Raw genomic sequence first — 144179 nt, 5'->3', positions numbered from 1 at the left:
TATCATCGTGATACGATTATGATTGTTCCACAAAATACCTTAAGTGATAGTCTCAACGCAGTGTATAATGATAAGGTGCTGCTAACACCAAACACACGACGACGCACAGCCAGTTTACATCATTGCTGTAAGTTGCCAAAGTCGGTTTTAAAGTTACACACAGTAAATTTGATTTCAATGTAACTGAATTAACATGTATATATATATATATATATATATATATATATATATATATATATTGAGTAAGTTGTCCACGTGTTGGCGTGATAATATCATCAAAAACAAAACTGAAACAAAAATTCATACTGTATTCACCAACAGTTTATTTCGGCACACAAATTTTCGAGCGAAAGAAAGAGCGAATCGCTCGAAAATGTGTGTGCCGAAATAAACTGTTGGTGAATACTGAATGAACTTTCATTTTGTTGTTGATGATATTATATATATATATATATATATATATATATATATATATATCATCAACATATATAGTGTGGGTGTGTGTGTGTGTGTGAGTGTGAGTGAGTGTGTGTAAAAATGTCTTACAGCTGTCAAAAGCAGTCGTTGTTCCTTTCAGCACTTCCAGGGTGAGGGCGGCGACAACGTCTGCCTGGCGAGCGATATTGTATGCTCTCGTCACAGCTTGAGAAACAAAAAGCATAATTTAAAATGATTATTATACCACGTGAACGAATGATTACCACAAAATATCTGAAGTACATGTAATAGTATAAAGAATACGAGATTCAGCTAATGCTCTGACTGTTACTTTTCTTATTTTTTTAACATGAAGCCTATTATTGCCATTTGGCGGAATACGTTATAGTGACCTTCCTCTCTGTGTGTGTGTGTGTGTGTGTGTGTGCGTGTGTGTGTTTGTGAGAGCTCTCAACATTCTATCTAAAAAGAGTTGAGGGGGTGGTTAAGCGCCTTGTGTCATGTTTTTTTTTTCTTGACGCTTACCGGATTCAAACAAATTCTATACTAAAGCTGAAAAGAAGTAATTTGCTCTTTTTGTGCATTTTGTTATTGTTGCTATCATTTTATCTTTTTTATGGGATCATACCTTCTGCCCCAAGGGATGTGATCATCTGAGTACCGTTGATTAAAGCAACGCCCTGAGCAAAACAAAAACAAACAAAAAATGGTTGGCAATATTTCAGTTATAATCATCGACAAAACCCTAGAAAAAAAACCCCAGACAGCCTAATAATGTCAACAAGGCCAATCTATTTGTACGTATATGTTTAAAATAAAGAACCACGTGAATCCCCACATGAACCCCAGACTGCTCACCCAAGACAACACCACTTTAACACAAATCAGTAGGCCTAGGCTACTCGTTGATAACAACACCAAATAATGTTTTATGATTACCGATTAGTATACTGGCCCGAATATCTTGTCTATATGATTATGGTGGTACACATTTCCACCTCATATATTGACAATTTCATTGCAATAGCCCTGATTATTGATTGCGTGAGGTCAGTAAGGAAAGATTGCAAGCTAATCATTCGGATTGCTAAGTCCCTAACTTTCTTGATCCATCATAACACTCGATTATACATCAACTTTCAATGCGTAATTTGTTTCATATTTTCTTTAAATATAAAGACCTGAGCTGTCCTTGTGATGTAATCTAAAATTTCTCTGTTAAAATGGGAATTTCGCTTACTTCTTTAGGCCCAAGTTCAATCGCCGTCAGTCCATGAGCTTCAAGGACCTACGTAATTTATAATAGCAACGTACAAAGAGGAAATGGTTACATAGTTTAGATTATCATAATTTACAGAGTGAGTCCATAACTTGAATAAGTTTCTGTGTTATTTAAGTGGTTGGGTTTTTTTTTTCGAAAGGAAGAGAACAGAGCGCCCTGAGAAGAGAATTAAATATTTTCATCGCTAAATTAGCTAAACATAATTTTCAAACATTAAAGAACTACACACCCAGTCCTTCGTCAGATAGAACAAAGTAAAACATTTCTTTAACAATACCTTATTATTATACCTTTAACATAATAAGGAATGTTCTTGAAATTATGATGAAACAAAACCCACATATTCATTTTTGTTTGGTATTATTTTTCTCTGTTTTTTGGCAGCTTTAATCGCAAATAATAACCTCAACTTTAAAGGGACTGTACAGTACTGGTTATGGTGAGGATTCATGTTTTGAACATTCCTAAGTGAGATAATGAGAAAGCTCTTATGAAATATGAAAGAGCATGTAATTTTAAGAAGGATTCAACGTTTATTTGATGAAAATTGGTTTTCAAATGACTGAGATATCCAAAAAAAGTGCTAATAATAAAAGGCGACATGCCACAACTTTATTAGGATCTCTTTGTTTTACCTTGTTTTTGGATATCTCAGCCATTTCAAAACCGATTTTCATCAAATAAACTTTTGATACCCCTTAGAACTACATGCTCTTTGACATCTCATAGAATGGTTTCTGAATATCTCGCAAAACTTTAAAAGCTAAATCCTCACCTCGACCAGAACTGTACACACCCTTTAAACAAGGTTAGAGTTACGTCGTTTTGAGGTAAAACTCTTAAGTAGTTCTGAGAGATCCAGTTCGTTTCGGTATGCTCAACGCAACACACATCAACTCACCGCTTTAGCCTCAGCGTATCCGCTCTTAGGACTCCACATTTTGCCTTCTCCCATGAGGCCGAGGGCGAGGTGCGACAAAGGAGCCAAGTCTCCGCTGGCCCCAACAGTTCCCTTACAAGGGATGACAGACAGACAGGAAGCTGGGGGGGGGGGGGGGAGGGAGGGGGCAGATAAACAAACAAATAAATTGTAGAATTTCATTAGCCATCCACATCTCTCTTTTTCTCTTTCTCTGATTTCAGGCGAATAAACCATGGAGCTATACAGCACTGTAAGTCTATGTGTTAAGGGTCTTTTGGCATAAGGCCGACGTGTTATTGTGTTGCAGCTCCATTAAAAGACCACTTCAGCGGCTTTAGAAGAGCTCTTACGGAGCAATTAATTCTGGAAATTCAACTGCACGTAGACTATAGACATTCATAACCGACAAATCACGTGATAGAGGAAAAAGTTCAGAAAAAAGCCAGTTATTTCACATGGGTGTGAGTGCGTCGACATAAATGGTGAAGAGCGATATCATGACAATATGGCAATGTTAATACCTCTGATAACAGCAACATAGATGATATACCAGTATACTTATAGGGCAATTACTTAAAATAATATTGGTAAATATACAGGCCTATAACTTTCAGCACAGGACTATAGTATTAAACAGGTTACTCAGCTGACGAGAACCTCGCAACCACATTCCTATCAGCGAGATCAGGAAGTTATACTCGAGAACTGAATCGCATCGCCATTCGTTCTTTCCAAGAACTGTAAGGAACTGGAATTCTCTGTCGTAAGAAATTGTTTCAGCGCCATCTGTGGGATCATTCCGAAACCGACTAACGGTTGATCACAGTGGCTAGTTATTTTCTTCAAATTTTCTATGCGCTTGTAAATATCTGTAAATAAACTGTATTATGATGTAAATAGCACAGTCTGCAAGAATCTTCAGCCTATTGAAGGAGGCAGACTTGATCAGAAGAAGAAGAAGAAGAAGAACTTACCAGGATCCTGATACAAAGAAAATAATTATGCATTACTGGGTATAAGATGGAATGGAATGAAAGTTACATAGCTAACCTTTCAAGTTAGAGTGTGTGAATTGACAGGTAATCTACCATTACTATAAGTCTGTTCCAGATTGTTGGGATATATGACAGTAACTGGAGCCCATATTCACTAACATGTATTGAAATGACAATTCACTCTATGCAAGCTACCGTGTCTTTGATAAACAGAGTAAAATAAAATCAGGCAATCGCCAATGAAAATGCTGTGAAATTCTTAATGTTTTTCACATTTGTCCGTTTGTTTTTTGTTTTTTGTTTTTTTTTCCCTGGAACAGCGGTACCATCAGTCACAGGCACAGACGTGTATTACATGACGTATAGGCCACTATAGATGTCGTGACAATGCACACAAATCTTCTGCAACGTTTCTAGTTTGCTTTTAACATGAAATCGAGAAGAAAAATGACTATAGTCGTCACATGACATTTTTCTATAGTTTTTAACAACTAACCAATGATGACTCTATAAAGGGGGATGTTTATTGGTCCATAGTTTTTAACAGATGATATAAACTGGGCCTATATCATCTATCTCCAAACCTTTGACAAAATGTAATGTTTGAGAGGCTCGGGACGCTATATGACGTCATCGCCTTTATCGTTTTTATTCATCATCAACTGACTGTGACCAATAGATCTTTTGCACAAAACACGGTAATTACTTTAACACTGCATGGCATTTTGAATTAACATGTGATGAAAGACCTTGTTTGTTTGAGTTTATTCAATTAATGGAAGTGAACATGACTGTGAACATGTTGATTGTGAACATGAAGTGAAGTTCCCCCTTTACAGGAGACAGGGAGTGATGCGTTCTCAGATGTACGATGGTTTGATATAATTGGTAGATTATATTATTCAATCATTTAGTACTCTACGACTCATCGTGTGCACAGCAATATTTGCAATAAACTTCTATAGAGTACTTATGCCATGTAATAACAATCCGTGTGGTAACAGAGAAGCATGTTTCCCCCACTGGTTCAATGAACAAACGAGTTGTACGGTTGTGAACACGCAGAATTCTAGCTATGGCAACCCATAATAACCCTCATCAAAACAGGTTTGATGGACCAAAACGTAATACTCGAGTTGAAAAGGGAATTTTTGAACCTTTCACATAGCCTGAAGGACAGACATTTTCATTCACTGAAGAAGATGATAACTGAATGAGTGCATCATTTGAATAGAAATGAAATGAATTGAATTGAATCAAAATAGGATGGTGCCTAAACTCTGCACACAAACGAACATGCTCCCACATTGGCAGCTTACCGTTAAAATCAGTGTTGGACCTGAATAGTCACTTGCAAATAAAATGTCGCATTATTTTTAGTGTTCATCATTAGACTGGTAACCAGCCTGTTACAAACAAAATACTTTAAAAGTGGAAAATCTTCGCAGTGCTGAAGTTTTTGCCCATTTCGCGTAACCAGAAACCAGTGCGAAAAAAGCACACGATTTTTTTTATTTCTTGCTATATGTTCCTGTTGTTCATGTCTTGATTCAGCGGAGTTAAAAACAAATGCCACACTCATCTTACCTTGCCAAGCGCGAAAAATTACTCACGTGAAAATATCCACTTTTACAGTAGTCAAAACAGCTCTCAAGCCTCAGAACACAGCTGTGTTACGTCATAGAATCAATACTTATTGGCAGTATAGATGTTTAAGGGTAGTAATGGCAAATTTAGTAGATGAAAGTCAGTATGAAGCAAATTAAGTCCAATTCAATGTAAATTCAATTTCAATGTATTTCATACTTCTCATATATCAATATTACAATATCAAAAGGTATAGTACAAGTTCTTTTACCTTTAAAAAAATGTATACATACATGATAATAACACAATAATTATTTTGGAAACAGAAATATGCCACAAACTAAATATTCCCTGCTTTAGAAATCAGTCTTGTAAGCGGATTCCCATATTCTGACTGAAAAGAAGGCATACAGGGATATTACTGATTCACAAGGCCGTTTTGTTAGATTTTTTCCCCCAAGCATTTGAAGAAGTTTTGCTTCCCCCTCCTTACCGTTAAAGGCATCGATCATTCGACGCAGGACTCGTAGAGAGATGCCGCTGTGACCCTTGGCCAAGACGTTGATCCGAAGAGCCAGGAGCGTTCGGGTGTGCTCGGGGGAGAGGGGCTGACCGACACCAGTACAGTGGGACCTTACAATATTCTCTTGTAGCTCTCTATGGAGAACAACCCAAGCAGTCACTAAACATGAGACAGGGTACGTTTGGATGATATCTATTATTCCAAAGATTCATTGTTCCGACGGTTCGTGATTCGGATAATGAAATAATGTTCGTTATTTCGAAGCTTCGTTAATCCAAAAATGAAATAAGGTTCGTTTTCAGATATAATGTTTCTTAAGGTGCTTAAAATAACTAAAATTCGGAAATACGAACTTCATTTCGTTTTTGGATAGACAAAACTTCGGAGTAACGGACCTTTTTTTTTCTTTCTTTTTCGGATTAACAAATCTTCAGAATAACAAACCTTATTTCGTCTTCGGCTGAACAAACTTTCGGACTTCCAAACCACATTTCATTTTCGGAATTACGACCCTTGAATTCGGAATAACGAATGGTACTACGGCATAATATACCCTCACCCTCCAATGCTTAAATGCTCTCTAGTTATAATGTTAAATTGATTTGGATACAACTCATTGATACATTTGAAAACGATTCTGGCCATCAAATAAGTTTTGATGCACCGCCTTGGGCTTGGGGAGTGTTCCTGTAAGTATAGGCTGAAGCAATTTCTGTTTAAATTCTTGACTAGTCCCAACGCATTTCGTTCACAACTTAAAACAAATTTTCATGATATAAATTACACAAACTATATAGTTAACATGATGTATGGAAGATCTGAACATAATGTACATATTGTAGTTGTTATTTGATTTATTACCGTATTTAGTAAAAACTGAAGTTGAAATTCACTTTTGCGTCAGCCTGTTTGTGTGCATTTCTTTCTTTCTTTCTTTCTTTTGAGATAAGCATTTTCCCCACAGACTTACTTCAGTTGCTCTGGGGCGATCTTTACCCTTGCAAACTTGCCTATTCCTGTGTTGATGCCATAGCAAACTGCAGATAGTAACAGCAGAGAGAGAGAGAAAAAAAAAAAGAAAGAGGGGAGAAGGAGAGAGGGAAAGAGAGGGAGAGTTTGTGTGGAAAATTAAATCAAGCATTACACATTTCTATGTGTGTCACTGCACCACCTACATCATTATGCATTTGGCAACACGAGGCATTAGACACCAGTAAAGCGTGTATATTATAATGTATAACGTGTTTCTCATCAACTCTTTGCCCATGCAGTTCGCGCATTCAACTGATCAGTCAATATCATTACATATCAAAATAACTGGTCAGGTACTAGTAATAACAGTTAAAAAGATATGTGAGAATACATGGCAAGAGATACATCTCTCTTGTTGAAGTTTGATCAGCTATAATGTACACACACAGCGCTGTTGTTATACGGGAAAGATGATGAAAAGAACAGGCATCAGAACTACCGGCATTATTTTCGCTGGTGCACGATACAACGTATCTCACTTTACCGGGTTGTGATAAGTCGGAAATATTCTCCGGTGCAAAGTGCGTCGCAGACAAAACAACGCATTCTGATTTCCCCTGTCTTAAAGCCATTTTTTTGCCATTTTCAGATAAAAAAACAAACACCAATGTAATAATAATAATAATGATAATAATAACAATGATAATGATGATGATAATAATAATAATAACAATAATAATAATAATAATAATAATAATAATAATAATAAAATATTAATGATAATGATAATAATGATAATGATAATGATAATGAGCAATAATCGATATCAAGTATTCTGAAATACCGGTATAAAACATGTGACCAATAGTTTTACCAAAATTGTTTTTACAATAAACCGCCTACTTTTATGGTTTATTGAGAAATTTAGTGATATCTCCTCATATTTGTTGCTTTTGGGGGGATTTTTTATACGGTAGGATACTTTGTGATACAACTGAGATATAAACATGTATCAAATGTGATAACTCGAAAATTTTTTATCACTGCTACCCATGGTAAAGCCCAAGGGGGGGGGGGGGAGCACCATGCACCCCTTCCATATTTTTATTTGCCACTCCTACTGTCTTAATCAAATTTCAACCAAATTTGGTGACTTTACATCAAGTTTTATTGCGAACATTTTAATTATTTCTTTAAGCCATGTCCAACACTGCTGGTTGCCATGGCAACCAGCAACTGACAAACACATTAGTGAGATTTTCGGGCATGTTTAAAAAATATATTTGAGTCAGGTCCCGGCCATAGCATCCCGGTTGCGCCGGCCCAGAACAGATTAATGTTGCATGTAGAGTACACCTCAAAGACCGTTGCGGCGTGTAGAGTTATCATTGCATGGGCGGAGACCATAACATTGCAGGTGTAGATTCAAGTATATGGAGTACGATAATGTTATTTACGAGTAAAACTTGCAGCTCATTCTGGATCAGTGAATCGGCATTGTGATCTGCACCAAAATGTATTCTGACAAAGAATTCCAAACATAATACCGAGAGAAAGATAGTCAGCAGAGGAACAAGTAACAAAAGAACAATATCTTTACAGGAGTGAAATATGCACTGAATACTATAATGCCTAATAAGTTGAATATGATCAGTTATGAACAGAAAGAGCACAGATAGATATCCACACCAACAGAAACACACACATACATGCACACACACACACACACACGCACACACACGACACATTCTGCATTAGGCATTGCTCTGTTCATATCAGAAGACCTCTGTATGAGTGTGAATCTTCTTTGACGTCAATCCATTTGCCATCGTTGAATACAGTTGAGGAAAAAAAGTGGTGGTTTCTACAACCAGAACATCCCCAAAATAAGAATAAAATTAAAAACGAAATAAAGCCAGTAGTAAATTCATCGTCTCTATTCATCTTAGTGACATTCGGTGTGACGAGAAAAAAAAATAACGTTGGTGGTAGATTACATCATCCTGAATCCAGTCGTCAGTAGTCTTAGATTTGCATGTTACAATTCCTGGCAGTGATGAATTAGTGATATATAATATGATTCCTGAGAACCTCAGGTTATTTGCCGTAATTCTGTTGTTTGTTTGTTTGTTTTTAACTGGAAGCCTATCTAACTTTAAATATCATACATTTCTGCATAATATGTTAAACAACTATACATCAGTATCAACCCAGCAGTAATCATCAGATGTAAAGTGCTACACATTATGTACACGCATGGTTTGCATCTTTTGAGAAAGAAATTCACTGCCAAATTAGGCGAATCTAGTAACTTCTTGCTATAAAATGTGTATGTTTGCCTTGTTTGCAATATAATTGCAAAATAACATGATATTTACGTATTTTGTACATTTTTTCATGGGGTATTATGCTAATTCCTGCATGAGTGCATATTTTGACGCTTTGTGTAAATCGCAACAATTTAAATCTATCTATCTTTATCTATTTAGGCGCCTATCTATTTATCTGTTTACCTATCTATCTATCTATCTATCCACGAATTCTAATATAACCGACAAACGATTGTTGATATTTTTTTTTTCGGACAAAGCGAGCCCAACTGTGATGATTATGCTAATCTTCCAACAATATCTACAACATGTCGTTACCTTTGTTTTCATTCAGGATTCGATTAACCATGTCTCGAGCTTTGGCAACATTCTTCCATGCTGCTGGAGTCAGCTATGGTGTAAGAAAACGAAGACGTTACATTTCTTTTAGATGCGGAAGGCCAACATGCTTACAGTTTATAATAACAATACATGTCTAAATCTACTTGAATGTGCGCGGAGGAAGTAACATCGACTTGAACTAATTTCAAACGACAAATATAAATCGTTACAGACAGATAAAGATTTGAGAGGCACTTCTGTTATTGCCTTGTCTAAATTATTATGTGCGTCTTTTTTATTTCTTTGTCATTCAAAGGTCATGATATTCATCATGCATAGATACACCAACCGCACTATCACGCATCCCAGGAAAATTGAGTGCGATTTCCCGCGTACATGAAAGCACGCCTTTACCTGAAATCATTTAGATTTTAGCAGTTATATCACAAACCAAGAGGATGCCTAACAACATGAACAAAGTACACAAAGGTTGATGTCACAATGGGCCGAGCTGGTTGAAAGGACGTTTAATACACTTAGTATATCAACGGTAGTCGGTATATGAGCAATCCAATATCAGTATTGAATACCAGGCAAGAATTAAAGAGATTGACTTCAACTATGCCATGTATCTCGCTCATCATGTAATACAATTTAATTTTTTCTACAGATTTTTAAGAAACAAAGCGAATGTTTGGCCCATACCTTACTCCACTGATGAGATGTATATAGGATTATGACTTACCTCAATGGTATGACCTCCACGACCCAGACGAACAAGCTCCTCTGGTTTGAGGCTGCAGCCATCCAGGTAAATAGTCTTGAATTATAATAGCACATACAAATAATCACACACATTTATATATGAAGAGTTTGTTTGCAAAAACCAATAAGTCCATTTTTTGAAGATTTTGAAGTACGGTCTCTGTCATAAAGTATAAAATAACACATTCTAAATTATATATTGGTCACTACATGTAAAGGTACATTTTTGAAGTTATGGTCAAAAGAAGCAAATATTTTCAAATTATTCTCTTTATTTTTCTTGGCCTTAATCGCAAATATCTCCATTTGGCAAATATGGACTTATCGGTTTTTGCGAACAAACTCTTCATTAGACTGCGAGAAGGGGTCTCGACCATTAAATAGCACCAATAAACACGCACGTTGACCCTAGCTACGTCCACGATTGCTCTTCTTCTCGCACTATATATCATAATATACATATAAAGGACTGTTGAATCGTTATATATGGATCTTTGTGTATAGGCCACTATGTTCTTAATTCTTATAAAAAATGTGGACCATTCTTTTGAAAATAGTGTACGTTGCGAAACATTAATTTTGTTAAAAAATATAACTACCTCCATTAACAATGGCGTTTATGTCCAAATCATTTACAGATTCTATATGTTACTGTCACATGAATCGATATAGATTTAGTTCATGAGAGAACTCATATAGTATTGACTATAGGATTACAGTACATTATCCTCAAACATTAATATCATCAATAAGTCATGCTCATGCCTTTCCGTTTTGAATTGAAAATTACACAAACAGTCAAACATTTTTAATATCACCAGTATTAACCGTTTACCTAGATGACGGCGAGGGAACAATGATGATTGAGTCTTATACGGGATTTTTTACCGGTACACGTGTTTGAATATGATATCATGATGTGTTATTATAACATAATAATGATATAATGAGTATACTTTACTATACTATAATATAATATCATTCAATGTAATATGATAGAATATCATTTTCATACCATATACGAAATATTTCCGTTGCCAGTATAAGTTTTGGCAGACGTAATAGAACATGAATGTGTGAGTAAAATTTGGCGAGGTTCGAGGCATGTATTGTGTAAGAAGCATGCATGCAATAATAATGACGTGTGACACTGTGGAATGACTGTGGAACAAAGACAAAGCAGAAATCACAAACTTACCGGCTTACTGCATACTCCATTTTCAAGCAATCTGGTAAAAATTGGTAAACATTATTAAGGTTTGAATTCTAATTCCACTGGTGTGCTGCAGACAGTTGTAGGAACGATACTTGTATTTATTTTAAGTGGCATCACGGGAATAAATAGTGTCCGATATTTTCAACGACGACAACAAAGAAATTAAATCCTATAACAATGAAGACTTATTCAATTATTCATTTTTTCCTGTGGACATTCAGAACTATTCAATTTACCTGCTCTTATAAATAGAAGAAAGTGAATGCTTCAGTTTCTGCAAGGCGCTCTACAGTTAACAAACAAACAAACAAACAAAAAACAGGAGACATGAAATCTAGGACTTGTTTATGTATCAAGATCAAGGATACATGGCTTCTGTAATAGCAGAAGTGTAGTCAGCACCGAGACAATCTGACAATCCGACATCCAAACTCGACTTATCAGTCTTCAGTACTGCAAGACAGAGTTATATACACACAACACAGGTATAAAAGCAGTACGGAGACAATAATAGATGCAGTGTAACCCATACAATGCTCTGTGTTGCACTTTTGAACACCGTGGTGGGTGCAGTTAAAAAGGAATACATCATTGTGAATGAAATGTAGCTTTAATTGAAAGTTTTTTTTCCCGTAGAAACATTATTCTAATCTTGCCGTTCCTGATATCTTTATCATGAATTATGTCATGACATAATTCATGATAAATGACTTGTATGACAGTATGATATAAATCTACTTATTGTATGTGTATGCAGATCATATTTAAATCTATAATCTCTATCTATCTATCTATCTAGCTATCTATGGATCTATGTATCTATGAATGAAATTATTCACTCTTGAGCTAAGAGCTGCTTGGTTTGAATTCTGGTTGCATGAGATATCCTACCAGCACTACCACTCTTGATATAAGTCTGCTATACTGACATGGTTCCGTCAGTGCTGGGAGATAGCACCGTCATCTGCTTTGGCGAACACTGACACTGTAGCTACCCCTGATCGTTGTCTATGGTCATTATCATTCCTATTAACACGCAATGTCATTTTCATTATCATTTAAATTAGTGGTGTTCATTTTGCTCTTTTGCTTTGCTTATCATATACGATCGCTTATCATTATCGTCACACGTATTGTGGGAGCAGTCCATAATTATCGTGATTTAATTCTATCTGAGAGAATTTCAAACTAGAGTGAAACTTATTCTTACCAATGTGAACAAAGTCGATCTCTTCCAGGACGTCGGTCAGAAAGTCGTTGGCATACAGCAGGGATCTGCATTGGGCCTTCCTGACTTCGACTACCTCATCCTCCACGACATAGTTCTTCATCGTACGGTACCGCGAAAGACTTTCATTCCCCAACCAGTCCACCGTATTTTTGTTGCTCTTGCACGGGATAAGGATCCATTCTCCACGCAGTCTCGCTCTGACTTTCATAGCTGGTTGCCGAACGTTTATGGTATGTATAGCAGCTTAAGATCAAAGGTGTGGTTATGGGCCTTAATAATCTCGATGAACTGAACTTTTATACTGCGCTCGCTCCAAGAGATCACGCATCACTGCTGTCTGAGCTATAATAGGCGTATTGCTTTACATTGTGACGGGACTGAACATGCGTCCTCGCATTTACGGCTCAAATCACGGGTTTAGAAACGAATAAATGAATACGGTTAAAAAGCATTATGAAAAGGTCAGAAAATGGATGACTGACCGTCACTCTCTACGCTAAACCAGAGAGACCTTTTCGAACTATAGATTGTTTCGTACGAATCACAAATATATTCGATGCACCGACTCACTGAAGGACTGAGGCAAAAAAGGGAAGGGGTATCATGCAAAAAGCATGATCACATTGCAGCTCTTCCACGCTTGAACTTCCTCAAAATTGAGTAATATTCTGCATTTTAGATGCCTTAACTTTTATATTCGATTGCCTATCTCATCGAAACTTTTTATATCTCGGGACTACACCCATAGCATTTTCTTACCCCACCCATAGCATATTTTTACCCCATGATTGCACCGTTTGGTTTAATAGGCCTATCCATCAAGCACACTTGGAATGAATGTTCATGCACGGTTGACAAACTTTATAGCCAAGAGTGCGTTCATCCACAGGAATTCATTATTCGTACCAGGGAGGTGAAAAGAGATCTTTCCACCTCGCTACTGAGTACGCAGGGCCTACGCACAAGGTTATTTGTATAGACTGGGATTTTTTTTAGTATGAAATCTGACATTATGCGCTTAGAAACATCAGTATTAAGTGCTATATAAATGTTATTCATTATCATTATTATCATTATTTAAAAAAAAAGTATCTTGTTGCATTTGGAGATTAGGGACGAAGTTACACCTTAATACTCTTTTTTAGGGGCGGGATGGGGAGGAGGTTGTTCGCGAACCCCCTGAACATCCCCCCTCCTTTACCGGTTTGCATACCACACTTTTCCTTTCCTACTTGATAAAAAAGAAAGGAAAGTCAATGAAGTTTTGTGTGAAGGCAATTAGGCCCTAACTTTGTTTGCTCATTGTGTACCTGCAGACTTACAGGTTGTTGTGTCTCTGTTCTTGCATTATTTCCACATCTTGCTTGGGCTACATGCTTTTTTTTCGGGGGGGGGGGGAGAGGGATTTTGAAAATGTCGTTGTAAAAAGTGACGTCATATTTCCAAATTGTATAGGACCTATCATGGATCAGAGTGTCAATTCATTCCAACAAAGTGAAATAGTCGAAGTTATATTTTGGATGAAAAAATTATTTTATTAGTGGATCTAGGGCAATTACCCCCTGGACAATTACCTCGGACCCATCCCCTGACAATAATCCTAATCCTATTCCTAATCCTAATCCTAATCCTGAACCTATTATTTATTATATCGTTATCACAAAACAGTATGTAGCCGGGGGTAATTGTTCGGGGGTGGGGGTGATTACCCTGATACTCCTTTAGTGATTGGTTGAAAGAGCTTCATCTGATTATTTATATTATATCAACTATTTCAGAATGTTGTCCTGTTTTACACCCCATAGTTTAGGCCTATTATTTGTGAAATCACAACGCAATAAGTACCTTTTACTTACGAATTGATTGTGACACCATGTGAATGTGATGCAATTTAACATCGATCTGACATCGCACGCTGCTTTTAATACGGCCACTTTATGAAATGGCACATAAAGGCAAATAATCGCGTCCTGCTTTGTAAGGTCACTCTGATTTTTTGCATCCACCACACGACTTCTTGCCTCATCTATTCCTTGTTTAGATTTTTGATCCCAAGCTTCAAACAAATATAGGGGCCTACTCTGCCTAATTTCGAGTGTCTGGCAAAAACTATGGGCTTCGATTCCTCTTAAAGTACTTAGTATCACTTTAGTTATAATCACGTGAAGCTCTTTCAACCAATCACGATTGATTTTTTTCTAAACAGATTAATTATAAAAAAAAAATAACGACAATAACAGGAAGCCCAAGACACCACGAAGAAAATCGCAAGGTGTACCGGTAGTGCGTTGTTTGTAGCGAGCGCCAACTTGCGATTGCTAGCATAGAAGAGCACGGTACGGAGTCGGTGGAGCAGACGCCGCGCGCAACCCCGGCCGGCCACACCGGCGCGGCGGCGCCGCCGTGGAAGCTTGCGGGCATTCTGCAGCTTGTGGGTACCTGAGCGATGATTACTGACTTGGCTAGCTGCTTGGCACGATAATTTTAGATGCATGTAGATCAAAGTGAGCGACGAATGTGTGTTGAATGCACAGGCTTATGATGGATGAATGTGAAGACGACGTGTTATTGGAGGTGGGTAGAAACCAATCTTTAAATCATGGAGGAACTAGATCTATTGCTCCTTAGATGATAGTCCCATATGTGGTATACCGTGTATGGTGCATGCGTAATCGTGCTTGGTATTATTTAAAAAGTATAAATATGAGTATGATCATCAACTGCATGGGCGCGCAAGATTAGACCAGCCAGGCCTACAGGCAAAGGTTACTAGTTTAGATAGAAACTGTTAGATCGGAATATAGTAGCAACGTTACACTGAATGAGACAACAGTATTTCAGTCACAGGTAATGCACAGGTGTCAAAGTTGTATGGGCTTATGACTTGTAATGGCAGTAGAGTAATTACAGAATATCTTGAGGGTCGAACATCATTCAACATTATTCTTCTTCTTCTTCTTCCTGGTGAGTGACCGCAATCAACATGCTGATTATTCTGTCACTTTGTCAGGTAGGCCGGTATTGCACGGTGCAGTAGATTTTGAGTTTAACAACAACATAATTTGTTTCATTGAATAATAGATAATCCCAAGAAGTAATAAAAGTTCATAATAAAGAATAATAAGTGATAGTAAACATAAGTAATAGTAAACATTCAAGCTTTTTTCCTTTTAGTTTATTATTAAAATCAAAAGCCATTTCAATTCATCACTTGCACTGTTACAGTTTGGAAAATTTATAATGCATAGGTACTGTAACTCTTCAGGTAACAATCCTAACATGTGGTTGTGCACCGATATGTCATTTACATGAGAGCAATAATAAAGAAGTGATTCGGTTTGATTTAATTTCCGTTTCCTCATACAGGGATCCCCTCTCTATCATTATTTACAAGAAGCATGCCCAGACGAGGACTTTGATAGCTTTCAACCTGCAACCACTGCCTCTGATGCAGCGTCGGATAAAGCAAGTCAAGAAAAGCTCAGTGTTAAATCTGTAAAAGCCGTCAACAGGGTTTTGCACTCAATACAGGTATGAAAACACAGGTCTCAATATATCTGATTGCATATTTATATTCTCAAGTTTTCTTTTCATGTAAAAAGTGTATTGTCAGCTTAGTTATGACCATCAACTTCTATGCTTTTGTGTGTGTGTGTGTCTTTCAATCTTTCGAGGGATGTCTGTATGGAACGATGGTTTATTTGTGTCAATTTGTAATCATTTTCATCACAATTGGACAGAATTTCACTTTTAGTGGCATTGCACTTTTTGTCACCATGTAGTAAAAATGAATTTGAGGAAAAAATCATGAGTCATATTAGTGTAGGTAGTTCAGTAGAATAAAATATTGGTAGAATTAAAGGCTGCTGTGAATACCAAGTCATTTCTACATTTCATCTGTAGGTTGCTGATTGAAATGTGAGGTGGCCAAATACTGTAAGCAACTTGTTTGTTTGGGTTTTTTTTAACTTGACTGAGAAAAAAAAGGAGAAAATGTGCTTTAGAGCAAATTTTTCTTTTGTACCTTGAAGCATTTCTACTTTTAAAAAAGCACACACACACAAAACTTAAAATAACTTTTGTGGTTGTGTCAAAATATCCTCTTTCATGTTAAGTGCTTTTGAAATCATACCGTGTATACATGTCTGTAGCATCTCTCCATCTAATCAATCATGGTGTTCTTTTCAGTGTGCCGGTAAACATGCGCTACTTGAGGTGCTCCAGAATTTCTCACTACCAGTGGATCCTACCGATTTTGTTTCCTTCTTGGTGAGTCATCATCCATAATACCAAATTAGATGACACTACATCCAGTGGTCAAGAAAATCAATATTTTAGCCACTGTTATCTTATTTCTTTCCTTGGGTGACATAGGTTAATCACATAGAATGGTCCACACTCCCATGTGAGCAAATTATCTGTCCTTTTTATGCATTCGGTGAAATCTTGCACATTGTTCTCAGAAGTTAAAACAAATAGTGAGCATTTGTTTGAAGTTACTCTTTTGCAAGATTGTAATTTACACCATCAAATAACATGATTTTATAAACTGAAGTGTAACTTAGCAACATTCTTTACCCAATTTCTGTAGCTTTTCAAAGACTTTGCCACTCTTTAAAATCTCAAGGTTAAAAAATGGTTGCAGCTGTAAACCCTCTGCTCCAGTGAATGTAAAATGTGTAGAAAATGTCATATTTTCAGAATAACAGAGTGCTTCCAAGGTGTCATTATCTGGCCGTTGAGAGCAAGTGTTTGAATCCTGAGGATGCAGAAGTCTTGTCCTCGTACAACACAACATCTCCAGTCCATCCTCGGCTTTCTCGATTGAGGATCGTCACTGGGATCATGATGTGAGTTTTCCTAGAATTGCCCAAATTATGCTCGAGTATTGCTTAGTCAGTGTGGCCAAGTACAGGTAAGAATGTTTTGTCGACCATGGTGTTTGTAATGGACTATTGAGACATTTCAATGCAAATTCCAAGGATCCCTCAGTATTCACTGTTCATGAAATACAGCAAGTCTAAAATTAGCCTTTATTTCACGATTTCTCTGGTTCTATCTTTACCTGGTGTCTGATTTAAAGGGACTGTACAGTACTGGTTGAGGTAAGAATTCAGGTTTAAAACATTCCTGATGAGAAACTTCTTATGAAATGTTAAAAAGCATGTAATTTTAAAAAGGATTCAACGTTTATTTGATGAAAATTGGTTTTCAAATGGCTGAGATATCAAAAAAAAAAAATAATAATAATAAAAGGCGACAGGCCACGCCTTTTATTAGGATCTCGTTGTTTCACCTTGTTTTTGGATATCTGCCATTTCAAAACCGATTTTCATCAAATAAACTTATGATTCCCCTTAGAATTGCATGCTCTTTGACATCTCATTGAGTGGCTTCTGAATATCTCGCAAAACGTTAAAAGCTAAATCCTCACCTCAGCCAGAACTATACAGTCTCTTTAAGGGAGGAGAAAGAATTTACCATATATTACCATTCATTTATCAAGTCACTAATACAGTGCTAACCACATAACTAATCAATTCCTTGATACAATCTTGTTGTGAGAAGTGTAAACACAACAACAAATCAACTTGCCTAAGGTGAGACTTTTGCTGTCATTATACTGTAGATCCTGTCCTCTGAAAATATGAGATTTGACTTTTATGACTTCAAGCATTAAAGAAAGCAGTATTACAGAACTACCTGTAATTGGAGATGGGACCTGTAAATGTCAATACAATCACAAAATTGATTTTTCGTGCTAAGTGGCTAAAAAAAAACATTTCGGGTTCTTTTATATACACTGCACAATTGTCACCCCATTTAAAATATGCAGAGAAAATTATGAAGTTTTTTTGGTGGGTTTTAAAATTCACACTAAACGAAAGTAACCTCAAATATGCAGAAATTAATGTAATGCAAAATTGTCTGCATTTACAGTATCGGTATGTTGGATCATTATGAAGGAGCTAATTGAACTAATTCTAGTTGGCTATTAAAAATAAGTGATTTTTTAAAAATTCATAATACCTGTTTATGACACCTATACAGACATACACACACACACAAATAGAAAGCTATGGGAGACTTCTCTAAATGGTCTTTTTCTCTATTAAAACTGCATTCTCAGGTTTGAGTGTTTTTATTTTACTTCAAGTCATACAGTATATTGTGTACATCTGTAGTATGTTCATTATCTAATTAAATGTTAGATACCACTCTGTGGAGAAATAGTAAAACACACTGATGAATAGTTTTACTTTGAGACATCCCATATGTATAATACGTAGCTATTTTCCTTTCCTCTCTCTTTTCTTCGTAGCTTTCTCTTCCTGATGTGCTTTCATTGCACCATCATTTACACAATTTGTCAGTCTGCAGTGCTTGCTAGTGTACTAAAAGGGGGTTGGAATTTCCACTGCTCGCTTTACTGCAGTGTGCTAACTCTGTGTCTCTTGGCTCTTATATGGCAATGCAGTGTGACCTTTAAGGTAAGTTTGATGAATTATTATTTCTGTTAAATCCATATGATTCTTTTTAGAGCTGTGATTTAGACACTTGTAAAGAATGGGTGGGTCTTTGGTGTCAAATAAGTGCTTGTAATGCAGAGAGGAATTTTGAAGCAACTGTCAATGCTGTTGAAATATGTGGCAGAATGGTCATTCTTTGCTCTCTTTTTATATCTTCTGGTGTTTATTTTTGGCGTGAGATTTTCTTTGTCATTTTTTGTTTAATGTAACATGGCAAGGAACATGAATAAAACTTTCAGTTGCCTGAGGGTTTTATTTATACTTTTATACCAAGTATAAAACATGTCTTTTTGTATAAATATATTTCTCAGATAGACAGTGCTAGAGGTTGACTCTGTTGTATTCATGCAGGATTAGTCCCATTATATTTTCACAGTGTAAAGATGCTTTCATAGTCAGTGAAGCACACATGAATGTGAAGCAGACGTACTTTCAAAGCATATTTGCATGGAACCATCACTTTAGTTGAATTATATCAGATTAGTGCGATTAGATTGTATATGTGACAGAGATAGTATCTTGTGAGATGTTAGATTTTGAAGTAGGCAAGAGTCTGAGCATGTTCTCATATGTATTCTTTTTTTAATTTTTTTTTGTAGATTGGTTATTTAACTTTGATTTTGTTTTGTGTTACAGCCTCCTATATCTGTGTTTTATTATATTTAGTATGCAAAGCTGTGGAGACAGTACAGGCTAATGGGGGAGAGTTTCTCTCAGTTCATCGCTGTTCACACAGTGTTTGGGGATGTCCTCAAGAAGGCCATTCTCTACATCCAGGAAGTAGAGGTCATTTCTAGGGGTTACACTATGTAAGTGCTTGAAAAGTTTAGCTCTATGGTAGCTCCAAGAAGACAACTGTTTGCATTTTGATTTTAAGATTGCCTACTTCATGTAATCTGTTTTGAAAAACACTCATTGTGATGTCATGAAATATAAACATTAATGTTGGGTCATGCTCATTGCTATTTTTAGGGCTTTGTGATATTGCTGTACATGTCAATGCCTGGCTAACTCCTCGTGTGCCACGTTTGCACTAGGGACTCAATCGACGGCTTCCCATCTTTGCATATTTTGCTCAAATGCACAACCATGTACAGACCGATTGCTATTAAATTGCAATACACCACAGTGCATCGGAAGTGTCTTAGCAATAGCTTTATCATAAAATTCACATTACAGCAAAGCTTGCAATTTTCTCTTCAACATTGCTGTACAACATTTCAAGCATAAACTCTTGTATAGAACATGATATGGCTTTGACAAAATTCTGTTTTTCAAAAGTGCTCATGTGTTGCAGGCTCAGAAAAATGCGGCACACAGGGGATTTACATTGTGGCATACAAAGCATTTTCAGATAAAATAACCTTGCTGCTGCAGAGGATTTGTCAGTGTGGATTTCAACAAAAGATTAGTAATATGTAATTTTTTTTGATTGATGTCAAATTATTTAAATGTAATATCCATCACAAAGGTGGGCTTTCGTTGTTGAAATGGGAATTTCTCGTTCAATTCCTCTTTTGTTCTCCCTTTGTCCCTCCAGGATGACACCTTACACCCCCATAACCCACTTGGAAAGGTCTGGCCACACCCAGTTACAGTGCCCCGCCCTGAGGCAAGCAGTCTTCCAGTCAGCCAGGAACCTGTTTCTCTCTCTCCGACGGGCAATGCTGGCTACTCTTGCCCACTGCCCACTCAGGGATGAGGGAGGTCCTCAGGACGTGGATGAACTCTATCTAGCCACTACTGACTTGGCCATTCTAGATGGACAGTCGTCCATTCTCACAGCTGTGAGTCTGAACATTGTGTGATCGAATCATAAGTTTATCAATACAGCACCTTTGAATATTGATTTTCTGCACTGTTTGTATGAAGGCTACGTACCTGTTTAACCATAAAAATGCATTCAGTATACTTGTGATAGCCTTTGATGGATGCCTCTTCTGTAAAATGTGGTCTCTGCCACATAGTGAATGTGGTCTCTGCCCCAAAGTGGCTTATTAGTGAGAAAAAATATATATATCTTTGTTAATATCACAAGTTTGCAACAGTGATTATAGTTTTATGTAGTAAATTCATGGTGAAATCAAATGTTTCTGTGATTAGTGGGGATACATGTCCAGTAAAACTAAGTCATGTTTTCAAGCTCTGAACATGAACTGTAACTGATATTATCAGCTTTATACGAATTTGTTACAGGATTCCTGGCTTTCATAGTGAGGTGATTTGTAGGAGAGGTAAAAAAAAAGACAGAAGGGGATGTGGAAATTATGCTTGAGGGAAAACAATCTTTGATACCTTTTCTGCTCATCTTTCTTTTCTTTTTTTTTGGTCAATTCTATGCTTTCAAAGAAGAGTGCAAGTTTGTAATAAAGAGAAGATGAGGCAATTAGATTCATGTACGAGTGGAACAGCAGTAGCTACTCTGATTCCAGTGGATGAATAACAATATCCCATCCTATGTGCAAAGCAGTAAGACCTACAACAATTACTTATACTTACTTGATACACAGGAATCGTGTGGACCATGCCAGACCTCTCAACTCAAGGTAAATGATTTGTTTTGTTTAGTTCCACATTGCTCTAGATATATTTGTTTCCACTATAGATACAGCATCAAGTTTTCATGGACTGCCGAGATATGTTTTCTCATAATTTTAAATACATCAGTAGTGCTATCAAGATCATTGGTAAAGACATAGGACCTGCCTAACATATCTTCCTTTCTCACCATTACAGGGAAGATAATTATACTTTCCAGATAGCTAAATGACATGACCTTAGACTCTTAACCAGAAAATTTTGTCCACTGTTATCATGAACTGAATATTCAAGCCTTTTTCACCATTTTTGTCCACACTACATGACCTTAAAGAAGGCCTGTGAAAAAAATGTTCCTGCATTGCAACAGAAACAGAAAAAACAAGTAAAGAAAATACTAATTGATAATTATAGACATGAAACATTAAAGCCAATAGTTGTCAAAACATTATTAGCCAATAGTCTGCCACAATTTTTACATAACCAGTCTGGCAATGTGTTATCCTATGGAACAAGCAGACATTTATGTCACACTTGCAGTTTGGGGATTGTGTTCATTGCAGTGGATCCTGGAGTCATTGCTGGTAGTGGCAAATCACCATAAAAGTAACTTGAAATAGAAGCACAACTATGAGAACAGCGTGTAGAAGGCTTGCAAGCTGATTGACTGTTGCTATGGCAACGCTGCACACTGGCACTGGTCCGATGGTCCTTGACCAGTAAAAATCACTGTCGGGCCAGTAACTTTTTTAGTAGACCGATAAAGAACGGAAAAACAGGGTACATACTGGTCTGAGAGAGGTTGTTAGGTTTAATAGTGTTCAGCCCCTGGCTATGCAAACTTGCCATCATGTTGAAACTACTGTATACGCAGTTATTTTTGCAAATGAGGGGATCACAGACATTTTCGTGAGATGTTGTTTTCGTGAATTGATGCAGAGATCTTCATAAGCGCAATATTACCTTAGTGCACGGTGACATTTTCGCTTGTTGTTAAATTGGCGACCCAAGTGTGATTCACGAATTCGCGAAAATTAAACCCTTGTGAAAATAACAGCTTATACAGTAATGTGCTTTGTTGGTGTTGTATCATACTTGCAGGCCCTTACCAACCTGTACAGTGACCAGCTGTCCGAGTTCATCAGGAGACACCTCATGGGCCGATGGCCTGACCTTGTAGCAGATCCTTCCATACATACAGGTATGTATTCTTTCTCTTTACAGTGGACTCCCATTATAACGAAGTCCTCGGGACCGGCAGTTTTCTTTGGTTATATTGAAATTTCGTTATAATCGAATGAATAAACAATAAAAATACATAGAGTCGATAATGCTGCGGCCCTAAATTTTACTTCGTTGTAACTGGAATTTCGTTATAACCGTGTTCGTTATGACGGGAGTGCACTGTATTATCTTCATTTTATTAATTTGATTTGTTTTGCTTTTGAAGAATATCATGTAAGATAACAAATATGACATAGTCACACACACACACACACACACACACACACACACACACACACACACACACGGTAGCAAGGAATAAGAACAGAGCAAGGCAAGACTCCATATAAAACACTGTTGGAGGAATTATTGGTTACAGATATCAAATTTGAATTTTTTTCAGTCCACTAAAGTTCTACCTCAACTGCTTATCTCAATGCAAGCTCCAGTTGTCCTCATCATACATGCATTTCACATTCTGTTTGTTCACTTTAATCAGAACAGTTGTTTACAATGTAGTGTGAAAAGCATAGATATCTATTTCATGTAATCTACCAACACAGGAGTCATAGATCCTTGGTCAATGATTCACATTCATGAGATTAATCAAAGAGAGTCGTCTTCAGATGTCTGAAAGATGTACCAGTTACTTATAACCTTGGAGCTCTAGTTAGTATTTCCTTTTGCAATTATGAAACCAAAAAAGAGATGCAACCTATGAGTAAATGCAAATATGGTTGAGGGTTACTTCTTGTGAATGTTTGATACGAGACCAGAAATCTAAATAGAATGAATGCACTCCTATTCTACACACCTTCTGTCACTATGTCACTCTTGTCAAACCACAGAAGAACCATCAGAATGGTACATCATCCTGGATGAAGCCAGCCAATCTGTTAAGAGGGAGCTCAGCTACCTCAACAGTTCATTGAAACTCCACCAACCTACGCTGACCCCGTGCAGCAGTGATGAGCAAGCTGAAGAGGTCAGGGAAATCTGGGGTCCAAACGATGTCCTTCCTTCGGCAAGCAGAGCTCTGATTCTCCATCTCAATATTGCTGTCAATAGGTTTGTATTTGTTTGTTTAGAAAGAAGTGACATGCACCCTTTTGCATCTGAGCCATCTGTGGTTGCTCCTTCTTGAACGAATCATTGCCTTCAATGAATGCTGAAAAAATGATAAAACGTGTTGTCTAGAGAGAGTTTGAAAAAAAAAAAAGAGTTTGACTTTGGTTAATTCCATGTGCTGCCCCCACTACATTAACCCATTGAGGAAGGACTGATTTTGCTACAACACGCATTTCCCATATAGACACCTACCCGAGTATACTGGGGACTCGTCCTCAATGGGTTAAGCTCTACAACTGTTTGTGATGTCAAACCAGGACAACAGTATTGAGAGTAAACCTGGCTGTGGCAGAATGCATGAAGAAAAATTACCACAGTAGCCTCAACAATTCTTGGTCACCAGTCAAGAAAAATGTGTACTTTTTATGAAAAGTTTATTTGTAGAATTCACATTTAGAGTGGGCAGCATGTGGGATTTTTCAAAATGTTTAAAAAGAATCAAAACTCTTGAATGGGTTGTCCACTGTACTTAAAGGGATGGTGCAGTATTGGTGGAGATAAGAATTGGGCTTTAAACTTTTTGTGAGATACCAAGAAAACACTTATGAAATAGTACAGAGCATACCATTTTAAGAGGAATTCAAAGTTTATTTGATGAAAATTGGATTTGGAATGACTGAAACATCCAAAATCAAAGTAAAACAAAGCGATCGTAATAAAAGATGGGTCCCACACTTTATTAGAATCGCTCTGTTTTGGATATCTCAGCCATTTCAAAACCAATTTTCATCAAATAAACGTTGAATTCCTCATGGAATTACATGCTCTTTCATATTTCATAAGAGGTTTCTCATTATCTCACCAAAAAATGTTAGACACCTGAAATTAGATCTCAACCAAAACTATTCGATCCCTTTAAATTTTCACAGATGTGTTTCTCTGTTCATTTTGAATTCTCTGAACTTGCACTGATATCAGTGGAAAACTTGTCTGTCAATTATGTAAGATTCAAACCCCTATCCTAACCTCAAAGTAGTAGATTTGTATGTCATCTGACATTGAGGATCACTCATCACCATTTTGATATTTCTTGCCGTTTTGCCAAGGTAGAATAGAATGTACTGTGGAGTAACCTTAACCTATTGAAGACGAGTCCCAAGAATACTCAGGCAGGTGTCTATGGGAAATTTGTGTTGTAGCAAAATCAGCAAGTCCTGACTGGGTTAATAACACGAATGTGATATTGACTGTTGTCTTTGAAATCACAGTGCCCAGAAACTCGTCAAATCTTCCAAGATAGAATGCAACAATGGCAAGCTCGCTGAAAGCGAGGTTGCTGAACTTGAGGAGCTTCTCGCAGAGGTCAAAGGTCACCTGGATGCATGCCAAACTTGCCTGAGGGAAGCTGGAGTTTCTGTGGCTAAACTGTCTGGCTACAAAGAACATCCAAAAAGCCATCACCCTGGTAAGATCATTATATTCCTTGCTGTAGATTTTTACCATAATACTTCAAACTAGAGGCATTCTCCACTTTCTTCATCGCGATACTTTATATCATACCGGTAATTCAGTTCTTCGATGTTGATACTGTTACTGTATATTCACTGCATGTTGCATGTAATCTTGGGAGCAGATAGTATTTGAAGTCCTCAAGTTGACAAGTTATTCAGCATATAACGTGGGTCTCAAAATCTCTGTAATCTGATTGACTATTAAAATTACCATGTAAGTGTGTATTTCCTAACTAAGTGCCCAGATTCCATCAACTTTGCAACATGGCTGCACTTCGTAGGTTTAAACTATTACAAGGTTAACTTGTGCATCATATGGGTATAACTCCCCTACTCTTGCCCTTGGGTAATGTCTTTGGTCATGTGTTCTTTAACATTTGCAGTGTCTCCGAATGAAAACAGTGCCTCCAAACCAACTGAACCGTCCCCAGAACCAATCAATCTTATGGACCTCGATGAACCTGAGATTGATTTCATTGAGGAGGAGGTATAAAAACTTGACTCTACCCATCTCTTCTCTTCTTGCTTTTTTTAAAAACTCTCAACTGGTTGTTTATAGTGTATAATAATGAAGGACTGTACTGATGACTCTCATTAAAATGAAGTCCTCAGAACAGAACGTTTCCTTTCGGTATATCAAAATTTCGTTGTAGCGGAACAGTGAAGTATAATAAAAATATATAAATGATAATCTTGGAACTGGAATATTTGCTTTGCTCTAACAAGAGTTTCATTCTAACCATGTTTGTTATTAGAAGAATGCACTGTACAGATATTTTTTACAAGTGCTAGAAATATGAGCAAACAAAAAGAGTATGTGTCAGTAGACACATTGGACTGAAGGACACCACCACGAGAGAATCATTCAAACATAGAGCCTGATATTTCAGATAGATAGTCATTTGATGAAGCTGAGCCCAAAAGTATAAGATATAAGGTTCAAATGCATGACAAATGTTCTGTATTAAAGTCATGATGACATCATAGACTCTGATAGTGAAATGTATTTTTTAAGCATTCTATGTCTTATTCTAAAAAGAAAAAAAGAAAAACATAATTATAAGCATTTGCAGAATAGGAACCAAAGAATACTGAATTGCTAATGTGTTTGTTCTATCCAGAGTAGACTCACCTTTCACAGCTTTGATTTCCCTGAAATTTAGTTTGGTTTCTGTTTTAATTAAAAATCTTCTCCTTTTTTTCCCCTTTTTTTGTCTATATGTTTGTTACATTGTTTTCATCACAGGTGTTTGAAGCCTATATTGATGCTGAAAAAGATGACACCATACCTGACTATGACATGGAAGATTTCATTGCTGAAAAGGTACTGATTGTGTGCATGTTTGTGAAAGTGCCATTCAGACCCTATCTCCATTATGCTAAAAAATGTCCATACCATTAGGATGAGACATTGTCCCTGTAGGTGATTTAGGCAAATTTACCTAAATAGGTATGTGTATCCCATTAAGAAATAATGAACTTTCTCAAATTTTTGTTAAATCCTAGTGCCCTCGTACTGGATAAGTTGGCAATAATAGTATTATGATATCACAGTAGTGGAACAATTCTAAGAGAAAATTTTTAAGTTTTGAAGGGACTTTCTGATTTTTGTCATACTTAAAATGATGTGTAATGATATTTCTGCTTTCACTGAATATACTATGTTTTGGATAAGTCTAGCCATGAATGCCTAAATATTGTAGGACCAGAAACTTTCACATGCATAAAACTTTCATGAAGTTTGCGAGGAGCTAAGATTTGTAAAACTAAAATGCATGATGCCAAAGATTTGTCTACACAATGCATTGAATGCCAGTGGCAATTCGCAAAAGTTTCAGGGCGTGATAAAGGCCGTTGGCTCCAATTCACAAAAGTTACACACTGCGAATGTGTCTGGTTTTGCAGTATGGCAGTAAGTGTTTGACACCCATGGCTATGTGTAAACTACCCGATATGAGTGCATGTGCGTACATTTGTGTGTGTGTGTGTGTTTGCATGTGTGCCTGATTTATATCCTGTTATGTATATTTGAAACCAAAGAAAGCCCATATACTTTTGTCTAATTGTTCAATGTAAGTTGGATGAAATATAACAAAAATAATTGGAAAATTTAAAAAGTGTGTGTGTGTGTGTGTTTTTGTGTGTGAGATATCTGAGTGTATGTGCAGGTCTCTTCTCATCCAGCTTCTGTGTGTTTGAGCCATGGTGACAAATAATGTGAATTAATGGCAATCCACAATGCCTGGGGCAAGCCAAAGTTGATACTTACGGGGAGTTGTGACTTGGAATTAGATGGATTGATGCGAGGATATACTGTAGTTGACACAGTCCCTTTAATGAATTAGGAGAATGATGCCTTAGATGATTCCATGATATTTGCTCTTGTGACAGTTGCTCCCACAAAAATTCTGCACACTAAGCCAAACATAAATTCTACTCACAAACATAACCCTAACTCTAATTCCTAATCCTCACATCAAACTGGATCTAAAACCCTAACACAACCCTAACCCTAAGTCCTTGGAGAAAATAAGACCGGAGCAGTTGTCGCAGGAGTAAATTTTATGTCACCTAATAGACATAATTGTGCACACACTCTGTCAATCTAACATTTCCCCCCCCCCCCTGTTTTCTACCTCCAGAAGAGGCGTAAGCAAGAGTCCGAGGATGCCAAGCACCTTCTCTTAGAACTTCACACCGTGCTCTCGAAGAGAGAGGAGGAAAAGCAGAGAATGCGAGAGGAAAGGAGGCGACTGAAGGAGGGCGGAGAATGTGGACTCCTGGAAGAGGGTGATACCGCCACAGGTACGGACTCAATGAGGACAGTGTCTGGACAGAGGACTGGTGATGCTGTTCCAAACAGCCAGGAGGATGGAGGATTGGATGAATGCAGTCGTAAATGTGTTACAGGTGGTGGTGGTGATGGTGATGTCGCTGGGATGAGAACTAGTGTGTGCAATAAGAATCGTGAATTGGCAAAAGCATCAGGAGACACTCTAGGACCTACAAGATGTGATGTGCAATACCCTAATCCTGTTGATGCAAGTAACTCTTCACTTGGCATTCAGGAGGGAGAGGATGGGGAAGGGAGCCCTGCCGACGACCCAACCATTTGCAGCAAATTGGGAGTCGGGGAAAACGTTGCCACTCGCATTCAAAAGCCTATCCCAAAACCCAGGAGAAACATACCACTTAGATATGCTGACAGCAATTCTTCCAGTTCAATCGATCGAGGTACACTGCCACCAGAAGTGGAGACAAGATGTAGCAAATCTTCAGATCAAGCAGCAAAAGAGATGATGGTTGATAAAGACTTGCAACATGAAAGATTTCTGATGGACACTAATTTGGAGACTCACAGACAAGGAAACTCCTGCGTCATGGACAGTGTCGTCATGGCAACCCTTGGCCAGCAACACATGGCCATCCCATTCATGCAGGGCCTGGCAGCGGAGGCGGTCAAGATGTCCCGAGAGAGACATTTGGCCGAGGAGACCTTTGGAGTGGAAGAGGATTCAAACAGCAATGAGGAAATATGAATATCGCCTTCGAGTCGAAGTGCATGGGCGTCGTGTTTGTTGTCACCATGGATGTGAACAGCATGCCAGTGTAATTCAGTGAAAGTAGACAAATGTCCCTTTTAGATTTCAGTACTGTACATTTTTGCGGAAGATATTGATGTGGTCATGGCATATTGTGGTTAACATGCTTCCCTGCATGTGGCAGATTGTCGCTATTTTGTGGAAATGTGCATAGGGGTGAACATTCTGCCATGCTCAGGGAAGTGGGTTAACAACATTCTGCCATAGGCATGATGATATAGGGTCTGACTTTTTGCCCCCCCCCCCCCCCCCCCCCACTTTTTTTGCAGAAAAAGTCTGGTCTTACTTTTTTGGGAATTGCCGGGAAAGACTATGAAGACTTTTATTTTTTTCTTTGTCAGCCGATTTTTTTAGACAAAATGAGAATGAATCAACATCCCCCTCAGCCCCCTCACTTTGAAATTGTAGCGCCACCCATGATTATTGACACTTTCTCCAAATCCGAGTAACAGTCCACATCAAAGTCTGATTTTCATCCCAAATAAGGGTAGAACAATATTGTGCAAAAAATAAGAAATATATCCAAAGCTAGGCTTAGAATTTTTGTAAACATCACTCATGCTTACTGTCAATGGTAACTGCAATATATCAATTCATCTTGATAAATGAGGAAGTGAGGGAAAAAAATAAGAATGCTGGAAATCTGATATTTATCATATCTACGTTTGGAGATGGATCATAATAGTGACCGCTCAGCTCAAAACCCACAAAAAGTCACAGATTATGATTCTCTGCAAATGGACCAAAATAGTTATGTAGGTTGACTAACTCAAATTTTTAAAGTTTGTCTTCCCTGGGAGAGTAATCTTTTTTCTACCTACTGACAAAATTTAAACAGCTTAAAGCAAAACTAAAATTGAGATATTAGCAGTTTTGTTTTTGTGGGTTTTTTTTTCAACCATACATTTGTAGACTGGTGCTGCTTTTACAAGGAAATGAAACTTGTTTTCATTGATATTTTACCACAGCATGATTGAATGACCCCAATCTTGAAATCCTAATTTCTCCCTTTTCTATGGAACTGAACCTCTTAACTGTCTCTTATTTCATTCACTTTTTGAATGGGTTAGGATGGTCCAATTGTAACCATATATATATTTCACTGGAGTAAGCTTTAAGCTTTAAAATTATATCGATTTAAAGCTTAGAGCTTACTCTTTTGAACTACTGTATGCAGAAAAGTGGAAATTCATTTTGGCCTTAACCCTAAAAAGACTGGGCTATTTTGGTAGCTCGAAAGACTGGGGGGGGGGGCCTAAAGGGCCCCCCCTTAAGATCTCGGCCGTGGATCGCGCGATCGCCGCAGAAATTTGCACAATGGTAGTATGCGATGTAATCTACAAGATCGTATATTCAAATTTTCCAAAATAGCCTTCTTTTATTTTATTTTGATTAATTATGCTAATTTATGCGAGAAATCAGACTCTTTGATCTAAATCAGTAAATAAAGCTCCAAAAGTGCTCATTTTGGTCTAATTATTCTTTGTGGCATTCTTAGCAAATGTACTTGAAAAAAAATTTGGTATCAAAATTAATTTCTTATTTATTTTATTGTTTTATGAATTTCTTATGTATTTCTTTGTTTTTTCGACCTTTTGTTTTCATTTTTTTTTTTTTTAATTGGTGGCAGACACTTTTTGAAGCATAATACTCCTAAAACAAATTAATTTCAGCCATTTAGAGTAAAAATAAGCATATTTATATGAACCATGTGAAAAAACTCAATTTGCATTGACTTTGTACACAAAATCACATTTTTGAGCCATTTTCGGCCTCACGTGCATGTACAAAAAGTTATGTAACTTCAGAACCGTACCCCCGGGCGTCACAAATTTGGTGTCAAAATGTGCGTCAAACTCAAAAAAAAAAAGTCATACAGCATCACGGCGAGAGCATTGCGTGTTGCAGAGTAATCGCGCGAAATGTCGAGGGGGGGGCCTTTTAGGCCCCCCCCAGTCTTTTTAGGGTTAAGGAATTAGGGAGAATGGAAAAAAAAACCCTGAAAAAAAAACAAAAAACAAAGGCATGATCTCCAGATAAAGGACAGAACTGACTCTGAATTACAACATATGGTAGGTGTTTTGAAATGCATTGCATGTACAGTGTAGTGCATGAAATATGTCTGTTCAATAGTATGTTTATTGATGTATGTAATGAATCGAGGTTAGACAAAGGCCAAAAGCTGCAAAAGGAGAGAGAGAGAGAGAGAGAGCGCACAAAGCAAAGGCCGTGACTCTCTTATCCTTGCCTGTGTAACAATCTGTAATGTGAGATTGTAGCCACAGAGTTGCAGGCACCAGGATTAGCAGTGTCTTCTTGTAATGTACAGTGCAGTCACCTTATGGACATTTCTCAAAAGTGCTGTTACTGTTAAAGGGACTGTACAGTACTGGTTGAGGTGAGGATTTAGCTTTTAATGTTTTGCGAGATATTGAGAAACCACTCTGTGAGATGCCAAAGAGCATGCAATTCTAAGGGGTATCAAAAGTTTATTTGATGAAAATCGGTTTTGAAATGACTGAGATATATCTAAAAACAAGGTGAAACAAAGAGATCCTAACAAAAGTCATGGCCTGTCACATTTTATTATTATCGCCTTTTGGATATCTATTTGAAAACCAATTTCATCAAATGTTGAATCCTACTTGAAATTACATGCTCTTTCATATTTCATAAGAGGTTTCTCATATTCTCTCTCCAAAAAATTTTATAAACCTGAATCCTCACCTCAACCAGTACTGTAAATAAGCACATCAATGCAATAATGTCTGTTTAATTTTTTCTTGTGATTTGGTGCTACATTATTGATATTATCATTATTATTATTATTATTATTATTAATTATTATTATTATTATTGTATTATTAAGCATTATTATCATAATATATGCTCTTTATTGTAATTGAATCTTTCATAACATTTTGAGCCTCTTGTTTGCGTGTATATCTTTGTTTTGGTTTGATGAATATTCAGTAGCTTCTGAATATGCTGAGTTTATGATTATTTCTGAAATTGGCATATTTATGTGTGTGAATGAATTTAGCCAGTCCCATCAAATCTTTCACCAATAAATGAAATGGAGTGAAATTCAGAGTTGCTAATTAAAAAATTACAAAAATGGTTATATCTGCAGAAAAAAAAATGACTTGACAGGTTAAAAGGATGGTATAGTTTTGGTTGAGATGAGTTTTCAGCTCTCAACTTTTTGCAAGATAATTTCATAATCTCATATGAAATATTAAAGATCATACAATTATAAGAGGAATTCAAAGTTTATTTGATGAAAATCTGTTTTGAAGTGTCTGAGATGTCAAAAGAGAAAAAAAAGCTAAAGAAAAACAAAGCAATCCTAATAAAAGGTGGCTCCTACCTTTTAATAGAATTGCTTTGTTTTGTATATCTCAGCCATTTCAAAACCAATTTTCATCGAATAGACTTTGAATCCCTCTTAGAATTGTATATGCTCTTTCATATGCATTAATAGATGTTTCTCCTCATCTCACAAAAAAAAAGTTGGAAACCTAGCGCTGGCCATCCCAACCAAAACTATACCATCCCTTTAAAGGAGAGAGTTCACTGGAGTGGCTAATGGCATTAAATCCTTTGAATATCATTGATTGTTATCTATACTTTTCACATGACTCATTTTCTCCGGTAGCAGATTGCAGGAAAAGAAAAGAAAAGAAGAAAATCTTTTGCCATAAACAAATGATTCTGTATGTGCCATGGAGGAATGTTTGCAAACCTGCAAGCACGGCATGCAGTCATTTTTACCTCTCTCTTTCATTTACATTTTACCTCTCCTCTTTTTACTTAGCTCTTCCCTTTCAAACTTTGCAAAATCTCAATAAATATAAAGCTGCCATGATTATGTTGATAGATAAATATTGTTTACAAATGAACAAAAGTGATGCAACTTCCAAAGCACACAAATGAAAGTGTGTAGCCTATACATCTGATGTGTTGTAAAGTGCGAGCATGTTTTTGTGTGTCTGTCAAATTCTTGCCCAAAATTACGCTTTAGCTGAATAGTAGCACATTTTGGAAAGGATGTAGTCTCGATTTTCACATTGTCATGGAGTCAGTACCATTCAGTTCTTGGTTACATGTTTTGGTACACATGTACATGTACATACTTTTTGTAGATTGCATATTATGAAAAGTGACCCCAATAAATTATTCAGTCATACCAAAATACGAAATGATGCTGCTTACAACTTTTCTTAAGTTAAATATTTTTATTGAATCACAATTACAAGACAGAATTAAAATTGATCGGATGTAAGTTTGCATATATATATATATATATATCATTATATACATGATCATGATATACATATATATATATATATATATACATACATGTATGTTCGTGTAAGTGCATGTGTGTGTGTGTGGATGTGTGTCACCTAATAAACTTGACCTGGGGTCTGTTTCATGAAAGCCCGATGAAAGACTTTCCGCTCATAAGACACATTTAATCCGAGACTTTATGAAATGGATATTACTTCACAGAAGATCTCTCACTACGTAATCTTTGAGCAACTTTGGCCATTCTGAGATTTATGTAAAGACTTTTATGTGATGACTTCACGAAACGGACCCCTGGCTGGAGAAATTCACTAGCTCCCAGAATTATGGAAAATTCAATCTTACACGTGTAGGTCTATTACTATCATACATGCTATAGATGCAAGTAGACATGTGTAAGCATTTCCATTATAGCTCGTTGTTATACTTTTTAAAGTGTATTTGACAATTTGGGGGTATTTTCACGTCTTTACGCATATACAGACGCACCAAAAAAACAAAAAACAAAAAACAAACAAACAAACTAAGAGCAATCGAAAAAAAAAACCCCCAAGACCAAATATCGACAGTGTCACTATAAGTGATTAAAAAATATGTATATATCATGCTCTCTTCATCATGAAGAAAAGAAATGTTTGATGTTTATCGGTACGTCGAATGGCAATTCGTGTAGGCTTACACACCAGTCCCCCCCCCCCCTTTTTTTTTTCCCCGGAAGTGAAAGCATTATGAACACGAAAGCCTTTATTTGGCTTTAATAAGCCACGGCCGGATTGGCCCCAGATCCTAAGTGTGTATTTTTTCAAGCGACATGTTCTCAATGAGCACATAGTATTATAAAAAAAAAATGGGGGGGGGGGATGGGGGGGGGGGGGGGAGGTGAACAGAAGAAACTTTTGAAATTATTTGAGAAAGAGCAAATTTGTGGTTTACAGTCGTCATTGTTGAAATGATTGGCTAAACATTACATTCGTCTGAGGCGCCTCGTATATTTGACGGATATCTCGTGGGACAGTTTTCAGTCGGAGGAGTCGGCCCTTCATATTTGCACGTCTTAAAAGTCGGCCACAGCGCGAGACCTCTCACACTGTGAGCATTTAAAGAAGTATAGAGTTGTTTTTCCTTGTCCTTCTAATGACCGGTAGAAAAACTTTACCCACGTAAATACCACTCCTGATCAGGATTCGACAATCGACATTAGCGGTGGCCCGATGGCTCGGGGCAAGGAAAAGTTGACGACGGGCCACAAAATTTCAACGAAGTTATCAACTTTAAATGGTGGCCCGATCGGACAATTGAAATTCTAAATGGATTGTTAGGCTATGTCTTCTTTTACTTTTGCCTACCAAAATGCGAAAATTTAGGATTTTAGTCGCCCGAACGTTCCACAGTATCAGAAAGAAAAGTACATGTCGAACCTTTTCTGTACCCTAAGTTTAATAGTCGTATCTATACCACCGGAGTTGCTCGATTCCTCCATATGTAGATAAATAAATAAATGCAAAATGAAAATTTATATTCAAAAAAGCTTTCCTAAATCTATTTTGGATACCCTGTTTACGCAAATTCATTTTTTGTTTGAACATGAATTTCATAAAGTGTCAGGCTTTGTGCAATTGATGCGTATCATTATGTCGCAAAACGAATGAAGTGCTTAACAAACTGACGAAAGAGGAAGGCCGTTGGTGCAAATCTGCACAAAAGAGCTAATTACGACCTGGCTTATTGGTTGTGGTGTTGCCACCAAACGCTTGTAGCAAAAGTTTGTCACTCAGACATACGTAATTAACAAATTCGAACAGAACCCCCATACACCTTGCCTCTCTCCGGTTTTTGCCTCTAGCTGGTACCTGGCTTAACGAGTCGGCGTGTAACAACTCTCTACAAGTGTAAACTTGTGCTCCTTGCAATAACACCAGCGGGACCAGCGAGGCCTCACCAGGAGACCTCAGCCAAAGCTAGCCAAGGCACAGTGCGAGTGTTCAAAGAGGTCCAACTGGCTCTTCCCGTCTCATTTCGAATAAGTCACCTCGTTATGAATGACTCGCCAAATAAACATGCCATTATGATTGACATTTGTTAACCTTTAAAGCCTATATACCTTTAGGCGTTCTTTTCACCAGCAAGAACTTGCAAGGGTCACGATATGCACTCTACTGAACAATTGCTGGATCCTGCACAGGTCAACAAACTCATATATGCTCACGTCGTTACTGTAAACATGGAGCTACTATAGCTCAATGCTATGAAAATGTGTTTCCGTGAAAACACACAATTTCTAAGAAATGTTCAGACTTTCCGTCTCCGCCTCTGATAGTCCTGTTAAAAAACGAGAGTTTCTTGAGTTCATCTGTTGTGGATGGTAATAAACCTGAGAGTGCAATTCCTCACCAATTTTATATTGACTGTAACGTTTATGATAATATCAGAATTAGAATTCATCAAATTAAGAATAAAACATAAGGGAGACAGGAAAGTTTCACACAATAAATTCGTCGCAGAGTGTGTGTGCGCAACAGCATACACTAGAGTGGAGGAGACGATGTCATTACCTGACAACTCTCCCATTGATTTGAACAAAACAAAAAACAAAAAACAAAACAATGTTTTCATTTCATGTTTGAATGACTGCAGAAACTGTCAATATCAAAGCTGTCCCTTTAATTGTGCTGTGAGTTATATCATTGTTTGGAGAAATCTTCCGGAATCTTCAAATTCCTTGACCTTTTTTTATGCCTCCGCCAACGAAGTAGCCGGAGGCATTATGTTTTCGGGTCGCCCGTCCGTCCGTACGTACGTCCGTCCCGTTTTGTTTTTGTCGATATCTCAAGAACCGTGTGGTGGTTTTACATCAAACTTGGTATGAGGGTATATCCTGGGGGGATGATACTTTGTTTGGATTTTAGGGACACGGGGTCAAAGATCAAAGGTCAAAGGTTATTTTGTGAAAAAAAGGTTGAAAATTCATGTTTTTCTCCATATCTCGCAAATGGTTCAAGGTATCTTCATAAAACTTAGTATACACTGTATATGCTTGTTCCAATGGGCAGTGATTATCTAGGGAAGTTGGGGGTCATGGTTCAAAGGTCAGGGGGTCAAAGGTCAAGGTCAACGCCTCAAAATATCACTACTTTCCTCATATTTATGCAATGCCTGAAGGTTTTTTTTTTTTTAACTTGATGTATACATGTATTACCCAATATATATTCTGTGGGAAGTTTCTTGCCAAAAGGTCAAAGGTCCAAAGGTCAAAGGTCAAGTGAAAGTGCTGAATTGCACTTTTTCCTCTATATCTCAAAAGTGACTCAAGGTATCATCATGAAACTTACATATTTATGCATGTTCAACCTAACAGTGATTCTCTTTGGAACTGTGAGGTCAAAGGTCAAAGGCCAGGTCTAGATAATGCTATTTTCCCATTTGATACTGAAATTATACTTTTTCTCAATACCTTGAAAATTACTCATTGCATAAACTCATAAAAGGGTCAAAAGTCAAGTAAAGATCATCAGTTCCCCAAATACCTGCACTCTGACATTTTAATCTTTCATCCAATTGAACCTAGTTCTAGGAAAGTGAACATTCAGCACATTTGTGTCAAACCTGTCATTTTAATATTTTGCCAATTGTGTGAAACTGTCATCACACATTGTCAAGACATTGTACTATAGACCTATTAGGAGAACCATGCATTATGGCGGAGGCATATCAGTCGCCGTAGTGATATATCTAGTTTTTCACAGTTAAAGGGACATTCCAGACGATTTTCATAATTTCACATCATGTATTACAGAAATCAACAACTCCATGTATAGATTTGTTGCATTTATTGTGGTTCTTGAGCAGAGAAACAATACTTTGAAAAACCTCAAACAAATTACACTGAACAAGGATGATGACATAGGAGGTTCACATATTTCAGAAATGTAACAGTGTAATTTCATGACAATACCGCTTGCTGGCGAGTTCACCTGCGTATAATCTATGCATGCCTTCTTCTTTTGTTCAGCTTCCTTGAGCCCCAACCTCTGCATTCTTATGGTGACTCTGCCATGTCATCATCCTTGTTCATTGCAATTTGTTCTAAATTTTGAAAATATTCTTATTCTTCATCCCAATTATCACAAATTCTGAAACTCTGTCCTCAGTATAACTAATTTATAGTTGTTCAAATGTAAGAATCTGAAAATCATCCGGAGGTCTCCTTTAATTCAATTTGAATGAAACTTTTTCCGATTCTGTTTCTCGCACTTCTCCCTGGCATGGTCTAAAAGCCAACTTGAAAATGGTTTGAATATTCAGGGAACTATCATAGCTTTCTGTTTCGTTCACTGTTTTGTATATACGTACATGATTGCAATACAGAATCCACATGTAAAATATATTTATATAAGAATGTTTGTGTGTGGATGTGTGCAGTCTATGTATCGTAATCCTCAACATACAGCAGCCATGATGAGGCGAAAGATGTAACACCTTTGTTTCACCTTAATGAGCCCCTGACCAGAATTTTGTTTTTTATACATATCAGTAAGTTATGGTAGTTATACCTCACACACACACACACACACACACACACACACACATACACGCTTCATGTACAGACAGACACACAAATTTTCATTATCATGTATATTCATAATCAGAATTGCTTATAAACAATTTATGCAAACATGTAATTCCTAAAGCGCAACATTGTAGGTAACCCAGCCCAACAGCGGGGAGAGTTGTTTAAAAAATATGTTTATCAAATCCGTAATAATCGTATTGTTCATGTTTCCTTGATTGACAAAGTTTTTACTGATTCCAGTTGAAATTGAGGATGCAAGTTGTTCTCGTAGAGAAAATGAAATGAATTTCTATGTTTGCTTGGTTTAATAGACCTAAGATATTAAAATTTGTAACAACTATAAACCCGGTTTGGGTTACCAATTTTTGTATTGTATTGTGTGAATAGTCTTTTTTTTTTTTTTTTACAGTTTGTATCTTTTTCTTATTGGTTACCCAACAACAACCTCACAAAAACACATATTTATACAAATCACCACTGTGTAATAGATACAAACCTTTGGAAATGTCGCCTCGTCTTCTTGTGCTTTACAGCAAGTAATAACGTACAGATTCACAACTTACTATAATAAAAGAAAGAAAAAAAATAAAATTGAGCTTCTCTTACAGCGATGAATATAAAAGCGAGTACAGAAAAAGAAAAACAAAAGTTTATACAAAGATACTTATGATGGTCTTTGCTACAACCAAGTAATCTTTGGAAAGATGGGCAATATACTCCTCTCTTAAGTTTTGTGCTCAAATACTATACTACACATTTTTTTTTCACAAAGCGGTAATACCTGCACACTCAACAACAAAACGTTAACAACAAAAATGTTCAATGAAATCCCTTGCTACTACCATCTTTAAACTGGTTAAATTGTCATATCATAGGCTTATATCTATATTGCTTTAGATTTTTTTAACTCACATGCCCCAACGGAGCGATATTCTGTTAATGACTTTAAAACCGTATACTCGAAATCTCAGACACAGAGGTCCTTGGTTATAACGAGGCGCTTTAGTGTGAGCAAAATATTTTTGCTAAGTGGGGCAAATACAGAGTGAGTCAGAAAAATAACGCTCCATTATTTTGAAGTTGTCTTGTTTGATGTGAGAACATTTCAATCGTGGGTTTCATGTTATGATTTGGTGGGGTTATCCTACCAGCATTTTGGGTACCCTTTTCATTTGGATTTTTGCATGCACGACTGAATAACAGACAATCGTTATTAGAAGACGCATTACTCAGCAGGTCGGGCGCCTGCGCTGTCTTTGCATGGCATAGAACACGGACCACGCGGGGTAAAGCCCGCGTTCCACTTTCACGATCTGGACCCCGATCTGTCCCGATCTAGCAGATCGGGAGAGAGCGGCAAAAGCGTTCGGGGATCTGAAGCATTGTAGCAGCAGCGTGTGGAGGTCGGGGTTGGAGCGGGCATTTTTTTCAGATCGGGAAGAAATTTTGAACCTGTTCAAAATTTCTTCCCGATCTCCCCGATGAAAATTGACGTATTTTTAATCGTACGGCAAGCGGGGAGAGCGTAGTGACAGCGTAAACGCAGCGGGATGAGCGTAACAAGGTCTTTCTGAGCGTAGTAACATCGGCACAAGAACGGGAAGAAAACTTACAAAAAAATGTCTGCCAGAAGAAGATCAAGGAGATCGAGAGGCAGAACTGTTGAGGAGGAGGAGGGAATTGTCGCTACACCTGTCAGGGCAGAACATGAAGAAGAAGGAGCTCAAATTTCCGAAGAAGGAGTAGAGAATGGATGAAGAAAAAGAAGAGAAGAAAGCAGCAAAGCAGCTATCCAAAAGGCGAAGAAAGAGAGACTGCACGTGATGCTTAAAGAGGAGGAAGAGGACATAGCAGAATTTTGAAGAATATGAAATCATCTACAACTGGAGGGAGCCGCCACGGACTATAAAAGCAAGGACATCAAGAAAAAGCCTTGGAAAAATCAGCACGTCTTTGTTTAATTACAACAACGCATTGCTGCAAAAGAACCGTAGTAGTTGAGGAGCCTCTTCGAGGTCCACAGTATATTATTTTCTTCGTCAGTTCTGCATGCTAATAAGTTGACTGACTGCAGACAGCGTGATCAGATCGTATAATTTATATCGTGCAGAGCGTAGATACAGCGTGCATCGATCGGATAACATCGGCAACATCGAACTGACAGCGTAGCTACATCGTTCTCAAGCGTAGCTGCAGCGGCGGAGATCGTAATGCCTCATTCCCGATAATCGTAGTAAGAGCGTAGCAAGCACGTGGTAGTCGTAACTGCAGCGAACTTAGAGCGTTCTAACATCGTACTGTGTCCAGATCGGCTCAGGTTTTTCCCGATCCTTCCGATCTGAGAAAATTGTCAACAATCGTAGCGAGAACGGCATAGTGGAACAGGGGCTTAAAACCCATCACGATCACGCATGGGTAATAGGTCATTTTCATTTTCCTTCTCGTATGGGAGCTGCCCCAGTTAAACTTGTGGAGGTAGTCTTTGCTTTATTATAAAAAAAAAAGATAGTTAACACATTAATTACCAATCCACCCAACTCCCACACCCCCCACATCACAGCGCATATTGTCGTAGAAAAAGTCACCACTTAGAAAAAAAAAAACAGATAAAGGACCGTAAGTGTAGTAACGCCCGTGTAATCGAAAAACAGAGATCTCACTATAGTCGTTTGCTATTAGGCTGCGTTCACATAGAAGTATACTATTCGGGTATTCGGGCTCGTTTTTCGATTGCACGCGAATAGCTTGAATCGAACGATAGGATTTCCTCACACCGGTTCACATAGGAGGGCACTATTCGAAAGTACGAATAGCTGCGAAAAGTATAGCAAAGTGGGAATCGAACTTGTTCGATTTTCTGGCAGCGTATACCGTCTCTCGTTTATGAAATAATGACACTTTTGGTCTGGATTTGCCCTTTAGCAAAAATAAGCATGTAGACTGACATTCTGATGCAGTTTAGAAATTGTTAATAAGATTTGCTGGGATGTAGGAGGAAGAAATCCTCACTGCATGGGATGGTGAGTTGACGGTGCGGGTGATGGTGTATTCGGTGCTCGAATAGCGAATACCGAATACTTCTATGTGAACGCAGCCTATAAATGTACAAAATGTCTCACAGTCAACTGAACCAGTCTTCAAATTCGTGAATGAAATCAACCCTGAATCTTTGTCAGGCCATGGATGGAGCATGGAGGTACCTCCATGGATGGAGCCACTAAACAGCACATTGTGGTATAGCACGCTTGGATTGTCACAAGAATGTACATGTACTAGTACCCGGCTTCAGAGGCGCATTAGACACCGACATATACCGTACATTTTGTAATGTAGAGTCACTGGCGCGGTGAAAGAGAGGCTTACATTATATCACACACAGCACTACCGGGCAGCTACACTACCAGCTCTGATCTGTATCACTTGCACTCAGTGGGCCCTAATGCACGTACTTCCTAATTTCTACATCTAGAAAGTGAACATGGCAGATGATACAAGCTTCAAATTTTCGAGACTCGATGGAGGTGGCGATCACGGAGGTGATCACGGAGGTAGTCGTGAGGCTTTTGCTAACGACCCCGAGATCCAGACGACAGACATTGTAGTGACGAGCGGTGATGGTCGCGTCCGCGGGAACGTCGGCGAGAGGGGGGCTGATCGAGTTCGGCAGACGACCCTGCTGCTCATGGCGCTCGTTGGAGTGATATGCCTCTTATCCATCGTGGTTTCTGCCCTAGCATTATCGAGAGTGATGTCTCTAGCACCAGAAGGTAAGCCGCCGTAGCAGTAAACAGAAGAATTGGTAAGGGCCCATGATGATCTCATATTTTCATGTTTGAGGTACACCCCTTTCGTGTTTTGATGAGGGAAACAAAACCAAATCTGTTGTTTACACACACGGGTAACTTCCATATTGACGTCATGGTTCGATTCTCACAATCAATAACCCGCGGAGTCATTGCACCTGCTTCCAGCCAGTGACGGTTGTTTTTTTTTTTTAATCTATCTATCTTTATTTTACCAACGAGCTCTTATAGTGGCGTTGTTTTACTGACTGCTGGAAGTGATGATGAACTGATGATTAGTATGCTTTCTGCATTATATAGGAAGGAACAACCAATACAAGAATATTACAAGTTTTATATTAGATGTCACATATCTTATTTAATTATCCTCGAGCGATTCTGATTGATGACATAGTGGGCAATTTCCTTCAATAGTTCATAGTACTGAACTGCGCCATGCAACAAAACCGTCCTCTTTAGGTTTGTATGGGTTTGTAACATGTATTGAAAGCCCTAGTTAATTTAGTGTCTTCTACAGAGCGAGCCAAGACCCTTTTGCAATGCTATCGCAATGCAAACGTCTATAAAAGATACATTTATATGGCAGACCATACAATTTATTTGTATTAATATAATATGATATAGCTATAATAATTATAATACAATATAATTTGATATGACACATTTATATGAATTGGCACGGAAGATCGCGATCGATTTTTTAAAAGTTACTTTCTATATTCGGTATTAATAGGCTTATATGAAACCGATGTGGACTGCTTATATATTATTTTAGGACATTGTTGCTATTGCTCAGGCCGCGAATCTGATCAACTCCATGCTACGATACATTCGGGACCAGCTCCTCCAGTTGTTGTTGCATTTAGTTGAGGTACTCTTTGGCAATAATTATGATATCAATAATATCAAAGACAGGCCTACCTACAGGCCTAATTCGAAGTGCGACTTTATTACGTCGCGTTAGAGCTCTGATACAGTGAAGTAATCACGGTCAACCTCCCACGTCATAACGACATAGCGACGATACTCATCATCTAAGAATTATCGCTCTTCCATGCTACAACACAGGATACATGTATTATGAAAGTAAACCTGCAAGAGAGGGAGAGACAAAAAAAAAAACCCCGAGAAAAACGACGAAGGATCGGGGGAATACCACCTTATCTAGATCTGTTAGTCTTGGTGTTAGATTGTCGTATTACTGCTTATTTCCGCGTTGTATTCTATTCATAAAAGAATCATGTGCAGCCAAATTCATGATGCAAACTTACAGACCCCTATAGCTTGTTAAGTGTCAATTATCATGTATCTAATTACTGCAGTCACTGTCGTAACCAACACAGTTAATATTATGGTATCAATAGCAACGTTATACATATACAACCGAGAGACGGGCATTGAGGGTCGTATAATGAGAAGAGGCCCAAAAGAGGTATCTCGTATTATGTTAAATAGAAATAGTGACTGGTATACATCCTCTATGTTGATACAGTTATTCTCCTTACCTCTGTATTACAAACATGTATTATCCCGATAGTTCTATATAGGCCCTAAATCTTGCCAATATGTGAGACCAGACTGGTTAACATTATTGGCAAATAATCACTAAAATATTATTATAAAAATCTTTCATTACTATACACGCCAATTTACAAGACAATACTTTCAGCTATGCTTTCAAAATATGGAAAAGAAAATTGTGAAATTTTTAGCATTTGTATTTAATACTTAATCTTTGCCTTTATGGTGCAATCGTTTCCTTCACAATTATTGTCCACACAGTAATGCATAGGGCCTACGCTACGTTAACGTACATATTAATGTATGTAAGTGTGATTAAGTGTATACTTTGAGTCGTTTGCAAGATAATGGTATGATTTAACCAGTCTTAACCTCGTGACCCACAACTTCCCTAGAGAATTATCGCCAGGAAATAGGAGAAAACAAAAGGAAAAAACCCTCGAGCCATTTTCGGGATAAGGAGAAATGAAATCTTAGCATTTTCACTTGACCGTTGACCTTCGACCCCATGACTTCATAACCTCAAAATTTATTCTTATCTTGCAGCACATGGAAACTCTGAGTAAGAAAACAACTGCAGGTATTGCCGAGATATTGGAGAAAGTGTAATGGCTGGATGTGACCTTGACATGACTGTGACCTTTGACCTTGAGTGTGTGCCCTCACAAGTTAAAAGGCGCAGCGTGGTTTCTAATTATCTCACACACACAAAAAAAGTTAAAACCTGAATTCCCTCATCTAAGGCAAATCAGATCTATGCCATCCCTTTAAGCACGTTGGTGAAAGTACAATTCGCTTATACTCGAGAAAATGAGTTTGCCAGTCCATTTCGATCACGTGTCATGGGATTCGCCAGAAAAAGTCCACATAACAGTATATCCCGCGCTACATACTTCTGTTTTGCGTATGTTTTCCTTGCTTATGTGTTTGTTTTCATAGCAAATTATACGAGTGGAAATCACGGTCACTCCTTGTAGTATTGACTGGAGTTGCTTTGCAAACGCCGGGCGTACCATGCGTCCACGCCATTTCTCTCCCTTTTTTTGTGTTATAAGCCTCTTGTTTAGTTTCATTAATTTAGCGTTTATTTCGCTTTCGAGAAATTATTGGTCGTACAATAGTGAACATCAAAGTCAATGTAAGTGAAAGATTATTGGCCACTTTGGCTCAAGACTTAGCATGGTAGTATAGTTATGTGACTAAAGGGTGAAACGACGACCTTTGATAAATTTGTTTGTAGTGTAAAATGTACTTGACATGAAGCGGACCCATAGCTGTCCATACAGTGCTTAACATAAAGAATAAGATCTGCATTTCTCCTTGTCCGGTCGCCTCTCATTACATGTAGAAAGCGAAGAGATGAAATGTGATTTGTCTTGTCGTGTTAGTACTGGTACATTGGGCTTGTAATGACGCGCAAGAAAGCATAGAGTCGTATATCATTTTGTGTCATTCTTGGCTTCAAAAGCGAGGGATGATACCAGATCTGCTCTCTTTAACGGATTTATAGAAGCGGAGTTGATATTGCTGTCAAACATTGGTGTGTGTGTGTGTGGGTGTGTGTGTGTGTGTGTGTGTATGTGATATCTACCACACTGCTCGGGTATAGTAATAATTATGACAGGTCCCCTAGAGAAGGCCATCTTGGGTAAATTCGACCATAATTTTATCATAAAATGTCATATCGTGTACATCATAACCTTACGTATCAAACCTATCAAACCCGTTTGCTTTCGAAACAGAATGCAAACAAGACTAAATTTCTTTGCACAAGATTAAGGTAGAAAGGGATTGCTATTTATGATTTATTGTGAAATGACTCGTGTTTATTACTACTCGTGTCTTATACTTTCACTTCGATTGAGAATGTTTCCGCCTTTCTCTTTTCATATTCCTACAGAGAAAGTGTGGACATTTGCTGTTGGCAGTACGTATCTGAATTTTCACTATATGTAAGTATCATCAAGGACCAATAGACGTTCTCTTTATGCTGAGAAATGCGTAAATGAATTCAATATCCGGCAGTCAGGTACTGATGCTTCATTTACATGCATTAGATGCTATAGAATTATTGTCCGAGATGAAAAATGGGAAATATATTTGTTTTTATTTATAGCGGAATGTATCAAAAACAGTTATAAAAAAGGATTAGCCTTTAATTTGGTCAATGGCTTTTACTAATAACAATGATAATTAAAAAAGGACATTTATTTTTGCTAATCATAATAATACTAATAATAATAAAGGTCATAATCCACACATCTGCTTTTTTGTGTTGTCAGGCGAGATATCATTTAACCTTATTTCCATGTATTTTTTGTGTATATGCTTCACATTGTGTTTTAGATATGTTTTTGACGTCAGTATAATATGTGATCTATAATGCTGTATATTTTTGTTTATGCTGTATTTTTTTTTTACAGATGTGTAATGAATTTAAATTGACTTGAATTGAATCAGTGGTTAATTCTCGTGTAATGCCAACCCGTTTATGTCTTTATTTTCTCGCAGCGATGATGTTTGGGATGATGAAGTGAGTGGCTTTGACGTAGACATGGTCAGAACAAGTGAGTTCTTGCAAAGTGATATTTGTATATTAGTCTCGATTGTTTAAGATAAGATTAGATTCTATATCAAAAGTCAGATCCTTTGAATCTTTTATTTAAATGTAGGTACTTCTTGTCTGTGTCACATGTCAAATATACTACAGTCACTTAAGGAAAGACAAAACTCCATGAGTTCATGTACTCTATACTGTATAGAAGTACATTTATGATTATGATTATGATTATGATTATTATCATTATCATTATTATGTTTTATTTATACAGCATATTTATCTGCAAACAGATCAAACCAAACGAAACCAAAGCATCTACTTATTTCAAGAAAAAAAGATCCCGTATTATACTTAACTTTACTTAAATAAAGTTGAGTAAATCAAGTTTAATCAATCAACGTTTGAGTAAATCAAACAGAATGATCAAATTTCAAATATAATGTACGAAGTAGGATAAGAAAGGTTATAGTTTATATGATGTTTTTATCACCAACGTAGCACTAACCATTTGCTGCAACCACATAGTCCAATCAAATGAGAGGTTGATTTTCATCAACTCCTTACTTTTCAATCATGCAGTGTCTGTGTTGAAAAAATCCAAGGATCTTGTTTTTCGTTGAAGCTACGAGCTCTTTCCCCTGAAATCGAAAGTTATTTTTGTTAGGTATTGCAACGTCACACGTGACAAATAGTTGACGCCAAGAATACTATTGCTTTGATTCTGTGTCAAAAAAGCGATATTTTGTTCCAATCGATTGTATACAGGGATATGAAATGCTACAATAACAATCATGTGAGACCATGACATCATCACTCTATAGTGATGTATCGCTCTACTAGTATCGCTGTTTTCTGAAAACATGCAATTTGAAATTCTATGGACTTCACCATTAAAGGTCCAATTCTAAAAACAAAAAACAAAAAAAAACAAAAAAAAAAACAAAAAAGAAAACCTACCATTCTGTTTGCTTAATTTACTCTTATTTATCAAATGTAACTTAAGTTGAGCTACTGATAAATCGAGCTACTGGAGAAATTTCTCGGCTCAGTAGTGTGGATTCTTGTTAGCGAAACATTGATTTAAAAAAAGAAAGAAGAAGAGATATTTATATTTAGGATTTCGATGATTCCTTATTTATAGTGAAAGTTTGCTTCTACTGTAATCTATGTAGAAATTGCCTGTAAACTGCCGTTTACATCCAAATGCCCAAATTTTCGACTCCACCACCTACTGTATCGTCTGTTCTCTTCGTAGTTTGCAGTGTCGCGAATAAGAAGTGTCGGATCGTGATGGACGTGGACTCTAACTGCTGGCTGTCCCAGAAGGGCGAAGAGGCGCGCGGCGGTAACGGACTGATGGGGGGCTGGTATGACGCATGCGTGGGTTAGTTGAGAGTGTAGGCTGTGGACGGCTGTAATTGAGACTACGTATAAACATGCTTAAAAAAAGACTAAAAGTTAACTAAATTTTCATCAGTCGACCTTTTGTTATGGAAAGACTTGCCATGGAAGCATTAGATTAACTGTATCGATGATTCCATAGATGAGAATATTATTTAATATCTGTATAGTTTCTGTGTGGCAAGTGTACAGTAGTAGCCAGATTGCCTGCGATATCATGAAAATATGCTTGTGAAATATATTCTTAAAATTATACCTTCCGAATATCTTGTATCTGCGGATCTTGTGAAAAGCTGTTTCATTCATGCATCTGCATGTATTTTGTCCATTTCCACTCTAGGAATTAACTCGTATCATCTGTCGTCTTCTCAACAATATTGATGTGAATTGATCTTGTGCTTGTTATTTTGCGTTTTAAGTATTGTTTAAAAAAGAATACATGTCTTTCTAACCGAAATTGTTTTAGGATGGGCACAAACACATGAACGAAGGAGAATATTCGCATTTACAGAGCCCTATACGAAGCCGATTCCCAGTGTTTTCTTCGTCAACACCGCGCAGAAGAATTCTTTTGACCCACAAGATATGGCGGGAAAACGCATCGGCTTTTTAGAAGGTTACGCAGACGACGAGCATTGCCTCAACAGGCAATCTTCAGCCGACATCCAGGTATGAGGTGTTTTGCTGATCTCACACAATGTATTAAAAACTTCGACAGCAGTTGTTTCGTTCAAATAGTTTGGGTGTGCTATTATAATTATGGTGTCTGATAAGAGCTGCATTAGTTGTTGTTGTTTTTTTTCCTGTGAGTTTATGAGATAAAAGAAGGAAAGCGTAAAACGCTTGTAGGACAAAAGCTACTTCTAGACAGCAGGTAAATTTTTAAGGAATGGAACAGACTTCAACCGCGTCGTTCCAGACAGACCATGTCAGAGGAACACTTCATGAAGTGCTTTGTCAGATACACACACACACACACACACACACACACACACACACACACACATATATATATATATATATATATATATATATACTAGTATATATATATATATATATATATATATATATATACATATATGTTTGTATGTATTCTTTTTTTTACAAATCAGATGCCAGCCAGTCCGATGAAAGCATTTTTTTTTGTAGCTTACAACAGTTTGTCAGAAAAAAAAAATCGGACAAAACATTTCATGAAATGCCCCCCTGACTTGCTGGATTTTCCCAGTGCATATATTTGAAATGTTTCATCTTTAAAGATACCCATTTATTTTTGCCAACAGCGCAGAAAATATTGATTGCTCTGCATTAGGATTGTTCATCCAGACAACAAAAAATGATGCATACGCGGATGTGGTCTGGTAAGAAACATCGTTGATAAAGTGGCACTGTATCCCCGGTATAGGATTACAAAGTCAGTGTTCCGTAAATTCTCAAAGCTCCAAAGAAGCTGTTATACACCCATTTCATTTTGATTTCATTTTGATTTCATTTTGATGGCACTTCGAGATACGTACACTGTCCACATCACAATAATGTAGAGCAGTCATAAGTGGTATCGTGTGAAAGTGAAATCAAATCACAACTACTTTATGCATAATTCATTTGTCCACTCCTATGTCAATGAGACTCCGATAATGTCTTCTTAACGTGCTGATTGCCGTACATTCAGTATACATGTTTGTGAGCTCGGTGAGATATGAATATTTCAACATGGCGCATGGGAATGCCAATTGCAGATTGATTCTGGTGATATCTGTAAGAAGAGGAATGCACGTTTACGAGTGTTCTCTGTCGCCTCACTGATAAGCTGTTGCTATAATGTTAATATGATACTATACAAGTGATGTGGATTTTATTTTAATGCAGAATCTGCCTCTAAAGATGGCTCAGATCAGCCATTTCTCCTCGCTCGATGATGCTGCGGCGGCACTGAAAAATAATACGGTATACAGATGCTTCCAATTTTTATATCCAAGTTTTTTTCATGATGTAATATTCTTGCGATATTTTGACTTTCATCAACCCCCTTGAACTGAAACATTTATTTCACGGGGTATGTCACATTTATGTGACGTCACACCTGTAAAATAATATTACCTTCTGAAAAAAAAGAAGAATATAAATATAATGGTAAGATTACAATTTTTGTGAAAAACAGGAATATTAATTAGTATCACTCCCTCTTGATAACTTGTCACTAGTTTCTTTCATTGATGCAAGAGAATTCCCCAACCCCGTTTTTGTTTTTCAATGAGAAGTACACGTTCCTTCCATTTATGTTACTCGCATGCGTTAAAAAATATATATCATTCCCCTTACCTTGAGAAAGAGGCTGTTTTCCTACTATGTATGACATCACGAAGTGTACGTAGTCTTCGTATCCAGTGATGTCAGCATAAGAATTCAACCAAAAACTTGCATATTTCACGTGTTTTGCTAGGACTGGCGTATTTCCCTCAAACCTGATTGTCATAATTGATACTGCAGGTTTGTGCTGGTGTCATTTGTCTCCATTCACGGATTTTACTACTGGTATACTGGCGGTAAATTTGTTCGTTTTTTAGCCATTGACGGAGCTACCCTACTTAAACAAAACCAATATCATGTAATGTGTAGCAGTTGTTTTTGTCGGAATTCATCGGAAGAGTGATGAGATTCACTTTTCAGGAGGGTACAATTAAGCACTTCCAAAACATACAGGTGTGATTCACACTTTTATGCATGTTTCTGGTTGACTTTTGTTTTGTATGTTTTATATCAGTATATAAGTGAAATTTCAATTTATATAACGAACAAAAAAAAAAAGAAAAAGCAAGATATACCCAACATCATAGGGATGCAATCGGGAGGATCCACCTGACTTTGCATCATTAATACGAGGCACTCTAGTTAGCAGTACGAGAAGTTCACCTGAAGCAAGCAGCACTATGTATACAGTTGTACTGTAATTGCATCTTACTGTATGCACCGAGAGGCTATTTGCGCTCATAGTTAATTTGATCGAATCAAACCCGATCATCACAGGCACAAAATATTAATGCACTTGTGGAATTTTCTGTGTATCTCTAACAGTTTGAATTATCATCAGCTGATTATAGCCAGTTGGACCTCCGGCTTTTGAACCTCCTTGGTCGGAACAGAAATGGAAGTGTTTTGATTGATTTCAGTGCTTATTTTTTATTACATGTTACCATGTATTTGTTCTTGAAAGGACGTGTAAGTTGACCACTTCATTCAATATCTTCGTAACCATCGTAAGATGTGAATATGTCTGGCTAGTTGACGTGAAGTATGATGCGTGTTTTATTTTCATTGTCTCCGAAATTCAAGGTTGATGCCATATATACCACTCAGTACACCGTCATTTCGGACGGCGTTGTCGAGGCGGCAAACTCGGGGTCTTACAACTGTTCCACACGTGGTCGGTCAGTAATGACCAGAAAGGACTCAGGGCTGGAGGAATGGTGGAACGAAGCGTGGACACACACATGGGAGACCAAGTACTACAACCTCATGTGCCAGTCGCTACAAATTAGACATGGTCAGTTCTTCGACTGAAATCATGGATTCCTCAGTTTCGTATCCGTGGTTTTATATTCTCGTCATAAATGCAATCGTTGAGGGCGGTATAACCACTTCTGTAAGGGACAGCCGGATCCAAAATGAGCGACAGATTTTAAGAGCAGCGCCTTGGCTTTGAAACTATGGAAAAGTGTAACTGTATTCAGTGTAATGCATATATATATATATATATATATATATATATATATATATATATATGTATATATATATATATCTTAAATAATGTATATACCTTGCGATCCTCATTGTTTTTTTCAGTCTTGTTCATTCTAGAGTTAGTGGGGGTGAATGAATCTTTTGTTGAAATATAAACGTTAGCGTCTTGATCTTTCAACCTCGTAAATCATTCCGTCCTTCTTTTTTTTTGCTAATGTGCTAATCCTCATACATCAATGAACATGAATACCACTGATATTGACGTTCAGTTGTTCAAGTGGAGTTGTTACAAATTACATTGTATACCCAGTTAATTTGATTCTTTTTTAAGCAGTTTTCTTCTCCCAAGCAAATGTTACTGTTCTGTTTGTTTATGGGTTTTTTTAAACTCTCTTCCTGTTTTTATCTCTTCCCAGGAGGTGTGGATGGGCTGTCTCCTGACAAAGTATGTCTTCACATGTGAGCCAAGGTGATCGTAATCCTATGCAGTGCCTCATCAATAGCCTTACTTCAGTAGACTTGCCCTTTCGTATGCATTTTATATGCATACATGCATACAGACATACAAGGTACATACACGCAAGTGCACACACACACATTCACACTTGCACTCATAGGCGACACGTTTGATGGTATGTATGTGCGTCTGTAAGTGGAATGGGGGGGGGGGGTAAGGGGTCAAGGGGTAATGGGAAGAATCATGGGGGGACCTGCGGGAAGTTATAGCGTTTTTCTTTTCTTCATTTTCTTCGATACTAGACTGTAGTGTTTAAATCTGCAAAGTCTTCCAACTCGAAATGATATTTATAGTGTTCACAAGGTTCTCGATTTGGTCCATTTTCACTGTTGCACGCAAATTTAATGATTTTTTGTCTCATAGTATTCATGACGTCATGTCGCTTCTGGATGACCACACTTTGGCTGCCTCATATAGGAAAATAAATTATTTTGACACCTAACCCCAACATACTAATATTGACTGAGATAGAACTACAAATTACTTTGCCGTTAATGAAAGATTCTAAAATAAGTGTTCTTCTTTCTTGATATGCCAAAGTCAAACTTGGTCAACTTAGGTTATATCAGTAAAAAGCACAATTTTAAACTGATAATGATCAGATGTATTTATTCATTTTGAGACACTTTTTTCCCTTTGCTCTCATGCATGCTTCATAATAACCTAGACATGGTGCCATATCAATATTTCGTCTTGATTTCTTGGTAATTCAACAATTCTTACAGATAATGTTCTTTCACAGGAAATAGCGCTTTACATTGATGTAAATACGATATTTTATCGTATTCAAGTATTCGGTAGATATTAGTGATCCCATCTCCGGTATAATTTGACGGCAGGGTGCATTATGCCTTTCGTTTCACGTCTAATGCAATACATGTATTTGCTGAAGTATCCATGTATTTCAGGGGTGACAATTATTACTGGATAAGTGAATACAATCGATGCCTTAATAGGGGACTGTTTAGTTAGTTTCATGTAACCACTGTATTTGCTACATACACATTCGGGTGTGTTTGCATGTTTGTGTTGGTGAGTAATTGAGAAATTCATTTATTTCATCCATTCACTTGGATATTCTTTGACCTGCACATTACAAGCACTGCTTTTCAGTGGCCCCCTCCATTTTTCGCTGAACATGTTTTAAACTTACTTTTTATTACAATGGCAAGCATTTTTTTTTCAAAAGAGTGATAATATATTGTCATCTCATCTGCATACCTTGTGAATTTGTATTCTTCAAAATGTGAAATTGATATTGAATTGAAAGTATGAGGTGATGTCATGTAGGAGCTTTTGATTTTTTAAATATTTTTATGTGGATAAAGAAACTCACCTCCGGGTCAGAAGATTACTATTTTGTAGAGTTCTCTTTTCTCTCATTTTGTACAGTATGTCCCCAAAAAAAAATTACAACGGGGCCCTCCGCAATGATTTTTTGAAAATAGTGAATCAATCTAAATACAAATTCAGGGTATGAAACTACAACTCATTGCCCACATCGTACAGAAAACCCCATTCGATTTGCTTCAGTGGTCAAAGAGAAATAAGGAATTTTGTAGAGGATGTCGGGAATCTCTTCTGTCCAAGTTCTGTCTATTATTCACACACAAGAGCATTGAATTGCTAAATTTGGAAGAATAAGACTCATGACATGCTTTACAACAATCCACATTTCTCTGTGACCGCTTAACCAAATTGAATGGGATTTTCTGCAAAATAGAGCTAAGATGTTATATCTTAAGACCCCGAAGTAGCACTTAGACAGGTTGATCATATGGGGTGCTATCAATTCGAAAATCTGATTGTAATTTTGAGGGCGACTTACTGCAGTATGTCCCCCTAAAAATTACAATCAGATTTTCGCATTGATAACGCCCGATATGATTAAATTTCTTAAATGCTACTTCAGGGTCTTAAAAAATAACATTTTAGCTCTATTTTAGAGAAAACTCCATTCAATTTGGTTAAGCGGTCACAGAGAAATGTGGATTGTTGTAAAGCATGTCATGAATTGGATTCTTCCGAGTTTAGCATTTCGATGATCTTGTGTGTGAATAATAGACAGAACTTGGACAGAAGAGATTCCCGACATCCTCTACAAAATTCCGTATTTCTCTTTAACCACTGAAGCAAACCGAGTAGAGTTTTCTGTAAGATGTGGGCAATGAGTTTTAGTTTCATACCCTGAATTTTAGATTGATTCACTACTTTTAAAGATATCATTGCGGAGGGCCCCGTTGTAATTTTTTTGGGGGGACATACTGTATTGCGTATTTCTGTACATGTTTTGTGTTTGCTTTGTGATTGAGAAATACACCTCGTGTATACACATATACAGGGATATTAACGTTCAACGTATATTATATCTTCTTCTTTTTTTTTCACATGACATGGGATTTGAATTTTCTTTTCGTACGTACGTACGTGTTCTGTATGATTTCACTTTCCTATTTGCATTACCTAGGATTGATGGGAATCAGTAATTGCAGATTCTTCTTAATCCTATGGGCATACTTGTGAGAATTAATGTGTAATTTTGGGTTTTGGACTGAGAGTCCCTATGTTGTTTAATCATATAGTAAATGTGTAATGATATGCAAACTCATACGCTTACATTCTGAGTACAACGCAGCGCTTCTCTGTATAAACCTTAACGCTGCTCAGTCTAAACGTGTTTATATATATATATATATATATATATATATATATATATATATGTGTGTGTGTGTGTGTGTGTGTGTGTGTGTGTGTGTGTGTATGTGTGTGTGTGAAAGGAAATTCTTCAGTCGCGAGCTTGTGGGTTCACACTGAGTTAACATCAATTATAGCAGTAGAACTAAAATTAATGCAGTTGAATTATCAGTTAATCATGTCTTATGGTAACTGGTATTTACAGTATTGTTCGAGATTTCATAGAGATTTTACGTATACACCGAGACTTGTTTATGATTTCGTCAAGAAAAACAGCGTGAATAACATTTGTCCAGAATATCAAGGTGACATGATTTCCGACTGTCATGTCTTATGGAATATTGTGCATACGAATTTATGAAGTATTTGCTCAGAAGAAAATGACTAAGTGAGGCTTTGTCAATAAGAAAGTGTTGTGTTCAGGTGTGTTGACGCGTTTTCACTTTGATACGTTCCCTCGAGCCGTTTTTTAGCTAGGTTTCACAGCGTTATAGATACAGTTTAGTTATTACATGTATTATGTTTTGGGGATTCAAGTAAATATTGTATACCAGTCCTTTTGGCAGAACTATTCAAGTCTGTGAAAATGAAGTTTGTGCGTGTGTATTTAATTAGTAATAATAAACTGGAAATATTTCCTCCCATTTGAAAAAAAAAGAAAGATTGGTAATACTTACTTCATGATTATAATATGCGTGTGTTACTGTTGTATTGTGTTTGGTTTGAAATCAAACGGTAGCTACTTTTCTTTTGACTGCACACAAGCAAATGTCTTGATACATATAGTTTTATACATATACAATGATGCTTATCTCAAATTTATTGGAATGTCATTTGATCCCAATTCTTAACATAGTGTAACAACAATCTTTTTTTTTTAGACTTATAATATGTTACAACACTGTAATGCCTATTCACATAGAGGGCTCACTCTAAGGAATAAAATACTCTCCACACTAATTCATGATAAACAGCCAGTGTCATGTAGTCCCACTCTGTTGTGTAATGTCAGACCCCATAGAGTAGAATAAAGGCTTTTTACATAGTGGCAGCGACGTACGGGTATTTACATTATACATACATGCAACATTTCAACTATTCATACTAAAAACTATATCATTCTTATGAGCGTACGATAATCATGTTTACATGTATTTCATTTTTTTAAATCTAATTGATATTCGACATAGTGCTCAAGTTCGTGTGTACGTCTAGAGTAAATTACTAGCACGTACACCGCGACATGAACATTAAAATCATGAAAGTTACACATAATAATAATAGAATAACTTGGAGTAGCGTCGATAAGATAATCAACAGACAACACTCGTTTATACTTTAGTTTGAGTTTCCTTTTTTTTTATGAAGTGTCGGTAGCTCGAGTATAGCTCATAATACAGCATCTTAACGTGAATGAGCATTAATGCTGACATCATTTACGTCACACACATACATACACACACACACGCACACATATATACATGTGTGTGTGTGTGTGTGTGTGTGTGTGTAAGCTTCTTGAAAGAGCGTAAATCTCATTTCAATGGCTCTCCAGCTTGTGACGAGTTCTACGTCCATCTGACTCCTCACACTAATTTTGTCCCGGTGCTCTAAAACTTATGAAGATATTAATTTCCATCGATATCGACAAACTTACTAGGCCTATAAGAGATGATCAGAGGTGATACTAAATGTGAATGCATACATTAAATGTATCCGTTAGGTATTTCTCTTCACATTGGTCGTACAGACGAAATGTTTTCTTTACTAGGTGGCGGTTATTTCATGTGTTTGAGCCTTACAAATCCAATGTTCTGCAGTTTTGTCTAAATTCCTAGGCTCTGAACAAATCAAGCATTATGACCATTATACCCAGTTTCTCCTTTATACGTACATGTGTAATTGCCCATATTTTGATCTTTGTTTCTCTCTCCTTTTGTTAATGTTGATTATACTCCTCTCCCCTTCCCTCCCTTCTCTATATAGATATATATTATATAACTCTGTGTCCAATTTTATAGAGAGAGACATTTCATTTCATTTCATTTCAATTTATATATTTTATTTTTTTATTCATGTTCCATATTCCACATTTCATATGTTTTATATTTCATTTGATTTTTAAAAAGAGATGTTTTTAACACAATGGTCAGTTTGAACCAAAATTGCACAAATGTATAAGGACGTATAATTGACGTGTAATATGAGGAACCCACTAAAAAGCAAAGCTTGTAGGATGTGGGTTCCAAAAATATAATATAGGCTTTTAGTACAGTATATCAATGTCAAAAGTGACGTAACATGCAAAATACAAGATATCGAGAATATTATAAAGTTTACGGAATGTACAAAGTATTGTATGATGTTTATGCTTTATGTTTATATTTCTCCCATATATCACAATAAAGTACATAAATGCGAAATCATACAGGACATGATTTAAAATGGAACTTCACCGGAATGTTCAAAAGTTTGTCTTGGTATAAACACAAGGTCTGTATACATGCGAGTTAAACTAAGGTCATAATGCGAAAAAAATGAGCCTGCTTAAAAGCAAGCTTGTAGAGCCGCAGGTCCCGTGATAAATCAGATTAAGGGAAGTATGAAACACAGATATATTTTTTTAGCCATATAAGTACGCATAAAAAATGCGGAACAAAAGTCAAATCAAATAAGTGTTACTAAATAAAATACATCACGTAGGTAAACGCAACGTTAGCAGTAAAGTATTCTATTGAATGCGGTATAATAGTTGAAAACGTTAAGACACACATTGTGTCTCTATAGTGGTATTCATAAAGTAATTAATGGCATGATGACTTCTTAATGTTGTTGGATCCATTGTTGTTTATTGATATATGTGTATTATAGGCCTATATATATATATATATATATATATATATATAGCGAAAACTTTGAGCAAAGAAAATGGGTTTTCATCGGGATTCGAACCCGAGACCTCCGGATTACTAGACCGGTGCTCTACCGACTGAGCTATTGAAAGCCCTAGATCGGTGTTCGTCCCAAACCCTTAACTCTCTTTGCTCGTGTGGTCAGAAGCTATAGTGTGTGTATGTGTCACACACACACACACACACACACACACACACACACACACACACACACACACACACACATTAACCTGACATAGACCCAAAGGACGTAAATCAACTTTGGAATAAATGCGAGGGATCACCGAAGCGATGCAGCTTTTTATTTTTTTGTAATATATATTGAAACAAGAAAGGGAAAACTGACCAGAAACAAATAATAAATGGCGAAAACTTCTTTGCTCAAAGTTTTCGCCATTTATTATTTGTTTCTGGTCAGTTTTCCCTTTCTTGTTTCAATATAAATATATATATATATATATATATATATATATATATATATCATGAACTCTAGAAAATGAAATGGTAAATCACCATTTTAAATGTTGTCATGCCTCAAACATTTTGAGTGTTAGATTTAACATTTAGGCTCCATAAAAGTTGCAGGAGTGACAACATTTCTTGACTGACCATTTCATATTATTCAGTTTATTCCATGTTGATCACACAAGCCATGAAACAGCCATACCCCATCACGGGTTCGCGTTTGGTAACCAATAAATGGCGCCCTCACTACAGTTTCCCCGTCCTTCTCCGTCATGTATGGAAGAGATTCCCCGTGACGAAACATGCTAAGCTGTCCCGTATCCAGGGTTACGCGATATCGTCTGAAGCTGTTGACGCTCAGAAACTCCCCATCCTTTTTGTAAAATGTTTCGCAAGTGGGATCGCATCGGCGGAAAGCTGTTTGCGTATCACCGTGACCTCCGATAACTGGCATGCATACAACGCCCGAAACGGAGAGGAAAGCAAGAGGGAAAAATTACCGACAATCTGTAACGCAGCGTAGCATCAATGGTTTTGTGCTGCAGTGTATAGCTGAGAAGGAAAGGCATCAACAAAATTAGATCCCGTAAGTGCTCTTGAGTGATTAAAAAGCGCATCACAGATTGATTGATAGGAATGATCCTTGAAAGCAGAGGGATGGAAAGCTCTTGCAGTCGAGTCAAGTGAACTATTGAACGCACCACTTACATGGTAGGCTATACTATGGCAGTGTCAGCCAAAATATAAGATGATACAAAATGGAGCTCGGAAGATGAGCTAGAGCTTTCGGTTTTGGGAACCACATGTCATAGCAATCTGCTTTCGTATCGGTATGTATGAGGCAAAAAATATTTTGGGAATCAAAGAAGAAGCATTTCTGTTTTTAAAGTGACACAATTATTTTTGTGTCGAGACTTCATCTTAATGTTATTCCCTTTATGTCTTGCGCTTGATCAGAAAATCTCCCGACCTTGGAATGTTCACAGCTGCCACTCACCCTAACTTGAACACAGTTGCATCAATACTGAAAGAAAATTAAAGGATGTCTGATAGAACGAAATGCCTCATGTTAAACACAATTTCCCTGGTCTTTGAAATCGACCAAATATCTTTATGCATGTTGTAGATGCAGAAGTAACGCAAGATCCCTGTCAGAATTCAAATAAGAGTCTCTGGTTCGAAAGACCTCTTTACACCGGTTCTCCGTCTATACTGAGGAGACAGGAGAGGTTAAGAATTTTCCTCTTACCTATTTCATATACGACGTTACCTGGAGGTCCCTGTATCGTCGAAAGAACAATGACTGCCGCTGCTTTCACCTTGACGGAAAAGTCAACATTAGTGATGTTGTTATTTCCGAATGGTGGAAGACCCCATGAATAATTCGCGCCAGTCAAAGTGTGAAGTTCCGTGCAGTTATTGTCCTGAGGAAGTGTGCCTGAAAACAATAACATACGAAATAGAATAAAAGACAAAGGAATGTGATATAATTGTGAGTCTACGCTGATTTATACAATTTCAATAGAAACAAAATGCAATAAACTGAGATGAGCTATATATAGAATCGTTATTCCGATTCAAAGGGTTCAAAACGAATTATTAAATCAGCTACAGTCAAATACAAAACAACGGTTCGAAGCGTGCATTCGAATTGGCTCGAAGAGTTTCTAGTAAGATTGACTTTAGCCTTTGTCCGTCTCCTCTTTTTATTTCAAAGATACTGATTCCAAAAAGTAATTGCATGCACACAGTCTATATACTCAGTATTTAGCTACATCAAGCCCGTTTCTTCTTGGCAATTTGGCGATGTGGACATGAATACTACAAAATGGAAGGCGCAATCGCAAATGACAGCCACTCACCGGCATCGCCAACAGTTGGAACAGTGACGCTGATGTGTTGACATTCGCAACGGAACCCGTCTGGAGTTTCATGGCACGCACATCCAGGTTTACATGGGTTAGAATAGCAAGCTGAGAAGGTGAAATCAAATATCAAGATTTTTTTTTCATCAAACATATATTGCATACACATACAAGCATATATGTATATATATCATGGCTATATTACATTATGATTATAAAAAATTACGCACACACATATTATCATATTATGTGTGTGTGCATAAATCTTTTATATTGTAATATAGTCATGATAGTAGTAATAGTAAAGATGTCAACTGGTTTCAGCTTTGTATAGGCCTACTAGAAGATTACCTGGTTGATTGTCACACACGAACACACACACACACACACACACACACACACACACACACACACACACACACACACACACACTTTATAAATCATACAAACCAGTACACACAATGTAGTTGTAGAGTGTAATTCACAATACAATGTGGCAGGATTTAGCTCTGTGTTATAACGTGAGTACCACGGCGAAGAAATGAACATTAATATCAGGATCGTTTGCTTCTTCTTCATCTTCTTTGCTGTCAAATCAAAAAGATGCATAAATTTGATATTCCTCGCGACAGTCATGTCTAATAGATTTGATAAATAAGGTATACAATTTCAAACAAAATAAATATAGTCTTCTACCTAGTCTCTCTCCGCTCCTCCTCTTCTGCCAGACCCCTCCGTTCATCTTCCTCTCTCCAATTACTTCATGGCCCACGTACAAAAACCCGTTATGGTGACCGAGCCTTCTCTTCCATTGCTCCCACTCTTTGGAATAAATTCCCTCTGTATATTCAGAATGCCTCATCTGTCGAATCATTTAAAATTCTTCTTAAAACTCACCTGTTTAATCAGTTGTAATTTTTTTTTCTCCTGGAGGCGCACACAGTTATCAATTATTGTACCATTGTATCACATGTATTTTTCTTTTCTTTTCTTTTCTTTCTTCTTCTTTTGGACTGTTAATGCTGATTTTGTTAATGTTATTGTGTTTTCTAATCTATTTGTATGAGTAGCAAAGTGCGCTTAGAAACGTCAGTATGAAGCGCCATATAAATGCAATTATTATTATTATTATTATTATTACCTGGAATTTGGCAGAGTAGTTGTCTAACCGTCGCTTGGGTGGGTATTAGCTCAGAAACCTTCAGCTCTAGTTGAATAGTCTTCCCGTCCACGCGTATAGTTTTACAACTAAGCAGACATGTATCATCTATCAGAGCAACGACGATGCAAAGAAACAGATACAGAAAAAGAGGGAAACATGTAAGTGCTGTCGCGAATAGGATATCGCATTAAAGACAATGATACACGTGGCGATTCTTAGGTGAAAGCTGGATGAGAGATATGTACTTGGAAGTGTTTTATATTTTGACGCGACGCATTCAAATACCTCGTCAATATGTGTGCTTTGTTTGCACATAAGTATCAACGGATGTATTTTGTCCGTGTGTGTGTGTGCGTTTGTTTGTGAGGAAAGTTGAGTACAAACAGACAAACAACCACAAACAAACAAAATAATAAGCAACTCGTTATGTCCTCTAGAACATGCAAGATCTATAAGAATATAAACGTGAGATTAATATCAAACAACCCAATTGTGTAAAAGGTTCATATCTTCATATCTATCCAAAATGATCATTTCCCTGTTTGAGATGATTGTAGATACATCCTTTAAATGTTCATATTTAATATCACTTTAATGCGATATCCTCGCATTAGACTGTAAACACGTTAGTGAAAAGCAGAGAATTCAGCCGTGCTTGTCAGTCGAAAGTAATTCAGTCGCCATAAGAAAGGTAATAACTCGCAGTGCATTTCATCGTCCCGAGAATTAGTGATTGGCTGCTCCTTTTGCAAAGAACGCGACCTTAGCCCAGTATTGCATTGTTCTCCACGTCAATAATTCAACGTGGGAAATTACACATGATGAGCATATTAGTACAGTAGAGCGCCTTTTCATTTTGACTGACTCATATAAGGCTTTATCTCTCTTCCAATTGAACACATATGAACAGAGCATGAAAGTTTGACTGCCTTACTGATCTATAGATATTGAGCTATTTTTAAGCCTTATCGCAGAGTAATATTCTTCGATCGAGAAACGCGTCGAGACATTTACCAAGCTACTCACTTTGCACCCCTATTGCGCAGGACAAATACTGCACAATGAACAGGAGAAGTACCGCCAGCTCCTGTCAAAAAAAAATGAAATAAAAACAATGTCGAAAGACGGAATACCATTCGCTACTTTCATATCTTGAACATATCTATAGGGTTAATTTTGATTGAGGTACATCTCAAGCACTCCTTAATATTAATTTTGAAAGATAATTTTGAAATAATTGAACAACAAACTTTCGACACAAGTGAGATATACGTGACTTCAAACAAGCAAAATATACAATTTTATCATGCCTGAAGAAGGGTAAATACAATAATCTGAAATTCTAGAGAAATGATATCAATAGAACGGCAGATGTATCAGTTAGAGTGGATTAAGTGAATGCAGCAATATTAGTTGAACTCATTAGTGAAAGCTTTAGGAAAATCGGACATCATATTCTTATCCACCGGTGCAAGTGACTGCCCAGAAGCTTGAAATTCGCTTTTGAACGATTTGTCCGATTTTTCTCAAAGTTTCACAGCTGATGTGTTCAACTGATAGTGGTCATGATTGTACATAGGGTTTCACTCAAGTCACAATGTATATTGATATGAACTTTTCGTTTAAGTGTAGGATAATTATGATAAATACAGATCAATTTTCTGTAATTCTGTTATGATTCAATTTCGGATCAAAATAGTCGGATTCATTATAGTTAAAGTTTGGAATATCATTACATAATGACAGGCCCGTAGCCAAGGGGGGGGGGGGGGGTGCGTCGGGTGCGTACGCACCCCCCCCCAAATTCTGAAAGGTCCACTTTTTCATAATAACGGTTTTTAGCAATTCTCAAGATAACAATCCAAATAAATATAAAGACACATTATATGCTACGTAAATGTGGAAGAGTACGTTTAACAATGTTAAAAATAATTGTACGAAACCCTTTTGTTGTATGAACCATCGGATCGTCCCCATGCACACAAACACAAATGTTATGTATCAATTTGTGCGAGCTATTATTATATTGGCACTGCATGCCATGGCCCTTGGCGCGTGTGACCGGTGTTTTTTTTTTTCCACTGGCCGCCCGAGTACGTGCGATTCGTGGATGACATTGAGGTTGACACTTGCATTTTTTCACAGGAACAGAGGTAAGTGGATGAAAATCTAATAGCCTCAAGTTTACATATATGATAAAAATTAAAGAAATTTCCTCGAAATCACTATTATTTAATTTACATTCTTTATTGATATATTTTCATAAATATCTCAGGTAATGAGTCGGATTGGATTACAATTCTCACTTACAGCTTTGTAGAAGTCTGAGTCAACAGTATCACACAGTACTTCAAGACGTATTATAGTACAAACGATTTCTTGAGCCTGCACCGTTTCAGGCTCTGTTCTGGATACGGCGGTAGAAACTCATTCTTTTTTGTTGTTTATTTTATCATTATTTACTAATCTCTTTTCTAACTTACAGGTAGCGGATTTCTTTGCAGGCCAAATTCGGAAATGTAGTGTTGATTATTACTTATACATTTTCTCATGTTGTGACAGTTCTATTGGTTCTCATTTTAAAGTGAGCCAAAACCTAAGAACATTTTCACTTATAATTTCCAAAGAGTATTATGCAGGCACGCAAACTCATTTTAGTTGTATTTCATTTAAATGTAATGGGTAAGAGGGTATGAGAGAGAATGGAAAGTGCTGAGCTATGAAGTAAAATGGTAAAGTAAAAAGTTTGTCAGATAGTATTACAAAAGAAACTCATTATTTTTTGTTTGTTTATTTTATCATTATTTACTTATCTCTCTTCTAACTTGAAGGTAGTGGATCTCTTTGCAGCCCAAATTCGAAAATGCCTAGAGACAGCTAGTAACCAAATATGCTACTATAATTTGATAAATAAGAAATAAGCATTCCAGTATGTATCTTAGTGTGCACAGTAAGACAGATAAAATCAATAGGAAAACATCTGAGCACTAAGCCTGAGGTCTGAATTTGCACTCAACTTCTTCCAATGGCTAACGGATGTTTAATTTTTGAATTTCACTGACCTCCAAATTTCACAAAGAAAACCTTCTTAGCATGATGGTTAATATGACATTTGACTGATATTGGAGATGTTTGCGAATCGGATCTACTACCTTTAATATTATTAAATCTAAAATGATTATTTGAAAGTTCGGAAATGCTGGAAATATCCTACCACAAGGAGGCAAAATATAAATGGTTCACATTTACAATTCATTTTGTTTTATAAATTTTCTTATTTATTTTCGCTTTTGACAAACTCGCATACCAACGGCTGATATACTGTATAGTAAAGTGAATGTTTCATCTTCCAAACAGCATCCAATGGGATGGAAAACTCCAACTGAAAGGTGGACACCGTGACCATACTCGCTAAAGAAAACGCGTAATAGGGGTCGTTTTTTCTCACGGATTAGATGGAAAGTGTGATGTACGAGCGTATATAATCAAAGGGTATCAAAAAGGCCGAAATTTGGGAAAATGGTATATTGTTCAATCATGATGAAGTACTTCTTTAGGGTGCAGGAAACATTTAAGGAATACTTGTTTTTAAGGCCCGAAAAAATCATATGATCATTACTCGTTTAGGGGCCATTTTGAAAGTCCATGTATGAGCATGGTGTCCACCTTTTAATTGTCGCTACCCCTCCCGGGACAGTATCAAAGGACCGTTTTGTTAATTAACGCAATCCCTCCCCCCCCCCCTTCCTTTAAAAATCCTGGCTTCAGGCCTGCTAACGCGGGTATACAATAAAAAAAATAAAAGTTAAAACAACACCAGGAAAATCACTATTCTCAATTTTGCGGCGCGCTACGCGCGCAGAGTCTCGAACACAATTAAACTTTGCAACTTCCTGGCAAAATGAGTTTTTACTATTTCCTAGATGAAATACCGTAACGTGATTGCATGCAACAGACAAAAATGCAAATTTCCTCGAGACTTTAAAACGTCATTAAAACAGTCAAAATTCACAATTTGCGGCGCGCTTTGCGCGCAAATTCTTATACAACTTTTGTAGTTCGGTCGTCCAAAGAATATATATATATATATAATTGTGTGTGTGTGTGTGTGTGTGTGTGTGTGTGTGTGTGTGTGTGTGTCATCATTGGTATTGGTACCGAAGGTCCGTTTTTTTTAGTGACCGCACCCCCCCTTGAAAAATCCTGGCTACGGGCCTGTAATGATAAGACCGTTATGTGTCAGTTTTCTAATAGACTATTATGAAAAAAGAAAAAAACAGCGTTTGGAACTGGTACGGGACTTTGAAAATAAGAATGCAATTGTCTATATAAGATTCCGACTTGCGTTACATCTTGAACGCAGGAATTCCTGAAGTGTATGGTCAGGATGTGTAAAATAATTCTTGTGTATGATTTTATGCATTTAAGGAAATACTATCAAAGCGAACTTGAGTATTATGCAACCATGAAAAGATTTGTCAATCAGGTTATGAATGTTAATGTTACATGCTCCCTGATAAAATTATGTCCTGTGTGGTGAGAGTGAAACTTTCTAATTCTGGTCCCTCCACTAGAGCGAGGGTGTAAGATAACAGAGGCAACACAATTTCATAAAATGTTCTTCGGATGATAATTTTGTAAAGTAGGGCAAACAAAATGATCATGTTCAGAAATAAGTGAAGATATAGACATTCATTAGGGCATTATTTTGTGACGTCACAGGATACAATGACGCTTGCGCCTTTTTAACAGTCCGAAAGCGTCAGGTTGTGATTTCATCAAAGATCTATCTCCTAGATTAGATGTGTTGATGCGAAAGGGGACGGACGGTTTCAAATACAACTGCAGAAAGCTTTTAACGTGAATAAAGAAGACCTGTAAGGCATGTCATACAATATTAAATACCCCGAGCGTATTTCACATTAAATAAGTTGGGTAGCGATGCGTGTAACCCGTACACATAGTTCTGCGGTCAACGAGCCTTTTTGAGTATTAATCTGACGAAATGCCTGATGAAATATACTCTTTGCTTTTATCTTTAGCTTTTGTAATGGGCATGACTTTGCAGTTCTAGGAGAATTCCAATAGTCATGGTACGTTGGTCGTACGTCCATTTATCTAATTACACATTGTGGCGTCAGGGGATCAAAACCTCTTCAGATTCATCAATTTCCATTTTTCCTTTGGCACGTAAAGGAAAATTCTGTATTCCACTTTAGGTCTTTCTTTCCTGGACAAGGAACCGAGACAAAATGCTTCAAAAGTGCTTATAATTATTCTTTCACAAGAAAATACGCTAGTCCCATCTAAGCCCTAATTTATGCGATTGCTTCTCCAATGATGCCGTGATACTTGTCGTCATCATATCCAGTTATGCAAGTATTTTGCTATCATTGACGTTATCCTCGTTGTCATTATCATCACAAATATATCGAAATATATCGAAATATATCAGAAATGATATAAATGTTTTCGAGTTGTCCATTCGTCCGTCCAGCATTTTTTGGTGCAATTGTGTGTGTGTGTGTATGTGTGTGTGTGGGCGCGCGCGCGCGCGCGTTCGTGTCTGGCCTAGGTGTGCTACATGGGGTGTAAAGCTCTACGCTGACGAGATTTTGGGCAAAATTCCATTCCTCAACCAGGTCAAGGTCAAAAGTCACTGAACTTGGGCTACAATCGGCCTATTCAGCATAACTTATAGTGATGACATGAAGTGTTTGTATGGGCAAATTGGTGGGAACACGAGAGGGAGTGCAGCAGGTGGGGTGTTGTAACATAATGTGGTAAATGCATGAATGTAATTTAATAGAATAATTTTATGTCATATATAAGTATAGGCCTGCATTACGTTTATATCATATAATCACTCAACAGATTGTATTTCTGAATAATTTGTTACTGCCATTTCAGTGCGTTTTGCTACACTTTAAAATTTTCCATCTTGGATGTCCATGTCTGACTTATCGTTAATCCGAAACACACAAATTCCCTATACCTAGAGGTTCGTTAAAAATGAAAAAAAAGGTTCGTTAAGCGTTATTCCGAATGTTCATTATTCCGGAGATTGGTTAATCCGAAAATGAAATTCGGAATAATGAACCTTCGGACTAACGAATCTTCGGACTAAAGAGCCTTCGGAATAACGAACCTTCGGAATAACGAGCTGTAACCCATTATACACCCGCATGACTTCTTTCTTCGATATTTTCACGCTGAATTGCATTGGTCACCACTTTTTGTATTGTAAATTCTTAGACATCAATAAAATTACTTATTGAACGACTGATTTTTATGGGAAAACTATAAGCACGATGACCGACGTAAAATCAGAGAAACGGCAGTAAACTTCGTTATTCTGAAGGTTCGTTATTCCGAAGATTCGTATATCCAAGAATGAAATAAGTTTCGTTAGTCCTATAGTTCGTTCATTAATACAAAAACGAAATAAGGTTCGTAATTCTGAAGGTTCATAAGAGTGCACCTTCTTTTCACTTTCGGTTTACCGCGTGAACCTTGATTCATTTTCGGATTAACAAACCTTATTTCCTTTCGGATGAACAAACATCTAAAAGGTACAGGAATTTGTGTATTTTGGAATAACAAACCTTCGAAATAATGAACATCAACGAAATCAACAACAGAATCACATTCTAAAAGAAATCTTTCAAGCCTCAGTATTAAGTGAATCAATAAAATGACTAAAACTCGACATACCGACACCAATATACCTACAGTAAGTTGTATTCCCCACATCCCAACGTTCAACCTCACTCATCTCAATATCATCATGGCGTGAAGTAGACCTGATGTTCTCAGCAATGTATCGATGACGATGCATTGAGCCAAGACGGGAGAAAACTTACCATGTCTGCTGTACAGCTATGAGAAGATCACAGAGCCTAGGAGATGATGCCGCCCTGACATCCGCACAGACACCAAACGAGTTTGACAATGATGGTCCATCCCCAGTCATCTTCAGCACGCATACGGTGCAGTCGCGTGCGCTCGCGAGGTCGTCATCACGTATAGAAGGCAAATAGGTCGCCTGGTTTGATAAAGTTAAAATTAGTGAGTATTCCAGCACACGTTGTTCGCATGTGTCGTCATAATTTTCCAACACAAGGCGCTCAGTGATCGGGGGGAAAATTGTGCCTGCACTCCCCGACATAATAGGCCAGCGGATTGAGGCTGAATTTGGGGGTCAACTGGCAACTATCGTATAACAAACAAATTTTGTAATTTTTTGAAAGTATATGTCTTAACAAACTTACCAGTAAAATTTACCCGGAATTTCTGCGTCGGAACATGCTCAAATGACGTCATCAATATGGCCACCCCAAACCAAAAAAAAATCAATGGGAATTTTAGGATATCTCAAGTGTTCATTACAACTGACATTATAATCATTAGATAAGTTGCCAGTGTATGTATATCTTACTTCCTGCCTTTCTTCAAACAAAATTGGGCCCATTTGTGACCTCTTTTCAAAAAATCTGATCCCAAATTAGGTCATTTCTATGGCAACTTTATGCTGAAAACAATTTTTTTTTCTCAAACAAAAAATGCAACACCCTCTCAACGATAAACACCATTCTAAATTTATATAAGTATGTAAATTTAATTGACTAGAGTCGAGACCTAACCTGTGAGAGACCATAGCTACCATGGTTACACTCAAATTTGCCTGTAGCCATTATAACACAGCTGTCCAGATATCACAAATTTCATTATTAGTGGTGTATTATGTATATTCCATCTCAGTAGCTGGATTTTTTGTTGTTTTTCGTTTTGCATTTGGCACAATCATAAGACAATCTGACATTTTGTTCAAGCCAATTAGGCATAGAACATAGATTAAGTCAATTTCTCATAAGATGAGACCCTCCTCCACCTCAGCCCCCACTCCCAATAAAAATGGTTAGTTCATGGCTGTTCCTTTCTTATAGTCCTGTAGGTTGTTTCACCAAACTTCTCATTGGTTTCAGTTTCACTTCACTGGTTTCAGTCTCGCTATCTCACTTTTTTGATTATGTTTCAGTCACGAGGACTTGCTAAGTGAAACTGAAAACACTAATTGACACTGATCTCACTGAAATCAATGTTGGTGAAACAGGTCTTGCATGGATTTCTGTACGATACCAAAGCAAGCTCATTATACTCGATGGACTACTACAACAAATACTGTACTTCTGAAAGAAATGAAGCACTGTTAACAGAAACTGGATACACATTTTGTCATAGATCACATTACTCCAGTCAAAATAGGGTTTCACCCACTATACTCATTGCAGTTGGAAATTCAACTACAGTGCTACTTGTTATGGGCTCCTAAACACCTTACTCAAAGTCCCAAGAAATCCAGTGGGGCATAGTGGCTAAATTTCCATAATATGCAAATTAACACCCATTATGATAAAAATACAGTGTTTCCATGAAAACTATACTTCTAGGTTTTAGATTGGAACACCGAAAGTGTTGAAACCTATGTTTACAATGTCAGTTAGTGCGATGCAAACATTCGCCATGACATGTACATAGTCTGGGCCTCATTTGCATAATATTCAAATTAGCTCCCATAGGCCTAATGATAAGAATACAGTGTTTCCATGAAACAATGCTTCTAGGATTGAGACTGGAACACCGAAAGTGTTGAAATCTATGTTTATGATGTCAGTTAGTGCGATGCAACCATTTCCATGTACATAATCTGGGCCTCATTTACATAGTATGCAAATTAGCTCCCATAATGATAAAAATACAGTGTTTCCATGAAAACAATGCTTCTAGGTTTCAGATTGGAACACCGAAAATGTTGAAACCTATGTTTGCAATGTGAGTTAGTGCGATGCAAACATTTCCACGTATATAATCTGGGCCTCTTGCGTAATATGCAAAGGGTTCCGAGCCAACGGAATATTCTAATGCATCAAAGTGCCTGATATGAGCATATCAAGAGTGTTCAAATATGATATTTCAGTTTCTCTTCACCAAAAACAAACTTTACAGCCTTAGTAAACTATAGCATGAATAATATCATAAAATTAGAGTTTGTTATCAGACAGTGATAATGATAGCTTAAAAGTACGAAATTAAACAAGTGTCAACATCTATAATTTGTCTAATTTTGTAATGAATGAACTCTATTTGGAGGGTGGTTTGCTCGAATCTTGATGATTCATCTCTTGCATCCTTGAGGGTTTTGAGATATTGAAGATGGCACAGTCAAAGGAAACCCTGTAGGTAATGCCCAAAGTCACCCCATATTATCCCCACGACCATTTACACAACATGTATCAACCAACGCGATTTCCGTTGTTTTAAGCGTACGAGATTTTATTTTTAAGTCGTTTGGCCGTCTAGCAAAGACTCTTTTATTTCCATGAAATAGAATTGGCATTGGCAGAGACATTTTCCTACAATGTGTAGTGGTGCACAGTCAAAGCGACTCATAGGGAAGTACCCGAATTCATCCCTATATACCTCACGGCTCGGTACAAGACATAAATTATACACACGTGAATACAGCTGTTTGAAGCGAAAAAACTCTGTGCATAACGTCTTTTTAGTTTCATTTCCATTAGAATTCAGTGGAAGTTATAGACAAATTTTTGTTCTACAATATCTATAGGGTAAAAATGGTTCACATACGAAGACAACCCCGTGGAGGGTACCCGAAATTACCCCACCCAAAGGCAGTCTAAGACATGCAATAATCATGTACCAACGCAAATACATAATTATGTTCTATGGGTACATGCCTTTAAACAGTTCTTTTGGTCCTCTAGCAAAGAAACTTTTATTTAATGAAATTCAATGGAGTCAGCAGACGATATATTGCTCTGCAATTTTGACTTACACTGACATAGTTAGAGTGGTTATCATTCGAAGGGAGCGTACTATATGGGAAGTACCCACATTAATTGCCTCTATACATGACCCTTTGTATCGCAAATATCAACGCAGTTACAGTCGTTCCAAAAGTGCATGTCTAAAAAAAAAAGTCGTTCCTTGAGTTTTATGACCATTACTTGAGTTTTATGTTTATGTATAATTATCGTATGGTGCTATAATCATTGTAAATTCTTTTCATTCGACATAGTTTTACGCACCTCATTTTCTGTTACAAAGAAAGTGATGTCTCGATCTGTTCTTGTTGAAAATGAAATAAAAATTGAATTGAATTGTATTGAATTGGATTCCTGCCATATCAAGACACTTTTTTTTTCTATAAAAGTTGCCGGAGTAGAGATAAGATAACAACATTGATCTACAATATCTATGCAGGCCAAAGGGTTCACTTGCAGAGACCACCTTGGGAGAGGTGCTCAAAGTAACTCCATGCATCCTAAAGGCGATGAAAAACATGCAGTATACAACCGAGAAAAATGTTCCATGGTTACATACCTCTAAAAAGCTCTTCCGCCTGTGTAGCACATACGCTTTTATTTTCGTAAAATGCAATGAAGGTGATATAGGAGACGTTGCTTTACAAATCTATTTTGTCAAGCCCTTGGGAAGTACCCAGATTACCCCTACCCTGACCGTCGTGGTCCCGAAACAGATTAACAAAACATGCATTTATGCCAAAGCAAACTCACTTGTACATGCATGTAAAGTCGTTTTCCCGAGTGGTAAATAAAGACACTTTACTTTTCATGATTTTTAAATGGTAGAGACACTGCTTTGCAATCATCATATAGTCAAAGGGGTGCACATTCAACGGCAACCGAGTGGGATGTGTTCAAAATCATCTATAACCCCAGGGCAATACACAAACATGCACTAGCTTATAGCACAAATATGTTTCAATTTTCCATGCCTTCACATTTTCCCGATCGTTACGGTTGTACAGCGATTGCTCTTTTGTTTGTAAGAAATGCAATATAATTACAAAAAGAAAAATGCTCTACATTAACTACATTGTCAAAAGGATGAACATTCAAAAGCAATCCCTTGGGAAATCTCCAGAATTATACCGCCGCTCAAGACCCGTAATCAACATCACACGGATACTATGAACGCAAATACCGACGTTCTTTCGTGCATGCATGGTTTTAGAAGTAGTTGCAGCAATACAGCTACACACTTTTATATCAATGAATGTCGTGGAAATGATAGGAAAAGCATCGCTTCAAAATATCTATTTAGTGGGAGGATGCACATTAAATGCCAATCCTGTGGGATGTGCCCCCAAAGTGCACCACCCTCATGGCAATATAGAAAACATCGAATATCATTAACGCGAATACACTATAATATGTTCCAAACGTACATGTTTCCAAACTTCGATCGTGCCGTAAATCAAGGGCACTTTTGTTTTCAAAAATACGTTGTAGTTAATAGAGGAGACATTGCTCTACAATATCCATATCGTCAAGAGGGTGAACATTAAAAGACAACCCCATGGGAATTGTCCAAAGTACACCTACGCTCAAGCCCCCTTAAGACAAAATATAGATATTAGCAACACAAACACCGTTGTTCTAGCGTGGATGGTTTTAAAAGCAGTTCCAGCAATATAGCAAATACACTTTTTAACAATGAAAAGTCATGGATATGATAGAAGAGGTTTAACTTTACAAGATCTATGCAGTGAAGAGGGTGCACATTAAATGGCAACCCTGTGGTATGTGCCAAAAAATATTCCACCCTCACGGCAATATAAGACATATAAAATCATATAATGCGAATATAATATGTTCCAAACGTGTATGTCTTCAAAATGCCATCGTGCCGTACTGCAAAGGCACTTTTGTGTCCAAGAAATACAACTTATTAATAGAGGAGACATTGCTCTACAATAAATATATTGTCAAAAGGGTGAACATTCAAAATTAATCCCTTGGGAAGTGTCTAAATTCACACCTAAGCTAACGCCCTCTTGTTACAGAACACATATTAGCAACGCAAATACCGTTGTTCTAGCGTGAATGGATGTAAAAGTAGTCCCGGCAATACAGCAAATACAATTTTCATCGATGGGAAGTAATGGAAATGATAGAAGAGACTTAACTTTACAAGATCTGTACAGTGAAGAGGGTGCGCATTAAACGGCAACCCTGTGGGATGTGCCAAAAATACTCCACCCTCACCACAATAGAAAACATTATAATATCATATAACGCAAATATAATATTCCAAACGTACACATTTTCGAAATTCCATCGTGCCGTATAGCAAAGGCACTTTTGTATCCAAAAATGCAGCCAATTACTAGAGGAAACATTGCTCTACAATAACTATATTGTCAAAAAGGTGAACATTCAAAGGTAATCTTTGGGGAGGTGTCTAAATTTACACCTACGCTAACGGCCTTTATTACAAAATACGGATATTAGCAACGCAAATATAGTTGTTCTAACATGAATGGTTTTAAAAGCAGGTCCGGCAATGCAGCAAATATACTCTTATATCAATGAAAAGTCATCGAAATGATAGAAGAAGATTTACCTTACAAGATCTACAAAGAGGGTGCTTATTGAAAGGCGACCCGGTGCCGTGTGCCCCCAAAATGCCCTTTATCCTCTTGGCAATATAGAAAACATATATTATCTTATGACGAGGAACATATGTTTCAAACGTACATGCTGTCGTGCCTTATAGCAAGGGCACGAATGTTTCCAAGAAATGCAATGTAATTAATACAGATTGTCACATAGTTCTTTACCTCAAATGTGACATCCATATTAATATATTTTAATAAACAGAATACACAAGCAAAATGACACTTGACAGATATGTTTAAATTGCACTCTCATTCCATTGCGAAAACCTGTTTCCGAAGCTCTTTCTCGTTGCCATGGAAACAATTTTGGTGACCATGTTGAGCCTTACAATGAGTTGAGTCATCTCGTGACTGGATACTTTTACTGGGCACCTATACTTATTTGAAAGTTATTAAGCTTAATTTATAACTATTTGCGTAGAAAGACATTTTATCATTTAGGTTTTTTTTCATGAAAGCGTTACCATGGCAATGACTATATTTCCCCCATATTAACACATGATTAAGACGGAAATTGTTTCGGCACTTCGGTAAAACCAACAAGACACATAAAAAACATATATTTAGACATTCTTATCATATTTCAACAAATTAAATGAAAATTATGAAAACTATTATGATTTTTTTGTTTATTTCAACTACGTCAGTGTAAGGTTGCTATAGAAACGCTATTGGTATGCGTACAACTCACCAGCTCAACTGAAAATGAGCATAATTGATGGCTGATGACCTGAGGTACATGAGAAATAGCATTACTGTAGCTAGAATCACTTCCTTTCCGAAATATTCCAGTTTTATTATTAGAGATGTCGAAGTGACAATTACTCTAACAAAATTGCAGTTTTTAAGAAGCCATTTTGATGACGTCATTTGAGCATGTTCCGATTAGATTTTTTGGGGTAAATTTCAGGTGGGATATTGTCAGGATGTATACTTTTTAAAAAAGTTAAAATTTGCTTGTTATACGATAGTTGCCAGTTGAGCCGTTTTTAAGCCACTTTTTGGCCATCGTCTGCAGGCCTATAAGCCCTACTTGTAATATCATACACGACATAAGACAGATTCCACTGTTTCGCTTGTTTTGTTTTTTCCACGAGTCTCTGTCATACTTGTATATTCTTCTGTCAATTTTGTAAGATAACAGAAATTACAGAGCATTTTGTTTGATGTTAGTACGCCCAAAGGAAAAAGAAAACCAACAACAAATGCGGAGATACACGTACATTGTATGACACTACATGAACACAGTGGACTTCAAATGACATGTACAATACCTGCAAGGCAGTTACTCATATATCCGGTAATAATCATATTGTCCGAAACTCATTACTGCGCGATGATTGACGGCCGAGATACTAAGAAGAGCAAACAAGCCCCTACCCCACCCCTGCCATTATAAAGCCCAACATTTCAAAATAGCCCAGGCTATATCATAGCTTTAAAGAGATAATACAGTTTTGCTTGAGATGGGTCTTCAGCTTTCTAGCTTATGTTCTGTGTGAGATAATGAGAAAACCCTTATGAAACTGGATGATCGAAAGAGCATACAATTCTAAGAGAAATTTAAATTCAAGTATATTTGAAGAATATTGGATTTGAAATGGCTTAGTTGTTCAAAAACAAAGAGGTCCTAATGAAAGGTGGGATCCATCTTCCATTAGGACCACTTTGTTGTACATTTTTGTGTGATATCTCAGCCATTCCAAAATCAATTTTCAACAAATGAGCTTTGAATTCCTCTTTGAATTGTTTGCTTGATGTCGTCTTTGTTGCGAGTTGCTACATCGAGCATAACCATTTTATTTTCAATCTTGGCATAGTTTTCACCCCTCGAAGTCATCAAGCTACTTAGTACTCAAAGGAAAATATGGAGCTTTTAATTTCATACTCTTGATGAGCATAATCACGGCAACTAGTTTGACAAACTGCTGAACAAAACCTGTTTAAATTGATGGTACATGTATTACAGTAGATGTAGAGCTACGTAAATTTGTACAATTGCATATTTTGACTACATATCATTTAAATATACCCTCTATATTTCAATATAGGACACTAACTGCCAATCCGACTGTCTTACAAGCGGTTACAGTTCGTTATTCTGAAGGTTCGTTATTTCGAAGGTTCTTTAGTCCGAAGGTTCGTTATTCCGAAGATTCGTTATTCCGAAGGTTCGTTAATCCGAAAATGTGATAAGGTTTGTTATTCCAAAGGTTCATTAATCTGAAAATGAAATAAGGTTCGTTATTACGAAGGTTCGTCAATCCGAAAATGAAACAAAGCTTGTTATTCCGAAGGTTCATTACGGACCCTATTTCATTGTCGGATCAACGAATCTTCGGAATAGCGGACCCTACATTTCATTTTCGGATAAACGAACCTTCGGAATAACGAACCCTATTTCATTTTCGGATAAGCGAACCTTCGGAATCTGAACCTTCGGAATAACGCCACAAATGTTCGGATTATAACGAACCCTTTTTCATTTTCGGATTAACGAACGTCTAGGTATAGGGAATTTGTGCGTTTGGGATTAACGAACCTTCGGAATAACGAACCTTCGGAATAATGAACAGCACCCCTTACAAGCAATACTCAAAACCACAGGTAATCCATAATTCTTTTTTTTTTCTCTTCTAACTTATTCTAAGTTCTCTTTCATCCTCCCATTCTCTCTTCCTCTCTCTCTCTCTCTCTGACTTTAAACCTAATTTTGATCACAGTACATGTAATGTGTATTTACAAAACTGCACTCCGTTTTGCACTCGCGGTATGAGGACGAGCGGTTTGGTTTTATTGTTGAAACTAAACATGTTATGTATACCATAAGTCATTTTGTGTATTCTGTACAGACTCTTACATATCTCTTCTGACACCTCAATGCACATTGTCACTCATGTGACCTTCTCAGATACATGTACATCCACAAAACGCTACATTTTTTTCTAAAAACAATAGGTTGACAGTTTGTAAATGGTTGTACCTAGCGTCAACATTCTACTGCATGAACCACAAATACAATGCCTCTAACTCTTCCCCTCTAACCTCACATGCCCTGACAACATGCCCAACTGCAGAACCCTTTGAAATCGATTTGTTCAAACGTGCAAGAGATTGAAACAAATTTTTACCAAGTTATTACCACTGTAATGCACACATTATCAAGATCAAAACATCCCAAAGTAAGCACAGGGGCTACATGCACATCTAGATTGTAATCATACGTCATCCATTACTTATGTGTGAGTGCAATCACTATAAACCATGTGACTTTGGTCCCCTCATTGTCATTTTGGATTTTATCATGATACGACTAACATTAAGCCGCTATGTTCTCGGCCCTTCATCACACAGGGTTGCAAAAGACTGCAAGATTGTTCACTAAATTGTCAGATGAGAGGAATGAACAACTGGCATTTATCTTAATTCTAACAAAACTATGAGGGCATCACACATATCCTGGTAAATACAACTAAGCACATGCATGGATGAAGGGGAAAAGTAATTGTGAGGGTAGGTGTAGTTTGACAAGGGGAAAAAATCGGAAGCACACTTGTGGTGAACACTATTATCATATACATCATTCTTTAAAACATTGTGTGGCAAAACAAAGATGAGCAGATTGGAAGGTTACTCAGTGTTATGCACCCACAATCTACATGTACGTCTGTCAGAGAATGTTTCTTCATAAGTTACGTCAATCAGCTGAGGCTTAATGAAGTGTCTGTGCCTTTCTTGAACCCAGTCTTTTACAAATTTCATCTATCCAGTGTAAAATGGGACATGGTATGTAATTCTGCGTATTTATGGAACCCAGTCTTCTGGTGGTTACATCCATGCATTGTGAAATGGGACACATACAACAACCAGGTACAGCATACGCAGCGCCATGTATAGGCCTTACTCACAGCAGGACATCAAAATTCACTCTGATAATATAGAATACATAGACATGGATTCTGACATGCGTCATTCATCTCATCCATTTGTTCATACTACAAGCTCTGATTGTTTCTGTATTCAACCTCCTCATCTTATTCTATTCTTATTCCCACCCCCCATTCCAGATTACAGATTCAAAACGACAGCGTCCATATATGGGGTCCAATTACTGCCAAAAATAACAGTGATAATAATACCATACATGTTACTCTTCCACACAGTTATGAGGGAACTTGAAGGGAAATTGTCTAAAGTGTTCCCTCAAGACCATGATTAGAATCAGCACAAGGACAATCATGTTCTTTGTTATACAAATATCACATGCCCTTTTAATTCTGTTCTGACTTCTGAAGAAAATGATTGTACACATATTCATTTCTATGGTAGAGAGAAGCAAGTACACCTTGGTAAATAAACATTGTGAATATAATATATATTTTTCAGCAACATATATTGTACAGAAACAAGTAGGCTAATGATAGTTTTGCAACAGGAACAAAAGAAGGAAAACCCTTATGGGAACGAGTGTGAATAATACAGCACTGCAGGCCAACTGTATCCACTTATCAGGCACCAGTTTAAAAAGAACCTGCTTGTACAACTATGACACATCAAACAGTGACATAACACACAGTGACTCAGTATGTACTCTTGCCACATAAATTATTATCTGTAGTGACACGGCGATGACGCTGAAATGCATTAAATGACTGAGCAAGCACTTACAAAATCTGCACTGATAAGTGAAAATCTGTCACTGCAATGGATGAAACAACGCACCCCTTCGAATGCCTATGATGCATTTACAAAGCAAGGGTAAGTGAGGATAATGGGTTTGCAGCCAAGTACATGTATAATATTACTGGGATTATGCACTCATCCCAATGCTGTAAGAAGATGATCAGTGGCACAAACCCCACTCAGGATCCACTTCAGTCATCAATACAAATTTCAAAGTAGCTGTCTAACCTGCTCTGGCACAGGTCTCATATTTTCCTTCTGCCAAACTCGATGCCACAAACACCCCAGCTTCTTTGTGATGGTGGAATATGTATAGGACATGAATTAAAACAAAAAAAAAGAAGAGTTCTTATAAATGTTGGTATACTAAATATATTGCATGATCTGTCTCTGAAACATAATGTAAGATGTATATGATTTTGCTTCTCCATGGAAAGCCAAATATACAATGTAGATAGTGGAGTAGAATATCATGAACAAATTATGTATTACTAAATGTTAGGTTTATACTTCCAAAGAAGGAATAGAAGCTGTATTTGCTTTTAATAAGACTGGATAGAATACATTAAGGCCAAGGTTTAATTTTTAATGTTTTTTTTTCAAGAATGGAAAACAGCTAACACACGGACACATACCATTTCTCCACTTGCATTTTGCATAACATGTAATACTTCATATCAAGTGCAAATGAATCACATACTGTGAATTTCATACTAAAATTTCTCATGAATGAGGTAGTATGAAACTGAGTATTAATCAACCTATACAGGTCAGTGGAACATAGTATACCCCTACAACGCAATCAGGAAGCATAGCACTAAAGCCAATGTTACTTTATCAATGAGATGTCTTTTTGTTTTTCTCCACATGAGGTTGGGAATTTTGTAATCTGAGACAGATTCACAACTATGCCGAGAAAAAAATTTCAGAATTTGGTTTGATTTTGCTACAATACACGTTTCCCATAGACACTTGCCCGAGTATACTCAGGACTCGTCCTCAACGGGTTAAATTGAATTGACTTACGTAAGCAAGTAACCATGGTAACCTCTAAAGGACCAGGCAATGAGGACAAAGTGTCTTGCCAAGGGGTGTAATGGTTGCTACCAGGGGACTTGAACCAGAGACCTTGTAATTGCTGGCCTGTCATCTTATCTACTGAGCCATATTGGGCATCATATCCCTCTGATGTAACCAAGAACCAGAGAAATGGGATATATTTTATTTCATAATTATAGAAAACACAGGGAGAAATTAAAAACAAAAACAAGAATATCTTCATTGTCCTATATCATGGACATCATCAGATATTAAAATCAAACTATGAAACAGACAAACTTAAAAATCACAAATAGACCACAGAGAGTGAGGGGGCATGTCATCTTATCCCAGAAGTGGAGCTTGTACACTGTGACCTATTTAGAGATATACACAGGGACAAAACATGCAATTCATTGTGGTAAGCATAGCAAACCTAATCTCATATTACACATCTGGCTCATTTACCAAGCAGTAAGACTGACTTAAAAAAGTAAAAGGCGCACATGATTGTTTTTATCTATCGCAATGCATCACATATGACTGCTGAGTTTTTGTTTTTGAATGTATGCACTATTCTGGATCATTGACATATATACTTTTTCAACAGATAAAATTGAACATTCATCAGTAAATCTCTATTTTTTCCTATCAGCATTTATCAGCTAGCATTCAATTCATGAGATAATTGAATAATATCTATACAACTGCTACCCCTCTTCCACTTGTATTGCTCGATCATTAGACTCGAATGTCAATCACCGAGTTAAACATGCTGAAGGCATTATGAGAACAAAGGTCCAACCCCTGTTACTGAAAGAAAAAAACAACATGCATAGACAAAAAAAAAAGTACAGGGTAATGACTGATAAACATGGGGATATGAGTAGTAAACTTATGTGCATCATGTAAATACATTCTTGTTTGTGAGGCATAAAGGCATTACATTACTGACTCTTCAAATTACACTATATCTCCCCTCTGCCTATCACACTGGTGATGATATAGCTGTGTACCCATCCCTTACAAGGTATCAAATGGTCTACAGTAGTGTGTCTCTAAAAAAAGTAAAGAAGAACCCAACTTCAACAGCAAATTTTCAGAAAACTATAAAATATTTGCACATTATTTTTTCATGGTTAGATAGTCCAATAAATCCTCTATCCAATGATACCACGTAGGTTATGAAACTCTCATGCATGACTGAGCATGATTCAACTTAGTGAATGGGTGTGAAATCATCACTGCGGCAAGTTATTTCTTGCTATTGTCATGCATTCAGGGCATATTTGAAGTTCAATTTTTGTCACATGTTAGGCCTATGATTACATAACAATTTCAGCAAAGGTTGTTCCTGACACAGGCACACTTCACATGCTTTCCAAACATGGTACAGTTGACAATTAAGCAGAGAGTATTCCTGGTAACTCAATACCAGGAAACAAGAAGTTTCGTGGAAGTTGAAGAGGCTTTTCGGGTGCAGTTCCCCGACAGGCAGCCTCCAACAAAAAAGAGCCATCTGGTACAATGTGAGAAAGTATGCTGATCACGGAACTTGCCACAGTGATGATTTCAAACCCATTCACTAAGTTGAATCATGCTCAGTCACGCATGAGAGTTACATAACCTACGTGGTATCATTGGACAGAGGACTTATTGGACTATCTAACCATGAAAAAACAATGTGTAAATATTTCATAGTTTTCTGAAAATTTGCCGTTGAAGTTGGGTTTACTTTTTTTAGAGACACACTGTAGAATGCCGAATGACCTTATCTGACATACAAACCTCCCTAGCATCAGTCCAATTTTTCTCCAACATTCGTAATCCAATCTGCTTTCATTTCATCATTTGGGATAACTCCTTTTGAAAAAGCAATTTAAATAGACTGTAAACTTCAAACAAAAACATGCTTCTGATTACAAATGACTCATACTGCCAATTAAATGTTTATTGAATGAAAAGACTAGTCAATTTGGAAGTGCTCTTTGAAAGGACATGTTAATCTGTGTGGAGAATTTTGATACCTCACTCAAATACATTTTATCATATTCACACTTAATGCGCTGAGTTGGCTCTTCCTACAAATACAGCAGCACATACTGTAAAACAAAGAATTTTCGCGTGCACTTTAATTTCGCGAATTTCGCGAGCGCCAAGATTCGCGAAATTAAAATGCACGCGAAAGTCCATGTTTACATTATATGCATTGAACGCCAGTGGCACTTCGCGAAAATTTCATGCCACGAAAAAGGCTGTCGGCTCCAATTCGCGAAAAATTCATGCCGCGAATATATCATGTTTTACAGTAAATGATGCAAATGAAGAAGCCTAAAAGGATAATTTCCCTAGCACACATTGCTTTACAGCATAGAATGGGTAATAAATGTAAGAAGAGATATATCTCAAAGAACCAAAGCTGCCTTCAAATAGCATGCATCCACGCTGAGCATTTTCCAATATCTATTAAGGTTTGGTAGTTGAGAGCAACAAAGATGCTGAAGAACAACACACAAAACAATGACACCTTACAACACTTATTTCCACAATGTACAGCTATGCTCTGGCATTGTCTTAGAAAGTATGCATTATTTAATATCTGATCATGTATCATGATTACCGACTTCTTACTTTATCTAAAATTTGTTCGATCACCTCTTCTAGCCACATCTAGATACCAATATTGATGAAGTATTACGTCAAAATGGCACAACTCTTGCGAATACAGCAGCAACGGTGAAATCAACATTTGACCAAGCGTGACGTTGCTTTGACTTTGCCTCAAATTTAATTACTGCTGTATTTTGAATTGCTCGGCAATGCCTCATGTATCAAATGTGATAAGCCTTTATCTTCTGCCGTCATACTTTATCAAATTAGAAATGTGATCTGTATGACAACAGTACTTCTGATGTCACATTCAATACATAAATGTGCCAAAGCAGTCTAGACATAGACCCCCACCAGATTCTGCTCCAAATCTACTGAGCAAATTACTTCCAACATCCCATCCTCACACTTGTTTGGTGAAATAAGGCCAAATAATTGGGTTTGGTGACATACGCCTGCTAATCAATCTTTTTCTCCCCTTGAAAAAAAATAAAAATAAAACTACTGCTTCACCTTTGAACACAGACTGATACATATCTGAACAAGTTTGTCTTGATATACATTGTATTACTACTGCACCAAATAACAGAACAACAACAACAACAACAACAAATCATAATTCAGGCTAACAGACAGATTTCTCGGACACAGAAATGGTCAGACCTACTTTAGACATAATCTGGATTTGACGAAATGACATATCTAATACTTGATTCACTCATCCTTAAAAATGCCCATTGTGAAATTTAAGAAAACCCAATAAAAATTGCTAATCAGATAACAAGTTTGTATGACATTTACTATCAAAATTTCAGAATATTGACTACAGAGTTACTATCTAATGCCAAATAAAAGTCTGTCCAGACAAATATCTGGAAAGAGAAACAGTTGGAAAGGGATATAGGGAGAGAATAAGAGGGACAGACAGACAGGTAGACAGACAGACAGACAGGCAGACCGACACATGAAATCTACTGCAACATAATACCTATGGCATTCTTGGAAAACAGACAAAGAAATATACACAAACTCTTTGCACATTATCAAAATTCCTGCTGGTCATAATACATGGCTTTTGGAAGGTTTTTGCACATCAGTGGTGTGTCATTTTTGTTTGTCCACATACTCAAAAGGCATACACTAAACTGTATATAAGAATATGTCAGAACTGGCTTTCAAACACATCCATCGAAAAAGAAATTGCTTCAATTCAAACACAAACTTTGCTCAGATTTTTGTAAGAAATATGGCTTGAAGCCTACAGTATATCAACCAACTTCAAAGTAACTTTGTCAGGTTTGGAGTGACTTCTTAGAATTCATTACACATTCACCCTGCCATAATTCACACAGTCAACAACTGGCTATTCTCATGGTCAGACAGTAGCTGGACTGGAGTGAAAAGAAACACACGATCAGTGCATGACTGACGAATGTTTAAAGGAAATTATCTTCTTTTCTTTTATAATTGGATTAGATATTCCATGAAACTGTCTGATATGGTACATCCTCACATGAATTTCTGATAGCCGAAAGAAATATTATTGATAAATTATATAAAAGAATGGTAGATTGAGGATTTTGAGTGCCGACGCCAGGTTTACTGTGTCACCACGTAAATTCGTACACTGTATGCACGTGCATGCATGTGAAGCATTCACAATTCACACTCCAGGTCATTAATGCATATACTGTAAAGGTGAGCAGTTTGTTTTCACTCCAGCTATGCCAGATTCAGTGACGTATATACCCAACCATGAGAATACCTGAACCCTGCCATCCTAATTATGTGCACGTCTATTTTTCACTCCTCAGGCACTATATTTCCTTTCAAAGATTGAAATGTACATTTCTGCAATCCATGGTGAAAAGTCTATCTATTATGTCACTATCAGGTTTTGATAGAATACTGACACAACATAAGAGCAAAAGGATGTACACGTTTATGTTTCTACAGCTTAACTGCTCTTTGCAAATTTTCAGCCCAAACCTACTCAGCACTTACACTTGATTACAGACAGCTATGGAATAACACTCATGAGAGGAAACTGGAGTGAAAACAGTACATACTGCTGACTTTCAGTGAAGTTGCTGGTACATATACATGGACTAAACTCAAGCAAACAATCAAGAGAACTATCATAAACTACATTAATACAAAATACAAGGGTTGAAGAAAAAACCCTTGTCTCATGTTTACAGGTAACATTCTTTTATTTTTCCAAATAGGCTGTGCCAAATCAAAGAAAGCTTCCAAGGAAAGATGTTGTTTTCCAAGGCAGAATATTTGCACAGGCTTGGAGCCAATTCTTTAAAGCAAATATCTTTCCAGCAAAACTTGCTGCAGAAGTGCCTGTCAGCCAAACAAGTTTCCCCCTACGTGTCTGCACCCTCCCTCGGCTCTTCCAGGCTGATCTCCACGCTGTCCTTGACTGGGGCGTCGCTCATGAGGGAGACGCTAGAAGGGGCTGGAGAGGAAGGGTCAGCCGAGGACAGTGGTTCGTCCATGCTGGGCCAGGCTGTCTGCTCCTCTACCTTGCTCAGCCTCTCGTTCAGGGCCTTCAGTGCAATTTGCCTGCAGTGAGAAAAGGGAATGGAGACTGATGTTACACAACGCCATAAATCCCACCCCAATAAATCCTTACATATGCAATTTCCCAGCAAGGCATTCAAATTCACATGCATCTTTAATCTGAGGACCTGGTAACAAGCTTTTCCATTCACCTGCACACACTTTGTGCATTTCAAAAACTGGTTAGTGCATTATGCACGCTTTTGCTGTTGTTTTTTTGTTGTTGGCTTGTGGGAGCACTCAGGCATAGTGGATACCATGGAAGACTCCTAACTTCCAATCACAGGAGCCAAGTTCACATCCCGCCCAGTGCATAAATGGGTACCTTGCATCACTTGGGTAAGAATAATGACAGGGCCCTTTGGTAAAACAGTGTCAACACTGAAGAGGCTACCTTGGATAAAAAGTTCCATTATCATTATTACTGTTACTATGATTATAATTATTACTATTCATAATAATCATAATCATATTGCTATTATTATTAGTAGTATCATTCTTGTTGCTTTTATGCAATACTTGATGAAGATCACAGAAGTGACCACGAATCACACTCCAAATGAAAGCATTCCACCATCTACTCAGCGAAGGCATAAAATGTTATTATAAAATGATTATATGACAATACAGTTTGGCATGGTCAATAAATATCAAAATAGATGAAAACTGAAGATTTATTAATCTGGAAATAGTTACAATTGAAATTCAAGTCTAAGGTCATAAAAGGCGGCATAGAGACCAGTTCCTGAAAGAGCATTCCCAGATTCATGGTTTGGGATTATCAACTCAAATATTATGTGAACTGAAGCAAGAACATTTTCATGAATCAAGAGAATTTATTTAAAAAAAAGACTGGATCAACAAGTTTTTCTTGTTATTTTGTGCAATTTGGATTTAGAAAGGAAGATGATGGGGTGACAATTCTGCAGTGTACTGTACCCCTCAACATGGCAATTTGTAACAAGCCATCTACAACTGTATGCAGGCCTCGAAATAGGATTTTGGAGGGGCAAGGCCATTTAGAAAAGGGCACTTTTTCCAAGAGGCCAGGGCACTTACGTCAGTCAGAGGGGCACCAAGGCCACATTGGAAAGGGCACATTGGGTGTTTATACGTGATGTGAATGCCCCATAGAGCTGTATGCTATCGACCGTGCTGCTACACTCCAGCAGCGCACACACGCATAAGATCTCTCCGCAGCAGACGACGTTAGGCAGTAGGCCATACGCAATACGGTGTATAGGTTCTGTAATACAGTACGTTCTCAACGCGTACACCGCGCTCGCTTTGGAGCACTTCCGGCGCCATTTTGCTTTGAGCATGCGGGCGCGCATTAATGCAGAGCGCGTGAGAGAGATGGCAATGCTCGCAGCCGTCCGACAGCAGGCCTGGCATTTTTTAGCATGGCTTGCGACCACTTGCTCCGGCCCGCCGCTGCCTAGCTAGTAACTCTATGGCCGCTGCGCTGCGGAGGCAGTCGGGACGGTAAAAGCCGGTCGGGCGTACATGTACGTAGACTTCTTCTACACGTCGTCTCGTATCTCGGAAAGATACTTGAGTTTGAATCAGATATATTGGGACGCGAGTGAACTGAAGGTATAATACTTGAGATCAGGAAAGTTGTTCAAGCTTATTAAAGTGTAGACTTTGAGAAAGGGCATATTATACGTCATAAATCATAACTTTCATTCTAAAAGGGCACCACTGCCGCAAGAAAAAGGGCACATTTTTTTTGGCCGTAACTTTGATCGAGGAAAAAAAGGCATTGCGGCCAACCAGAGGGTCACCGACGGCCATGGCCATCGGTGGCCGTCGGTTAATTCGAGGCCTGTGTATGTGACTTCTTGAAGCTAATCTGTAATACTATGGAATGGGGAAATAATTCATGCATCTAAATAACCTAAATACTGTAAAACAAGGAATGTTCACATGCATTTTAATTGTGTGAATTTTGCCAGAGCCAAGATTCACGAAATCAAAATGCATGTGAAAGTTCTTGTCTACACTATATGCATTGAATGTTAGAGGCAACTCGCGAAAATTTCATGCCGCGAAAAAGGCCGTCAGCTCCAATTCTTGACAATTTCATGCCGTGAAAAAGGCCGTCAGCTCCAATCGTGAAAATTTCATGCCGTGAAAACATTGTGTTTTACAGTATGTCATATTATAGTAAATGTCACATGCCTTCTCCTCTCAGCATCCGCTGGGTCAGTGCCTGGCAAACTTATTGTGATGGGAGATGGCGCACCCACGTCGTACTTCCTCACTTGCTTCTTGCAGACTTTGATTTTCACCAGGAAGCTATGAACTGCAGGTGAGAGACAAAATGACACCGATGCAAAAATCATCACCTGAAGGACTTTTAAATACAAAATTGTAGTCAGCACTATAAACAACTATTACCTGTCATTAACTCATGGGTCCTTCACCACTCATAAGATATTATTATCATAGACATTTAATGTTTGTTATTAGGGACTTTTGATGTTGTAGACACTCGTTATGTCCACCTACAATTGTATGTAGGCAGACCCCGATTCTATTTATAGTCCACACTGCTTATGATGTGATGGTCATTGCGTCATGGCTCTGGACCCAGCTGGTCTGTTTTCCTCGCCTAATGATGTCATTCATCAAAGAATACAGGTGACCCTGAAATCCTTTGTAGATCTATGAGTTTTCAATTCTACTACTGAAGGGTGCAAGAGAACCCAGAGCATGCGCAGTACACATTGTATCTTCAAAGGACACGATCGTATCGTAGTCATCTTCAATTGTATGTGGATCTGCGAAATAGACGAGTCCTTCATTGCTTTCAGTTCTAGTAACCACTAGTCAATTATTCTTGTGCTGTTGCTTATTTATGAGAGGTAGATATACACAGCTCTGTATTACTATCACCGTATTTCTTTGTAGACAGCACATAAATCATAAAACAAGTATCTCCTTACAACTATCATTACTCAAAGGGCCCTGAGCACAAAAAACTACAGCTCCTCAATTACAATTTCTTATACTGCATGCTTTGGTGGTACAATTGTACTAGGTGTTTCAAAAAACATTTCCCACTTTTGATCATTAATAGTGCAAAACCTATTCATCCGATAAAACTGTCATTAATATGAGTAATAGCTGAATAGTGTACAATTTTGTTGAAGGTAATTTGAATGTGAAAGCATAAATCAGTTTCATTAAATCTAAGATTGATTTTGAAGTAAGGTTTCAGATTTTGGTCAAATTTTAACCCTCTGTACAAAAATTGAACTTTGCACAAGAACCAATGATGTGTATGTGAGTGTGTGCTGACAATGGCCATGAACAATGGACATGCCTGAACCACCTGTTTACTAGGCATCAGTCTCGCGCTCCCTAGCACATGAATGCTTAATCAATAATTCATGTGGATTGCCCTGGGCACTGCTAGTCTGAATTCATGCACGGTAAAGGGTAAAATGTATGCACATGGAAAAAGTAAGCACATGTTTCCATGTGCTTGCAAACACCACATTTCATTCCAGCTGGCAATCATTTTCAAATTTTGCTTCACATATCACTAAATTTGGGATATAAATAAGCATAAATGATTTAAAGTTCCTCATTTTAATACAATTGTCTACTAATTAGATAGTTGACAAATTTTTCGCTTTTTTGATAAAAAGATATTATTTTTGGTAAAGAGTTCAGCAGCATTTATCATTGGGGCGATTTGTTTCACAGTAGATTTATTTAAGGCTCCATATACACAAGTGTATAGTCCAATTGATTTCTTTGCTTCGTGTCACCATGTTCACGATAGAACAGAAGGTATTCATTGTAATTTCGTTTTTTCAGAAGTAGGGAGAGCACTGTCGCGACTCAACGACAGTATTGGCAGGCGTTTGACTTTACACAGATACTGCCAGAGGCTGAATAAAGACTAGTTGTGATAGTGGAATTTCTCATGAATAAATAATGAAGCATTCAAAGCCTGGCCATTGTTCAGGACCATTGTCAGGGTGTTAACCACACACTCCCATACACACCTATTGACCCCTGTGCAAAGTGAAATTTTGTACAGAGGGTTGAAAATAGAGCAAAATCTGGAACCTAACTGTGAAATTAATCATGAATTTCATGAAACTGATTTATGCTTTCATATTTAAACCACCTCCAACCAAATTGTACACTATTCAGCTATCACTCATATCAATGACAGTGTTATCTGATAAATAGTTTATGAATTATTAAGAATCAAAAGTGGGAAATGTTTTTTGAAACACCTAGTACTACACACATCACTCTTTGTCCCAAATTAATCTTACAATTGCCTATTTAACCATCCAGTGAGACTGACTACTTAGCATACATGTACATGTAAGTGTAAGCAGCAATTTCCAAGGTAAGAAGAAAATGGTTAATTTCAATATAATATAGTGTAATTTAAGCATTTTAACCCGACCTTTGCCTCCTGACCTTAGAACCAAATACTTCCCTGGAGTTTCATGAAGATACACTGTACTTTTGAGCTGTTTCAAAATATGGGGGAAGAAATGCAATTTTTGTATTTTCTCTTGACCCCTGACCCAAAGGCCCCAATCTTTCCCTAGAGGATCTTTGCATGTATTTGGTAATGCACACATATACTAAGTTTCAAAAAATACATGTACATTAATACCTTCAGCATTGCAGAGATCCGGTAGGAGAAATGTTGGATATTTAAAATTTGACCTTGTATGACCTTTTGCATACTGACAAACCAACCACCCAACGCTGCCAAAAATATTACCTCTTTATCGGAGGTAATAACAATGTAGGGAGAGATCAGGGAAAGGGACATACTTGTACATCCATGTTTACCCCAATTGTCAAATCAAGAACTTATCCTGATCTTCTTTCACGAGTGCAAACTTTTTCTATCTCATCTCACATGCTGACTTTCCCAAGCTCACTATTCTTCCTGCAGTATTTTACGATCATGTGAACTTGCGTTTCTATACTGACCTCCCAACCTTTCTGACTGAAAAATAGAGATGATTTGGCTCAAAAGTAGGAAAGAGCAAGCAGTTCCTATAGGAGTGTGTAGTAAAATTATCCTGAAAAATAGGAAATTCCTGTTGAAACAAGAGCTGGGAATGATCAAAATTCAGATTCTTTCCTCCAAATTCAGTATGGTTGGGAGGTCTGTATATATCTTGCTGTTTGATACCTGTGTTGGCCAGTATGGCGACAAAAGGGCGGACGACCTCCGGGAAGAAGCTTGCAAAGGCGAAGCTCTCAGCCATGTCCCCCCTGCTGCCATCAGACTGCCTCTGGTAGAAGCGGAGATACAACCATCCCGTCAGCATTCCTTCAAACCAAATTGACAGAACAATCCGATACCATGATGAGCATTAGCCACCATCACCAAGAGGGCACTATAGGATATCATATCTACAATATATGAAGTGCATAGACAGTAATTATTTAAGATGCTTGTGTTTACCAGGATTCAGTACATTTTCTAGTAAATTGTAGGAATCTTTGCAACTTTTCAAAGAATGTGCATGGATCAATTTTGGTGATGAAGGTCAAAGGATGGGAAAAAAATACTGTAATATAAAGTTGACTAAAGTACAAAAGTCTCCGTACTCAGTCGCCACGTCTGCACTCAAGCATTGCCGCGCCGCCGCGCCTGGCGACACTCACGCCAGTAATCGCTCGCATTTCAGCATTCGCATGGGTCGTTTGACATCGCATTTAAATCCATGATTTTCGATATGATGCCTCAAACCGATTTTGCTCAAATTTCGTGAGTAACTAGGAAACTTGTGAAGCTTTATGGACATAATCAAGCGAATTGCCGCAGTCCTTTCATTTTTGCGTTGCATTGCAAAAAAGCGTGGAGACTCCTTATGAGGGGTGCCCCGGGGGTTACTTATAAGGAGGGGCCCCCCTTGTGAGTGGGTTTCCCGAACTGAATTAGACTCCATTTATTAGAGCAATATTAAAACAGTTAACACTACAATGTGAAAAACCTGCACCAAGGTTTGACCTCCCATGTCAAAATATGGCTGTGCACAAAAACTAGCATGTGGTCAAATTTTGGATGGCATTCACCATATCATCAGTTGATTATTGTCGAATTAGAGTTTAGACTAGACAGGGCCTCTATGGGCAACTTGCTTTATCAATCACTGCTTAGAACAATTTTAAAGGGGAGGGGGTGGTACACAAACATGTACGTGCATGGAACTTTTCCCAAATGTTATAGAATCTAATAATAATATATAAAAAGACAAGAACAAACTAAAATGAAAGAGGAGTCACTGTCAAGCACTGTCAATGACATTGGCCTGTAAACAGACTTCATCTGATCAACAAGCACCTGCAACTGTTGTGAAAGGATGTGTCGGTGGTACCAGGCCAATGATACGAAGTAAAACCGACAATATCAGCAGAACAAGCGGAAGATGGTTCACTCTTAATCTTGCAACTTTAGGTGGTAGCTCGGTGTCACCCATTGTCTGTTTCAAAGCAATTGTTACGGCTCCTGCATATCCAGCGAGTCCAAAAAAGTGTGTTTCAAACAAGTACGTTGTATTCACAGTCGACAGGTAAATGAATAAATAGAGGAATGAAGTTATGATCGCTGAGCCAATTGTCGAAACAGCAAAGAAGATGAGCATCTCCAGGGCACTCCAAAGAGGTTCAATCAGCTTGCCACATATTAAAACAAGAGCAATGTCTGACAAAACGTTCCACAGGTGCAAATCCACAAAAGGGTGCGTGATTAAAGTCCAAACTCGGAAACTTGGAGGAAATATGAGTCCGGGTGTTACGGCCAGGGCTTCTAAATACTTGTCGGTGTCCGCCAAGAACGAGACAAGATACAAAAACGAGAGGACACCGCATAATGACTTCACAACAACACTGCTTTTCATGAAAATTACTTGTATCTGCTGCACTCCCGCAGGAGCAGTGACGACCGTGGAAGCCATTTTGGTACGTCAAAGCGAGTGCATTTGATGTGTGTGTGTGAAGCAGATGAGATACAGCTGAGTGCATAAACCATGCAGTTCTGTGATCATACTAGGCAGGAACCTCAAAAAGAAACTGCGTGGTAGAGTTTACGTGTAAGCGTACGTACGAGTCTAGCCAACAACAAATTGTTTGCTATGCCCTGTGGACAATTTTCCACTGCAGGCGAACAGTACCACTATCAATAGAGTTAAATTAAACATTTCTTAATTAATGAAATGATCATTACTTATAAAAATCTTTGAAGTAAATACGTATTTTTAAAGATAAATTACAATTTATTATTTGGCATATAGTATCATAAATCTGTAATCATCATATTAGGAATGCTGAAGTTAGCATACAAAATTACATACTAGTATGAGACCAAAACTGGACCACTGGAAAAATACAATGGATTGCGATTCGTGCGACTCCTGCGCTACGACCGCAGATGACATCGTACATTTTGTCATCCAAATCCACTTTGAGGAGTAAGTATGATAGGAGAGTAAATATCAGCTATCCTGGGTTACTTGGTAGCCATGAAAATGTATACAAATGTATAAGACGTATTACGGTAGTTATGTAAAAGGCACTTTTCATGGCATGCAAGTGATGGGCCGTAGAAAATTTCGTTGTCCCACACGTGCTTAAATGCGTTAGTGAAAGCTGGCGTATGCGTACAGGCAGGCAGCACATCCTCGCACAGGCCCAGCCAGCCAGCCGCAGGCGAGCCCTAGCTAGGCGAGGCGTAAACTTACGTGACAGTGACTGACGGATTATAACATTAAGAATGGATAAGATATGGATCTGGATGAATTACTAGATGGCCAAAGAGTTAGTAGAGAAATAAGCACTCATTCATTGATTGTCTCTTATTCTTCCGTTAAGTGCAGCTCTTCTAAGTTCTAAGAATAAATTTACAAGATTACGCACTGTGAGAGCGTAGACCTCCATCTATTCAAGCAGCACGTGAGCAGTTCACATCATTTCCACCACTGTCACTGATCTTCACTTCTTGTTCTTTTAACATGTTTAGAGATCAGTACAGTGATTTTACACCCATACGTATGCATGCTGATACAGAGCAGAGTCGCCCAATTTTCCAATATTTTAGAAGCCTTTTGTTACATCATCAACATCCAGCTGCGCAGCGGTGTGCCTCCTCGTAACAGAAACTATAGTAGAGCACGCACTTTAGTGCGCATATGAAAACCTAAAAAATGCGCCGCTTGAACTCCCGGCCAAGTTCATGAATCATTGACTCAAGCTGCCCAAATATTGAAAATCCTTCATAAAATCCACAAAAATGGTTTTTTTTTGTCGTCGTAGCGACATGTTTTTTTTCCCACTTGAGATCCTCAGAGATTGTGATGCCCAAGCTTGATGTGCCTTTGCATGAGATATACAATGTATGTGTCTTGCAATTCATAGACTAAAATCTAAGATGTCAGTGACGTGACATTGGTCAGTACACAGTAGTTGCATTTTTCACACCCACACAAAAAATTGTTCTCTTGATGATAAAATGTACATAATTCTTAAAGGGTGTGTACATTTCTGGTCGAGGTGAAGATTTAGCTTTTAACGTTTTGTGAGATATTCAGAAACCACTGTATGAGATGTCAAAGAGCGTGCAATTCTAAGGGGTATCAAAAGTTTTTTCGATGAAAATCGGTTTTGAAATGGCTGAGATATCCCAAAACAAGGTGAAACAAAGAGATCCTAATAAAGTTGTGGCATGTCGCCTTTTATTATCAGCACATTTTTGGATATCTCAGCCATTTGAAAACCAATTTTCATCAAATAAATGTTGAATCCTTCTCAGAATTACATGCTCTTTCATATTTCATAAGAGGCTTTTCATTATCTCACTTAGGAATGTTCAAAACGTGAATCCCTACCTCAACCAGTACTGTACAGTCCCTTTAACCGTGCTGTAAAATTCATAGTCTTGTATATTTTGATTTCTTGGTCACTTTACAATTGTAGATACTGAAGTGCAAGGAGAACTGGTGGGCTAACAAACGACCATGGACAATCTAGAGGGCATCATCATTGATGAAATAGCCCTTGATGGGTTAAATGGTAAGTTTTCCCAACCTACATGTACGTGTATCTCTTCCTTGGACAGACCAAAATGCGACAGTACGGTCTGTCCATGTTACACGCCTTCACCACTAAGTCTAAAAATGTTATTAAATACAATTTTCAATATCAGAATTTTACAGCTGTTAATATTATCTTCTCTCATCAAAATCAAGCCATTCAATTGAAAAACAACAAAGATTCAATAAGCATTCATAATTTGAACTTCATATAATACATGGATTTCTGTCCTGCGTTACATGCGTTCACCCAAAATTTTTTATTTTGGCATAAATTTTAAGAGATTGCTTGTTTGAAGCAATTTTGGGGCAAAGTTATCACTCATTGAAGTGTTCTAGAAGATCAGATTGTATTCAGGGGTAATGCACATATAGGAAACAGAAAATACAGAGACATCCCTGAAAAGTGCCGTACCGGTGGTACCCATTTACTGTGGAAGTGCCCATCTGTTGGTAATACTCTTGTAGTTGTGTGATACTATTTACTGAAATTTCTTCAAATTTATTTTTTCAAGCAAAAAGGAATATTTTTTTTCCTTTTAAAGAAGAAAATGAGAGCAGAATTTGTTATGCTGTATGATAGTATTGCAAAAGGTTTGAGTTATGTGTTTTGTGGTGAGTTTTTCCTCAAGATAGTGTACTTGCATCTCTATAGACATTATTACAACTGAGGACAACAGAATTGTCAAAAATACACTTGTTTTTTTTTCTCCATTTCGTGTGATATTCTTCTAGGTGTTAGTCTGTCGCGATTATGGAACCTGCTTGAGAACAGGACGCCTCCATTTCCGCTTAGGTGTGACCAGCACACGAAAAAATTTTTGTGGGATGAACTGCTCTCCCAGCATGGCAGTATTGCCTTCTATGAGGTGCCTGCCAAGTTTTTGCAGACGGCTGAGATGGTTACAGACAAGGAGACTGAACCCACTAAAAAGAAAAAGTCATCCAAGGTGAGAGAAGTGAAAGTAATAGCTCATATACAACACCATTTTCAGTCACCAATTCCTTGCATAATAGTGAGTGACAGTGTGGAGAATATTTTTCACTCTTATGGTAGAGGACTGCATCGTAACACCAGTGATCTCAAATTTGTGTATATTTTAAGATTTACATCATATTTATAGATCATACTTGCTCTCTGAGGAATCAATGTTTTCTTCCTTTCGATCCTGATTTATCAATACGAAGAGCTAAAGAGTTTCCCAAAATGTTAACGGTAAAATAATTTTATGCCTTGTCACCCACTATCAACAACTCAAGAAAAGCCAAGTTTCTCTGGAAGTCTCTACTGTATACAATGTAGTTTGATTTAGCATGCAGTCTGCAATTATATCTTGTATACATCATCCTGATTAAGAAAAAAAACAGAAAAAGTATGTTTCAAAATTTAGAATCGGGGATTGCTACAATGTCAGTGAGTGATTGTGATTGTTTTAATGCTTGCGTGATCATTAGAATAGAACAGTTCAAAGTTGAGTATTATACATATTCTGATAGTGATTGTCAAAATCTACTGGAATATAAGATGCCACCTTCTTTTTTTATGCCTCCGCCAACGAAGTGGCCGGAGGCAGTATGTTTTCGGGTCGTCCATCCGTCCGTCCGTCCGTACGTACGTACGTCCGTCCCGTTTTGTTTTTGTCGATATCTCAAGAACCGTGAGGTGGTTTTGCATCAAACTTGGTATGAGGGTATATCCTGGGGGATGATACTTTATTTGGATTTTAGGGTCACGGGTTCAAAGGTCAAAGGTCACAGGTTATTTTGTGAAAATTTTTTGAAATTTCATGTTTTTCTCCCTATCTCGCAAATGGTTCAAGGTATCTTCATGGAACTTAGTATATATGCATGTACCGATGGGCAGTGATTATCTAGGGAAGTTGGGGGTCATGGGTCAAAGGTCAGGTGTCAAAGGTCAAGGTCAACTCCTCAAAATATCACTACTTTCCTTATATTTTTGCAATGCCTGAAGGATTTTTTTGTCCCCGCCGAACGAGTTCGAGCAGGGGACTATGAAACGGGCTCCGTACGTGTGTGTGTCCGTGTGTGCGTCCGTGTGTGATCAAAATGTTCAATTTGCTACTTCTCTGTCATTACGTGAGCCGATTTTGATTCTGTTTGCTTTATATGAGAGCACTACATGGGAGCTTTGAAACTTCTACACAGAATTTCAGTTGTGACCTTTGACCTTGATTTTTGACCTGTATTGTACATTTTGCTACAAAATGCTACTCCTTCGCCATTTCTAACCCGATTTCGATTCCGTTTGCTTTATGTGATGGCACTAGGTGAGGGCTTCAAAACTTGTACACAGAATTTTGACCTTTGACTTCTTTGACCTTTGACCTTGATTTTTGACCTATATTGTACATTGCATGGCTACAAAATGCTACTCCTTCGCCATTTCTAACCCGATTTCGATTCCGTTTGCTTTATGTGATGGCACTAGGTGAGGGCTTCAAAACTTGTACACAGAATTTTGACCTTTGACTTCTTTGACCTTTGACCTTGATTTTTGACCTGTATTGTACATTTTGCTACAAAATGCTACTTCCGGCGGGGACATATATTACGCACCGCGTAATTTCTACTTTTCCTTGTTTTAACTTGATGTATCCATGTATAACCCAATATATATTCTGTGGGAAGTTTCTTGCCAAAAGGTCAAAGGTCAAAAAGTCAAAGGTCAGAAGGTCAAAGGTCAAGTGCAAGTGCTAAATTGCACTTCTTCCTCCATATCTCAAAAGTAACTCAAGGTATTATCATGAAACCTACATATTTATGCATGACAATGTTCTACCTAACAGTGATTCTCTTTGGAACTGTGAGGTCAAAGGTCAAAGGCCAGGTTTAGATAATACTATTTTACCATTTGATACTGAAATTATACTTTTTCTCAATCCCTTGAAAATTACTCAATGCATAAACTTATAAAAGGGTCAAAAGTCAAGTAAAAATCATCAGTTCCCCCAATACCTGCACTCTTACGTTTTAATCATTCATCCAATTGAACCTAGTTCTAGGAAAGTGAACATTCAGCACATTTGTGGCAAACCTGTCATTTTGATATTTTGCCAATTGTGTGAAACTGTCATCGCACATTGTCAAGACATTGTACTTATATAGACCTATTAGGAGAACCATGCATTATGGCGGAGGCATACACCAGTCGCCGTAGCGACATTTCTAGTTTTGTGATGGTTTGTGGATTTGTATCTTCAAAATTGCTGTATCCATATTGTTATTACAATGCTTGCTATAATAACAATGCAGTTTGATTCATAATATGCATTTAGCAGTACACTCTCTTCGTTCAGGTATCAAAGGAGGAGTCTGATAAGATAAAGGGGATGATGATTGATGATCCCGATACCAAAGAGAGGGGATACTGTCCGTGCTACAAGCAGAGAAACAACGTGACAAAGAAGATTCGAAGTGACTCCAAGGCCAAATGCTTAAGTCTTCAGGATGTGGCAGACAGGTGGGTTGGGCCTCTAATGATTTCACAGTTGCCCGTTTAGCCACTGGCCTTCTCTAATCAGGTGTCCCTTGATGTAACCTGTCTGGAGAAAAATTTAAGCTTAGATATGAATTCATTCTGTATGCAGGGCATTTGATAGAATCATGATCAACTGATCTCTTTTTCTTAGATTTGTTTCTTTTTTTCATAATTACCATGAGGCAGGACAGTATCATGTCTCAACCAACAGTAGTGTGCACATGATGTCATGAGTAATTAGTTTACTTAAATTTCTTGCCACTGTAGTTATTAATGATGTTTCTTACTGCTGAATCTTCTCCCATCCCAAATACGTAAATGTCTTCTTCATTTTGCATCTGCTATATTTTTCACATTTTATATCCCTTTCAGTATCTCCTCTGGCTTGGGCCAAGCCCGAGCTAAGTTGTAAAACTATGAGTTTATGAATGGGTCGGGCCATAGTGGCCTGCGCCGATCGAAGAGTTTATGAAAGATAGCAGCACCAAGATTCCTTGCACAGTCAAAGGTCACAATTACTGTATACGCCATAAATTTTGAGAGTCTAAATTTTCGTGAATCGGGAATTTCCTACGATTTCGCGAGTGCTTAAATTCACGATCGTGAAGTCCTGTACTGAATGGAGAAGAGTACACGCATACGTCACATTCACATCAGGATCAGAGTCAATATTTTCGTGTGTCTTTAATTTTGCGAATAGCACCTGACTTGCAAAATTTGTGAAAATAAAAAGCTTGCAAAATATCCAGCATATACAGTACCTGGCCGTGCCCTCCACCAGATTGCAAGTTCAGTTACCATGGTAATTATCCCTTATGTGGCCTAGTTCGTAAATAGGTCATCATAGAAGTAGTGAGGCTCTGCTATAGTTTAATACTGAACGCAATTTTTACTACTTGGAATGGGCCAAGTTAGCTCGAGCCAGGAGCTGGCCAAAAATGCATGAGCTACTGAAATGGGTAGTAAATTCCATTCCTTTCTAATCGTGTACTTTATCCACTCTTTGTCTTTATTTTTGTTTTTTTTTGTCCCCGCCGAACGAGTTCGAGCAGGGGACTATGAAACGGGCTCCGTACGTGTGTGTGTCCGTGTGTGTGTCCGTCCGTGTGTCCGTCCGTGTGTCCGTGTGTCTGTGTGTCCGTGTGTCCGTGTGTGATCAAAATCTTCAATTTGCTACTTCTCTGTCATTTATGAGCCAATTTTGATTCTGTTTGCTTTATATGATAGCACTATGTGGGAGCTTTGCAACTTCTACACAGAATTTCAGTTGTGACCTTTGACCTTGACCTTTGACCTATATTGTACATTTTGCTACAAAATGCTACTCCTTCGCCATTTCTAACCCGATTTCAATTCCGTTTGCTTTATGTGATGGCACTAGTTAAGGGCTTCAAAACTTCTACACAGAATTTTGACCTTTGACTTCTTTGACCTTTGACCTTGATTTTTTGACCTGTATTGTACATTTTGCTACAAAATGCTACTCCTTCGCCATTTCTAACCCGATTTCGATTCCGCTTGCGTTATGTGATGGCACTAGGTGAGGGCTTCAAAACTTCTACACAGAATTTTGACCTTTGACTTCTTTAACCTTTGACCTTGATTTTTGACCTATATTGTCCATTGGCTACAAAATACTACTCCTTCACCATTTCTAACCCGATTTTGATTCTGTTTGCTTTATGTGATGGCAATAGGTAAGGGCTTCAAAACTTCTTCACAGAATTTTGACCCTTGACTTCTATGACCTTTGACCTTGATTTTTGACCTGTATTGTACATTTTGCTACAAAATGCTACTCCTTCGCCATTTCTAACCCGATTTCGATTCCGTTTGTTTTATGTGATGGCAGCAGGTGAGGGCTTCAAAACTTCTACACAGAATTTTGACCTTTGATTTCTTTGACCTTTGACCTTGATTTTTGACCTGTATTGTACATTTTGCTACAAAATGCTACTTCCGGCGGGGACATATATTACGCACCGCGTAAATTCTACTTTTCCTTGTTTTTTTTAGGTTCGTGTTGATACACATGTAAAGCATTCTTTTTATTTCATGAGCTGCAGGTGGGGTGAGAGGTTAGTGCTGGTGGCCAGTCAGGAGAGACGTCTGAAGAGCCTCTTGTCCTCCATCAAGACCCCTGACCTGCCCCTGATCGCACCATTGTACTGCTGCCTGGAGCAGGCTGGGAGGGCGAGGCAAGCTGGTGTCACCCAAGTGGCTCTGGCCGCTCTGTTCAAGTGGGATCTCCGGACTGTCTTCCACTTCTGCAAAGTCCTGGCGAATCATGGTCTCGCGTTCAAAGAGGTAGTGTTGGCTCAGATGGTATGACTCTGGCTTTGTGGCTGGAGTGTAGTCTGGGAGACAAAGAAGTCAGTTTTAGAATGATTGAGATATCCACAAATAAAAAGGTTCCAATTAAAGGTGGAACCCACCTTCAATTATCAAAGACCACTCTTAACCACTCTTAAGACTTCCTCTACACTTGCATGATCTTTAACATTTCATATTAAAGTGGTTTCAAATTATATCCCAAAAAGTGAAAATCTGAATTGCCTAACTCCACCAAAGCTATACTATCCCATTGAGCTTCCTTAAACTTCATAAATGAACATTGGTATATGTTTCAAAAAGCAGAGAAAAAACAGAAGACCCAAACATACATTACCAGTGCTTACAGGAAACATAGCTTACACCACATAATTGCTGAGGTGTGACATGTCTAGATGGGGGAAAATAAGAGTGTTTGATATGAGATCACTGTTTATGAATTTATTTGGCATACACATTTTCTAAAGCAGTTGTTCTAAAGCTCATTTCTGTAGTGCTTGCACTGAATTAAGTTTGATTTTGCATTAATTTTTCCCTCCTGTTGTTACTAGTGTACAATTATTTTCCACTGCATGGCATCGCATTTTCTCCTGTATAAAAATATGTCGCTGGTACTTGCAAATTACACTGTAATTCATCTACGCATTCCCCAGAAATCGGTGACTGGAGTGACCATCTACCTGAGTCGATTCATTCCCGCTCCAAAGCATGTGATGTCCGAGGTGGGACAAATGATTGTCAGTTGTCTGGCAGATCAGCCGGACAGGATGATGCTTAGGAGCAAATTGTTTGACTCTCTTCAGACCAACCATGACAAGGTGAGAGAAAGATTAGTACAGTCACGCAGTACCCCACCCCCATACTTAGGCGGTCAACGGTACACATATGTGACCCACTCCAACAAAAGGATCTGAAAGTCGGGGGAGGCCAAATTCCTGAAAATGGCATGACATTATTTCCTTACTCTTCTGCTTTGATCTCATATATAACACAACTCATAAATGTACTCAGTTGTAGAGATATCGATGATTTTATGAGAACATGTCGAATGGTCTTGGAAATCAGCATTTCGAGAAAACCGCCTTCAAAGCTTTCTTTCCGGCACAATCGTGATCAAGAAGAGGCAAGACAATTTTAACCTCTTGAAAGTAGAGAGTATGCTCCTTGGAACCTCTGTGATGTTCATTCAAGCTATCATAGCGCCAGCGGTCTATGCACAACCAATCAATAACCAAGATGCCACGCAATGACTAATTAGATCACTCCCTCGTTGCTAGGGATGGAGTCTATCTGCAGCGCTAAGTCCAAATTTTCGGCCACGTTTCTGTTCCGTTGAAAGTAAAAAATCATGGCCCAGAAAAATGCTAATTTCTTGCCTTTCCTTTGATAATTTAGCTTCGATATTTTAGCAGATGATAAACAAAACATTACGCTACAAAATTTTGCCAAAAACAAAAATTCAATGGTTTTGACTGATTTTGATGATCTGACATCAAACTCAATTTTCTCGGCTCAGCCGTCAGCGACTTTTGGATCCTTTTGTTGTGGCGAGTCACATATGCTTGTTCCAAATTCTAAGAAAACGCCCCCTTTAAGGATGGAAAGTGTTAGGATTTCGACCCCTCTATCATAGGCTTTTGGAAGGGAAGCCAACAAAACTACCCCTTCTCTAGGTTTTTGGACGGGAAGGTAGCAAAGCAGCGTGACATATGTGCAGTGCATGTTGCAAAATATCCTTCAAAAAGAAGGCTGGCTGGGCATGCTTTGCAGTGTAATATGCACATCAGTATGAGCACATTCGAGAGATCTTGCAAACTCCAAGAATTCCCCCTACCGCTATATTGGAATCTGACAGGGGTTTGAAATTAATCCTATTCAAAACCGTTTTTAACATAAGAATTGCTGAGGTCAAACCGTGTTAGGGTGGAGACGCCTAATTTGTTTCATTTCTGTGCTCTCATACATATATGCCAGGTGACATCAAAGCGCTTCAAGAAGGGCCTCTCCGATGTGAAGGATGAAAATATTGTCGAGGCCTTCAAACTCCCTCTCCACGAAGTTCCGGCAGCACTTCGAGAAGACATGCCAGGATCCAGCATAGAAGGAGATGAGGAAGAGATGGAGGCTGTGGCCAAGGGGAAGACGGGCAGTAAAAAAGTTGACCGCGAGAGTGTCCAAGTGAGTCGCAATGATTCTCCTAGATGACCTTTCCTTGTGGATATTTGTTTCAGACATCAGCAAAACACTTGAACAGAATTATTTTTTTTTCTGTATTTCCATATAAGAGTGATATGAAGTGGCTCGTTCGATCAGACCCAGTGATAAGGTGAATATAGCTTGAACGTTCCACCTACCCACTAGTGAACAGAGAGGGGGCTCTTGTGGAATAACAGTCGCATGCTACCACTGAAATTGATTTTCACTTTTGATCTCAAAACACTAAAGGCCCTGTCACACCTTTGCAGGCAAGCTACTCGGGCTTGTTACGTGTAGGGATTTTCTAGCATACCGGACATTCCTGAGGGCAGAAAAGGATTTGAGCGAGTCAACGCGTGTGTCTTACTTGCTGGACGCGTTCTACTTAAACTATACTTGCGAGTATACTGTGTGACCTTTGTACCAGTCGCGTGGGGGCTGACAACTCAGTGAAGGAATTCCTCTAATGGAATTCCTGAAACCCCACAGAATTTCATTATCTTGGCTGCATACGGGACTGCGAAGTACCTGCGTGGGAGTTGCCTGGAAAATGCTGCCGCTAAGGGCCTCCTACTGGCGTTCTGCGTGGACCTCTACGGGCATTCCCGCGACTCACCCGGAAAAAGTTTTGGTCATGCTCAAAACTTGGCTGCGGTTAAATCGGACTTGCGTGAGCACCTCCGGGCAACTACGCGCTAGATACTGTCAGGTGCGGACCAACTGCGGAGAGCTCCGGGGAGTAAATTTGTTTCCCCGCAAGTCAAGCCGCAAAACTTCCCCCGTACGGTATGACAAGGCATGAATGAAAATTGCAAGCATTCTTGTTCGCCCACTGAAAATCTTCTACGTGCTGGAAACGATCTCCTTGCCACAAGCCCACGTAGCTTGCCCGGAATGGTGTGACACGGCCTTAACAAAGCAGCTCACCATCCTGGCAATTAACATCAGCCAGATGAGTTTCTTTGTAGACCCTTTCAATGTATAACAAGCAAAGTACATGGTGGAAAATGAGTCTTGAGCCCTTTTGAGAATTATTTTTGTTGTTGCTGTTGATTGAACAAAATAAGGAGGGTGTGGAGCTGTAAGCAGTGATAAGAGTGGACTACAAACTCATTAATTATTCAATCCCACCAGGTTACCCTCATCAAGCTGGTAGGACAGTGCAAGCAGGAAGACAGGAAGGAGGCGGATGAAGATGATGAGGACGAAGATGACGGTGGTGACATGGAAGACTTGCCCATCTCTGAAGGTAATCTTGGCTGATAAAACGAAAGATGCAGGGTACTCTTCCAGTTGAGAAGGATAGACAATGGAGCAGTTTGTGTGAATTGATGGAATGTAGCAATGTCTACATAGTAAAAAACATTGGCAAAGTTAAAGGAAAATCTGACAGTGAATTATAATTTTTTTTTTTGACTGTGGGGTGGGTTCAGGGAGGGGAACCTGTACAGGTGCTGGTCTGACTCCAGTGGCTGGTGTAATAATGATTTATAGAGGTAGTCTTACTGGGCTATTTACTAACAAGATTTTCATCAACACTGGATTATCAACATTTAAAGTATGCCCCGTTCCATGTGCATTGATAGAAATGTTACAGTAGGCATTTTCCATGAATGCTGGCTTTAAATGACGAATGAACCCATCTGCATGCAACTTCAGTGCTAATTGAGAGGAGAGGTTTGCAGAATGCCAAGTGAACCAGTTTAAGGTTAAGATCTCTGTCTCTACCAATATTTGCTTGATTTGCAACTGTTATTTCTTTCTAGTGGATATGGTAAAAAATTAAGGAGCTTCATTTTTTAAAAATAAGGAGTATATCAACTTTTGAAGTTGAATATTGTACATTTGCCACATTGAATATTCATTGTGACACAAGTTCTTCTTCAAGACTTCTCTTTGAGGATCAAACTTGAGGTTTTGTAAACTTTAGCCTGAAAAACATTCTTTTAAATTCATGAAATTTCATGAATTTGAATAATTATGCAGTACCCGCTGCATGCTATAAGGATTAGAACCCACACTTGCTGTTGGGCGAAAGCTCGATGGTCTAGTGGAGATGACGCCTGTCCGGTGATCAGGAGGTCGTAGGTTCGAATCCTGCTCGAGTATGTACGCCCATGATCTTTTTTTTTTTTTCATGGCCACTACGAAAACACTGACCAATTCAATGCTTAGGCCAAAAAAAAAAAAAATGTTGTATTGGCGTAACATGAGATTTTCAAATAGGGTCGGGCGGGCGGATTTTTTTTTTTTTTTTTTTTTTTTTTGGTACCTGTATTTTACATGTAAAACTCATATTTAACAAAACCCCATTCAATAGAGAGGGTCTGTTGCATCCAAAGTTTGTAATATCAGCGGTTTAAAAGCAATAAATATTAAAAGAGAATCATATTTTGGACATGGAAAAACACCCTGGCCCCCCACTCGAACCCATAGGAGACCGCATGCGTGTTCCCGTTTTCAACGTCTATCTGCGGAAGATTTGTCTCTAGAAATTTATGAAGGGGGGGGGGGGGGTGCTTTTTAGTCTTTTCCGTAGATAGGGGTGTCCATTGAAAATTCTTTCGTAGATGGGGGGGGGGGGGGGTCTGTTGAAAACTCTTTCGTAGATAGGGGATCAGAGCCCCCCCCCCCCCCAAAAAAAAAAAAAAAAAAAAAAAAAAAATTCGACTGATCTCCAGAAGATTTTCCCTAGAAATTTATGAAAAAGGGGGGGGGGGTTATTTTGTCAGTTTCTGTAGATAGGGGGGTCATTTTCTGAATGTTTTCCCTAGATGGGGGGGGGGGTCTTTTGAAAATAGGGAACAAGTATAGGTGTCCACCGAAAATAGGGGGATGGGGAGGGGGGTGAAATTCGCGAAGGCGGTTTTGGTTTAAGCCATGGGGTGGTTTAAATTTGAGATGCGTTCATTGGACCACTTTTGAAATATGCGCTAAATCAAGCGCGTATTTTCAAAGTGGTCCAATGAACTCGCCTCCAACTTAAACCACTCCATGGCTGAACCATGGTCTAAAATGAAAAGCACCTTCGAGAATTCCACCCAATGTTGTGACAGGCATTTGTTATTTCAGAGTTTTTTGAACGGACCTGTTTCCGCCTTCCTCACTTTAACAGCCGTCACGACATACCGGTCAGAATACGAACGAACAAATTCCTGGGCTAAATCACCCAGCGCCACAGACAAATCGATTCTCCGAACAATATTAAATAAAATCTTTGAACCGGACTTGCCGGTCGCCGACACGCTGTACTGCGCGGCCATTTTCCGACACCAGCTGTTGTTGTTGTTGTTTTTGATAATTCGCAAACCCGTATCGCGCCCTCTCTCGGTAAAGACGATGTATTTTTTTTTTGTTGAAAAGTTCAGGGTCGGGTTTTTTTTTAAGGGTCGGGCGGGTTACGCCAATACAACAATTTTTTTGGGGGGCCTTATTTACATTGATGTAGGGCAATTTGTCAATCAGTTGCAATGAAAACATTTGTTGCTATATATTTTTATTTTATTTTCTCCAACAGGAAATGAGTATCCCAATCAGCATATTAACATCCAACACCCAGACCAACAGCAGATCTATGATTTCATCGATAAACATCAGTTTGAGAGCCGAGGGAAAACAATGTTGGTGAGGATGAAGCACCTCTGGAAATCACCTTCACTTTATGTGTTGATACAGGGAATAATTTTCCTGGTATCGTATAGCAATTTGCTGTGCATTTTTACACCACTGCTACACAAGCTGACTTTTGTGTAGCAATTTTCTTCCATAGAATTGTACAGGATACCATTTGAAATATTGTTCATCAGCTGAAATTGCTAGATAAATTTGAGTTGGAAAATTATTCCCTGTGATATGAGACTAATTAATCTCTATGTGCCAACTTTTATCCACCGGTGTGTATTAGATGGAAGTCATATTCATATTCAGTGGGATTGAATAACATCAAAATAAACAAACAAATATGCATACATACATACAAACCAGACATCAAAAGTACTTGTAATTTTAGGTTAGCAAGGTTAAGAATATCTATGGAACCTGTCACATCTTGATTGTTGTCTTTAAAGGGTCTTTTAAATGCTTAATCAAAGAATTCCTCGAAAAGAGATAGTTCTAACAAGAAGAGTTAAGAACAATTTCTCGCATGATTAGTTGTAAACAGGCTTCACATATGTTCTATCTTAATATGTGTAAACTTCACCGAAGAAAATGTGAGACTCCAGTCCACTTCAAAGTTAGTTTTAACATTAATTATGTTGTAAAGCTTTCTTATATACTCTTTCCCTATCTTAGGGTCTATGTCGACACTTTGGGATGGCTAGGTATCGTGTTCGCCTGGTTATTAAGCGATTCGTCAGTGCTGGTCTACTGGTTCCACTGATGATAAACAGAGGTCGTCAAAGGGAGCAAAGGTTAGTGACTGAAGAAGAAATCCTTTTTGTGGTGAAAGTGAGTTACAGGAAAGGCTCCTACAAGGAAGTTTTGTCAGATGCATACTCAGTTGTAGAGAGTGCAGAACATTTGACGGGAAGGCTTGACGAATGTTTTAACGAAATCAGACTATTGTTCATAAGTTTATTTGAATACAGCATTATTATCAGATGGAAAAAGAGGTTTTTTTACCATGAAAAGATCATGTTGCATAAACTTTTATCATTCATTTACCAGAGGAGTTAGGAATTGGGTGCTTTGATGATGAAAATATGTGATCAAATGGAGAGAGAGGTGCCAGTGGGAAGCTAAGATCCTTAATGCTACGCTGACAACCAATGTTGTCTATCCTGCTATACAGGTATTTCAGCACAAGGGGTCTTGAGAGCGAGACTGTGCCACACGACCTGCGGACTTTCTACAACAAGACAAAGGGCAAGAATTCATCTTTCGTTGATGATGGTGAGGTCTGACGCAGTACCAGCACTTTCATTCATTATCATCCTCTGAACTTGCTATATCCTCTACTCTAGTATGTTTAAGGGAACATGGCTCTGTTGTGGTCACCAGAATATATTTTACACTCTATTTTTTTTCATATGTACATAACATATTGCAAAGTCATTTGAAGTTAATTTATTCTATTCCACAATTGGTGATAGGAAAGAGAGGCAGATAATATAGCCCTTTTGTCCCATATATGTGCAGTTTAAAAGTAAAATTTCCCTGAAGTAGGACAAAGGATTATAGACATTACCAACTGGTACATTTGATATGGCATTAATTTATTTTATTCTTTTTTTGTTGTTGTTTCGACTGTCATTGACTTGAGATGGAGCAGAGAAGCAGAGTCCACCAAAAATGGAAGGTACTTTGGAGGATGCTGGAACATCCACATCTGGATCGTTATCGGAGGTTGCCATTGCAGCAGGAGAGGAGAACCAAAGTCAAACCACACTAGCAGGTGGGAATTGTTTTGCCACTAACAAGATGTCGGTCTTAAAGGCATAATTTACCATTTGCAGATGAAACAAAAACCCAGCTTAGTGCTTCAAAATAGTTCTAAAGTGTGAGTTTAGGAAAGAAACAACCAGTGTAAAGTTTTGAATCAGTATAATCAATGTTAAAGCATTGTTAACCCGTTGAGGACGAGTCCCGAGTATACTCGGGCAGGTGTCTACGGGAAATGCGTGTTGTAGTAAAATCAAACCGTCCTCAACGGGTTAAGGTAAACACAGTTGTTCTCTTTATTGCATGCAGGCCCAGAGATCAAATCTCCTGCCAAAGGTGCCACGCGGACTCTGATGTCTGTCAAGCGGCAGGAGATGATCCTGAAATACATTGCCAAAGTCAAAGTGACGGAGATGTTTGAAGTCTTCAAGGTGGGCCGATTTCTGCATGCTGTTTGATTTATAGTCTTTTGTACCACATCACATACAATCATTTGCATTCAATTTGGACAGCAGTTGTGATCTTAAAAATACAGAGGGTGAAATCGTCATCATCATCATCATCATCATCATCTTCATCATCATCATCATGATATTACCCCTTTTTTCCCGGGCCTATCCCCAATGGCGGGGTTGGCCCGGAATTATCTCACAGCAATAGCTGTTTATGGGACCTCCATAAAGTTTCTATTTCTGTCATCCTGATATTCCCCTTTAAACCCTGGTCATTTGCTGCTTGCAGGTTCTACACGTCTATTGATGTTATGTTTAAAATACCTTTCTGTACCACGCTAGATTTTACTAACCTCACGGTTTGAGCAAATGTCAAAACTTTGTAACTGCCTATATTATGTTTTTCTTTTCGTTTTAGTTGTCCGTATAGTAGTTTTGAAAAGACATGTCCATATGCAACACCTTCTAACCACCTCTCCCGATTATGGTTGTGGGGCATCCTCCTTTTTTAAGCCAACCCTTCCAAGCTCTTCCTTTAGCTGTTTCTGCCACATCTTCAGTGGTCTCCCTCGTTTGCATGGCTCATCAATCTAAACTCTAGCACTTTTCCTCAGGACATCATCCTCTGGGCGCTCCATCGATACTCCACAATTAGTCACGATTTCCTACGCTACATTATTTTTCCACTGCATTAATGTTCTCATTCTATCACTTCCCTTGCATGTTCAGCTTTCTAGTATTAACTTCAGTGACTTTAATAATGCATTGAGAGAAAGTAGAGTGTTGAATCTTTGAAAACTGGTAGGCAGGCTGTTAAAGTAGTCTTGTGAAAGGTTCTCAAAGAGTTGCATGACTGTTTGCATTCTTGTGTTCATCCCTTCTCGCAGCACATCAGAGACAGGGAAGCAGCAGAGAAACTAACAAGCACCTGTTGCAGAAAGACAGTCTTCAGGTGAGTTTATGGGACCTCCATAAGGTTTCCATGTCTGTCATCCTGATATTCCCCTTTAAACCCTGGTCATTTGCTTCTTGGAGGTACTATACGTCTATTGATGTTATGTTTAAAATACCTTTCTGTACCACGTTAGATTTTACTAACCTCACTGTGTGAGCAAATGTCAAAACTTATGTAACTGCCTATATTATGTTTTACTTTTCGCTTTAGTTGTCCATATAATAGTTTTGAAGAAGGCATGTCCATATGCAATCTGTCTAGCTGTATTGTATTGACCAGGGGGTGTAATTTTATGAATTATTCATTTGCATTGTGTGAACTCAGGTCCCTATAAAATTTCAAAGGTTGCCTGTGATCTGTTGAAGATAATTTGGGAATATGTTGAAATCAGCATACTCTCCCTTTAAGCAATGAAATGTGTAATAATTTTATTACAGCAACAGTTCTTCATATTGACAGAATTATGTCTCCCAAATTATATTTTGTCTCTGGTTATTTCAATGCAATGTGGAAATTTACAACATTAGAATGATAAAACAAGGATTTTAAATGCTTTCAATGTCTTACCATTGACGTGACATGAAATTGTGAGATAAAGACCTTAGATTTGACATTGACTCCTCTTTAATATCATTGTGACATATGGAATCTGAAGAAGTATATAAAAGATAAAAGGGCAAAATTGCAAGTGTTTGAAACTGATAGCATCTACATTGTGTACACCTATATCAAAGATTTGTTTGAAATACTGTAAATCCAGACATTTTCATATGCATGAAACTTTTGTGAATTTCACAAGAGCCAAGATTCTTGAAAGTATATGCATATGCACACCAAAGTGTTTGTTTACACAATGCATTGAATGCCAATGGCGATTCCCAAAACTTAAAGGACAAGTTCACCTTCATAAACATAAGGATTGAGAGAATGTAGCAATATTAGTAGAACACATCATTGAAAGTTTGAGGAAAATCAGACAATCCGTTCAAAAGTTATGAATTTTTGAAGTTTTTGTGCAGTAACCGCTGGATGAGAAGACTACTCCAGTGTATGAATAACTTAGATGTCACATGCGTACAACAATATAAGGAAAATATAAAGAGAATTTCACAAAATGCCATCTTTTGAAAAAAGTACACATTCCCCTGACTCGTTACCGACAAATGTTATGGGTAATATTATTCCCCCTGCCTTTAGAAAGAGGCAAGTCAAGAGCTCTTTTATTATGCGAAAAAAAGTGAAAATATGTTGAATTTTCTTTTACATTTTCTTTATACTGTTGTACGCATATGACTCACAAGCTGTAGTAGTCTCCTCATCCAGCGGTTCCAACACAACAATTTTAAAAATTCATAACTTTTGCATCGATTGTCCAATTTTCCTCAAACTTTCACTGATGTGTTCTACTAATATTGTTGCATTCTCTCAATCCTTATGTTTTTGAAGGTGAACTTGTCCTTTAAATGCCGCAAATGTTTCTTGTCTTACGGTGAAGTTCACAGCTTTAGGCTTCCCAAACATACGTGTACAGTTTGTTCCCCTAAAATATTACAGTTGGATTTACACATGGATAACTTTCAATTCGATTTAACTGTTTGAATGTGTATTTTAGGGTCTGAAAATATAACATCACACCAATATTTTGCAGAAAACCCAATTTAATTTGGTTACATTGTAAGTGGCCACAGAGAAACGTGGATCGTGGATCATTGTAAAGCATGTTGCTGGTCTGTTTCTTTCAAGTTTACCACTTTGATGCTCTTGGAACTGCATATTAATGTGTGAACACATCGGATAGAACTTGGAGGGAAGGGATTCCTGAAATGCTATTACAAAGATCCTCCTTTCTCTTTGACCACTGAAGCAAAGTGGATGGAGTTTTCGGTAAAATGCGAGGAATAATTTATAGTTTCATACCCTGAAATTGCATTTGGATTGATTCTTTATTTTTGAAGCTATCTTTGCGGAGGGCCCCTCTGTGATTTTTTTTTGGACATATGGTATTATGGCCCAGAGGAGAGAATGGTAGTAATTGCAAGGGTTATCACATGTGTCCGCCATCCTTCAGTGACACCAAATCAAAAAAAACTGTATCAACACCAACTTTGAGGAAACAGCAAGAGCCACCTTTATTTCTTGCTTTCAAGTGCTATGTCTGCTCTAGAAAGTCTAACAGTTTCCACCACATGGGCTCCCTCAGTGAAACATGCATTTTACATTAACTTGCCAAAATTTATCCATATACACATGACAGAGTGAGTCAAATTTCTCTCATTGTGCTGTAAATATGCTTCTAATGTTTCTATCTACCATTCTAGTTGACTCTACTCTGAATCTTTTTTCTTACCCATTGAAACAGGCTTCTCAGCCACCTACATGAAGAAAAGAAGCTAAAGTTCTTTGTAAAGAAGGTGCCAAGCACAAATGAAAGAGGAACAGTCACGGTGAGTTTGCAGAATTCTACACAATATAACTCAAAGATTTTATCATTAGAGCCTTTGCATGGTCTTCTAAGTAATATTATAGGCTTATGTGGAAATTGTTTGTAGTATTATAGGTGCTTGATCATTTGGGGTTTACATTCTTGCTTGTGAATAGTTGGTCAGTTTTGCTGTTGTTATAGTAGCTGTAAACAAAATGTGTATGGACACACAAGGGATAAGTAATGCTAAGACTGAAACCCATAGTGCCTTAGTAATGTACGTGTACTTCTCCCTAAAATTCATTTTTTGCCTTTTACTTCTACATTCCATCCTTCAAATGATTTGTTTTCCCGTAATTCTCAAGAGTGATTTATAAGATTAACAGAAGCATTACAGTGGAGGGCTGTACAATATGCCATTTCTGTTCAAAAAGTATAATTATGAATGAGTTTTGGTTATGCATACTGCAACATCTGCAGAACATGTATTGTACAGTACATTTCATTTTTTCTTTTTCATCCTTCTCCCTTAAAGTGCCAAGAGACACTATGGTAGTGATATGGGCTACTGTACGAGCTGAAATTTTTGCGTACAAACATTTTTGTGAATTGCTACTTGGAGGGCATGTTCGCATGTTGTTAATTTCGAGGATGTGAGGGTCTAACTGAACTTAGTTATTCGCGTGTTGTTATTTTCAGGTGTTGTTATTTTCACACTTCAAAGGTGATTCGGGAAATTCGTGAAAATAAAACCACCGCGAAAATTTCAGCTCATACAGTTTATAAGCACTGCATTTTATAACCTCCCCCCCTTTCTTTCACTTGCTGATATTTTAGTTGAAGATCGTAGCGGCTGCCGACGTGGCTGATGATGATCCCCTTATTGAGACAACAGTGCACAATGCCCTCGTGAGGCCAATCTTCAACATCAAGACAGAGGGACCAACCATGCCTCGTCGGCCCAAGCCAAAGGTGGATGGGTCATTTGTTCATTTGTTGTACATCTTGCAAAAATTGTACAGAAACGTAAACTTGGGCTTGATATGTCCTTTTTTTCATATTTTCATATCGGAGAACAAGTACAAACAGAATTTGAAATTTTGTTTGGGAAAGTAGTGATCAAAATCCTGTGTAAAAGTACTATAAAAGTGGGCAATTTTGTGTCAGTAATATTTTCGCTCTTGGCAGGTATGATGAATTTCGGGTGATTTACATTCTGCGGAATCAAAACATGAGATAGTGTTACATATAAGAAGCAAAAATATTTGCATGCTTTTATTTTTGTACCAGTTTCTGGTTGTGGGAAATTGTAAGAACCTTGTCACTGCAAAAAATGTCCACTTTCGCAGAATTAATATAACATTTTAAAAGATAGTCGAATATGGTGATAATGACGTTCACAAAGTGCACAGCGATAGAGAAATGATATGTGGGAGAAAAACACCAAGCATATTTCTTGTTTGATTAATCTTCAAACCTGTAAAAGTTTGGTCTGTATGTTATTTCTTATGTTATACCCAGGTGAAAAAAGCCACAAAGCGAAAAGCATCTGAAAGAAGGGAGGTAAGCTGTGGTTCAGTTGTCTTTTTTTTGTGTGTGTGTGCTGTACCTGTACATAGAATAAGAAGTAAAGTGCCTAGTATGATGCAAGGGACTGTGAGAGAGTCAAATGCCCATTAATTCTGAAAGTATTCATTTATGTGTATTAATTTCCTTTAGTTTAGTATGTGGAAATATCTGACCATTTTGAGATTAACTTGAAACATGCAACCTTTATTGTACATAAAGTAAAACAGAAGCTGATATTGTGTTATGTAGCATGTTACACTGTAATATGTAACTTTGACAATGCTCTCAAGCATCTATTACCTCACGAATCATTCAGCCACTTTCATACCAAACCTCCTGACTTGTGATGTAGGCATTCAACACTCTGGAGATTCGTAGGATCATGGAGATGTATGGCTATGCCGGCAAGTTCCTGCGGGCAGAGGCCATCCACAAATTCCTGTGGTACCTCATCTACGGCCACAAACAGGAGAATCCTTTATGGATGGAGACTGTGGACAACAGCGAGTTTGACAAGTTCTCCGTCTCTCAAACAAACAGCACAGAAGGGAAGGAACCAGCAAAACAGAAAGACAAAAGGAAACGAAAGAAAAATTCTGTGACAACAGATTTCACGGAATGCACTCCGGACAGCCAGTCGGGTGATACGGACAAGGATGGCGAGGCGAAGGCCCAGCCGGAGTCCACTAATGTGGAATTCTTGGAGAGACTCCAGGCCATTCGAGAGGGCAGCCACACTGAAATTGGCGTGTACATGGACACCAGCGACCCTGAGGATTGGCGGCGCTACGTCCCTCCCCCCCAGTTCCAGAAGGGGCGCACAAAGGGTTGGGCTAACATGAATGACATTATCTTTTCCCTACCCCTCTCGCTCTTCGTCAAAATGGTGTCCATGTCTCGTCAGGTAGGTAACGTACAGTCTTAAGATTTTCCATCTATCAGATACACCCTTGTTTTCAAGTATAATCATGACAACAGCTCTGTCTTCCTATTAGCCAATGCATACAAACTTATCAGATCATTACTCCCTATTCTCTGTTATAACCTAGACCCAAGACTTTTTCGTATTTGGCAGTTTGTGATAAGATTTTGGGAAGTGTGCCAGTCCTAAGATTCTTACAAAGACTTTAAAGCTGACTAAATGCATTCTGGGAAAAAAAAAAACAAACCTGAACTAAATCATCTTAACCAATCTCATGCAGGCTTTAGCCCATGTTTATTTTTGTTTATCGTGCAACAAGATTCTGAAGTTTGGGAAAGTGTGTTAACTTTGCACAGTAAGTACCTGGGTCTTGATGGTTTGGGATTTCAAATGATACTTAAAGTTAGACTGTTCAACATAAAGTGAAGTTGGAATGTTCAAGATAGAATGAAGTTGGAATATTCAGCATATTTGAATGTTCAACATAAACAGGACAACATGGTGGATAGTAGCAGATGCTGTGTAAGTCTTCTACCCTTTGGAATATGCAGCGTATGAGAAATTCATTTGTGCTTATTAATGGGGAGTCTTTCTGTGTGATTTTCATATGATTTCATACCTTCACTATTTTGCTGCTGAAATCTCCTATGTAGGTTCCTGGTCTGACGGAGTTTCTTCAGCACCCCACCAAGAGACATTACCCCATCACCCACCTGCCGTTGTTCCTCATTGAAGAGCTGTGCCGCATCCGCGTGAAGACCATTGCCTCCATTCACCGGTCGCTGGTACTCCTCAGCTGCATGGGCCTGGTCTACTTCAGCTGTTCGCAGCTCAACCACGACAAGACATTGGTAAGGAGTGCCACAAGGTTGCAACTCACATCCACTATGGAGCTACAAAGTTGTACGTATTTGACATCAAGTAGGCTGGAAGTCGCATATGTTTTCATTATCGATATCGCATTTTAAAGGCATAATTTACCATTTGCAAATGAACCAAAAACCCAGCATTAGTGCTTTAAAATAGTTCTAAAATGCAAGTTAGGGATAGAAACAACCACTGTAAAAATTTGAATCCATATAATAGATGTTAAGTGTTTTGAAAAAAAAAAATGTTTGTAGACTAAACTGTCTACAGTTATGGTTTAATGAGAAAAATACTGATATCTCCTTATATTTTGGCTTCATTCAGAAACATTTATGTAGTTTGTGATGCAACAGACATATACATATGCATCAAATGTAATATTTTGAAAATTTTAGAAATCACTGCTCCCATAGGCAAACAAGTCCTTTTATATGTTGCCCTTCTGAGCTAGCTGTATATGAATATAACTTGTTAAAAATTGATTTTTTTTTAAAATTCTTCGAATTGTTGATGTTGGACTCTATGAGCGAAATAGTCAGAGGGAGCATTTACATATACAAAGTGGGCTGTGCAAGTAGAAATGTTAATGCCACTTGATCCTTGGCACCAGAATGCCAACAACATGGTAGTTAGAAAAGGTTCTGGGGTATGCACTTCTTCTATGTTTGTTTGACACTCTTCTCTGTCTTCCATGGACTTAACTTTCACAAGTTTTACAGTGTGTCTAGTGGAGATCAAGAAATACATTTCTATTTTTCAGTTCTAAGAATATTCTGCCATTGGAGAGGTTTCTTTTTGTCACCAGAGAAAATATGCGTTTCTGTCAAGGTGCAGCAGAAAGTGGCTCTAAATGTCATTGGCTGTTAACTTGAACGAGAAGTCACTTTTTAAAGGCAGGATTTACCATTTTGCAGATAAAACAAAAACCCAGCTTTAGTGTTTCATAATAGTTCTAAAATGTGAGTTAGGGATAGAATCAACCAATGTGAAAATGTTAATCAGTATGATCAAGTATTGTTTAATATCGTTATATAGAATGTGAACAGTAGTTATAATATGATTATTTCTGGAATAAACCATCTAAAAGTGTACAGTTATGGTTTATTGAGCAAAATAATTATATAATGGGAATCTCCATTGATAACACCTTATCACGAGAATCACAGATGAACAGTACTTGCCGATCCGCCATGGCAGCTATCAGGAAGATCTCTCCAATACGCACTGTCCTAGATCGTGGCACCACCCTCAGACTTATTCATGCTTTTGTCACGTCAAGACTGGACGCATGTAATGCACTTCTCGGTAACGCACATGCAAAAACCATCGCTAAGCTCCAACGGGTACAAAACATAGCAGCAAGAATCACAGAAAAGGCGACCACACACACCAGTACCAAACTTCTCCTCAGAAACCTCCACTGGCTCCCTGTCTGCAAGCGTGTAGAATACAAAATACTTCTTCTCACATACAAAGCACTCACTGGTGAAGCTCCATCCTACATTTCTGACCTCATCCACGTCTACACACCTCCTCGTGCTCTCCGGTCACAACACCAACTACTTCTTCAAGTCCCCCGCTTCAACACTCAATACTATGGCTCAAGTTCCTTTTCTGTCATGGCACCCACCCTATGGAACACCTTACCCAACTCTGTTCGCACCGCACCAACACAAGAGACTTTCAAAACTAAACTAAAGACGTATTTATTTAATCAATACTTTGATCACTTTTCTTAATTTCTTTATTGTTGTTGTAGTCAGTTGTATTGTATTACATATGTATTTTCTAATTGTATTGTTATTATAGAAAATTTTGTAAAGCGCATAGAGACTTAAGTGTAACATGCGCTATATAAGCAGAATGTATTATTATTATTATATCCTTATATGTTAGGCTTCATTGCAACATTTTTATATATGGTAGGAAGTTTTGTGATATGACTGTCCTACACATATGCATAAAATGTGATAGCTCAATCACTTTTTCAATTCACCGCTCCAAGTGGTAAACGATACCGCCATGAAAATAATGATTTTGAGTTGAATCATCTGAAAGATGATAGCTTCTCAGTGGTCTTGCTTCTGATTTCATTTCCAGACAAACTTCTTCCTCTGCATGTCTGGGTTCTACCTGGATACCACCAGCTCTGCCGCAAGCGTGGTGAAGACAGAGGTGAAGGAGTACCCACGTAGGACCTTCACCTTCACCAGCTTGGAAGGGGTGGAACTGTATTGGATGGATCTTCGGATGACCTGCCTCAGCACCCCACTGGGTTAGTAAGCCCCCATCTAGGCCTGTCTTGTTTCGGTTGGATGTTGGATCAATGACTATTCAGGGGCGAATCCAGGAATTCCATTAAGGGGAGGTGCCTTTACAAAATGAAAGGGGGCATGTGTGCCCCCTCCCCCATTTTTTTCTTTGTATTTCTTTTTTGTTTGTTTGTTTTAACAAGAAATAAAGAGGGGGCGTGCACCCGGTGCACCCCCTCTGGATCCGCCACTGCTATTGATACTTATACAGTACCGAAGTGAGGATACCCAATCTCTTGTTAGAGCTAGGGTTGGAATCTGCTGTGCGTGAACTCTTGGGCCAGGTGAGGTTGCTCAGAATCGGTTTCCATGGCGATGAATGACTGTGACATCACACTTTGTGCTCTTTTAATGTAGAACTGAAGTCTTTCTGGCAGACGTCAGTTTCTTCAGGTGGCATGATGAAGGGTTGTGGGAAGTGACGTGGGATTACAAGTGATGAGAAGAGTTTCTGCTGATTGAGAGTAGCCTCTCCTTCGCAGCAGTGTTTTGAAGGAGAATCAAGGGTAGGGGGAGAACCGAGTCATCACATTAACCCTAACCAGGCCCGGATTTTTTTTGGACTGTTCTGTTCGGCCAAGATCTTAGTTGTCGATTGTGCAATCGCTGTGAAAAATGGCACACACATTACCCGTCGTGTAATGTACCAAACTGTAAAAGATTGAATATTTCATTTTTATATCTATATTAATCAATATGCATGAAATAATTTATTTTGCTTTCTAATTCAGAATATAAAGCTAAAACCATCCTAATTTTTGGTGACTAAAAGGATGACTCTTTGTGTCACAAAGTGCAACATACAAGAGTTGTGTGATGTTTATGTTCTGATGTCATTGATTTGAAAATTTGTTTGAGTGTCTTCAAAGATATCAGTAATATTGCACCACATTATCTCATCGATATGTTTTGTCTACGGGCCTGTTTGTTATCTTCATTCTAGTCCCGATCAAACTCTTTTTGTGGTTCCTGGATTCAGTTTGTCCTCTTCTGGTGAATGTTTCATTATTTGTACTCATATTCAGTACTCTTACCGCTGTTTTCATTTTTAAAAAGAAACTTGAGTCTCACTTATTTGAAGAACAATACTATGTAATTTATGATGTATTTCTGCTCGTACTTGATTTTTTTAAAGTTTGTTTCGCTTGTTGATTGTAAAGCACTTGGAATATTTTGGTTATAAGCAATATATAAATTGTTCATCATCATTATATTATTATCATTATTATCATTATGATGATGATGATGATGATGATGATGATGATGATGATGATGATGATGAGGAGGAGGAGGAGGAGGAGGAGGAGGAGGAGGAGGAGGAGGAGGAGGAGGATAACAATGATGATGATTATTGTTATTATTATGCTCCCAATGCATGGAATGCTCCACCCTGTCAATAAGAGATTTCTCCAAGCTCTGTAATTCTAAGTATATTTCTGCAGTTACTAATCATTTTATAAAGTTGTGTAATAACTGTTTTTTGCTTAGTGCTGTGATACATACCATGCACAGTGTCCAGTGTATTTCTGTTTAATTATTATCTACTTAGGTATCTTTGGTAAAAGGCGGGACCAGGCCAGAGAGGAGAAGAAGAAAAAATTGCCTCGGAAGAACGAAAGACACTCAACTCTCTACAGTATGTGCATGATAGCTAAATCTCAGGAGGTCCCACATCTTCCCCCAACCCAGCTTCCAGGGGATGGCAGGGGAGCCGCTGGCTTTGACTCTTCCCACTTTGCGTGAGTTTTTCTCTTTTTTGTCTTCTTTTTTTTCTCTCTCTCTATAGGTCCCTTTTCCAGTCCTGCCCAATTTTCAACAGATTCAATGAAACTCAGAAAGGTGTTTGTACGCTGTGCATTTGAATTTCATTGTCTGACACAGCAGCTTTTAGATTAAGCAAGCCTGATGACATTAAAGTGAAAATTTGCTTGAGGTTCAAAAAAAGCTTCCATCAAAATAAGAAATGTACTATCATGCAAAGAGAACAGTGAAGTTTCATTTAAGGATAAGTTCACCTTTGTAAACACGTGGATTGAGCGAATGCAGCAATTCTAGTAGAACACATCAGTGAAGAATTGAGGAAAAATCAGAGAATCCGTTCAAAAGTTATGAATTGTTTGAAGTTTCTGTACTGCCAGTGCTGAATAAGAAGACTACTTAAAGACTAGTCTTCAAGAGGTTAAAGAGAAGTGTGTGCTGTTTACTGTGTTTTAGTTCCCCACACTCTACACCAATTTTTGACTAAGTTGTGATCATTGTTTTAATTGCTATATATATCTTCTTTCTCTTCTGCCAGCTTCCGTCGATCGAACTGGTTCAAGTTGCATTCCAAGCACAAGTACTCATTCACCAAGAAGCCAAAAGTGAAGATGGGGAGATGCGTAGGTGAAAACAGCCATAACAAAGACTTACCGAAAGGTGAACGAGGTATTTCTATTCAGAGGTTGTTACAGCATTACCATTATACACGTATGTAAGTTATACTATAGATGAATTTAAAGCTAATTGTGCTGTTCATTGGTAATCTTGTTAGTTGTAGTATTCAAATGGTGAATATTGGCTCTTTATCTATTGCAGTCTAAATTGTTGGTATTTTTACAGCTTTGGGTAGAAGTTAATATATGTATGTATGTGTGTATCTATATTTTGAATCAGATTACCCTCTTGCTCATATGTGACCCTGCACCTCAAAACAAGCAAAGAGTCACCATACATAAATATCAAGTTAAGACCATGTTCTGAAAGAGCAAACTTTAAGCTTTGATATGAGGTATAACTCAAATCAAATGGACTCTTCTAACCAATCTAAATATTGGAAAGAAAGCACAAAATCAGGAAAAGTGTGAACTGAGAAAAGAGGCTCTGAAGTACAGTGTCTATTCAAGTGCTTAATCTTTACCAAACCGTGCTGGCTGTGCGATGAATGGGACAAAAAACAGGAAGTAAACCACCGGAGTAACCACAATGATGGGATTATGAGATTAAACTGAAATTGAGCATGCCTCATTAACACATTTTGTCAATAATCAATGCCAACTTTCAAAGCAGTAGCATTATCCTTTCAAAAGTTATTAGAGATGAAAGTGAAGAGTGTGTAAAAGGTTTTTCAAAAATGAAATCACAATATTTTACCAAAAATGTTCGAGATAAACTGCTAAAAAAACACACTTTCCTGCCCATTTCATGATCCCAAATTTTAGTATGATGTAAAAGAAGACTTACTCTTTCAGAAAATGTGAAAAAGTCAAGATTGGCTACGTTGACCCATTTCACCTATTTTCAGTCTTCATGCAAAATCAGTGTGTGCGACTTTTTGTTCGTTTTGTGATGCACGGTCACATATTATGGCGCCCTCATGTACAAGGCACACCCCAACTTTGGCCATTGGGTGGGGGGAAAAAAATACATAGGCAAGTGTTTTGAGACATGCCTGTGTCATTGAAGAATGCTTTACCTCAAGTTAATTGCTCAAGTTTTTATTGCAAAATAATAGCAAATCTGTATGGGAAATTCGGATCAATTCTGACAATTTTGTATTGTGGGAAGAGATTGTCTTCAAAATGCTAGGGAACATGGCGAAAGAAAAATTATAATTTCATTGCAAATGTTATTAATGGTGTGCCAATTACTTTAATAAAAGAATATCAATGAATATGATAGCAAACATATATCTTGTGCATTTCTTGAATTAGGACTCTGTCACAGAAATTTGAAATCATTATCATTCACATTTCTTGAGCATGTTCTACTGATGATGACAAGTACATATTACACTATTGTCAATACAGACAATAGATTACCTTCCTGCAATAGGGTTTGTACACATTGTGTGCATTTCCCATGAGCAGGGATTTGCGTGCATTGGTGTTTAAGGCGCACCCCCAACTTTCAATATTTTTTCAGGACAAAAATGGTGCGCCATATACAGTGTACATGAGTGTTGCGGTACTTGTGCCAAAAGACAACATCTGTGACTTCTCACAATGTTTTCTTGATGTGAGAAGAAATATTTGCAAGGCCCTTTGTGCGGTGCAGTAACAAAGTGCTGTGTCCAATTAGTTTCAAGTGAAATGTCATCATATTCTGTTCCTGTCAAGTCATTTCCTTTTAATGCAATCATTAAGAGGCTTTCCTTAATGTTTTTATGCCTCCGCCACGAAGTGGTGCCGGAGGCATTATGTTTTCGGGTTGTCCGTCCGTCCGTCCGTCCGTCCTTCCGTCCGTCCTTCCGTCCGTCCGTAATGAATTTTGTGGACAAGGTAACTATCAAAACCTGTTGAGGTATCCTAATGAAACTTGGCATGCATGTGTATTAGGGAGTGAAGTTGTGCCTATCAACTTTTGGGTGCACATGCTCAAGGTCAAAGGTCAAAAGGTCAAGGTCAAATACATAAAATTTCACTATTTCCACCATATCTATGCAATGCCCAAAGATATTTTCTTGAAACTTAGTGTATACATGTATTACCCAATTAAGATTCTCTGGTGAAAGTTTGGGTCATGAGGTCAAAGGTCATAAGGTCAAGTAAAAACATTAAAACTTCCTTTTTTTTCTCCGTTCCTTGGAAAATTGTTCAAGGTATCTTCATGGAACATAGTATATACATGTACTGACTGGCAGTGATTAGAGAATGTAGGGTTCATGGGGGTCAAAGATCAGGGGTCAAAGGTCAAGTGCAACACTTCAAAATTTTACTATTTCCCTCATGTTTATGCAATGCCAGCAGGATTATTATTTTTTTTACACTTGGTGTATGCATGTGTAACCTAATAGAAATTCTCTGGAAAGTTTTTCTTTTTCTTTTTCTTTTTCTTTTTTGCCTCAAAGGTCAAAAGGTCAAAGATCAAGTGAAAGTGCTGAACTAACTTTTTCCTCCATATCTTGGAAGTGGCTCAAGTTATCTTGAAACTTACTATATATTTATGCATGTTCTACCTGAAAGTGATTATCTTATGAATTTTAGGGTCAAAGGCTAGATGAAAATGGTAACAATTTACTATTCAATACAGAAATTGCGCTTTTTCTCCATACCGGTACCTTGAAAATTACTCAATGCATAAACTTATGAATAGGTCAAAGTCAAGTTAAAGTCCTTAAATCCCCAAATACATGCTCTCTTATTCATCCAATTAAACCTAGGTCAATGAAGGTGAACATTCAACACATTTGTGACAAACTTGTCATTTTAATATTTTGCCAATTTTGTGAAAATGTAATCACACATTGTCTACATGTACTATCTAGACCTATCAGGAGAATCATGCATTATGGCGGAGGCATACCAGTCGCCATAGCGACATTTCTAGTTTACTTAGTTATTTTTTTTTTTTTGTTGTAGCTGGAAAAAAAAATATAATGGTGGTCAAAGTAGCGGCCATTCAGCACAAGCAAGCCACTGTCGGTGGCAAAGGTCAGAAGCGGAAACGTGCCCACCGAGATGAAGGACCAGAGGGTGTCAAGCCCAAGGCAGCTAAATCAGGGGGCGGCAGTGGCACGGGAGGGGGCAAGAAGAAAGCGGCCAAGTCGCCAAAGAGCTTCAAGCTGTCCGGCAAAGTCGTGCGAAACAAGCACATCGCGGACAAGGTGGACCTGGAGAGCATTCAAAAGAAGGCGCAGAAGAGGGTGAAGTGGAGCACCGCAGAGGACAACTTGGTAAGTCTAAAGGGTAATGGTGGTGGTGGTGGTGGTGATGGTGGTGATGGTGGTGGTGATCGTCGTGGTGGTAGTGATGGTGGTAATGGCGGTAATGGCGATGGTGGTAGTGGCGATGATGGGGATGGTGGAGATGGTGATGGTGATGGTGGTGGTGGTGGTGGTAATGATGTATTGTGATGAAATTATGCCCCCACATTACTGGAATATGTAACTCTCCTACATGCATGTCATCATCCTTTTTAGAGTTTTTGGTTTTTCAGAGTACACACTCTATGGCCCGAATTCACAAAGGTGGTACAAGTGAAACCATGGTTTAAACCATGGACAAAAACCATGGAGCGCCGAGTGTCGCACGGAATATTTTGTTACGAAATTGGTCATTTCGTTGACAAAATGACCGTTTCTTTAACAAAATTATCATTTCGTGGACGAAATGTTCATTTAGTTACAAAATGTTTTCATTTCGTTTCAAAATAATCATTTCATCAACAAAATGACTGATTTTGTAATGAAATATTCTGTGCGACACTTGACACTCCATGGTTTTTGTCCATGGTTCAAACCATGGTTTCATTTGTACCACCTTCATGAATTCGGGCCAGTTAGTTTATCTGCTCAAGGAGAACTTCATGTGAGGACGTATTTACAGCTGTAGATGTCCACACAGATATCACCAGTTTGAGATGGCAGAGTGTGATTGATAGGTTCAAAGAGCATTATTACCTACATGTATGGCAAGATGGGATATGTTTTTACCTGTGTTTGTTTGTTTGTCTGTGTTCAGAATACCTCAAAAAGTTGTGAACGGATTTGAATGAAACTTGCAGGAAAATATGATAATGATGCAAGGAACTGAGGATTAAATGTTGGTAATAATCAGGAAATTTTAATGAATTTTTGAAGGACTTTTTTTTTTTAATCATTTGGCAGTTCAAGCTGCGTGTATTTGAAGTTTGCATATGCGCACTAAAGTGTGTGCTCCGCTCGGGCAAGGCACCACGCAGCTGGAAGCTGATGACATAAACAAAAGGCATAACATACAAGTTTAACATAGCTGTTCTAGTTTGTTACTGGTTCTAATTGTGGTCTTTGCAGTCTTGCAAAGTTTTGAACTCAACATTCAAAATTTGTGATGCAGTGCTGATACTTAATGCTGATGTTTGGAAAACCCCTCTGTCATGCTTTGAAAACTGCCCCCCCCCCAAAAAAAAAAAAAAAAAAAAGTTTTATACATGTCAATCAGAAATTTATGTGGATCAGTTATGTGTGAGGCACTTTGACAAGAAATAGCGTAGTGACAGGGTTTGGAGGCATGAAAAAAAAAGTCACTTTTTATCTCTTTAATGGCAAAATTTGAACAGCCATTCATGTTTATTTTGAACACATCTTTCTTGTTTTTAAGACTTTCCAGGCTTATTCAATCAGCACTTCAACTTAAGAGACATTCAAGTCAAAATGACATTTTCTTCTCACTCTGTGTGTACCATGCAGATTATGCTATGTGGTCTCACCCAGAGAATTCTCAAAGAACATGTTGTGTCTGCAGAGTCCGTAAGGCATTTCATCCATTGGAACATCAGTAGAGACATGCTACAGGAAAGACTTGTGGTAATGTACTCAAGAGATCATCCTGATATTTGTTCGTTTTTTCACAGAATTGCTTTATTTCAATGTTAATTACAATTTTGTTTATTTATATTAATTTATTCATGTGAATTTATATTAATTTATAAATAAATAATCTATTATTTATACATTATTTTATTTTATTATAATTGCAATTTCTAAGGGATGGTACAGTATTGGTGGAGATGAGAATTGGCCTTTTAACTTTTTGCGAGATACCAAGAAAACACTTATGATATAGTACAGGGCATACCATTTTAAGAGCAATTCAAAATTTATTTGATGAAAATCAGGTTTAGAATGACTGAAACATCCAAAAACAAAGTAAAACAAAGTGATCGTAATAAAGTATGGGTCCCACAGTTACTAGAATCGCTCTCTTTTGGATATCTCAGCCATTTCAAAAGCAATTTTCATCAAATAAACGTTAAATTTCTCATGGAATGACATGCTCATTCATATTTCATAAGAGGTTTCTCATTCATATTATCTCACAAAAAAATGTTAGAAATCTGAAATTAGGTCTCAACCAAAACTGTACGATCCCTGTAATTACAATTGTAGGGGTTGACTTCTGAGTATATCACAGTATCTAAACGTGATTGGAAAGTTCCAGGGTGTAGCAGAAATCAACCTGAAAACTCATTAATCCTCTTAATTTTCAAAAAGAAAAAAAGATTATTAAAACATCACACATTGAATCCTCACATTTTCTTCTGGGCTTCAAGTAATTTTCTACTGACCTTTGCTGCTTTCTGATTCTGTAGTTCTCATGCACATTTTGTGAGGTGCACAAATCCATTTTAATAGGTGATTTTGTTGGTTATATGAGTTTTCATTTGAAGCGACATTAAACAGTATTCTTTTGGAGATGATCTGCCAGAAGTACACTCCTCGATTGTGTGTCAATGTGACCCATTTTACCTATACTTCACAAAACTACAAAAGATTTTTTACCATGTAAAGTGCAAACTTTAGTTCAGAATCCTGAGTTTTAAAGGATCAGAACTTCCAAACAATAAACAGACATATAATGCTTTAGAGCCATGAAAAGCTAATGTGAATCAGAGAAGAGGCAGCCACCCTATTTCTCCTGTGAATATTTCCCTCAGGAATCGCAAGACAAAACATCTTGCTCTGTCTGCCGAAGATTTAGACACTTGATGAAAAAGCAAACGAATGTGTCCAATTTCTCTGTCTGGCTCACCGACCTCACAGCAGACAAGGTAAGTGAAGTCACATTTGCTATTCAAAGTTTTATCAAAATGCATTCACATTTTCCATTTTTTTACCTCCACCAAGGGAGGAGGGTATGTTTTCATCGGCATTGACTTGCTTGTTTGTTTGTTTGTTTGTCCGTGTGCAAAATAACTAACTGAAAAATTGTGGACAGATTTGGATGAAACTTGCAGGAAAGGTTGAGAATGACACAAGGAAGAGATGATTCAATTTTGGTTGTGATCAAGAAATTTTTATGAATTTTCAATATTTTGGCAGGAAGGGTCATTGAACTTCGGAGTTCAAGCTGCACGTCTTTAAAGGTTTTCATACGTGCACTAAAGTGCGTGCTCTAGTTTCTGCTAGGGTGAAGCACACCGCGCAGCTGAGGGTTTATGACATAACAAAGGCTTCTACATTGGGAAATCGGGCGATTGTTCAGCATACGTACATATAGGTGGAAATTAGTTGCTTTGCGGAGGTCTGCGCTCTCAGAGTGCTTTTCTAGTTTTATTATTTATTTCAATTTCATTCATTGCTTTACATTCCACTGGGATGTTTATATGTTAAATGTGTGAAACATAATATCTCCCATCAAGGAGTACACTTCAATCTTTTGACTTGAATGTTCAGGGAAACAAATGTACAGATATTTAAATATGCAAAATAAATACACACAGCATGAAATTATTTCTGTCACGGAATACACTTTGGTCTTTGTACAATGTAGTATTTGACTGTTTAGGTAGACAAGTGTACAAATTTTCAAATATATTACAAATTTGATATACTGATGAAATCTTTGCATAAAAGAAACAATGCAACTTTTTATCCCCCTCCCCATAAAACAAATACAAATTTGTCTTCCCTTATCATCAATTCGTTAATGTGCCCTTTATGAAAGCCCCACTCCAACTGCACCCCCACTCCAACCTTTTTTCTCTAATTGTACCCCCTCCCTAAACCTGCCTATTCCCAGATCCTACTATCAGCCCCCCCCCCCATCTCATAAACACTCTTCATAACCCAGCTATGCACTCACACATACAGTATGTCCCCCCAAAAAAATTACAATCAAATTTTCGCATTGATAACACCCAATATGATTAAACTGTCTAAATGCTACTTCAGGGTCTTAAAACATAACATCTTAGCTATATTTTGTAGAAAACCCCATTCAATTTGGTTAAGCGTTCACAGAGAAATGTGAAAAGTTGTAAAGCATGTCATGAGTCTGATTCTTCCAAGTGTAGCACTTTGATGCTTTTGTGTGTGAATACAGTAGACAGAACGTGGAGGGAAGAGATCCTTGACATCCTCTACAAAATTCCTCATTTCTATTTAGCCACTGAAGCAAATCAAATGGGGTTTTCTGTAAGATGTGGGCAACGAGTTATAGTTTCATACCCTGAATTTGTATTTTGATTGACTATTTTTAATGATATCATTGCGGAGGGTCTCGTAATTTTTTTTTTTGACGTACGGTACACGCTCCACTCATCGCTCCCATACACAGCCTCCACACCCTTCTCCCCCCCCCCCCCCCCCCACACACACACACATAAAGACACACACTCTGACATACTAATGTATAGATTCAGTACGTCATGAAATGAAAGTGTGCATGCACTTCATGCTTAAAATTACACCATATTCTCCCACTGTGCGCGTGGTCTTGCATTGCAGAAGTGAAGCGCTTTTGTGGCAAGTTTAGGAAAGCTAAACCACATGCTTGTTGGTGTGAATTGAATTTCAAACTAAAGTTTACTTATTCATATTACAGTGTTGCATATCAGGGCAATTACCCTCCAGCTAAATACTGGTTTTGTGATAAAGTTACAGTAAAGATTAAAGCTAGGGTAGGTTTAGGGTTAGGGTAGGTTAAAGGTTGGGGTTTGGGTTTAGGGCTGGGATTAAGTTCAGGATTAGGATTAGGGTTAGGGTCAGGGGAAGGGTCTGGGGTAATTGCCCAGGGGGTAATTGCCTGCCCTAGACTCCAGTGTCGATCTCCAGAATGATAAGGGCTCCCTCGTTCTTATATTATTTCCACTGCCCAGAGCTTCATGGCTACGTTGCCTGCCAAAGATGGTGACTATGAGGACCCCGCTGTCTGTGAGGAGATCTTCAGGAACCTGTGCATGCAAATTCACGAGAGATTTGAGTAAGTGAAAACTGCTCAGTGGATACTCAAATGTAAAGCAAGATATAGTTTTGCAGCATGGAATTTTTGCGAATTGGTGCCAACAACCTTTTTTTCGTGGCATGACATTTTTGTGAATTGTCATGGTCATTCAGTGCAGTGACAAAATTTTTGAGCGCATTTGAATATTGTGAATATTTGCTCTTGCAAAATTTGGGAAATCAAAATGCTTGTGAACATTTCTGGTTTTACAGGAACTAGACACAAAAAGAATTGTAAAGGTAAACCCCTATGATTCGATCTGCATTTACTGTGTGAGAAAGTAGAGATTGAGATCGATATAACAGCATATTATTTTGGTGAGAATATAAAGTCACTGTGCTTCAAACTAGAACTTTCGGCTGAAAATGAAGTAGCGTCTATGATATGATTTGATGGGGGGTTCTTGCATGTTTGGTATCCACACTCAATTATGTCTGCTCACTGAAGCAATGTTTATATGGGCAATACTTTCATATATTTGCCAATCTCTCTCTCTTACTATATTTTACTGTGGTAACAGTTACAACGTATGTATATTTATGGTGAAATATGTATATGTTAACATAGATTAACACATCAGAGTACAGAAGTAAATTGACATCATTTCCAAAGGTATACTGAAATACTCTGTAACCCCCCAGTGAGAGAAGTGAAAAGAAAATAGTGATATTATTTGGCTACTGCACAGTTTTGAGCAGGAAATTCTGTCATCTGTTCCCAAGCTCCAAAATTTCTCAAAAATAACAGCATCATGGAGTTGACAATGTATATTGAGAGTGACAAGAGATAAAACAAATACTTCATGTATCAACTCAATGTCAGCCATGTTCGATCACCCAGCTTGTAAGCTAATCTTTCAAGTATTTTCTGTTTGTTTATTAAAGAAAGCATGTGAACATATAAGGCGTGGTCGCACTGGCAAAAGTTCGAGAAGTTTAAGAACGTGATCTGTAAGATCTCGAAGTTTTGCCAGTGTGACCACAAACTTCTCATGAAATTTCCCACTCCAACTAGGGATATTTCCCCCACCCATGCCAAACTTCTTGATCTTTTGCTAGTGTGACTGCTGGAAGCTGAAATTTTGCGATCTGTTTTCATATGACAGTCGATCACCTGTTTCCGGATTTGGCCATGCCTTAGAAGCACATGGCTATTGTGTTGTACATGCACTCATTGTTACAATACGTAACAACCACTAGGCATCAGACGGCGCGCTCTTTTTCCTTCCTTGTGCGTGCGCACTAATGGCCCAAGCTTCTCGATCCAAAGATCGAGAAGTTTGGCTGCCAGTGTGACCACACGACCAAAGATCGCAAAGACTTTGTGATCTTAAACTTCTCAATTTTTTGCCAGTCTGGCTGCGCCTATAGCCTTAGTTGTTACATGATGCACTAATGGTGTATTACATGTATTTGGTGAATCCCTTTTGTATAATCTGTCCACACAAAGGAAAACATGATTAACAGTTAACACATCGCCATTGTCCCCTGAAATGCGCTGACTGTTGATTTTATTCCTAGAATGCTCAACACGAAAGAGAGGCTTGCTATGCCAGCCAGCTTAGATGAGCTGCATGAGAAGTATGACATCATTCCAAGCACAGCGCCCCCTGCCATGACCTACAGTAACCTGGAGTCATGTGATGTGTCATCTGACCAAGATATCATGATGTGTATTCTTGTGAAAATTGTCTTGGTAAGATGTTGGTAAAGAATTCATATTTATATGACTGAATTGTCTCTCTCTGTAAAATATCGATTTGAAATTGCTCCCCAATACCCTTTTTTTTTTCTCCGGTAAATTTAAATGGCAATTACGGTTAGGTCTTTTTTAATGGAAGACAATATGAAATGTGAATGTTGTAATTATTAACCAAAAACAAAAATATAGGTATTAGAGTTTCCACTTGCATGTAAGCCAAATACCAAGTGACAAAAGTCTGTCAGCAAGTTTCTGTCAGATTACAAAAAAAAAAAAGATAAGTTCTTTCTTTTCTCTCACTTTCTTCTTTGTTTTTTTTTCCTCTTTTCTCCTTTCTTTTTTACCAATGGAGGACTCATTTCCTAAATTGCTCTGTATTGTGTTCTTCCAGTTTTTTATGCCTCCGCCACGAAGTGGTGCCGGAGGCATTATGTTTTCGGGTTGTCCGTCCGTCCGTCCGTCCGTCCTTCCGTCCGTCCGTCCGTCCGTCCTTCCGTCCGTCCTTCCGTCCGTCCGTAATGAATTTTGTGGACAGGGTAACTACCAAAACCTTTTGAGGTATCCTAATGAAACTTGGCATGTATGTGTATTAGGGGGTGAAGTTGTGCCTATCAACTTTTGGGTGCACATGCTCAAGGTCAAAGGTCAAAAGGTCAAGGTCAAATGCTTAAAATTTTATAATTTCCCCCATATCTATGCAATGCCTGAAGATATTTTCTTGAAACTTAGTATATACATGTACTACCCAATTAAGATTCTCTGGTGAAAGTTTGGGGTCATGAGGTCAAAAGGTCAAAGGTCAAAAGGTCAAGTAAAATGTTAAAATTTCACTTTTTTCTCTGTATCTTGGAAATTGTTCAAGGTATCTTCATGGAACATAGTGTATATGCATCTACTGACTGGCAGTGGTTATCTAGGGAATTTAGGGTTCATGGGGTCAAAGGTCAGGGGTCAAAGGTCAAGGGCAATACTTCAAAATCTTACTATTTTCCTTATATTTATGCAATGCCAGCAGGATATTTTTTTTTTTAAAACTTGATGTATGCATGTCTAACCCAATAGAGATTCTCTGGGATTTTTTTTTTGCCAAGAAGGTCAAAGGTCAAAAGGTCAAAGATCAAGTGAAAGTGCTGAACTTACTTTTTTCTCCATATCTCTCCATATCTCGGAAGTGGCTCAAGTTATCTTGAAACTTAGTACATGCTGAATTTATGTATGTTCTGCCTGACAGTGCTTCTCTTATAAATCAAAGGCCAAATGAAAATGATAACAAATTACTGTTCAATACAGAAATTGCGCTTTTTCTCCATACCTTGAAAATTACTCAGTGCATAAACTTATGAAATGGTCAAAGTCAAGTTAAAGTTCTTAAATCCCCAAGTACATGCTCTCCTATTCATCCAATTAAACATAGGTCAAGGAAGGTAAACATTCAATACATTTGTGACAAACATGTCATTTTAATATTTTGCCAATTTTGTGAAAATGTAATCACACATTGTCCACATGTACTATAGACCTATTAGGAGAATCATGCATTATGGCGGAGGCATACCAGTCGCCATAGCGACATTTCTAGTTCCCTCTTCTTTTGTCTGTACTTTTTTTATTCTTTTCTGTCTCGTATTTATCTTTCCTTCTCTTACTCTTCTGTTTCCAGTTCTTCTTTGTCGTCACTCAGCTGGTTTTCTTTCACGATCATTTGATTAAAGTATGAGGAAATGTCATGGTTGTCCAGGTTTAATTCATTAACGAGAGATATGTGCACATTCTACATAGAAGTAGATCTGACAAGTTTGAATCTAGACATCTTTAATATTGAACGTCGTTCAAATTTTCTCTTCCAAGATCGCTATGCTGTCCCACCACTATAAGCGGCGAGACATGAAGGAACTGTACTACGTGCTGCAGCAGTACGACCAACGCCTCCTTCACCAGACTGTGTCCAAGTTCAAACTTGCCGGCTTCCTTGGCAGGAGTGTAAGACAATGTTAAAGTGTTATCACTTGAATACCTCAGTCATAGGTGTAAATTCTATCACCTCGTGGAGGATATACAAGAATGAATTTTGGACTTGTGACTGGGGATTGCTTTTAAAGAGGGATTTGTGAATTGCTTGAATTTTCTTCAGAACATTTTAGCGACTGTACTTCTAGCCTAAATACTATTCATATGCATCGCTTTACACGTAAATTCTACTGGGGAAATATACTTATTAAGTTGTTGCTTTGTTTATATGTACAGTCAAACCTGTATATAGCGGCCACCCAAGGGAGACAAAAAAGTGGCCGTTATAGACAGGTGGCCATTATAGACAGGTTATCCAACTTTGTGTGCATTGCCTACATGTACATGTATTATCGTTGTATACATTTGTAAGTACTTACATGTACGTGCATGTGTGTACTTGTATGTATGCACACGTGTGTTTCATGCATTGAACAATGCTGGTGTTTATGAAGTTGTTGCACAGTAGCATGTGTGCAGTCGTGAAGAAAGCTTAAATCTATGACTGAATGAGTGATGAATGCAGCAGTGGCGATCACTGAAGGTTGCTCATGAATGACTGGCACGGCTACAAAGCAGGAAAACACGCTGGATTATCGGCTCAGCTACGGCTCCATCGGGTCTGTGGCCACTATAGACAGGTTAAAATCTACCACGGGAAACAAAATTTGTGGCCACTGGCCGCGTTAGACAGGTGGCCGCCATACACAGGGTCTTTAACGGCTTTTCTCTCAGGGGGATTTTTCAGTGGCCACTTTAGACAGGTGGTCGTTATAAACAGATGACCGCTAAGGCAGGTTTGACTGTACTTAACTCACGAATCCTATGGAGAAAAAAAATTGTTCTGACTTTCTGACTGAATTCCCTCTTCCCAAAATGCAGCGCATGGTGGAGCATGAATCCCGTAACAAGATCCGTGCGATGCACACGGTGCCAATGTCGTTCCAGTTCAACAAGACCTTCTTCAGTTTGCTCGACTCCCACAGCGTTCCGCGTAAGGCTGCCAATGAGACGATCAGTCTTTTCAAGGCTTTCCTTGAGGCCTACCACCAAGGTATGAAACCATTCCTGTGCTGCTCAAGATCAATGATCAATCACCAGTGATCTGCTGAGCTCAGTTAATCAATCTTAGCTCATTTCCATCACATGTCTTCTTAACCCATTGAGGACTAGTCCCGAGTATACGCGGGCAGGTGTCTATGGAATATATTGTGTTCCAGCAAAATCAAACTCGTGGTCAATGTGTGCACAATGTGCACTGAAATCAGAGCAGTCGTAACAACATTCTATGAAAACTCTAAGATAAATTTTATCGCCATATCATCAAGAAGTTCTTGGTTTCTTGATATGGATGTTTACTATAGTATATGCGTTGCTGTGATGTTGGTCACATTTAAATTAGCGCACAAGTAATGAATGTAATCTCAGTGTTAACAATCTGAACAAAGAACAAACATAGAAGACAACACCACTGCCTCCCATGGGGAAAAATAGAACAAATATGTTATTTCACCAAACCCAGACTGATATTCATTGTTAAAATTTCTGATAAATGAAAGCCTTCCTCATGGCTACCTAAGGCAAGGGGAGGGAGAAAATATCTCTTCCTGTGAAGGACTGACAGCTCGGCATCCAATGAATAATATGACAGAACTTTTCTTATCGTTTGTCAAGGATGTCATATGGTGACATGACCACAGCGTGTGTCACAATTTGGACAAATCTCATGCCACAAATTTTTGAATTGCTTTTGAGTGCAGTGACAACTCCTCAGTTAGAACAATTTTTGATATATCCATGCTAGGCATCATCACGATCATGGTTGTTTTTAAATGGTGGGTGATTAATAGAGAATAATCAAACTGGTAACTTCTTTTGTGATGTATGATATCTTGCATCCAATGTAGCATACATTCTACGTTTTCATATCCTGTCATAGTTTTATTTACGCTGTAGCATTTCATTTCATTGTTCCACATCACTGTTGCTATGATTCTTTCCATAGGCCTGTATTGTTACTTCAATCATCTTATCAAAAGTATTTTAAGATTTAAACACTGAAACATGTGCTCTTAACAACTTGGCTTATGATTGCACTTTGAAAATGTTTTGCAGCCAGTGTTTCTCAAGCTCATTCCTCTCTATTTTTCATGTATTATTTTGGTAGAATCTCAGAAATCACCAGGGGATGTTTCGCTGAACATGGATCTTGTTGAGGGTAACCTGGTCCCCCTTTTTGGTCTCTTGAGTCTTGGTGTGGTGAGTAACAGAGGACTTTCTGCTCCTATTAACCAGTTCTTAGTTTTCACTTTGCATGTGAGAAAAAAAGAAGAAGGTCATTTGTGGTAACATGAATATTGTACATGTTGATTTTGAAATATACTGTGATGAGCGTCTCTAAGCAAGGTCACACTCTACCTGAAACTACCCAGCATTTTGCTTCACGTAGTTTGGGCAGTGTGACTACACACCTTTGAAGAAGTTACCCGCGAAACTTCCCTCAAAACCTCCTGCATGCACTTGGGGAGTTTCTCACTCCTCGCAAAACTATGCTTAAATTTGTGCAATGTAACCACACATGGCTGAAACTTTGAGAAGTTTGCGACACCCTGATAGATCCATTCATGTTGTTTACACACATTGTGCATTCTTTTATACTCTGTTGCATGTTCACATATTTTTCTGGGAAGAGACCAAACTACGGGTAGTCACAGCGTACCTATCACTGAATGTATATATTATTCATTCATTCATTCATTCATTTATTTCCATATCAAAACATAACATTTACAGAAATCAAATACAATTGCCTTGGTGAAATTCATACATTTTGAATGGAGGGATCATACAGAGCACACAAGAGGCTTGTTGGAAATGATCCCCTACAAACAACTATGTTTCAACTGAACAATTATCAGACAAATTCAATTGATAAAACAAAGCGTGTGTATGTGTAGTTTTGTCTGTAGTGTGACTCCGTGATCAAACTTCTGAATATTATCTACAAGCAAACTACAATGTACACATAGTTTCATGTGGTGTGACAGCAACTGATGATGCCATGGCTATTCATGATGCAGTCCTTATATATGGTGCTTGCCATCACGTCCACCTGACAACAAAGTATTTATTAAAACCTAGTATTTTACAATATAATGTAAAACGAGAAATGTTCGCGAAATTAAAATGCTTGCGAAAGTTCTTGCCTACACAATATGCATTGGATGCCAGTGGTAAGTCGCAAAAATTTCATGCTGCGAGAAAGGCCCTCGGCTCCAATTCATGAAATTTTTATGCTGCGAATATATCATGTTTTACAGTAAACAGAAAAGGTGTGTTGATACATCCGATGCAAACATGGATGCTACTGCATGTGTTAAATTTACGGGCCATTGTTGTCATCTGGTTGTCACAGTGTAATTCTTTGTTTGAATATGAATGCCGGGAATTGTTACCTCAGGTAATCCTATGCATTAAATCTCTTTGACAATGATTGAAGTGCACTAAATAAGAAAAAAAAAAAAGATAATTTGTGCAAATGTACACGTGAGCAAGCTACGCACTGGCGTATTGCTTTTGCTGTTTACACTGTTGTCGCAGTTGGCAAGTCATTTGTCTACAAACATAATACTCATTTTCAATAATGCATTCATAAAACATGTCAGTTTTGTATCAGAAATTGAGAATTGAGAAATAACTTTGTGATTTACATTTTACTTGGCTTCTAATAATGATGAATGTCACAAAGAATATCAAGATATTTATGCAGCACCTAAATACAGTGCACTCCCTTTATAACGAACACAGTTATAACGAAATTCCGGTTACAACGAAGTAACAATTCAGGCCGCAACATTATCCATTCTATGTATTCTTACTGTTTATATATGTTCGATTATAATGAAATTTCGATATAACGAAAGAGAACTTCGTTATAACGGGAGTCCAATGTATGATGGAGTGTCTAAATCCTGAAAAAAAGGCAGGAAGAATGAATGTAGACCTTGTCAATTGCAAAAGCACTTGCAACTTGTGAAACACAATGCTGTATATAGATGTCCTTTATTCTTTGTTACAATTCTTTCTGTCCATCTTCCTCTTCTCCTTTTTCTTTGCTGGATTCTCTTTCTTTCTTTTTCTTTCTTTTTTCTTGTCATTATCATGTGTCTCTTCAGTGGTGTCATTCTTTTTCACATTTTTTTTCTGTTCAGATTGATGACTCCATCACAGTTCCTGAGAGTTTGCTGTCTTTGGATCTCAGTGCCATTGACATCAAGAACCTTGAGATGAGGCACGAAGAAGAAATTCAGAAAGATTCCGAGTCCGCAGACTCTGAGGATGAGGACAATGTTGGCGGTGTTCCGAGGGACGTTGCCAATTTGAGGGAGACCAGAGATAAAGAGGAGGACAGCAGTATGGAAGTGTCCCATTCTGAAATGAGCAAGATGAGAAGACAGTGCCTGTCCAACAGTGGGCGAAAGACTGTTGCTCTTATCCAGAGTGCCCACGAGGCATGGAGCAAGAGCCATGAGGGAAAAACAGAGGGTCAGCCGCAGTCAATCAAAAGTGGAATGGTTTCTCTGATACCACGCCTACTTACGAGTGAAAGGCGGAATCAAACAGATGACTCGGGGAGCATGACAGAGGTCGAGGTAGGCTCTAAAGGATCGACTGAAGATGAGAATGGAGAGGCAACCCCTTTCGCCTTTCATCTAGATCATGACTACATTGGCCCTCAAGTAACAGTCAATACTAGTAGTGGTGGGGAGGTGAGCAGAGTCTGGGACCAAGCTGGAGCCGTTGCCATGGAGATAGCAGGAGACAATTCAACTTCGTCACCACCTGTGTTTGCTCCTTCAGAGCAGTGCCAGGACAGGAAGGAGATGAGCTCGAGCTCTGCAGACGCTTCACAAGATGTGGCAGAACATCCGATCCTGAAGACCGATTCCTTCTTCACCTGGCTGACAATGCAGGGTCTGCAGACAGAAACTTACTCCAAGAAGCCTCAGAGCATCCACGAGGAGCTCCGGGTGAAGAACTTCAGTCTCACCATGACACCCTCGCCAGCTTTCATGGCCAGCATCCAGCGACTCCTGGGCAACCAGACAGAACAAGCATCACCACTCTCCAACGGAGGAGCAATGAGAGAGGCACCTGGGCCGAAGAGCGCCGACCAGCCAATCCTTGCCAGAGAAACTTCTCATGATCCCATGGATTGCGGGAGGACTGCACCATCCTTCAGGGATTCTTCCAGTCCGGGAGAAAACTCAGAGCAAAAGGAGATGGCATTCCACACCCTGGCAGATGTTATTTCTGCACGATGTGGAGCCTTGCAAGCATTCGCCCCAACAAGCTGGGAAAGGAGTCTGTTCCCAAGGGAGGATTACTGCATTCGAGAACACAGGAGGAGTCTAGAGGAAGTTAGCAAAGGGTATGTTTAATGTGACACATGTATCGTTAACCTTTCTTCCTGCCATGCTGTCTACATGAAAAGGTATGCAATGTCCTTTTCACCACATAGTGTAACTTTACCATAGCTCCTCTCTACTCATAAACAAATTTGAGAAATTCTTTGCTTATTATTGCCAAAGTCATTTACTATTTTTCAAATAAAATGAGACCACAGGCTGCTTCACTCCGAATTTGATACTTTTAAGAAATTAAACATACATATGCATTGTCAAAATCTATTGAATACTCTGTACACATTCATGGGGCCGGATGCATACATAAACGCTAGCAATTACTTGTGCTAGCCATTTACTTTAATCCGTATGCATAAAAACAAGCAATTGCTTGCGAGCAGAAGCTTTTGCTAGCAAGCACAAGCAATTGCTTGCTGCCCGCAAGCAATTGCTCAGACACGAAGCACGTATGCATAAAACATACCTTTTGCTAGTTCTTGCTAGCAATTGCTTACGATTTTCCAAGCTCTGTAAAATGAGCTTGAGCTTTTGCTTAACCGGGACGTTCCCTTTTAAGTATCATTTTCATATTTACAAAAGAAAGACCACACTTGTGTAGGTGTGGTATAAATCAACAAGAAATTACTCCTAATTAGTGTAAGAAACTTTTTCGTTTCAACAACGGGAATGTCCAGTGGTTAGCACGCAAAATGTGATGAAAAATAGGTAGGATGTCTGACTTCGGTGGAGAGCAAGGAGACCTCTCTCCACGTGCGATCTGGCACATCCGGGCTACTATAAGCAGTGATGGGAATCAGCCAGTACGTGTGTCTGTATAGCTGTGTGTGTGCGTCTGTGTGTGCATTTATGAGTGTCATTTCATAGCTCCTTGCCTTTACTATGTCAGGAAATGTTTCCACACACACATGCCCTTTCAAATACATGCTGCCACACTCGCCTTTGTTCTTGTGTTTGCACAGGCGTGACGTCCCTTTTGTTGAAAACGCAAGCAATTGCTTGTGCGGGACAAGCAAAAGGTATCAGCACAAGCAAAAGGTTATGCATATGGATTTAAACAATTGCTTGAGCTAGACCTTTTGCTAGACGAGCTTGTGCTTTTGCTTGAAGCAATTGCTTACAAGCAATTGCTTGTTTTATACATTCGGCCCATGTTCTCTACTTACTATTAATAACTTTTTGTGGGGTAACATTTCACTTCCAGATGATATGAAAATAGAATGAATGAGCTCAGAATGAAAAATGAAAAATGGGTAATGAGCTTCTCGTCACTCCCAGTGACACACACATTGACTTGCATTGACTCTGCAGACACCAGCACGAAAAACTGATGCGCTCCCTCTACACACTGATACTGAATGCCGGTAGATTTGGCATGACCGTGAACAAGCTTCTGATGGCATCTGGCCAGCACTGGCCCCAGGGGAAGGACAGGGTGCTGCAGTGTCTTAGGGTGCTGGTCCAGGAGCAGCTGGTGAGTAGTGTTTGATGTGTCACAAAGTGGCAGATGACACATTGGGGGGGGGGGGGGGGGGGGGGGGGGCTCTTTTGGGGGCATTGACGCATTGCAGATAAGACTCCTTACTTCCAGTCAGAGGACCCGAGTTCAAATCCTGTCAGTGCTTGCACCCATAGACAAGATTATTTTACCCATCATGTCCCTCTTTGATCCAGGTGTATAAATGGATACTGTATACGGCGAATATTTTGTGAGGTTTTTATTTTTCGCGAATTTTGTGAGTCTGGTGCTATTCATAAAATTAAAGACATGCAAAAATGATGACTCTGATCCCAGTATTAATGTGACGCTTATAAATACATTTCTCTGTTCAGTACAGGACTCCATGATCACAAATTTAACCACTCATGAAATCGTTGGGAAGTACTGATTTGCAAAAATTTAGACTCGCTGAATGCATGGCATATACCGTACCTGCCAAGTGAAATGCATAAGATACCCAAGTTACTGTTCTTTATAGTTGAAACTATGACCACTGACCATCATACGATTCTTGATACAGGGAGGAGAACGGAGTGTCCCACCAGTACTAATTGCGCTGCCTCAAATTTGTTTTTGCTCTTTGCACTATCAACCATGAAGCAAGTAAATTTCCAGTTTGTTGATGCTATTCTCTCACTAAAGCACAATATACAATGTCCTTTTGGTTTTTAACCATAAATGGTGCACTGTATTCACTCAGAGGAAAATTTCCTTTTATTGATTGGTTCTTTTTTTTCACTAAGAGGGAAATTTGCTTTCATGGATTTCTTGTGTAATATCAGAATGAAAAATAAAAGAGTTCATACAGCATAACACATTTTTTAGTTTCACTTTGTTTCCATAACTTTCCATGAGTTGCTCTGTCCATGAATCAGGATTTTTTCTTAGCTCAAATGCAAGGCTAGTGTTCACTCTAGAAGCAGTTATTTCATTTATTAATTGTATTCCCCACAGGTCTTGGAGGTTGGAAGCACAATACTACGGCTTGTGACACTCGAGCATGCAGCCAGGTGGCTCGTGAAATCTGTACAGAAGACCAGCCCTGTGTCACACCAGGCAATCTCACACCACGAATCATGGCAATCGCCAAGGGGACAAAAATTGACAAAACCTTCCACTGGTGTCGGGAGCGACCATGATCTCCATCATGAAAAGGAGGGAAGAGTTACTGAATCCCCGACACTTACCCAGGAAGTTACATCAGTGGACAATTGTCACTCAGTTTGTAGCACGGATGTGAGACTCGTGAACTGCGAAGGTGAGGCAGAAAAAATCTGTGAACATTCTGATGTGAACACGAATGAGAAACCCCCTGCTGATGGAATGGACCTGTCCACTGAGGTGATGGAAATAGTGCCAAAGGAATCTACCATCTGCATACACAGGGAAGATGGGAATGCAGTGATAGGAAGGGGAGGAGATCAGGGTAGTAGTGACAGGGGTGAAGAAACATCACAGGTGGCGTCGGGAGAAGAAACGAGAAATCCAAGTTGCAGTCAGTCCCACGTGGAAAGAACTAAAATAAAAGGAGCTGAATCTAATGCAGACCTGCCAACAGCATCTGAATTGCCTCTACATGAGTAAGTTCACAAATTTAACACTAATACCCATTGGTAAGTGAGTGATGATGTGTTTCAGTGAAAAGGAGCAAAATATTTGAGGTAGTGGGTCAGCATGTAAACATTATGATGTAACGGTTGTACATACTTCTTGCTTTGATTAACCAGAAAATCTTTATAAAAGGATTTAATATTCAGTATAAAGTGACAAGTGCTGATCATTGAAACACAGTGATATAATATATGTGACTGTGCATCACAAAACAAACAAAGAGTCGCACCCCTTGATTTTACATGAGGAATTAAAAAAGGTGTAATGGGTCAACTAAGTGAATCTTAAGTTTTTTTATATTTTCTGAAAGAGCCATTCTTCTTCTACATTATTCCTAAGTCTGGGATCATAAAATGAATGGGAAAGTTTGTTTCCAGGAGTTTTTCTACAACCCTATTAAGTTGTCAAATAGTGAAGTAGGTATGTCTTGGAGGCCCCTTTTCATTTGTTGAAAATCCTTTGCACACTCTTCACTTTCTAAGTCTAATAACTTTTGGAAGACTAACTCTACTGCTTTGAAAGTAGGCAGTCATCGTGGGCAGTATTTATTAATAGATCCTGCTTAATTTCAGCTTAATCTGATAATCGTTTCATTGTTGTTGCTCCAGTGGTTTACGTCATGTTTTTGTCCCATTCATCGCCAGCTAGCGTGGTTTGGTAGAGATTAAGCGCTTGAATAGACCCTGCACTTCAGAGCCTCTTTTCTCAGTTTACACTTTCCCATAGTGTGTACATTCTTAACAATATTAAGATAGTTTAGGAGAGTCCATTTGAATTGAGTTAAACACAATTTTAAAGCTTAGAGTCTGCTCTTTCAGAATGTGCCCTAAACTAAAAATCCATGTCTAGCGACTTTTTGTTGGTTTTGTGATGCAGGGTCATATACAGAGAAAGATTATCTTGGAAAGTTTTGGGCATAGGGTCAAATGTCAAGTTGCGTGTTGATCCTGCCACATACCCATCCCTCATCGCCTTCAAAACTGCGTTGAGGAAAATCTGTAGGATGTAACTCTTCATCCAGAGATTTTTACTCGCACCTGTAAATATTTTGCACCTGATTTCAAATTTCTGTTGCCCCGGTGCGGCGTATGCGCATGTTCTCGCAGTGCGTTCATCCTCAACCATTTGAGGGCAGCACTTTATCGGAAGAAGAAAAAAAAAAATGCAAAATTCACTTTTTTTCTCCATATGTCAGAAATGGCTGGAGATATCATCATGAAACTTGGTACATATTCATGTACTGTCTAACGATGATTCTCATTGTTTTTTTTTTTTTTTTTTTTTGGGGGGGGGGGAATATGGGATCAGAGGTCAAGGTCAAATGTCAGGTTAAAATGCTCATATTCTATGCTGAAATGACACTTTTTCTCCATACCTCGGAGATTACTCAATGCATAAACATAATCAAACTAGGTATATATTACCGCACCACTGATTCTGTAGGGAAAATTTTGGCCATGGGGTCAAAGGTCAAGGGAAAATGTTCAAAAAATGGCTCATTTTCCCCATATTTTAAAAATAGCTAGAAGCATGCTCATGAAAATAGATGCTACCAGTTAGTGAATATTTTAAGAATTGTGTGCCATGGGGTCAAAGGGCAAGGATCAAATGTCAAAAAAGTAAAAGTGATGAAACCCCCGAATACCTGCTCTCTTTAACAATTTAGTCATCCATCCAAATGAAACCTAGTTGAAAGAAAGTAAACACTCGACACACTTGTGACTAACATTTCATTATAATTTTGTGCCAATTATGTATGTGAAAATGTTATCTCAGATTTTCAGACATACTCTAGACTCTATCGGAAGAACCATGCATTATGGCCGAGGCATACCAGTCGCCATAACAACATTCTTAATTTGTTTGTTTGTTTGTTTTTAATTAGGAGCCACATTGATTTGAGAGAATAGTTGTATAAAAACTACAGTACAATTTGCAGTTTTGTCAAAAAATACTCGTAGAAGGATGGATCTACATTGTGTTTTGCAGCCAGATTTCCAGAATAGACGAGGCAAAAACAAGAAAAACTTGTAAAAAGTAAGAGAACAAGAGGAACCAAGCTCCCATTGTATGTTTCAGGTATCAGCAGCATGTGACCTTTATGAGCCACATCTGGACCAATATTGATGGCTCGGTCAACAACACATCCCTCAGCATGATGACCACCAGCTTGGGACTGCTCATCATGTCCCAGCCAGGGATCAAGGAGACCGACATCTTCCACTACTACTCCAAGGTGATGGACCCCGTCGAGTGTCTCCATCTCATCAAGGTGAGAAATTCTTCAGGCCAAACACTTCTTTGCCTTCCTTACATCTCTTTACCACTTCTTATTCATTCATTCATTCATTCATTCATTCATTCATTCATTCATTCATTCATTCATCCATCCATCCATCCATCCATCCATCCATCCATCCATCCATCCATTCATTCATTCATTCATTCATTCATTCATTCATTCATTCATTCATTCATTCATTCATTCATTCATTCATTCATTTATTCATTTATTTATTTATTTGACAAAATTCAAAACAATATACAACTTACAGGTCATTAAATACATGTAGAAACAAATACATGCCAGGACTCCCAACAAGCAATTATGTGCTTGTGGCTGCAACCCTCAAACATACAGTGTACATACAGAAGATTAGTCCAAATTGAAATAACACATATATGTACTTAAATCATCTGTTATCAAACACAGAGACATACCTTAGCTTAATTTGTTGGCAGACACACACACACACACACACACACGCACACTCTCACACATCCATCCTAAGTGTACAGAGAATAAGAGATGAGAGAAAGAAAGGTAGAGGAAGAAAAGAAGTCTAGTCTAAGCCAAGATTGTAAAGTAAAAAAAGAAATGCTAATGATAAGTGAAGTTTAATGGTTATCAAGCCACCGGGCATTTTACAGTTTGATTTGATTTTGTTTTATTTTATCGTTCCACATCTCAAACACAAATAGCATGATTCAATCAATTGAACATAACACTAGCGTCGTAGCATTGTAAGAATACAAGAGAAGACAATTTTCTCAAGATGAATGTTGGGGAACTACTAAAAAGCAAAGCTTGTAGTGTATAGCTCCTTTGATGAAAATGTTGGTCTTGTTAAACAAACAACCTAGTAACAAAAACTATTAAAGGAAAGAGAGCAAAAAGAGCAAGAGAAACAAATAAAATAGATCAGAACATAACGAGATAGCCACATGTAATACACTAAACAAGATTCCTCGTCCTTCAGATTCCTCCACTTGTGTGCATGCCAAAAATGAAATTTCCCACATATGTAACACACGGATATGTACAGAATGATTAATTTTTGGTGTAAACCATCAAATTGAAATGAGATATATTAGAAAGAAAAGGGGTCTTTGCTTAGGGAAGAGCTTTTCCACTTCATAATATTCAAACTATTTCAGTTAAACAGCTGATTGCACTTCTAAAAATTTGATTGAAAATACAGCTGTATAAGAGAAAACGTAAATACTATTGATGCACTGTGTATGTGTGCCTGTTACGTACTCGAGATGTGATGATAGTTTGTATGATTAATTTTTGCTCCATCACGCTAAACCTCTAACCTCTTGTGATCCAGATTCTCCTCAATGCTGGAGTGATCAGCCGACACGCTACCTTCACCAGCAGCAGGACCACCCCCTTCCAGCAGTTGTCCTGCACGAAGCCAACGCCCACTCCATACTACCACCCCACCACCCAGGCTCTGCCCAACCTGGCCCTGCTGAGAGATAACTTTCAAAAACCTGCGTGAACAGACCATCAAATATCAGCCAAGGAGAACCTCTTTAATAAACTTCAGTACTATGAATTGTGCATGCTTAATGTGATGTATTGTTAACACCCAAGGTCAAGGGCCATGTATTTTAGACTTACCTTGAACAGCTCACACCTGTCATTGATTGCTACTTCTGTTTGCTATCTTAGCTAAACAAAAGCACTTTATGCCATGCTTTGATACCTATCATGACCAATAGTCTCAGTCAAGTGCATTGATGACTGTACACTGTAACAAAAGAATGATACATTAAATTCATTCAAACATGAGTTGTGAAGTAAATATGCCCCAGTTTGCTTGGAATTTTGAAGTATTGGATTTGTATGATGGGGCTTTTCTTCAAATCTCAAGAGGTATTTAATATGTGAAATAAAATGATGGTTTAACTCATGAGTATCACAGATATGTCGAATACAAGAGCAGTCAGAGATCCTAAGTGTCATACTGTCTTTATAAATAAATCAGTACCGTGCATGAAACAATACCTCATTCAAGGACTAGTCTGGCTAGTTCTCTCATCCTGTTAGTCATTATCAATAAATGACTGAAAAGCAAGACTTCTGGTCATATGTGTCCTGCAATGCATTCAGTTGAGTTTGGCAAGACTTGTTGTTTGCGAATCCAGCATTATCAAAACAGGTGTCCCCAAGTTTGATAAGACGTATTTCGGATGTCACAGTTTTTTTTTTTCTTTTTTAAGATATAGAACTATTATTGTCCTCCTGACTTCAGTGCCTTTCGCATACAAAGATGCTATCAAATATAATTTTAAAAAAAGATTAAATATAAGTCAGGTATCAACCAATCAAAATAGACATTTTTTGTAACATATTCAAATTTTATGCGTACCTTTAAACAAAGGTTGTTCTTGACAACCTGAAAGCTTGTGCGAGGCTTGTCCAACATAGCAACTAGTGATATTATGCAAAATGGATTCCATCAATTGAATTTCATTTAAGAAGAGCAGATTAATGTAATAGCTTGTCTCTATGTTTCCGGGAATCAAACACCTATAGATTGGAATTATTACCCAAACGGTCTATTGAGTATTCAGAGACATACATGTGTGTTTTATATTTTAACTTGTGTTTGCTCTCAACTTTTATGCAACAGGGCCCTGAACAAAATCAGTACACTGTTTTTTACTAAAGTATGAGGGAGGGTAAAGTATTGGCTGAATGTTGTTCTTGGTTTTTTTTTAATCCTCTATTAAAGCACTTTGGTGCATATGAGCATGGACCTACAAGAGGCATGGACATTCATCGTTCATTTATTGATTCACGCACCTGTTTCTATCAAACGCATCACAGAAACATTTGAACATGCTTTCCTGCTTTGATCTGGTCCTGTCCACAGACGGACAGCCAGAATAAAAACAAAATGGTGCTTTGAGAAATCTGAAAACTACTTGTATGGAAGATGATAACTCTCTTAATCGAAAAATGCGTGTGCACTTGTCCTGTAT

At 38.1% G+C, this 144179-nt stretch overlaps 5 protein-coding genes and 1 long non-coding RNA gene across 6 annotated transcripts in view; 4 read left to right on the top strand and 2 right to left on the bottom strand.

The window, feature by feature from the left end:
* The window catches only part of LOC139732456 (histidine ammonia-lyase-like), a 19235-nt gene extending 6445 nt beyond the window's left edge, over positions 1-12790 (bottom strand). The window contains exons 1-11 of the mRNA XM_071643319.1: positions 12562-12790; positions 11720-11804; positions 11334-11364; positions 10116-10190; positions 9368-9440; positions 6718-6784; positions 5718-5881; positions 2622-2761; positions 1679-1726; positions 1067-1118; positions 547-642 (exon numbers count right to left, since the gene is read on the bottom strand). Coding sequence (XP_071499420.1) covers positions 547-642; positions 1067-1118; positions 1679-1726; positions 2622-2761; positions 5718-5881; positions 6718-6784; positions 9368-9440; positions 10116-10190; positions 11334-11364; positions 11720-11804; positions 12562-12790 — 1060 coding nt within the window. The remainder of the gene's footprint in view (positions 1-546; positions 643-1066; positions 1119-1678; positions 1727-2621; positions 2762-5717; positions 5882-6717; positions 6785-9367; positions 9441-10115; positions 10191-11333; positions 11365-11719; positions 11805-12561) is intronic.
* A 2333-nt stretch (positions 12791-15123) lies between these two features.
* LOC139732455 (uncharacterized) lies at positions 15124-28992 on the top strand. The gene is made up of 14 exons (XM_071643318.1): positions 15124-15156; positions 15949-16113; positions 16771-16851; positions 17284-17432; positions 19019-19073; positions 19779-19921; positions 20653-20899; positions 21623-21658; positions 22752-22851; positions 23723-23942; positions 25211-25407; positions 25837-25940; positions 26700-26777; positions 28096-28992. Exons 1-14 carry the CDS (start codon positions 15124-15126, stop codon positions 28990-28992), a joined length of 2505 nt encoding a protein of 834 aa, XP_071499419.1.
* A 12422-nt stretch (positions 28993-41414) lies between these two features.
* LOC139732419 (uncharacterized) lies at positions 41415-51611 on the top strand. The gene is made up of 8 exons (XM_071643282.1): positions 41415-41703; positions 45161-45212; positions 45772-45827; positions 47076-47204; positions 47688-47890; positions 49091-49168; positions 50555-50765; positions 51379-51611. The coding sequence occupies exons 1-8, from the start codon at positions 41415-41417 to the stop codon at positions 51423-51425; spliced, it is 1065 nt and encodes a 354-aa protein (XP_071499383.1). The 3' UTR covers positions 51426-51611.
* Positions 51612-82622: 31011 nt separating this feature from the next.
* LOC139732418 (transmembrane protein 115-like) lies at positions 82623-90940 on the bottom strand. Its single transcript, XM_071643281.1, has 4 exons — positions 90328-90940; positions 89170-89310; positions 86169-86292; positions 82623-83987 (listed from the first exon to the last, which is right to left on the bottom strand). The coding sequence occupies exons 1-4, from the start codon at positions 90938-90940 to the stop codon at positions 83789-83791; spliced, it is 1077 nt and encodes a 358-aa protein (XP_071499382.1). The 3' UTR covers positions 82623-83788.
* Positions 90941-92954: 2014 nt separating this feature from the next.
* Positions 92955-142690, top strand: LOC139732454 (general transcription factor 3C polypeptide 1-like). Its single transcript, XM_071643317.1, has 32 exons — positions 92955-93050; positions 93806-94020; positions 96388-96551; positions 98636-98876; positions 99554-99718; positions 100875-101078; positions 102231-102345; positions 104614-104720; positions 105390-105508; positions 105889-105989; positions 106360-106491; positions 106788-106909; positions 107818-107882; positions 111598-111616; positions 112229-112780; positions 113452-113649; positions 115766-115940; positions 117527-117716; positions 118274-118395; positions 121317-121630; positions 123125-123241; positions 124372-124485; positions 126535-126638; positions 128180-128354; positions 130209-130340; positions 131250-131421; positions 132535-132626; positions 134579-135798; positions 137102-137264; positions 138246-138871; positions 140982-141174; positions 142517-142690. Exons 1-32 carry the CDS (start codon positions 92996-92998, stop codon positions 142688-142690), a joined length of 6657 nt encoding a protein of 2218 aa, XP_071499418.1. The 5' UTR covers positions 92955-92995.
* LOC139732442 (uncharacterized) lies at positions 110242-111282 on the top strand. The gene is made up of 2 exons (XR_011711023.1): positions 110242-110329; positions 111145-111282. It is a non-coding gene; the product is annotated as an uncharacterized lncRNA (long non-coding RNA).
* Positions 142691-144179: the final 1489 nt, after the last annotated feature.

The sequence above is a fragment of the Diadema antillarum genome, unplaced genomic scaffold (genome assembly GCF_040938485.1).
Source record: "Diadema antillarum isolate AM-2024a unplaced genomic scaffold, OU_Dant_1.0 seq00000423_RagTag, whole genome shotgun sequence".
Taxonomy (NCBI): domain Eukaryota; kingdom Metazoa; phylum Echinodermata; class Echinoidea; order Diadematoida; family Diadematidae; genus Diadema; species Diadema antillarum.
The sequence above is the reverse complement of the archived record's forward strand: the minus strand, read 5'-3'. Positions and strand labels throughout refer to the sequence as shown.

Bases quoted from the DNA above. Each gene is read 5' to 3' on its own strand.
- LOC139732419 (XM_071643282.1), top strand. From the start codon at position 41,415: ATGGCAGATGATACAAGCTTCAAATTTTCGAGACTCGATGGAGGTGGC. The intron at 45,213-45,771 runs GTAAGTATCATC...ATTTTCTCGCAG, and splicing joins TATCTGAATTTTCACTATAT to CGATGATGTTTGGGATGATG. The intron at 47,205-47,687 runs GTTAGTTGAGAG...AAATTGTTTTAG, and splicing joins CTGGTATGACGCATGCGTGG to GATGGGCACAAACACATGAA.
- LOC139732418 (XM_071643281.1), bottom strand. From the start codon at position 90,940: ATGGCTTCCACGGTCGTCACTGCTCCTGCGGGAGTGCAGCAGATACAA. The intron at 86,293-89,169 runs GTATCAAACAGC...TCTCACCTGCAG, and splicing joins CGCCATACTGGCCAACACAG to TTCATAGCTTCCTGGTGAAA. The intron at 83,988-86,168 runs GCATGTGACATT...TTCTCACTGCAG, and splicing joins GCGGATGCTGAGAGGAGAAG to GCAAATTGCACTGAAGGCCC.
- LOC139732454 (XM_071643317.1), top strand. From the start codon at position 92,996: ATGGACAATCTAGAGGGCATCATCATTGATGAAATAGCCCTTGATGGG. The intron at 96,552-98,635 runs GTGGGTTGGGCC...CATGAGCTGCAG, and splicing joins CTTCAGGATGTGGCAGACAG to GTGGGGTGAGAGGTTAGTGC. The intron at 98,877-99,553 runs GTAGTGTTGGCT...CGCATTCCCCAG, and splicing joins ATGGTCTCGCGTTCAAAGAG to AAATCGGTGACTGGAGTGAC.
- LOC139732455 (XM_071643318.1), top strand. From the start codon at position 15,124: ATGGATGAATGTGAAGACGACGTGTTATTGGAG. The intron at 16,114-16,770 runs GTATGAAAACAC...TGTTCTTTTCAG, and splicing joins GGGTTTTGCACTCAATACAG to TGTGCCGGTAAACATGCGCT. The intron at 23,943-25,210 runs GTTTGTATTTGT...TTGAAATCACAG, and splicing joins CTCAATATTGCTGTCAATAG to TGCCCAGAAACTCGTCAAAT.